We start from the raw sequence: 135928 nt of genomic DNA, 5'->3' as shown, positions 1-135928 counted from the left end.
CAGGTTCGCGCCGGTACCACCATCACCTGCCGGCAGGTTTTGATTGGTTGGAGGGTGTGGCCCTCCCCCTTCCCACATCTCCAGGCTGAAGGGGAACGCACCACATTGACTCCCTCCCGTCCTGTGCCAGTTTCTCTTGCCGAATCTCTGATGCCCCCCCCCCCCCCCACACCGGCTGCTCCAGACTTCCAGCTGCCCTTCATGTGGCACATCAGTGTGGCACGGGAGCCATAAACAATCCAGCAGCCAATGGTGAGACTACCTGCCTGTTTTTCTCCAGCTACACAGTGCACCAATTTTCCCTCCTGATTCCAGCGGCGGCCCTAATTTTCCCCCACGAAGCCACGGCCCCCGACTTCCTCACTTTAAAAGCTGGCTGGCTGCCTGGCGTCCCCCCCCCCGCCGAGGCCGAGCTCCCAGCTCTGCGCTGCCCGCCTTACACAGCCACGTTATGCACTGTCTCTCTGTGCCCTAAATTAAGCAACATATTTTCTCTGTCCCCAAAGCTCTAATCATCAGACCAAACGTACCCTTCCTTGCTGTCCCGGACAGTCCCTTGGCTGTGCAGGAAGGACCGCAAAACAGACGGCAAAACAAAACAAAGTCACGGCATTTTTGGGTGGCCGGTAACAAAGCCAGCAGCCAATTCTCAGCAGTCCGTGCCCCTTATTATTGGAATGTATGAGTATGAGACCATATGCATGCAAACCTGTATTCAAATCATCAAGTTAAACATAGCATTGTGTTGTTCAGATATTTTACGAATTTAGCCATCGCTAAGGGATACATATAGCTGAACCGGTGAACTCGCATGCCGGAGTTCTCTGACTTTCGGTGATTTTTATGCCGGCTAATTGGGTAACCGTGGCGTAGTGGCAGAGTGGCCGGCCTCCTCCTTACCGAACGCACACGAAGGTAATCACAGTAAAAGGGGAGGCGTGACACAGGCGGAGTGCGATGGGATTAGGTGGGAGTGTGGCGTGGTGCCAGGGCGGCCCGACGCCGGGCGAAGCCGTCTTCCCTCCGCGGCCTTCAGTGCTGCCATCTCAGAGGCACCGATCCACCCCCCCCCCCCCCCCAATCCCCAGCACGGTGCTGATAGGACACACATAGGTGGAGAACTCAGGTGTCGGAGGAGGCCGTGCGTGTCGCTGTCTTCGGATCATGTTCTGAAAGCATATCTGCACCCCCTCGTCCCCCACCCACCCCCCCCCCTGCCAAGCCCCTGTGTTTCCTACTGAGGAATGTGCTGGGCTCTGTCACAGTGAATAAACACCGATACTGTCCGCTTTGGCAAAGCTCGCTCACACTGGATGCAATTAAGCAGGTGATTGACACCTACTGTCGTCTTCTGCGTTCTGCTGACTTCAATCACGTCAGGACCGAACACAGTGAGTTATGTTTAAAAGAAAAAAAAAAACAAATTTACATTTCCTTCCTCCATGCTTTAACCCTCTGTAAACCCCCACCCGGTTATCCTCTTTATTCAGCAGCTGGGTGGGATTATGACGGCCCACTGATGCCCCCCCCCACCCCCCACCCGACAACACAAATTGGTTATCTAATGTTAAACGTCAAGGTTAAACGTCTCTGTCTCTCGTGGGGCTTTCAGTCTCTGAAGGGAGCTGCACGTTAACCAACCGCGCCGCTGATCTCTCCGGCTTCCCATCGATCGTCCGGATTTTCTCCCGTTTTCATTTTATTTTAACGGATATCTTGGCATTTAGCGGCTCCACCGCGCGCCCTGGAGCGCACGTTCAGAAAAGTTTTGGTGACAGGACGGCCTTGAAAAAGAGAAAGGAAAGAAGAAATTTTTTAATTGTGCCTGGAGAAATGGTAGAGAAGTCGCACTGTGGCTTTACACCAGCAGGGGTGTGGGTTTGAATCCAGCCTCGGGCTCTGTGTGTGAGAGGAATGGATTCCCTGTGTCTGTGTGCGATTGCTTGCAGTCTAGAAAACGTGTGGTCAGGTGAACTGGTGCCGTAAGCATATTCCTCATGATGGACTGGCAACCCGTCCAGGGTGTCCCCTGTCTTGTGCCTGGTGCTTCCTGGGATGAGCTCCAGGCTCTATTTGACCCTGTCCTGGATATGGAAGACGAATAACTGGAGACTGAGTTTGATTTTTCATAGAATAAAATGAATTTTGAAATCTTGGTGGCCGAAGGTAGGGGAGGAAAAGCATCCAATGTGGGTCAGGAGGAGGGCGGGGCAGTGGGAGTAATGAGGGGGCGGGGCATGTTTGAACTGCACCAATGGGAAGCATCGTCGTGTGTTGGTGAGCTGCGGCCAATATGCAGGCGGCAGCGTTGCCTTCCTGATGATCGACGCTATCGACGGGGCAGAGTCCTCAGGGTTCGAACATTGTTTAGCCCCAGACTTCAGTGGGATCAATAGACCAACAACGAATATCAGTACCCCCCCTACCTCCAAGCCCACCCACCTCCCCCAGACACCTGAACCCAGTTCAGTTCAGTTCAGAAGCCGAGAATAAACAGATCAATGCTTCGATGCACAGTGGTGTTGTGACACAACGTCCCAGTGTCATTGGAATGGCAGACTGCACCAGCTGGGCGCACATGCCATGCGCTTACGGAACCCACTGCATGCTTCTAGCCAACATTCTGCTGAATATGTTCACAGCAGGAATTAGCAGCGGAATTAGACCTGAACTGGCGTGCCTTGCCATTCTATGACTTCACTGTGGGGTGACGCTTTTTCATATCTGCGGGAAAAGCGCGCATCAACACATGCAAATAGTTATGCTGCAAAATTCCTTCCACTGTAATCAAGCAGAGTGTTATCTTATTCCGTATGCTGAACGGAACATTCCGGAGAATATTGACAGAAACCTAAACCAGACCTTAAGTCAACCTATTCCTGCCATCGGCTTCAGTGGCGAGCTGCACTAAAACTTTCTATTGGATCTCTGCGGTTCTCCGTAGAACGTTAGAAATGACATTCCGATACTCTGAACCCTTCAGTGTCATGAGAGAATAATTTGAAAGGATATATAAATAAATATAAATAAAACAATGCTTTGTATATATGGGAAGCGAGGGTGGGAAGGCTAAGCTGGGGAGGGCAGCCTTATGTATGCACGTATAATCGACTGAGTCATTTAGAAAAATTGCATTTTTTTCATTTTAAACATAGAAACAAAGAAAAATCCTAAATGAAAGAACAAAAAAAGCATCCCAAACTCCCAAGTCAGTGTTTAATCACAACTTCAAAGAGTAATTGGGCTTTTCATCCGTCCCTGTAGAAAAATAATGGTAATGAGGTAAGACAGGTCTTAAGATTAATTGGGTTTCCTTTAAAGTCTTGGCTTGTCCTTGGAAGGCCTTCACATCTGCGAGTCATTACCCCCGCTGGTTCTGAACCTGACTTTGGGGGCTCCGAGTGCTTTGCCTGGGACAGACGACCGTGGCATTCCCAGTGCCCCTTTCACCGATGATGGCATACAGCCCTGGTCCCCTTCCGAGGGCAGCGGGGAAATGCCAGCCAGATAATCACCGCCCACCATCCGTGTCATGTAAGTGCACGTTCCGCCGAGGCAGGACGACGGGGTCTGAATTCCGTCACTGTCCGCTTCCTCGGCGCGGCTGAGAGTCATATCGAACGCTGGCGGATCAAATTCTCAGCCAGCGGATTTGAGAAACTTGGTGAGGATGAGAGTCAGATCCATATTATTCGCAAATGTGCCCCAGTACTAAGCAATGCAGATGTTTTTCAGTAGCACAGAATAACTGTTATCCCATTAATATTATTGAGGAGGAGTGTATCTGCTTGTTTTGTTGCTGAATAATTTATATATTGAACCACAAGCTCATGTTCGCCATGTGGTAGCGATTCTGAAGTTGGATTGGCCTGGAAAGTTTACGCGCCTCTCCTACTGGATGCGGAGCTAATCCCACCCCCACTACACCCTCAGACCCGCTCGATTGTTTCAGCTTCTCTGGTCCTTCTCTGTCGTCTCAGTTTTCCATACTTAGCTGTTTCCTGATATATCGGGGCATAACGAACTCCAACTGCCGTCTGTCTGCGTCAGACCATTAACACAATGGCTCTTCATTTTTTTTTTTGGGTCAAGTACCCCTTTGAGAATCTGATAAAAGCTAAGGACCCCCCCCCCCCCATAAAACACACACACACACAGGTTTGTGATTATATCTTTGTGGGGACTCTCCATTCATCTCTATGGGAAACACTCTAGTCCCAACATGACGACCTTAACCCCTACCCAGCCTTAACCTTAACCATAAGTAACCAAACTAAATAGGAGACTAAATAGGTTTTTTGACTGCATTCACAGATCTTTGTGGGGACCTGAAAATTGTCCCCACAATGTCATAATAACAGGTTTTTATTACATTGTGGGGTGACATTTGGTCCCCACAATGTAATATAAACCTAACCCACACACACACACCTAAACAAACATGCATGATGTTATACATGCAAGTGATTTCGTTGCAACTGGTTCCCAATGAAATTAACAACACTTGCCTGAAATAAAACCGTATCTTACTAGTACAACATGGTATAAGTAGATATTCTTCACGCAGATGGTTTATTAGAAAGAAATAAAACAGTTTGCAAGCTCACAGACCTTGTGACGCCAATCCACGGACCCCAGATTAAAAACTCCTGCATTAGCATAATGACATCAACAAATATGTTTTTGATGCTTATATTTCACATTAAAAACACATGTATCTGCACTAACAAGATGGGAAAACAACTTTATAAATGCACTTTATAAATGTTTACATGACTATAAATGTTTAAAATACTAATATGCCTGTGATGTTTCAAAAAACAGCAATTCTGCAGTGGAGGGTTAATTACATGTAACTGCTGACCTACAATCTATAAACAAACTGAAATAGCATTTATAGTAATTATTATTATATGCCGTAAGGCAAAAATATCTGTCTCCTTTTTTCTAACGTGAATAATTTATAAACCTATAAGTTTATACATTTATAAACTGTAACCTAAACCTATAATTTATAATCTTATATTGTTTAATTAAGTATCATATATACAAATATTTCATACTAAAAAATGACGGGTGGTTCTCCTGCTTCTTGAATATCTGTGGTAGAATATAGAATACTTGAAATCGACCGAAAAGGGCGGGGGGTGGGGGGGAGGATGAATAATACCCTAAACATCAAAATGATTGCAGGCCTCAGCTGGATCCGGGCCCCCGTAGGTCTCCAGATAAAAAAGAGAAGGGGTCTTGGAGCCCCGAGGCGCTCGTCTTCCAGCTCGGATCCAGACATCCCGCTCGCACGCGTGTCTCTGAAAGTGCATCACTCATTCCGTCAGGAAATCGGTGAGGGAGAATGAGGTAAGGACAATTGCACTTTTAGGATTTATAATGGTTAGATGCCCATTGTTCAGCGGTTAAAAAAAAATGTGTACCCAGCCCAAGCTATCTGGGGGTGGGGGGTGGGGGTTACTTGCTGGGTGGTCAGAGGAAATTACACCCACCATGTGGTCTGTGGTTTAAAACTTTGCGAACACTTATCTGCAGGAGACCTGTTTCACACTGCCTTCCATCTGAGGGGCACAGTCCCCCCCACCCCACCCACCATGGACTCATAGAGCTCTTGACATATTCTGCACACTATCACTCACCCTGCCCTGTGGAGTCCAGTGGTGCCAGCACGTCGCACGGGGCTCGCTCTGGGAAGCTTTCCATTACCAGTCCTCCTGCCTACTTCATTTCCTCAGCGGAGTCCCATGCTGTCCGTGTTAATTTCTCAAGATTTTCCTTGTTTCCTTCCCAGTGTCTGTGATCCTCGCGCCATTTTTGGCCCTGCCTGGTGCCATATTTGCTGACCTTGCTCTGATCTTGTTCCCCCAGGGTCAGGAAATTCACAGGTTACCAGAAAGCGGCACTATTGCCTTCGTCGGAGGTTTTGTTGAAAAAGCCTAATTCTTTGTCTTTCTTCGCCCTCGTCAGTCAGACGAGCTCTCCATAGCTAATGTTACTGCTTCAAGCTGCAGTGGCCAGGCAGTAAATACTCCAATAACGGCTCACCTGTACGCATACAGGTACACATTCATCTGCCAGATCATCTCTCTCATATCCCCTCTGCTTGGTGACTTTGGTCACTAAGGCACTCCTTCCTGCCAAATCTTCAGGCTCAAAAACCGACGGTATGTCCTCAGACCCCACATCCTCTCCAGAAGAAGAAGAACATTTTTCATCTTCCCTCATCTGTGACTCATAATGAATCTTTTGGGAGCATCTTCAAAAAAATGGTGATGCATGGTTCTGTCCTCGGCCCCAGTAAAGTTTCTCTTTCCTTTATACTTACCCTTTTCCCTGCCACTCCGAAGGCCAACGGCATCAATAAGCATTCAAAAATTGAGCTAAGATCTTGAAGATTCAAATTTGAGTCAAATTCTGGTTAAATTGTTTTTTCTTTTATTTTCAAAACATTCATATTAATGATACTTCTCAGTACCTGAAAAATCATTTTGTTTAAAATTGTTTAAACATTTATCTGAAATGCCTTCTTCTTTTAGTACTGTCTGTACTAACTAAACTGATACTTAATTATTTGTAACAGTGTTTAAGAACATCCATCTTCCAAACAAGAATAATTACCTAAGTATACTTTTCTCATTTACAATGATAAAATATAACAAAAGACAAACAGTCGCAACTTAATATTATGGGAGCTGACATGATGGCTAATCAATGTCAGAACATCCATTAAATGAAATTTAAATTGAACAGTTCCCTGTCGGAAAATATAAAGAGTGCCTTTCATTCACGATAAAGACACTGGAATGCCCTACCAAGGCAATCAACACAGGTAAATTTAGAAATTTAGTCGTTTCACCGATCATTCCTTGTTAATGGGGGGGTCGATGCCAGTGCTGACCCCCGCGTCATCCTGCCAACCACGCAAACCCAACACCTGTCGCAATTTAGCCTGTACCAGTGGGTTTGTCTTTCGCCAAGGTTAGCTATTGGCCCATAACGACGTCTGTTCACAGTCTGTTAATTCTCTTTATCACCCAGAGCTGCCAAGTGAGGGAGGGGTCTTATCTCGAGAGCTTTCATCAGTTAGTGAACATGATGGACAAAAATGACTCCAACCTTTTTTTTTTTTCCTGGGAGAAGGGTACAGAGGCTTCAGTTACGGAGGTATGAGCAGCAGAGCTGTAGAGGAGGTCCCCCCCGGCACTGATCGGAATAGTAATCAGCCAAGCAGCTTCTCCTTAGCATTGAAAGTGTGATTGGAAATTCAATTGTTTTCTGTGGAGAAAAAAAAAATGGCCGCCTTGTTCCCACTGCCTGCTTGTCTCCGCCACTATTGTCAGAGGACTTGATCCAAAAAGGCACTCTTATTTGTTTCCTATATAAATGATTAATTTACCTCCCTATTTGTTGTGAGACCTGTTTCAAGAAGAAGGGTGGGTGGTAGGGTGGGTAAAGTGGATCATTTTGCCGGTAATTATGGAATGACCCCATTTCTGGGAACACCACCAATTACTCTTCCACAGAGTTATTCCTCATTTGTGAGTGGTCATATTTTCTGTTTAATTATTTCTCCAGCCGAACGGTGCAAAGTAATTACAAAAATGCTAACGTGACATTTAATTACAATAATTGGATGTTACGAGGGAAAGCCTACGGAACTTGTCAATACGGCATTTTTTCCAGCTACGGCAGTTATAGACAGTCACCTTACACGGGTTCCCGAAAAAGCACTCTAACTACACTGAACAATAGTCAACTAATGAAGGAATTTGCATAAGACAGAATAAAAATGATTAAAATATTTTTCCTTCAGCATTTTATACTGCCGACTGGTGAACGCTTACAGCATCTGAGCGTGAACTCTACTCCTTTGGGGGGGGTCTGAGATGATCGCTGTTAAGGGCAATCCACACTGATCACAGACAGCAACCTGCTGTCTGTTTCCATTCCCAGCCTAACATCAGGGAACTGCTGCGAGCATTCCACTATCCGGGACACTTCTAAAATCTAGGTTATTTTATTTGAGTTAAAAGATAAATTTAATTTGACCAATTCTGACACAAGACCCTCGACAGCTCTTCAGAGGGGACAACCCTGGACAAGACCATATCCCAGCCACAGCAGGTTGTGACCTATCATGTGATCAGATGTCAGTGGCCCAGCCGGGAGCAGCTTGGAATGAGTGGTAAGGAGGTTCTGGGGTGAACGGTGAGAAGAGCCGGCCGGGCGCATTAATCCAGCGCTGACCTGACCACCTTTACCCACGACTCCCACCGGCATTTGAATAACTGTCAAATATAAATATATATGCATGTATCGCTGTGAGTATACATATATTTCTTCTTTTTAATATTAATTTAGGAAAACCCTGAAAGTGCCGTGTAAGAATAATTTTAGATTCTCCTATAAATATGGATGGACTGAGCATAACTGTATGTGATATATATATATAATATAAATTCCCCATTCTTGCTTTAAAGTCAAATGAAGAATTCCAGACATGCAAAACCGGGTTCTTTCAAGCCCAGAATTTTAGTGCACAGAAGAGGAGTGAACGTTTATTTGAAGACTGTTCCCTGCGACACAATGTACGCATTTAATAACGGAAGATCCTCAGAAAGTTAGAAAAAAACCAGCGAATTTGGGCTTCATCCTCCTGACTGAGCTCTTAAGAAACGCTTCACTCATAAGCTATGACCGTATCACTTTTCAGGAACGGTTTTAATCAAATTTAAATCATATATAAATATTAGCTGTATTCCTTAACATCTCTAGTATATACAACTATTTAAATGCAAATTTGACTCCCACACGAATATTTTCGCGCTATGTTTGAAAAACACTTTCCTTTTAAATTTTGCTGCTGACGGCTGATCTGTGATGCAGTTTCTACATGCCTCGCATGCCGATTTAAGTTACACATCAAGAGCCTAATACTCTATAAACATAAACCATTGTACTGTTTGCTTAAACAAGTCTGAAATCCACACCAAACTCCTATTCTGACATAGTGGGGCAGAATGATACCTTTTCCTCAAATCTTGGGAGAATCCCTGCATACCATGCAGAAACACTGTGTGAAACACTGCGGTTTGTTAATGCAAAGTAGATGAGCATAATGGTCGTTCAGAAGTAATGGAACAAGACAAGGGGCAAGAAATAAAAATATATTCAAAGAGGCTTAAATGACAAAGCCCTTGTGTGCATTTGATTCAAATTTGGCCGCTGCTCTAATTTAACTCAGTATTGAAATGACTTTATAATTATGCAGAACTATATTAATACACCCCGAAGGAGCTTTGCGGGTTAAGCACAATTTACTGGAGAAAACAATTATGTTGAAACTACAATGCGTGGTTTCTCCGGGATAGTTTGCAATAAAGCACGTATCTGATAATCAATTGCATTTTTTCCTGCAGGTTTCAATCATTGGTAGTATTAACTCGTGTTGCCCCTACAACCTATTTAACCCGAAGCATGAAATCGATTTACCTCCGACAAATGTACAAGCCCTAATATCAATTATGACAAATATAACTTGTTAAACCCTCACACGTTAAACCTGACAGGGTGGGCGCCGATCGGTGAAGCAAAGCAACGCCCATTGATTCAGCAGTTATTTAGTTGTCCTGCTCAAACTATGTCAAAGCTTGTGTTATATCTTTAAAAATAAAAACCTGTTTAGCACGGCTAACATTCAACCCACAGATCAGGTTTCTGAGCCCGAAGCGCCCTCATTCATTAAAGTGAATGAGGAAGGGTGGTGGGGAGGGGGGACATCTGCTTGCACTTATAAACGAGTTCTTCAGTTCGCATAAAAGATACAGAAATAAATCGTGGAATTCGTGGAAAAAAGACTCCAGGGGAAAAGGGGACGCAAAGAGTCCTCTAAATAGAGCAGAGCCCCATAGCCCGCTACAGATGAGTTGGACGTAAACGCTGTCCGAACCTCACCTTCTGACATTTATGGACAGTTTATCCACGTTAAACACTGAGGTCTCGATCGATTTATTTTTTAACCCCCCCAGTCCTCTCTCTCTCTCTCTCTCTCGCTTGCTCAGCTACGGCACAGATGGCTTTCATTAATAAAGCAAGCCGAGCCCTTCACCCTCTTGCGTTCAAGAGAGAGAGAAAAAGAGCGAGCGGAGAAAAAGGCTGCAGTGAATGTGAATCAGCTGCCTGAACGCAGAATCAATTAGCAGCAGATTGTCTCGCTCCTGTTAATTATGCTAAAATATGTGTTAAACGAAAGAAATTAACATTGCAAACAGAATGTATTGTAACTGTTTGCCACCAGCTACGTGTTCCGAATTTCAAGAAAGGTGCGATTTCTTGTCCTCGAAATTAAGCGTTGCATTAGTAAAGCTTGTTAAAGTAGAGAAGTAGAAAAATAAAACCTTTACTTCCTTAGTGTGCAAAATATCTGTAATTAACGAATGTGGAAACGGCGCGTGATCGTTGGTTATCCTCGCACGTTAAGAGTACAGTTTCGCTAATTAATTGGCCCTATCCTTTCGTAAACTATTACTGAGCCATAGGTAGAATACGATTTATAACAGCTGCTACCGTGGATTCTAAATACGCATAAAATATCATTTTAGCTGCTCATTACTCTGTCATAATTTGCTTATGTTTTAAGATCTTGATTGTAAGCAGTTGGTAAAACTCTGAGCACAGGAGCTGTACATAAAACTTCAAGAACAATTATTTAAATGGGGGTGTCTACAAAAATAAGATCACTTGAAAATATGGCTCACTTGAAATATGAAAAGCAATTAGGCATTAAACAGCACGCTGAGCCAAATCACTATGTAGCTGTAGGCCCACATATTTGCAGATGAGGCATTCCAGTGGTTGGATAAGGCTTGACCAAAGATAGAGCTGGACATTTGGTTGATCATGAGCTACCGTCACCTCAGGATTAGAAGCTGAAGATAAAGCCGAAGAATATTGAGAACGGCTTCCCACAGGTCTGCCAACCCTGTTGTTTCTTCACTGAGACTGAGAAGGAACAGGTGCTGGATTGAGAACCACATATTAAACAGGAAAAGTCCACCATCTCCTTTTAGAGACCCCCGTCTTAAAGTTTAAATCCACAAAGACTTACTATTGACCTTTCTTGTTGTTGTTGTTGTGTGTCTAAATCCCTACTGTGACAACTAAGCTGGACCTGCTCTATGCCACTACGTCTTAGGGTGTGTGAATTGCGATTCTACTCTTTAAAATGCATTGCTTCCTGGGGAGTTCTCATCACTGTGTCCGATGGCACTTTTATGTTCATTCAAGTGAGCTTTCAGCTGCCTGGAAATGGTACCTGCATGCACTTTCGTCATGGGGGGGGCATGGCAATATTTAAACAACATCAGCAGTGGTAAGGCATAAGTTTTGCACGATTCAATAAAACAGCAACCACTCGTCATGGCAGCTACTGCCCACTGTATTCGAAATTTTTAAATGGCCCATTTCCATAAATAGTGCTGTATTTGTCTGTGACGGAGTGCGATCTTTCTATTAAAGCGTGAACTGCCAATAGAATCAGATGGGCTTCTGAACTGGATATTCGCACGCTTGTTCATCCAAGCCGCGGTGGCTGTTGCTCACAGCTCTAAGAGCACTTTACGAATTCATTACCAGTCCCAGAATACCTAACCCAAGTCAGTGTTCCTGAACCTCTCCAGCCAAATGTATGGATCTCGGAGAGATGAATCTGCCGAAAAGCCGCACGTCAGCATTGTGAATTAACACTCGTTAAGGTAGTAGAGAAAAAAAAATTCATGAATATATCTAAATAATAATATATAATATATGCTCATTCCACTACGGTGTGCTAAGAACTGCCCCCCCCCCCCTTTCCAAAATGCCACCCTCACCACTCACATGCCAGGACAGCCTTTAAAACAGATAATGATGCCCCAGATAATTTAATGTTTATCCAATCATATTGTTCCTTTGCTGCTTTATGCAAATGAATTTTCATTGCAGGTTCAATAAAGTATCTATCTATCTATCTATCTATCTATCTATCTATCTATCTATCTATCTATCTATCTATCTATCTATCTATGTGCCTGTCTAAAACACTTGTGATTTAATTTGAAAAAGGGCTGAATTAAAATGTTTCAGGTCAGATTTTTAACGTTTTTACTTTTATACAGCAGCTACCACATTTACCCAATACACGTGCAAAACTGTAAAGAAATACGTCATGAAAACACATAAATTCCATGGCCTTTGACCCCAGATCAATGCCGGACTTATGCAAATGCTAGAGCAGCAGGTTGCAGCTACTGTCCAGTTCAAAGCAGTGCATTTACAGCATATAACCATAACAATACAATTGTTTAAACTATCAGCTAAGAAATGACTTCATGATTTGCAGCTACTGGTTATGATTTTTTTTTTTATAACTCTTTGTGAGTTTTTTCCTGACACACAGCGGCGTCCTGAAGAGTCCCTTTGGAAAAGTGAAACCAGAGAGGGACAGAAATCAAAGCAATTTCGTCACCTATGCTATTTGTGGCACAGAGCATTATTTAGCGATATTGTGTTGTGGAGCAGTCAACAGGTTAGGCTGCAGACCGTGAGTCCCGATCTTCGGTGAATGAGCTATGATAGCAGGCTGTTTTATCTTGTTAGGTGGTACCCGCGGTGCGATCTCCTGGAGGTCCACTGCAGGAGATGCACTGCACACTGGGGGCCTGATAAGCCACAGCTGTTGGGCTTTTGATTGCGAAAAGGTCAAGCCCAGCCTTGTAGTATTGCGCTGGGGTTCTGCTGCTGGTGCCCGCACAGGAACATGGATGGGTGTAGGTATGACTGGGGGGGGTGAGCCAGGGGAAAAAGAAAGGTTTAGTGGTACACCATCAACGTTTTCCGTCCTTCAAAAGGTGAACTTTGCGTGTTATGTGAAGCTTTGGCATCGTATTGTTTCACGGAAAACCGATCAACTTGCACTTCCAAAATCACCTCAGCTGACGAAGGAAGAAATTCAGGAGTTCATGAAATTCACATTTGAATTGATGAAATTCACCCAGCTGACGCCCAGCTGCTTATCCAGTAGCGGGTAACAGAAGGCCAGGAGCCTGTCCCAGGCAGCACAGGCCATGGCCAGGGGGCGTAAATGAGAATTTATGAAATTACATTCAGTTTATTAAATAAAACTATCTTTTGTTTATAATGGTGATACTATACTTCACAGGGCACAAATAATATAGTATACTATTATCTATGTATTAATTAACCACAAACTAAGTTTTAGTTATCTCATGTTAATTGATTATTAATCAATCGTGATGTGCATTTTATCCCAAGCAGTTAACAAATATGTTACTATATCTGTTAATTCTGTAAACCTTTGTGAACTACTGAAGGAGTAAGTTATGGTGAACACAAATGTGTCATATTTATCCATCATTAATAAATCATGATTTATCTTTCATCCCAAGCAGTTACTTTATTTGTTACTGTATCTGTTAATTCTGTAAACCTTTGTGAATTACTGAAGGAACTCCTAAGGAATAACTAACTAATAACGCAAGTGAAATACTGATCATGTTTATTCATCTCATGGGTGCCGCCGCCATTAAATCTGAGGGGGACGTGTCCCCCTCACATTTCATAATTATTTGTTTGGACCCCCCCACATTTATGCCAGTGTCCCCCCCCAACATTCAAAATGCTTCTGCCACCCCTGGTTCATCTAATGAATTTTGACGTCTTTTATCTCAAGTAGCGACTAAATTTGTTCAACATTTGCAATTTAAAAGTAACTGAGTTATTTCTAAATACAGACGCTCCTCTACTTACGAACGAGATACGTTCCAAATGGCCGTTCGTAACTTGAAATGTTTGTAACTCATTATTCAACTTCATTTTAAGGGTATACGCAAGTACTAAGAACTAGGATGCTGGGAGTTCACACGCTACGCTGCTGTGTGGCGGGAGTAGCGGCCAGAAGTCATACTAGGCGGAACTGGCACGCAGAAAAAAAGATAATGTTTCGGAAAGGAACCAGGAGGCCAATGAACACAATTTGGATTTACAGTCCTCTTCGTTCGTATGTCTGAAACTTCGTAAGTTGAAAGTGCGTAAGTAGAGGAGCGTCTGTATTTGTGTGCCGTCAAGTAAAGTATTACCTTTATAACTGTCTACCTCATTTTTTCACCTTGCACTCATAGGCATCTTCTGAAAATCCATTGCAAAACCAGTATATTTTCAATTACTGTTTCATTATTATCTACCCACCCAAAACAAATATCTGCTACACTTCCGAACTTACAGGATAGTAAAGTGTAGTAAGAGTATATCATAGTATAGTACAGTACATGTTTGACTTGCTTTGAATGTCTTGACTTACAAGCACTTCTTTACTTCCAGTAGTTGCATCAGAAATGATAAAAGAAGATGTGTGTGGCTAACACAAGTCTTCATACCCTGTCTATGACAGAGAATTTAAGTTTAAACAGGTGTAACAGATCGGAAAATATATTTTGACGCAACTTTCCATTAAACAGTTCCAGTTTGAAGTGTTGCAGTGAGTTGCCAGCAAGGATGTGACGATATATTCCATAAAAGGCAAGGGCTTTCTTCCTGTTTCATGTATGTGCTTTACTGTAATTCATATTCATGTCATGGCCAACCGACCTATCGCAGTGCATTTCAGATTAGAATACAGAGTTATAATCAGTGATCTTTATCACTGTGCCTGTTCTGTAGGGGCTATTTCTGCAATATCCCACATCTAAATATCTTTTAATTGAGAACAGATGAAAGACTGAGGGGACATGGTTATGCTGGCCAATTAAGCAAGTAACCAAAGACAGCAAACCACTGAGAAATTGCCCCGAAAGAGCTACATTTCTCTAGGTTAATGTTCTCTAATTGAATTATTAAAAAGATGGATTTGCCAGTGTTTCACCCCCACCCGTGTCAACATCTACATGAATTAGGTGACAAGTGGAAGGTGAGACCTTCTGTCAGTTCAATTATATTTTAATATACTGATGTGCTTTAAGGCACCGAAGAATGTTACATTTCTCAGGTCAATTGTAAACGTTTCTGGTCAAGTTCAAACGCTGTTCCCCTATGAGAATAAAGCCCATTACCCACTGTGAGCGAGATCTGTGCTTGGTAAAAACACGTGTTTCATACGGCTGAATTAAACTGCGCTCTGTTATGTGTCCTTTTTTGGTATAATGTCAACTAATTCGACCTCCTGTGTATTTAAAATAGCTTTAAATAATTGATTGGATAGCTAGATACGGTAACTGCTGCTCACATCCCATTTCACCTGGACCACTGCGGACCAGCAGCCGTGTCCCCTGGAGGGATGAGAAAGCCTGTAAGGTTCAACAGTTCAAGAACAGCTCAAGAAAATCGCCCCCCTTTTCATTAAGCTGTATTTGGAGAAGCTATGTACTTGTGCCTGCCAGTTTCCGTAGATTACACTGTAAGGGAGAGCGCAGTGTGCAATGTGACTGGCAGGATACTACCAACATCTCATCTTTGGACCCAAACGTGTGGTTTGTGTTCATATAATGCAGTGTTTCCCAACCCACGTTTTTGCTCCATCCCAGCTCCCTGCCAGACAGACCATATTTTTGCTCCCTACTGGATCAGAGAGGGAGTAAAAACGTGGACTGTCTGTCCCCAAGGACTGGATTGGGCAACACTGATATGAAGCATTGAAGTTTGAACTAATGACTAAAACACTCATCCATCTTCCAAGTACTTCTCAGTACCTGGAGCCTATTCAGGAAGCACAGAACAGACAGTACTGGACACCCTGGATGGGAGGCCCGTCCATCACAGAGAACATACACACTATGAAAAATTTATAAATGCAAAGTCTGTTAAATATTTTTGGACTTCAGGGAAAAGCTGGAATACCCAGCGGAAAACATACTGGACAGAGGGAAAATATGCAAACTACACTTTTGTAGTATGGTAGACCCCCAGCCTTGCAACAGAAGTTAAGTCCCTGGGTCACCAACAGACACACACATCACCCCAAATCCACACAAACTTCAGGCACAAGCAACTAGTATTAAAGCATTTCTGCGCTGATGTGTTTGAGATTAACGGGAGCTCACAAAATCCTGCAATTTATGAGCTGATCGCTGTTCAGTGAATGCTGAGCTGAAGAGATCGCTAAGATTGTTAATTATTAATCGTCATTTGCTTCACGTTTTAGCGCGTAACCTGGGGTCTGCATCACAAAGCCGGATTTCTTGCTTAGCTGGATGATGTATGATTTAAGGTGGTCTGGGCTAAATGTAATTGAACAAATTTGACGTCCTTCTAACCTGGGTTCCTTAAATCCGACAAGTCATCCGGCTAAGCAAGAAGTCTGGTTTTGTGAAAGAGGCTGCTGACCACAGGTGACCGCGCAAGCAAGCATGTCTGTCTTGCATAAACAAATTACTAAACTAATAAGCAAATGGAAGTCAAGCTAGTAGTAGCCTTCACTGTTCTAGCACCTATAATCTTGTTAGAATAACTGTCTTGTTCCACTGCAGAAAAGTAATTTTCCGCCTTTAATGTCAGCTAACCGTGCTAACTGTGTAACAAAGACATTATTTTTAAGATCCTGCATTGTGTAAAAGTAAGCATGGTTTGAATTACATATCTCAGGTATACTTTTTTAGTCAAAGGGCATGAATTGGATTGTGAACAGATGTTATTTTGCGTTTTTAATACACGTTCACCGGGAGTTTTGAAACTTTATCTCTCGGACGGAATCGTTGTCTGCACGTGGAACTTCATTTTGTTTTCACGGCAGGAGATTTCGATCGGTGCCTCCCCAAATCGAACGGAAACATGGGGGGAAGGTAACCCCAGTGTCTGACAGACAGCTGTTACACTTAAAGGAGTGTAACTCTGGTTAATTAGCCTACTGATAAAACAAAAAATACACTACCACTGTGATGAAAGCGTTCGTTAAAGGTCGAACAGCTGCCTGTATGTTTTGACTTTGCATATAATACATGGGGGAAAACATGCTAACTTGCGTAATTGTCCCTGATTATCAAGAAGAATAAGGAAATCTCTTTGCACGTTCTTCCCCATGTAGGGTGACCAGATAATCCATGTCAGGGAGGACAGGTTGAGCTACTTCAGATTTTGCAAACTGCATTAAAACTGAAAAGCTCCTGTGCTTGACTAAATCATTCAGTTCTTCGATCTTGTGCGTTGACTGGTTTGTTTCCTTGATTGAAAGACTCATCCAGCTGTTTCACATTAACACTAGTGACACGTGCATGATTATAGGAGAGTGACCAATCAGCACGCAGCAAGAACTCAGTGCTTAAGTGAAATCTAGGTGCTTTTAATTTAAATGGTAGTTTACAAATCCTGCCCTAGTTCCAAGTGTCTTCCCTGGCATGGATTATCTGGTCACCCTATCCCCGAGTAGCCCGTCTAGTAATACTGTAGTGAGTGGAGCCTCCTTTTGGTATAGAATGAACAGGGATCCACTCAGCTTTTCACTGTGAACATATTTGGCTCAGCAAATGTCATTCGTTTTTCAAGGGGACAGCGGAGATGTACAGCCGAGGCAGCCAATATCTCACCCTGACAGTGTTTTGTTGAGTTAAAATAATGATTTATGTTTCTGTAGCGCTTATTTTCCTGTGGGTGGAAGTCCCTGCCTATCAAAACGAGCCAGCCACAGGACTTGGTGTTACTCGGGCTGCAAGCACCATTGCCTTAAGATGCATATTGCTGGAATCAAGAGGCCCAATGCTTCAGCAGATATGAGCTTTGAAAGTGCATTTCATTAGAAAAAGCCTGGAAATAATTCTAGCCCTTCAATTCCATCCATGAGTACCCCCCAGGTGAGCACCGTGTAATGTTGCCTAGTTTAAACACTCATCCTCGTGGCCACTCACGGGAGAGGCTTGTTTGAGCCGTTCTGCCTCGGTTACTGACAAACTGAAATAGTCCAGAATTTTTTGACACCAAAGTTACACCATAGGAAAAGCACAGCTATTGTGTTGATTACTGATAAATGATGCATGGTAAATGGGGAAACTGGAATTGAAAATGCCCAATGTCTCAATTAGCAGTATAATGTGTAAATTATACTTGTACATTTTTATTCTACTCTGAGACCCTATGCTGGATAAACATCAATAGGAGATGTTGTATGTAAATATAGATTTATTAAATGCAATTATTGCGTAGTATGGATCTTATGAAGTGAGCATGATTCTTTTTGACACGAAAAAACAAGCCACGTGAATTCATTTTGAAATCCCCCGCGGAAATAGAAGTTTACTTTTGTGCTGGTATTAACATAAGTTATTACCTGTGGTCCGAGGACCGTCGCCGACATTGGGACCTGTACTGATTTAGTCAAATGTGTTTTGCAGGCAGGCGGCCGGCTGAGGGAGGTTTTCGGTTCAGCGAGCTGCCACATGCGGAGTAGATGCTCGTTTCTGATGACAGCAGAATGTGCTTCTTGTCACCGGCTCTGTCTGGTGACCAATTGTTAAAAAGCATCACTCAGACCGAAAGCCTTTGATTTCTGATTTAATGCATAATGTCACATCTGCATAGGTAGGGTGGCATTGAAGTTCTGGCAATATTAGGCTGCATAATGAAACAGTGGATTGGAAACGTGGCCGAGAGGGAACGCTGACCGCCGTCGGTGTGTTCTGCGACCATCTGCGATCCATGTGCGAATGCAGATGCGGAAATCGCTCTTCAGCATCATGCGTATGCATCAGCATCACACCCCACAGCCTCATGGGGCTTTTTATGTGAAATACGCAGATGACGTGAATCGTCCGTATGAGCGGAAAAGGGATTTTTCACGAAAGCCAGTGACTGCGGTATGATTTTGCCTTTTTGTCAATGCCAGGACGGTCACATCCAGAAATGAGTTATATTACACCTCTGCATGTCGCGTCAGTAATGTTGGGAACCAGGAGTGTTACTTCCGCTGACTTTACAGTATCAAGGCCTTGTGAAGAGCTTTCAAAGGAAGTGACTGGGACGCAGATTGTCAGCAAACAGACAACAATATCAGACTTGTTCGGTAATTATAGCTTTGCTCAAGTTTCGACTGAGTTCAGCTGATAATATATAGAAAGTCGGCGGTTCATTCTGTTTCGCTACCTTCCTGCCATGCAGCACAGAGATGCTTTCAAAATATTACAGCAAATACTAAAGCCATAATTTTATTTTTGCATATGTCAGTGTTTAATTATTTCTAAAGCGCTAAATTTTCCCTGCTTTAGATTGAATTTATATATATATATTTTTTTTCCCCACAGTTTTTTTTAGCAGCTATTCTTCATTCTGTCAGTAGTGAAGGACCTCACTGTCTATACGAAACAGTCGGTGTGTGTTAACAGTAGGAGGAGTGCAGCTTTCAAATCCGGAGCAGCTGGGATCGTTGTCCGCTGTCAGTCACTGCCTGGTGCGGCCCACCTCCCTTTGTTTACTTTATTAGGCGCTAATTGTGTTATCAGTGATTAACAGCGCATGCTAATCATGCCTGCGGTGGGTGTGGAGGCCTCACCTCTCCCTGCAGCGGTATGCGTGTGCTTCTCTCAGGAGCTGCCCCCATGTTTCTTTTGCCTGTATTGTTTCAGCGCCCCCTGTATTGTTTCAGCGCCCCCTATTGACAGGGAGGAGGACGTGTGTCCACTCTGTTCTTTTAGCTGGGTGACAGTGACACCAGGCTGTTCAATGGGATATACTTTCCTCCACATTATTCCCAGCATTCTCCTTAATGCCAGCGTCGTGGGATCACAACGACCAAACGCAGGAAACTTTTCTCTGGAAACTCTCTGGAATAGGTGAGGCTGTAGCCATTTTCCCGTGGCCACTGGTGAGCTTTCTCCAAGGAAATGGCCAAAGAAGGTCTCTCCTGGGGAAAGGAATACCTTATCTCCCTGGAAGATGTGTGGCACGAGCCCCAGGTGGTTAAATTATTTTCGCGGCATTAGAAATAGAAAGCATTTATGGCAATCTTAAAAAAAATCTCACGGGGAGATTTCCAGCATAAAGAGTTCACATTGACAGCAGCTGCCAGACTGCCATCACCGGCAACTCTCCTGCCTTCTCTCCCTCAAAAGATAGCCTGGCGATGTCACATTTTGGAACTGCCTATCATTTTCAGCTCACATTATTGGTGGTACTCCCGAGCGTTCCGGAACATCTCTCGCCCAGGCTGGCAATGAAAAGCGTATGTGGTATACTTCTTAGAGCAACGTGGCATTGTGCTAGCTGCAGCAGCTTCTGGGCCGCCTATCGAGGCTTGTGGGAGAGGAAGAGGCCGCTTCTCATGTGCCACCAGGAAGGAGCTGTAATGCGTGAATACCCGGCCCAGACCCCAAGAATGCTTCAGGGAGGCACCGAGATCCATACGACACGATACCCCGACGTTGCTTTGAGGGTAACAGTCCAGTTTTACTGCGTTGGCTAAGCCACCTGCAAATAAAATAAAACGTGTTACTTGATAGCTACTCAGATATGTGCATCTTGGAAATGTCATTAAAACTAACAAATGTCTGACAGAATTCTGAAATGCTTGAAGATTCAGCAATTTTGCAGTTTCCTATATGACTCGGTTGAGTTCATGAATGTATTAAACACAACCCTCCCATCATTTTCCAAACTCTTTAAAAACTCACCGAATTGATGCTTATATCTGATTCTTACTTTTTCTAGGCCACCTTTTTAGTTTCTCCCTTCTCTTCCCATAAATGTTCTGACTTTTAAAGTGTATCTTGATTTTTTTTACGTGCTTTTTCTGTCATTATCATGAAACAGTAAGAATCGTTTGCCTTTCTCTGTTTTTTCATAATTTTTACATGGGACGATTACAAATAAAATCATAAAAATCTACTCAAATCCCTGCTCCTTTGGGATGGGGCAGACACCTTAGTGGGAGACAAGTGAGGCCATCTCCTGTAAATAATATAAAATTTGTCGTCCAATGGGAGAGGAGGCTCCAGGAAAAGCCACACAATGTCCTGTATGTGTGCACTGATGGATTTCCTGTTGGGATTCATCCATTCTTCATACCTCTTTACTAGTGGTTTTCATAGCTGTTACACCTGTGTAATAATTGGTTATAAGATTAGTCATTAAAGTATGTATTTGGCTACTTGTGACTAGCTATACAGTCTGACAATTATTTTAATTCCATAGCAGCAGGCTGATAGGAGTGTGGAGGAACTGACTTGACGCCAGTCTCACACATTTCTTCTATTTCTGTATGCACATGGGCTGCAGTTACAAAGTTCCACATAGAAATAAAGCCTCGATGATCTTCGTTGGAGAACAGCAATCGAAATTCCCGAGCCGCTTCTAACTGGCCAGCGAATCCAAACGGAAGCTGACGAAGATTGCTTCCCGTCAAAAGTTCAGCTCCGTTAAAATTTTTAAGCCTGCCGAAAATATTTGGCTATCTCATCTGATCGGTGTAACACATAAATATAGTACATCTCTCTCAGGGCTGGACTGGGATTAAAAACTGGTCCTGGAGTTTGGTTCCTGCACAGTAAATTATGGTGATCAGGCAGGTTCTCCACGATAAATTTTCCCAGACGTTCCAGCTTTGGTATATCTAGAACTAGGGATATATTTAACTTTTGACGGATAAAAGTAGGTCACAGCGTAGGGTAGCATTTAAGATGAAGGTTCCACTTTAGCACCGGTATATTCCAAAATGATCTAATTTGTATGACAACAGTGTGCTGCAGAAGTTACTTTTCACATTACAAACGGTTTTAAAAAGACTGTGAGCATTTAAAATCAATTCTGCAGCAGTAATAAGAACAGCCAAAGATCATTAAAAATTAAAATTTGTAAAAAAAAAAAGACAACAAATGTTTACATTTCATGAATATTCCACGTGCAGATTTTAAACACAATAAAAAGTAATAATTTCATATATTGTTACACTATAACAAAAACTTACCCACTTAAAAAAAGTTTCCTGAATGTGTTAAAAAAAACATCAAAAAACCTGGAACAACATGTGCATGCAAGGTATTTTTTTAAATGGTGGAAATTTAGCTGAATGTTTTATGGAAGTTGATGCAGTGTAAGACTATATAAACAGTGGGAAACCTGTTAGCACTGGGGTTAAGCAAATGGACTTCTGACCTGTGGGTCAGTGGTTAGAGTCCCACACGGAGTGCTGTGTTGTACCAGTTGTTTTCATAATTTGTCTGAAAAGCAACAGCACATTTTTAAAATATGTGTAATTCATACAAGCATTTCCTTTTAAAAATAATCTCATAAAAATACGCTGTTAGGATTAAGCACAGTCAGATCAATCTCTTACATCACCTGTAATCACTGAGGAAACAGGTCATGTGCTTGTGATGTTGTCTGTAATGAGAGTGCTAAAATATATGCATTAGATTTGTTTAGTCATGTGGACATACAAGCAAAACATGCAAAATTCCTGTAATTTCCCACTTTGAGACTAGATTGAAAGTCACTCATTTATTTTTGTTATATAAACCTCTGACGTTAATCTGGTCATTGTTCTGCTGAAATATATTATTGTATACCATTACATTTTCTCACCCTAGCCACTGTGTTACCTCTAACTATATCCCTACGCTGCCTCTCAACCCTGACCAGGATAAGTGGTTGGAAGACAGATGGATAGATGGATTAAATGGTCTCACAGCTCAGCCCTGCAGATTATGCCACAAACGTACCTGAAAAAATGTAAAATACAGCCTCTGATCTGAGTGATTATACAATGGTTTCGCGGTGGCTGAGGTATACCTTTATTATTAATTTATGATGGGTCACAAATTTCAAATTGAAAACATTTTCAGAATAAGCAACAATTCTAGGGGTTGATAAGGACGATTAATCATCCTGATTCATCAAAATAAAAAATACCCTTCATAACCTTTTCAAACTAAAATGTTTGACAGAAACATAGGACAAAAAAGAGCATTAGCACACCATGAAATAAATATTTGCTGCCTGGCAATTTTTTTTTTTCCCTTTTCGCATTATGCATTTTTGCTACAAATTCTTGCAGGTTGCTATTCTACCCGGAACAGAAAACGAAAAAAATTCACAAATACAAAAAAGAAAAAGGTTAAAAAAAGAGAAAAGTTTTTCAGTTTTTTTTTTTTTTTTGAGAAAGTCAGTACGAATTTTTCTGCAGAGATTTTAGGGAATATTTGATAAGACGTTTGTGTATGTTATTCCTGCAGTGGCTGTGCAGGAGGACCGTAATGCTACTGCTTGCTGCCAGTCATCAGCTAACCCATTAGCAGTTGTAAAGGACCACGGGGGGGTTTCTCTGGACACAAACAGCAGGGGCCGCCTCCATCAGGCAATTAAGGAGAAAACACCACCATGAAAACATGTCCTCCTCTACGGCCAATTATCCCACCTCCCACTTTCCAGCCTCCGAAGGTAGTGGTTCTCCCCACAGGTGTATCCTTACAGAACTTGGAGCTATCAAACCTCATTTCCTGATCTCGATTCCTTTTACACGGCAAACATCTCTCTCGTCTCTCTTTAGACGTGAGTCTCCCTCTCTCTTAAGGCTTATGCTTAGCTAAGCTGACACATGAGCCAGACCGTGAAGTGGTATTTCATTGCATCTGCTTCTATATTTTATTTATTTTCTGTTTTTTTTTTTCTTTCTATTTTTGTCATTAATCTCCCAGTTTGGACTCTTATCTGGAAAACCTGCCCCAGCTTCCATGGCAGTGAAGTATCGATCCTTCAAAATCGCTTCTGCGAGTTTTTGCAGATATCCCCTGCACGGTAAAGAGTTTGAAACACACACACACACACACATGCACACGAACAAACACACAGTCCTCACTCCAGTGACGGAATGACATGAAGTAAATCAGATGATAGCTCTGTGATTCCAAAGTTGACATAAAAAAATCTGTAGCAGCTACTTTTTTTTCAAGCCTAGAAGGATCTATCTGCACAGGTCCATAAGTACATAAACGGATTCGCAGATTTTTTTTGTCTTTCAAGAGATCCAGCTGGTAACATTTTGCTATTTAATTCATATTTAAACTTACCCACTGTGTTGCTGAAGTTGTTGACTCTGGCATAGGCCCCTACAATTAAAGCTAAAGTCTTTAACAGTATTATGATGGCGTGCTTAAACCATCATTTTCTTAAAATATATATACTCACAACAGATTTCATTTAAATCCAACTGCCACGTGTGTTCATACATTATATCATCTGACAACATAACCTTGTAATTTGACCCAGTTAAATACATACGAAAAATGAAGACACATATTTTTATGATTGTTTGCGACAGCTGTTTTTAACATTCTGACATAGTATAATCATTTTGCATTTTCTAGGTACAGAAGCCCTAGGCACATGGTGCAAAACAGTTTTTACTGCTATAGACAAAAAGCTTTATTTGTGTTTTTCATTTTTTTCCCCCCAGTTGCTTTCCTTTGCCAAAACAAAGACATTTTATAGGAAATCAAAACAAGTTTTTACCCTCCCCCCCCCACAACATGAAAAACTTAAAATGAATTATTACAGGACTACAAGTACCAGAATGCATTGTGACACAAGCAGGATAACAACGACAATAGCAAAACAGTTGATTTCTCTAAACTTCAGAGACTGCGGAGACTGGATCCATCATCACTCTAGTCATTCAAAGGTCTACATTATAATTTCATATCACATATGAATAATTATGAATAATTTCTCCTGTTTTTTTTTTTGAAAAGTAAAAAGTAAAAAATAAAAGAATAAAGCAAAGTACAAAAATTGTATTTAGGTAACTTTTCATTACATTTTTGTTTGCATGTTTTTCTTTCATTATATCGGCGTTGCTGTAATCATTCCACTGATCTATATTACAGAAGAATGTTTGGTCAGAGTCCACTTTACCTCAGTCACATATAAATTCGCAAAACAGGTGTCCATTTGTTTAGCCGAAGTGCTACAGATATTTAAAACAAAAAAAAAATCATTTTTGTTTGCCTGCCTTACGTTCCCAGAGAGAGGGCTGGGTCCCTCAGTCCTGCACAATTACCAGCAGCTCATAGGCTTCCGGCTCTCACCGAGTGACTCTGGTCACCCAGCGCCAAACACAGCGCCGGACCTCTCGCCCGGGACTGCCGTGCCAGCTTGCGGGTGGGGGACGCGAAGCAGGGGCTGCGTGTGAAGGCAAAAATTCCACATTCAGAGCGAGAGAGAGAGGAAAAGAGAGAGAGAGAAGAAGAGAGAGAGCGCGAGCGAAGGGGAACGAGAGAAAGAACAGCAAGACCTATAATTCACAAAACACTTCATCACCACAGGATGTCCCCCTTCCACCTGGCACTGCAGCTCGTGAGAAATAGATTAATATCTGATTCAGCACCAGTGAAAAAGGCAATTTGTCGAATCATTTTTAACTAAACATTCTTTTTTTAATATATGAAAAAAAGATCATTAAAAAAACATTGTCCTTTTTCGGCGAGCATTGTGCTGTGATTCTGAACGTCCACAATGCTCTCTGGCTGAACGGGGCTCGCTCAACGTCAAAATTACCCCACCCCCCCACCTCGAGTTTTTTTTTTTTTTTTTTTTTTTTTAAAAAAGGAAATCTAATTGGGCGTCTTTGGCAGATTTACACAAAAAGCCTGTACTGGACGGCAAATGTTCTAATTTTATGGAGACATTTCAGTGAGTAGGTAGGAGAGATAAGGGCTCCACCAGCCCAGGCTCAGCTGGGATCACGCGTGAAAGATCGAGATCGTATCCACGGCAACAAAACTACACTACAGGTGGACACAACCCTACGCTAATTAAAACATCACCACCTGGGCAAAAAAAATCATGAGAAGAACAAAAGATGCTCTTTTACGGGACCCTTGGGGAAGAAAAGTAAATACCGATGGCGTGAGCTGACCATCGAGATGCAAGGGGAACAGCAGAAAACTGAAAAACCCTTAAACTGAAATGAGTTGTATTTCTAGCTGAATTGCACAGTTATCCATCAAGATGACAAGAGAGGGGCTGCTGGGTGTGGTCACTGCAGGGGCTCAGTCCCTCGTAGCTCTGCTCCATCATTCCGTCTCGCTGGCTGCTGCATGGACATCCAGAGCTGACGGGGGCATCAGCTGTCCTGCGGCACTGAGCAGCGGTGACAGCAGGTTGGGGGGGTGGGGGTGGGGGAGGTGTTGTGAGTTAGGCCAATGCGGGTTTGCGCTGTCCAGATGGCTCCTGAGGAGCTGGGAGAGTCCGGAGGGGCGCCTCCTAGAGGTGGGAGCTGGGTGGCAGGTGCGGAGCTGGTGATGGGGGTGGTGGGAGGGGGGTGCAGGGTGGGGTAATGCTGCTATGAGTAGACGAGCAGCATCAGCAGCATGGCCAACATGAGTGAGAGGCAGGGGGCGGCGGCAGAGGAGCCGCCCGTGCTGTCGTCCGTCAGGAAGGGCTCCGGGGACTCGTACACCGAGTCATCTGCAGGCGGGAGGACGAGGAAGAGGAGGAGCATGTGTGAGCAAAAGCACGCAGCACGGCGGATAGCTCGAGGGCTCCAGAGTGCCCCCTCCAGGGGACAATGTTATATCACCACTCCTCAAGCTACCATAGACCTGCCATTTTGCTAAATCCATTCCCGAACATCCACCATCACCCACATGCCAAAATCACAGCCTACATTGTAGAAAATGTATTTGGGGGGGGGGGGGGTTAGGGAGATAGTTTCAGCCTAGACTTCAGATTCTGATTTTCGTAGATATAAATGCACATCAAGCAGAGAGCCAGGAGACTCAAGGTAAAGTCTTGGGTCTTAATGTAAGGATGGAAAAAAATACACTAAACTTTGAGTGAAACTATGAGTGATGGTGAACTTACGGGCAGAACTGGGGAGACTTGGGTAAATAAAGTAATTATACGCACTGTACATCCTCAAAGCGAGACACCCTTTCTCTACAGCACATGGGCTGTAAATACAGGATACAAATATCCTGATCGATACAGGACACGGGGTACCCCCCTGGGATTGGAACAAAGACCATTTTCCAAACTCAATTGGAAATCACACAAAATCCTAAATAATCACCCGGCGTTATAAACTCGTATTATCGGTCCCACAGGACTTACCTTTAATTAAGCAGGGTGGTTTTTCCATTATTGGTATATTAAGGGACCAATCTATATAATAAATTAACATAAGCAAGTTGTGCATTACTTCAGTGCTAAATTAGTACATTTGTTTGCCCTGTGTTTCTTCTTAATTCCTTGGAAGATTTTTATTTAACACCTTTAGGGTTCATGCTTTAAATATAACCCTAGAGTCTTAAGAAGCAATTAAACATTTGCACTTTTTAATAAACCACGCAATTACTGTATTAGTCAATGTTCAAATTCCATTTTAATGGCGCTTAGGTCAGACCTGCACTCATTTATACAGAGGCTTAGCTGCAGACTGCCAAGGCGTCATAGGAAGGGTGTCTATAGCTAGTCGTAATTACAGCTATATTTATAAGTCACTATCATTAACAAAAAATTACTCTAATCACAGAGTTCCTGCATACGGCGATATCCGTTACAAGGCATTACTAATAAACACATTGTAATTTCCCTTTGGCCCGTTAATAAACTACATTGAAATATTAATCTCTACTTGGGAGGCTTACATATACTACAAACTGAACTTACTGTACATGTAATTGCCCTGTGGGGCCCCACGTAGCCCCTGGCAGACCTATGGGAATAACTTTATTTTAAATAACACTATTCTAAACACTAAACACAAACCCGTACTACAGTGGGACTGCAAAGAGAGAACACCTCATTTCCACTCGCTGGAAACTCCCCGAATATCTGGTTTGAGCTACGGAGGCATCCGCTTCCATCCTGATAACATTTTCTCAAAGTCCCTCTGCTTTATACTGGCGATGTGTTAAGGAACCTGGAACCCTAAGTGACTAAAATATGAGTAAATAAAAACACAACGCTGTCCCGACAACAGCATAAAATATTTCTGTATCGGCTGTGAGCCAGTTCAGCATCTGTGGACACAACATTAGCCTGCCAGTGTTGCATGCTGAGGACCGTAACAGTAGCTAGCGGTGGGCAATATGAGGATAATTTATTGTGTACGGTTGCAACTGTGCCCATAAGTGTTTCAGAGTAATAGACAGAATTGCGATAAGTATATTTACTTTTATTCAGCGGATGCTTTTGCCTAAAGCGACATAGGTCTACAAGTGAGGGGAATAGCATATTCTACACATATATCTGTGGAAAAACTTAAAAGACCAATCTGTATTTTTAAACAAATCTGCGTTTTTATATCCTGCTTTAATTATAGTTCCGCTGGCAAAAGGCTATGCTGAGCAACAAGTTGATTCAAGGTTAAAAATTTCTAAGACAACAATACACAACAATAAAGGTGAAGACAGGAGACACTGGAGATGATCAGAATCCAGCCAGGTAGAGGGCAGAAGCGACTTTCTAATGCCAGAGATGATGGTCAACTTATCCGATAGTTTGTCATGAATCACAGGATGACATCAAGTGACCTTCAAAAGGAATGGGAAACACTGAGTGCAGGTGTGAAGTGCACTGCTAGGATCCTAGAAGCAGGACTGAAGTCCCATAAAGCAGGGAAGAAGCCCTTCATTAATGAGAAGCAGGGAAGAGCCAGGCTGGAGTTTGTAAAAAAAAAAAAAAAAAAAGTATATTATTCACAGACCCATAAATTGAGTAATAAGTGAAACAAAAAATTGTGCTGTGGAGGAGTTAACTGGGAAGAGTGTGGCTGCGCTGAGCTTCCATTGAAGGCCCAGTTACGAAGGCACTACTGAGCACCGTGATTATAACGGCAGAACAAATCAGCAAGACACCACGTAATAATTTAAAATAAAAGGATCGATTTATTGGGGGGATGTGTAAAGCCCAACCTAAAGTATGTGTAGTGACTAGATTGTGAACTAAAAATATATTTGATCTTTTCTAATCAGTTAACGTGGTTAAAAAAAAAAAAAATTATCATCTGACCATTAAAAATATTATACTCGTGTCACACGGTAAACAATGCACAGTCCATAGACGGCTCAGCTAGGCAGTTGAATAAACAGAGTGTGCGGCATTGCCGATGATGAAGAATTGCTTCCAAAACAGGTTCTACTTCGATTGTGTGGAAATGGTCTGGATTTTCAAAATTCAACGTAGACCAATCTGCTGTAAATTTGTAAATTTTGCAAACATACCATTTGCCCAACAGGCGGTTATCTATTCTTATTTTTTTTGCATTTGTTGTGAAATGAGTTTAGAAATGTAGGTTCATTTGTATGCAAAACTTCTGAAATTTAAAAAAAATAAAAAAAAATTGCTATAATGAGTCAGTTTCTTTTACATGTGCAGCATTTAACGTACCTTAGTGTTGTTATTATATTCTAAAAGGAGTGTTTCTCATAAGCACAGAATTTCTGCTTAAGTGGATAAATGGTAAATAACATTTCTAAACATATTACAATCTGGCTGATTTGTAAATAAACCGGAAAAATTGTTATCTATGTCATGGATCGTAATTCTACACACAAATATTGTGGTCGTATTTATTATGTACATACAGCTCTGGAAAAAAACTGAGAGACAGCAGCACAATTTTTTGTTTCACTCATTTCTCAGTTTATGGGTCTGTGAATAACAGATATTTTCCTGCAAACTGCAGCCTGGTTCTTCTCTGTTTCTCATTAATGAAGGGCTTCTTCCTTGCCTTTTGAGACTTCACTATTACCAATTTTTGCACCTCAAGATGTTTAAAAGTGGGTATTTTATTGTATTTTACCATGTCTTCTGACTGCTTAGTTTGTGTCCTTATTACCTATCCTGGCTTTTAATTATTTCTCTTCTTTACTGCTGACTGTAAGCGCTTTGCACAAAAATTTCTATGTACCTATACTGTCTGTGTATGTACTAATAGCAAATAAATCTTTTGAATCTTGAATCTTCAGTCCTGCTTCTAGGACCCTGTTATGAACGGTCCTAGCAGTGCACTTCACACCTGCACTTAAATGTTTCCCATTCCTGCTGAAGGTAGCTAGATGTCATCCTCCGATTCACGAGAATCTCTCAGATAAGTTGACGGTCATCTCTGGTATTAGGAAGTCGCTTCTGCCCTCTACCTGGCTGGTTCCTGGTCATTCCCAGTGTCTCCTGTTTCATCTTATTCTTATGTACTTCTGTCTTAGTACCTGGAAGCAACCTGCTGCTCAGCGTACTTTTGCCAGCAGAACCAGGATTAAACCAGGATTTAAAAATGCAGATTTTCTTAAATATAGACTGCTCCCTTAATTTTTTCATAGGTAGATAGATAGATAGATGCCATATTGCACATTCCCAGCCCTAGCCTGTTAGCTTTGGATGCTGAGAGTACAGTGTTAGCATTTTCACGTTGGCCTTAACGCTGGATGCTGAGGATGCAGCCTTTGCGCTCAATTGCAATGATTAGCCTACGATGACCCAACGGCACTGAGGCACGACACCTACAACTGTAAAAACTGACCCGAAACATCTTCTTATAAATGGAACGACACTTCTGGTGCTAGAGAATTTTCCCTGGAAAGACAGGCCCTGGCCCAGAGGAAATGGTCTGCACTTAAATTTGTTTACAGGTCAAAGTCTAGATTTTATCTCGGACATGACAGATGGACATGTCCCCCATGTCTATGCCCTGGGGACAGCATATCTACACCTGGCCTTCCTGCCTGAAAAGGTCAGCTCTCCCTAGGTTGAGCCAGAGACTTAACGTCACGTGAATGATGCACTAGACAACTGCAAATATGGGGACAAAAGTAGACAGCCGTGAGACGGGACGGTGTCACTTACTTGTCGGCTTGACGTACACTTTCAACTTCAAGCAGGGCTTTCCAGCAAGGTTGGGGTGTGGGGATGCTGGGGGAGAGAAAAAAGAGCAACCATTAACAGTGATTCCAGTTGGTGGGACCTTTGTTGATCAATGCTGCTTTCTTCTGGCATTTTCTCATCCTTTTCAGAAGAATCTAAGAGTCAGCCGGCCAAAATATTCTCGAATGCAGAGAATTGCGGATGCAGAGGTGGCCAGGTAGGAGTTCCAAGTGGGCCCTGCTGCTGGACCAATAGATGGTACTGCAGATATCTAGCTGCTTGTGAATGAGAGCGGCTGGAGATATCGGCATGAAATCCCCTGGACGCCAGAGTCAGCCACGCGGCGCTGAGGGGACAGCTGCCTGCTCTGGTTCACCGAGCCCCTCCCCCCGTCTGCCTGCTTGGCCTGGTCACCCGTGACGAACCGGCCCGGCTCGGCGGGGCCACCATGGGAGCTGGAGCACCGGACCTGACCCGTGCACTCGACGGGAACGTTCGCGCCGCTAATCGCTCATGTGGGCCGGAAAGAAGAGGACCGCGGCATGCTCCGATCCAGGCCGGCAAGCGTGTCCGCGCCCCACGAGTCAGGAGAACCCGTCCTCCGTCTGCGCTGACATCAAGCCGACAGCAAGGAAGAGGAGGCAGGCAGAGGAAAGCTTCTGCCAACAGTTCAGCCTTAAACCTAAGAGATAAGTTGAGTTTTCGCTGTAAAACTACGGCCTTTCAAATGGTAGAATCAGATGCCATTCATAAATTAACTAAACCATTAATTAATAAAAGTGGATTTGTGAAGTACATTTTTTCTACAGCTTCTCGGTTAAAGGCCTTTTATAACAGGCGGGTCAGAGAAAGAGCTGTACGAAACATGGACTTAAGTTTGTACACTATTTAAAAGCATGTTTGAATGCATTTGCTCTGCTGTTTGCTGCAGATGGTCTTCAGTTCTATCCCACCTTCTATCCCTTCTTCTAATCACCCTATCAGCTCCCCCCCAAGCCCATGCGGCGGCATGGGGTCACACCCAGCAGTGGGAGTTTAGCAGGGAAGCTGTCAGACCGTCATCAATGCCCATCAATGTCATCCTGTAAGAAGCTAGCAGGGTGGGGGGGGGGGGGGGGCTGATCTTTTGTCCCCAGGGGACTGAGCTAAGCCCTCTATCCTCCCAGAAATCCATCCTTCCCTGGTACCCACCCCGCCTCCCTTGCACCAACACCCCGGGGGCTGTGACAGCAACAATATTGGCAGTAGCCAAACATTTCTAAAAGGGGGCAAAAGAAAAAAAGGATGGGAGGGGGGTTTGAATAGCAGGCCAAAAATGCTTCCCAGCCCTGACCGCTGCTCTGGACAATAGGCTGTTCAATGTGGCGTTTGGCTGAGAGCTCCGAGGCGGAGTGCATTAGAACAGCTCACCACGGGAAAGAATCACAATCCACAATGCAACCTTTGAACTTCTCCCCCTTTTTATTGCCTTTTCTCCATGCCCCCCCCCCCCCCCCCGCCCATCCTTCCTGAAGTGACAACAGACAGAATAAGCCCGCCCCCCCGCTGGTTAGTAGAACACGGTCGCCTCCCGGCTTTTTTTTTGCAGTTTAAATACGCGGCTGGCTTGACAGGAAAGCACACTGTGAACTGGACATGACTGGCGTGTGCGTGTATCGCAGTGACGGAGCCTCGCACGCCCCGTGGTGGTGGTGGCGGGCGAGGGGGGGCAGCGAAGCACTGCCCACAGGTGCCTCGGTCGCGTCTGAAACCCCCGTTTCGCTCTGTTGCCCCTCTGTGTCTCGCCTTTCTCAGCCCCCCGAAAGCCCCAAGATCGTCGAGTGGAAGAGATCCAGAAAATAAAAGAGGCGCAGGTTTCAACGGGACTCTGATAAGACATTAAAAACCAGATGGGCATTTCTGGGTGGGGCATCGCCGCCATGGGGAGGGAGCTCTCAGACTCCAGAATCTGCCAGGGACGCTACAGAAGAGATGCTATAGCAGGGGTCCACCTGGGGTCCGGCTGGCCAACCCCGGAACCGGCCCTTGGAAACAGCGAATGCTCGGCATGGATAGACACCATTCTGATACACTTCGATTAGAACCTGGGCTCTACCATAAAAGCTGGAACATACTATTTGCTCTGTGACAAATTATCAATAGAAAGCGAGGAGACCCGCAGCCTAAATCCAGAGGATCAGCTTTCGCTCAAAAGATGAACAGCCCATTTTCTTGCAAATCGCATCTTTTAAGCTATCTTGTGTCTGTCATTTCTCGCCGGGGATTGCGGGCCCAGTCACACCGTGGGTGTCACTTCTCTTCTTATGCTGTCGATGAACGACGGCTTCCTAGCAACGGAGGACAGAGAAGGGAATAAAAAAAAAAAAAAACAAATTGCACCACTGCGGTTAATGAGCTGTATTAATTTAAGATGAAAAGCCTGATTCATTTTTTGGAAGTTTTTTTTTTTTTCCTCTCAATTTCACTAAAGTTTAAAAAAAAAACAGGAAAAAAGGGAGGGAAAAGAGAAAACAAAAAGAGGTGAAATTGCCTCATTAATGCAAGCGGCACGCTGCCCCGAGCCCCCCGTCTCTGCCTCAGCCCAGCGGGGGACCTTTTCATCAGGCCAAAGGACACCTTTCACAGGGCCATTAGGAAAACAGGGACAGAAGCACCCTGGCAAAATCAGCCTCTCATGCGCGCAGAGACACAGGGCTGGCGGGAGGGGTAGTGGTGGTGGGCTGTGGGGGGGGAGGTCCGATCGGGAATGCCATACGCAGTGACCTTGAGGCGGTGGGTGTGGAGCATCCGGGACGTAAAGTACCAGGGCTGTCGGGAGATAAACGCCCAGAACCCTGAACGCTTTGAGGTTAATGGATTTTAGCTGTTAAAATATTGCACACAAAAAAAAAAAAAAAACGTATATTAATAATGGATACTAAAGCCAGGAGGACAATACCGCTGCCATCAGGGTTTCCTCTGCTAAATATAATTTAACCAATCAGCGCAAATTGGTGCGTTCCGCATGGTGGCGCCGGTAACTGGGTTTGCGCTGATCTCGCCCTGGGAGGCTAAGTACCCGGTTGGCGACATGCTAGCCATTTGACAAATTGACATTTTCATTCTGGGAAAGAAATGGAGACAAAGGACGACGGGTCACTTGTGCCTGCCCACCTGCCTGTCCACCCACCTGTACGCTGGCCCCTGAAAGACGCGATGGGAGCCGTGTGGCTCTGCTGTCCGGCCCTGCTGTTCCCGTCGACTCTCCTTGAGTTGGTCTATTGATTACGTCCCAGCCTGATATGGCGTCTACCGCACTAATTCTCGTCGTTCAGGTATCTGGGCTCTACTTTTTGACATCATCTGCTACCTTTGTACAAGCGGGTGACAGTTAAACCATGGGTGGAGAAGGACTTGCACGTGATACTTTGGGGTCTCATGGGGTGGCACACGGTAGACTGACTGCTTAACTTCTTCATAGGCATTAGGAATACCATGGATACGTCACACGCGAACCAAGAAAATGCTAGAATGATTAGCTAAAGTCACCCAGACGTTTGCAGCATGTCAGTGAATCATCTCTCCTTTAGCTCAATATTTTCCTCTTGTCTTGAACGCAGCCACACAGGGCCAATTCTTTAAGTAAAGGCATTGTAAAATATCTGAGAGAATGCATCCAGACTGTTAATCTCCACGCTAACCCAAATGCCAAATAAAACCATGGCAAAGCCTATTAATTAAATCCAAAATGTTACTGTGCTAAGTGCCTCTCACTCCACATAAATATAAAAATTCTCAAAAATCACAAATTCCAACACATATGTAGATACATTTTAGACATAAGTAAGGGTTATCTGAGAAACACATATACCCTTTAGGGATACATGTGGGCTATCTGAGAAACACATATACCCTTTAGGGATACATGAGGGCTATCTGAGAAACACATATACCTTTTAGTGATACACGAGGGCTATTTGAGAAACTCATATACCCTTTAGCTATACATGAGGGCTATCTGAGAAACATCTATACCCTTTACATATCAGGGATGGTAAGATTCATCGATTCGCATTGTACTGCCATAAAAGCTCACAATGCGTTTGCTCCGATTAAAAATGTGTGCACCGGATACAATCTGGGATGGATTCGCGATGCATCATTTTCAACATCTATGCATAAATGCAGTAAAGTCTAATTTATTAATTTATAATTCTTCGTAGAGACCTATGCCCTTATTGTTTAGAAATGTGACCAATAACTTTATATTTAGATTGATTCCCGCTCTCTAAACTGTTTCTTAAGCACACTGTCTCATCTCCAGTTCTGCACTGCTGTCAGTGGCCAATTCTTGTCAAGTCTCTCAGCCAGGTCTCATGCGGATTGGTCCCGTGTCCGGCGATGCATCGCATCACGTTGAATTGCATTGTGTTGAATCAAATCATGTCGCATTGCACTGCATCACAATAGGGATGAATTATATTGAATTGCATGAGTAGTTGCTTCATATTTACGTTTAATCGGATCATTGGCGATGCATCGAGAAATTTATCTCATTGGCCTGAGTGATGGAGATACACATCCATATTATATATATTTGAGGGCTATTTGAGAAATCCATATACACTTTATTTATACTGGAGGGCTATCTGAGAAGCACATATACTCTTCAGACATATGTGAGGGCTATGTGAGAAAGCCATATACCCTTTAGATTTACGTGAGGGCTATAGGAGAAACACATATATCCTTTAGATATACATGAGAACGTCCTGAAAAACACTAAATATGACATATCCTCCTGCAGTAAGGGGGGGTGGGCAACCCTGTTTAACCCTGTTTCTTGAGAGCCACAGCCAATATATATTAATTAGCACCTGAGTGACAGCTGAAACACCTGCGGGGGGGGGGGGGGGGGGGGGGGGTGAATTACTACTTAAGTAATTACTTCAGTAAGGTAATCATGAGATGAACTACAGTGAAAACGGCGCACCCTGCAGTTCACAGGCATAGCAGCTGCCCAGCTCAGATCCAGAGTGACCCGAGTAATGTGGAAGGAGATAGTCAGTGCTGGAGAAACACTGCGTGTGCGTGCAAAGTTTATAAAGACAAAAGCAGAGTATAAGAAGAGCCGTCTGCGGAGGCCACGGCATACTCACAGATGTAGTAGTACTCGTGCCCCGGGCGGAACTCGAACCCCAGCGAGAAGGGGGTGAAGAGCTGGAACTTCTCTGAGAACTTCAGCGGCCCGTTGGGACTCTGGGGCCGGTTGCATTCCCAGCGCTTGAAGCCCTTCATGTGGTGGTCGCAGCTGGTGTAGCCGTCGTAGTTGACCATGAAGAGGATGTAGCGCTCCATGCGCTCCTGCGGCAGGGGGTCCTCATAGTGTGGGCAGTAGATGTCCAGGTAGTCATTGATGCTCACCTCCACGGTGTACTCCCCATGCAGAAACCTGCAAGGAGGCCACAGGACAGAGAGGGCCATCAGAGAAATGCAGGGGCCGATCTGCAGAAGATGCAGGTGATCTTTCTCTTTAGAGCAGTGCTTCCCAATCCAGTCCTTGGGGAGCCCTAGACAATCCACTTTTTGCTCCCTCCTAGCTTCCAAGAGAGTAAAAATGTGGACTGTCTGGCAGGGAGCTGGGAGGGAGCAAAAATGTGCACCTGGGGTATCTGAACACCTAGTTGGAAACACTGCTTTAGAAAGAGACCAGGTGTGTGTTTCTTTTTTGGCGAGTCTGTTGATTATTCTATGGATTTTGACGGAGATCTGAGAGTCGCTTTTAATTATTCGGCAATACACAGACTCAGGTTCAAAGTCGGCTTCCGTGAGTAAATGTTTCAAAGATGAGAAAATGAGTAGCACCATGGCGAAACACTCCAAAGGATTTCTCCTTTTCAGTCATTCAAAATAACGTGATCAAAAGATACAAGAAATGTGTGACGCCAGTTTGGGGGAGGGTGTTCTCATAGTGAGGATACCGTCATTATCTGGTCTCGTGCCGTTTGAGCAGGGAAAGGGGCTTCTTGGTCGGGACAATTCAGATACAAATTGAGCACCTGCCAAATCGAGCACCTACTACAGAATGAAGAAACAGCCACAGTCTGAACTGGATTTACTTCAGTAACTCTCAGAACATCGTTTCAGTTTCGCGGTGGTCGAGGTCACGCCACGTCGATTCCTCACTCTTTCAGAAGTCCCGCTTCCCATCTCTGCGCTGCATGTATTTTACTTTCACGCCATTTCCCACACAATCCACAAAAGTGACGAGTCATGTTCCTTCCAGAAGTACCTTTTAATCTTTTCCACCAAGCACATATTATCGGAATGAAATGTGACGATTCCAACTGGGAGACCTGGAGCGGCCTTTTATCGGCTCTGCATTATGCTACTTTGCGATGCCGTCGAGCTGTTGCTGCGGCAAAGTGAGTATCAGATATGCAAGATATGTAAACACGGTGATGGAAGCAGAGAATGTGGCTATTTCAGGATGGCTCATGGGGGATGCATCACTTAGGCTGTTTTTCTGCTATTTATTATGTACAAGAAACTCAGAGGACTTGACATGCAAAGAAACTTTAAATTTAGTTTCAGTAGAACGATGTTAATCAGAGGTAGTGCGTAGTTCAGAAGGTCGGAGCCCCTAAGCAAGGCCCTTAGCCCCTAATGGGTCAGGGGGTGTGAATGCTGGCTGACCTCGTGTCGGGACGCCCAAACTTGTATGTGTGTCTTAGATGGGATAAGCGAAAAACCCATGGAGATCAATAAAGTGCCACTATTGTATAATTACAGAATCGTAAAAATCAGAGACAAAATACTAATTATTATTGTTGTAATGTGTCTTAATTTCCCTCCCTTGTCGCTGATTGGAGTGCAGAGGTACAACTAGTGAAGAATCTGGAGGATGAGTGTTGGGAGAGAGAGAGAACACCCGGACAAGTCAGCTTCTTTGTCCATTGAGGGCGGGGGGGCAGGAGTGCAGGAAAGGCATCAAATAACAGCTAATCTGGGTGTGGAGTTACTGACGCAGCCACGTGAAGTACGGCTCCAGCAGCTGCATGAAGATCTTTGCCACAGCCTGAAGCCCCCCCCATTTCGCCCCCTCCTTCAGCCTGACGTTCATATCTCCCTCCATCATCCCCACACTCTCATGGTGACTCATCATTACCTCTTTCTCTCAGCCCCCCCCCCCCCCCCCCTCCGCAAATGACCCACCAACCACTGAAAAATATAATCAGAATAAAGCTGGTGGGATGCTGGTGCCTGGGATAATGTGCTTTTAAGGAAGAGCATTAGCCCGGACTGATGTGGTAAAGATGGCAGCGGGCCGAGGCGTTGTTCCATCTTTACTCTTCCCGCCCCTCGCTTTTTTTAAGCGTGGCTACAGTCCGGCCACCGCATCTCCTTATGCGGGGGATGAAGCGGCGTGAAGGAGCCGCGCTCCGTTCAAACGAGACTCAGCGCTAAACACAGGAGTTTGTGGATGAAACGTGCGCAGGAAAGAAAACTCTACCTTCCATTCAAATTAGGGAGGAGCACCAGGTCCATTGCTACAGGCCGCCAGGCCCTCGGGGTGGGTGGGGGGGGGGGGGGCATATTCCCCTCCCTTATGGAAGGGAATGAAAACATACTTCAGTAAAAAAAAAAAAAAAAAAACTCTCACTGATAAACTGGATGAACGATATGCCTTAAATGTTCCTCAGCATCTGCTTTCATACTCATTTCAAGGACGTACGTATTCCCTCAGAACCATAATTACTTTTTCCCCTCATGGCGAGAGGTTACGCAGTCATAAACGGATCGGGTTCGGATGGAAGTCCGCATCGGCCCGGACATGGCAGCGGCTTGAAGACTGATTTACTGCCCTGTCACAACGAGCTGAGCTTGCAGTGCGGTTTCTCTCCTTAACCTAACGGGGGAGATGTTAGACCGTGATGCTCCTCGCTTCAGGGGGCGGCGCAGGAAGCAGGATGTCAGAGCCGAGCGGGCCGTCGTCACGCAGCGGAATCGGTGATTTATCACGGCGCTCAGTGTGCCAAAGCCCGGCCGCCACTACCAATCACGTGTCGGGTCTGCCAGCTTAACGATCTGCCGTGACTCAGGCCTTTCTGCTGGCCTGTACAATCGCTCCATTGAGATCTGTGGGACACCTGGGCAGCCAGACAGAAGAAAGCAGAACTGCTTGACCCACCGTATGTTTTGTTAATCTTTTTTTTCCTAGTTCCCAGAAATCCCAGTATATGCATGTATAAGCATGGCAGAGCCCTGTGCTGCCCCTTACCACCTGTGCCCTCCCCCCCCCCCCCCCCAGACATGGGGCTCCAGCTGGCTGTTTATCTGTGCAACACGCCGTACAATATAAACCAGCGCTAAGGTGGAATAAATCAGCGTGTGCAGGCCGGGGGGACGCACGCGTGGGGGGCCGCTGTGGAAGTGGGGGCACGACGGGGACCAGGCAGAGTGCGCCCCCCCCGCTCATCAGTGCTGGCCCGGCTGCATTTTGACACGCTTTCGAATACACGGGAATGTTAATGAGACTGCTTACATCTCGGGGAATTCGGTAAATATGTCAAAAGTCTGCATCTGAGCATCGGAAATGCGACTGTTTTAAAATGCTGACTCACAGCCAAAACAAGCGGGGAAATTTATTCTGCAATTAACCGACAACCCAGAAGTGTTGGCTTAATATAAACAAATCAAGTTAATAACCTTTCAAACATGTTTTTCATCAGAATCCGAGGGTTATATCATCTTAAAGATTTCTTTAACATTTCAGAGATTCCTAGACACAGCTCGGGTGAAGCCGCCTTGGTGCTGAACTGTCAAGATTTCAGAGCATCGCGGGTTCGCATCTGGAAGGGCCACAAGGAAGCAGGCGGCGGCACGTGAGAAAGGGCCATTGTGCCACGGCCTGTCTGGAAGCCATTTCCACGAGTGCACCCTGCACCATCATCTGGAGTCCACCTCACCCCATGTGGAACATGTTTATTGTTCTTTGTGTCAAACAGGCCTACAGACCCTCACCCCCGCCCCTCATTCTCCCTCAGCCCCCCGCACCTTTTCGGGTCCACTTGTTATTACAACTCTACATGGGCAATTTTCTTATCAGGGCGTTTATACAAACTTAACCTCCAGCCGATACTTTGGCGACACGAAAGGGCAACTTAAAGCCAATAAAAAACAAACAGGGTGGGGGAATTTCGGGCCCCCTTCTGGTGGGGACGGGGAGCGCGGGCGCACTCGCGGAGATCAAAGTCTCAGATCTCCCCCTCATCCCTTTCCAGGCCCCTACTTTTATTTTATAGCTGGAAAGGCCAGGAAGTAGCATGTATTATAACCAAATGCGTCAGAATACGCTCCACATTCCGGCCAGATTCCCAGCAACAGCTTAGATTCACTCGGATGAGCAACAGAAAAAAGGAAGAGCTGAAAATCTGACCAGGAAAATTTACATAATAACCATAAAAACGGGGAAAAAAAAATATGCAGAAAGCAAAATGTACAAACTATAAAATATCAGATCCTTCACTACGTTTGTATCCATTCTATAGATGTGTTTTTATTCTAATTTATAAAACTTTTCCCAACAATAAAAGGTACACTAACGTCAGAGATATCAGATATTACAATAACTTAAAAACAGCATGAAGGAGAACTAATCGCATTTTCTAGAGCCAAAAATATACGTATGAACGAGGTGCTTTTGGTTAAACAGTCGAGACCCAGTTTTGCATGCGATCGCCGGACATTTAGGTCTGCTGCTAAATGAGCTGGATTCGGAGGGAACACCTTCAGGCATCTGTTTAGGAACCATGACGGTTCCACATCCTTCGCCGCACATGAGGAGGAATAATTACAGCCACTGACAGAATAAAAAAAAAATCAACATTTATTTTCCTGAAAACCCCCCAACACAAAAACACACAAAACAGGAGCACATCTGTGTTGGTGGGTTTTAAAAATTTTTTTATTATTTGAAACCTAAAAGTGGCCGGGGGGGGCTCAGGGGGGCTAACCGGAGATGCTTGAGCATCTTCAGAAGCAAGTGGAGTCACCACATCCTCCCTATAGCTGTCTATGTTTCTTGTCGACATTGGGCGGTTCTGCATCAAACGTCGCTTTGACAGTCATCGTGATCTCTGCCTCCCAGAATAGAACTGTGGTCCACGCTGAGGAATCATTAAACAGGAAAGGAAGAGGGCCGGGGCGAACGCACGGGCATTTCACATGGCTGGGGCTCTCGGCGGAGGGACGGCACAGTCGCCGGGAGTTACTCAGCGTGGCCTTGACGTCGCCGCCTCCTGACATCTCGCGCTCGCCTGCTCTGCGAGCGTTTAGTGTCAGCGTTAGACACACAGCGACACCCAATACGGCCGGTAGCTTTCGGATATGTGAACACAGACGAACGAAGACCAACACATTTTCTGGGCTTCGTAAGACTTCAAGGGAGGGTCATGATGTAACCAAGCTCTTTCCTAGGCATCCCCAAGGATTCCATGCATTGTCTCCTCTGATGTTTTTACCACAACCTCCATAATCTGATTTATCAGCCATCATCCCATTCCTGGATTATTGATGACAAACCAGCCGTGGAGAATTTACACGGCTGGCTATTCTGGTTCCTGTTTGTAAAACTCGAAAACTTTATTACACAGGATAAAAAAAGGATTTTTGTGCTGGGTATTTAGTTCGTAATTCCATACATAATTTCTTTTCTATCGATTGACAGCATGTTTACATATCAGATGACCGTCCGAGTCTAACAAGCCAAAACTGCTGACACATCTTGGTCATGGCGTCCCGTCCGGGGTCTCGCCTACATCGTGGCCTGTGTGTTTGCTGTGAGAGCATGGAGGTTTTTCACGGTTCTCTGCAGGATAAGCGGTCAAGGAGGAGGGATGGATGGATGGGTTTCTGTTGTGGGCAAAAAGAACTATAGGTCTTCAAATTCATAGCAGTTCACAGAACAGCCGTTGCACGAGCATCTCCAATCAGTGCCGCATAACTGGGTAGGTAACTGGTTCTTACTGGGATTTTTAGCTTCCTCCTAGCTGCTTGTTTTGCATATCAACACTGAGTAGTAGCAACTTCACTCTAAGTGGCTGCACTGTTGGATGAAGAAGAACAATCTAAACAGCGAGAAAACCTACTGCGACTAGATGCTACGGGGGCTCCCTGCTGATGCCACGTTCATCTTTTTTCACCACGTCGTTAAGATTTTATTCTGTGTAAACAAGACTGCATTATTCAAAATGCTGCATGTATGCATTTTACCCTGGGTGGCAGTGTTTGATACATAAAATGCAAATGTATTTTTAAGTATAACTTTTGCCTTAATAGTATGAGCAGTAGTGATCACTATAAAAAGTCATTACATCCTGTCTTCTATTTATCAGTACATAATTTACATAATGGCCTTGCATGTCCCACGCAGAACTCGTGGTAGAAGATGGACTTTAACCACCACACTGTCGTCTTGCTCGACCAGAGAATTTACTGTTGCTGTTGTATGGCAGCTTTTCTTGGATAATTGTGTCTACTTGCTAATCGCAAAAAAGCAAGCATGGATGCATTTTTTTAAAAATGATCGAGAGACCATACCCAGCGGAAGACCAGTTGAAGTTAGCTAAACCGTCATCGGTAATGTGTTATGTGAACTGCGGGACGCCGAGCAAACCGAAAATATAAGCGGCTTGTTCCTTAGTTTTACTATCAAGTTTGACATTCATTTTAATATTCAAGGAGAATTTATTTGTATAAAACCAAAGATGTACTGTGAGCAATTTTGAGTTCAAAGGCCTAATTAGATTTCAGCAATTTTCGCGTGATATCAAGATACTAGTATAATCTACTAAGAACACGAAGAATTTTTTTTTTTACTTAAATAAGGTTATTAACATAAAAGAGGTTCATTTTCTAAAATGTTAAACATCATGTTACTTCAGTTGAAAGTTTACAGTATTTCAGTCGTCAATTTATGCTTTTTTATTTTGTATTGTTTTATAACACAGAATAATCACGAGTCACTATGCATTGTTCCAAATGCTGAAATATCTTTATTATTTTGCCTTATCATCAGTTAATACGAATATTGTTTTGGAACTATATAAAAAAATTATACTCGTAAATCTTAGAAATTAAGAAACTGCTCTAATAAAATATAAAAATAAGTTCACATTATATGCTAGAAATGGTGAATGTTGAGACTCACATTCCTACTGCAATGTTTCCTACTCATTAATGCCATTTTAGTGGCTGAAAAATGGATAGATTTTATTGGATTGGCATAATTGAAATTCAATAATTGAACTTAATGAAAATATAAGTAGGAAGGAATATTTTTTAAAAGTCTATTGCATGTTGCCATTTTAAGAAACAAAGCAGTATTTGTTTGCATTTTTTTAAATGACCAAATGGAAATAAGTTGACAGCCACATTGAACTTCATTTAAAAAAAAAAAGCTAATGTTAGAGAAATATGTACTTTTTTTAATTGTCATTTTGCTAGATGCCATTTCTTACAAATAGCACCCTGCAGCAGCTTGATATTAATTTAGCAATAACACTTCTTAAGAACTGTCTCTTGAATATTTCCACCCCATACATGGTGATAAATAATACTGAATGTTATTTGCATATCCTATTTGTGTACCTTAATAAAAGATGCTGCGAGGGGAGTTCCTCTTTCGAAGTTGGCTGAGTTCGACTGAGAGGCTGACACCTCGAAGTCAGGACCGGACTTCCCTTGCAGCAAGTAAAAAGTCATCACAGCTGTCTGTGTTGTTCTGTGTTCAGAGACTGGTTGGTTTCCAGCGTATCTTCAGAAGAAGATATAACCCTAACAGCTAATGTAATAAAACATGAAAAACAAGAGTTCATGGTCATGTGTCAAGTGTTTCCCTACAAAAAACTGTTAATAAAATGTTGATGCGCATAACTATATAAAATATACAGAACTACACATCTTAAATATTTGGGAAAAAAAGTATAAAATTCATTTATATGGAATATTGCTTCCTGAAATTCTTTTTCTGATTAATTTGCCTGAACACGGTTACACAGCGCAGTTGCTGTGCTGCGTGCATGCGTGACACAGCACAGTTGCTGTGCAGTAATGAATCAGCTGGACCTTTGTCACAGCGCTGCCACTTTATTTATACTTCCTGCGTCTGCAAAGTTTAAGGCTTCATGGCAGGTTATCGGATGAAGTGGATCTGCAAACTCGGAATCTGAAAGCATTCTGTGGACACGCCTCTAGGGGGCTCAGCTGAGACCTACCAGGATCCACTCTCACAGAGCGCTGAGTACCTGTTCTCCCGGGAGCCCCGGCACCTGCGTTACTGAGGAAGCACGCACACCTGCTCCACAAAGGCCCAGAAGTGTAGGGAACACACGCGACAGACGGACGGCAACACAGACGCCCGTGGGACACGCTTCCGGCTGAGCGAGGCGCTCGCCGCACGTGACGAAGTGTTGGGGCGTCCCGGACAGTGCCAGATGGAGACACAAACAGGACGCGAAGTCCCCCCCCCCCCCCGAGAGACCGGGTGCATCTCTAACCTGTGCAGTCGGCATCTTCAGTTCCTCTCAGTGGTTCGCTTCACGTGGGATGAGAAGCATTAACGGAAAGATGAAAATGACGATGATGGTGCACTCAAGTAGCTAAGTGAATGCCCCCCTCCCCCCCCCCATTTGGCTCGCCCTTTATGTCTTATTTTAAACACCATTAGTGAAGTGCTGAGTAATACTCTTATACCCGCTGAGGGTCCACGGCCTCCATGCTCCCAGGCACTGTATCTGGGTAGACTTCACACACTCACTATCAGGAGCTACTGATACCTCTGCACAAATCATTATCATTCCAGACACAACGTACCGGCCAGTCATCCATCTGAACCGACATTCAAATGAGTTTGCAGTTTTGAAACAAATTTTTTGCACATTTTCGCTGTCACGTGACCCGGTCGGGTTGATATGGCGTCTTGCGGTGATCATCTCGATGTAGACAGGAGACTTGGTGTGAAGCGTTGACATCTGAAAGACGGCTTGGACACGCTTAGCGTCATGGCCCACTGAGTGTCGTCGTGACGATACCCCTGTGTTTACCCAGGACCTCCCCCCCTCCCACCCAGTACAAGGGTTGAGAAAATAATCATGGGCCAAGATCTACGGAATCACACCCTAAAGAAAAACAGCAGAACCCCAACGTCGCTGCTCATGAGCCTGAACTAACTGGAAAGAATTTCCCAGATCTGGATACCATGGGCAGACGGGCGCCTCCTGGCGTACTGGGTGCCCGGCAGTGATTTATGGTGAGGTCCGTGGATGCCGCTGATCATATCGGTTAAGAATATGGCATCCGCAGACGTCATCGGTTAAATTGTCAGTGGGATCAAACCCCACGGCTGAAATTTGACGACTTGACGTATCATATCGCTGGGACTGATAGCCAAGGCCTGCGCTCTGTGTCACATGACCCTGCGGGCAAAATGCCGGTGGCACAAGGCGGCGCGAATGCCAGAGTGTGTGAATCAGGCTCACCGGGGCACGCTGATGCGCACGCACTACTGGGAAAAGCCTGACCCAGAAATGACGCTGTCATCCATCTCTCAGGGCTCATTAGCGGGCCGGGCCGCCTATCAATAACCACGCAGATCGCTTCCTGCCTTACGGGAAACGGGGACGAGCTCCCACCCGCCACGCTGCACTAACCGCCCAGGCAATTTGTAAAAGGCTAACAAATACTGTCATGGAGAGCCATGTTCCCGGCCGGTTAGCTGTCAGGGGTAAGGTAAGCCACCCGCGAAGATGCAGTGGGTCCCACCCAGCATGGTCCGCCGCCGCCGCCGCCCGCCACAGGCGATGCTTCACACCCAGGTGGGGGCCACGACGTTCCAAGGGCCTCCCGCCCTGCCCGAAAACCGATACCTGCCGTGACAAGGACGAGGACAATGGCGGCAGTGTTGGGGCAGTGCTGCTCCCAGATGCGAGATAAAAGGAACAAGCAGGAGGACAAAGTTATCAGCCGCCCGCATCGGGTGGCAGGGCCAGGAAACGGGATCCCTCTGCGGTGGCGGCGGGCCGGCGTGTCCCGGCCGCCCACGGGGGCAGCAGACGGTGACAGAGCAGCACGGCCCCCGGCCCGGGAGGCAGGGGGCGCCGGTAACCTGAGCCGCCTCCTCCGCCCCGTTCCCAGGCCACCCCCCACCCCCGCAGACCTACTTCAGGTGTCTGTCTGGGTGCGCTGCTATGGCGATGAGACAGCAGAGGTCTCGTATGCGCAGCGGGCATTTAGCTGCTCCGCGACGGTTTCGGGTTTCTTGGCCCCCCCGTCCTCCCCCCGCTCTGACAGTCCTGCTGACGTCCCCAATGAGTGATGGCTTTGCTGCCGTTAATCAAAACGGCCTGAGTGTCCACCGGCGTCATGGCTGCCGAGGAGCACAGCACCTGCTCAGATCCCAATCATCCCCGGCAGCTCGTCTCCCAAGATTAAAGGCCAAGTCGTGTAAGAGCTGCACTTCCGCCACCTGCCCCCCCATAGTGTCTTGGTCTTGTTGCCTGGATTGCATCCCCCCCTCCCCCACCCTGCTCCCCTGTACAAGCTCCTGGAGCAGTGCTTGTGGGGCCCGGGTATCAAAGGTGTACCACATCAAAGGGGGGGGTTGGGCATGTGGGGCAGACAGAACAGGAGAGAGGGAAAAAAAAGGAAAGAGGGAGGGGTGAAGTGGACGAGGCGCTGAGATAACTGTCCTCACTGCAGCCACATCTGAAGACGCACCAGAAGCGTCTCTCTGATCCGTCTCACAGAGGGAATCTCCCCAAGTGTGATGGAAACACCCCCCTGTCTGTGTTAGTACGGCCCGCTCCAGGTCGGCATGTCGCCCCCATCCATGGGATAGCCGCAAACAGGAAGTGGGAGCGGTGCTGATCCGGGGATGCCGGCGGTAGTCCGTTTGGTAGCGGCCCGAAAACTCGTAGCACCTCCGTGTAAGGGGCCGCATTAAATATGCAAACAGCCTTTTTTAGACTTTTCTTATTAATTACCTCTTGTAAACTCTGGGAACATTCTCTTATTTTATACCATAAAAAATGTACATATAAAAATAAATATACGGAAACAAATTGTATGAAATTGGAATGAGCTCCGTTTCTTTCTAATGCAACCAGAACGTATCAAAGATTTGTAATTCTTTGGTCTCCTTCCTACTTTATCCATCCATCCCTCCATCCATCGGATTATGCGTGTTGCAATTCTGTCGTGAAAGTTCTTCACTCATCAAAGTGTAAAGAGGACACAGTAAGTTTAACAGTAAGCTCTGGGCCACTTTATTACCCAACACAGGCCCGTGAGTAAGACCAAAGAAAAGCTGGGGGTAACATGGCACGCAAGGCTGAGGCCGGGACATTCATGTGACATTTAAGATGGATTCCAGACTCTGGGGATGTAGTCGTCAGCCGGGGCCCGAGGACGGAATCCATCACTGGGCCAGACGGGCTCTGCCGGGCGGATCAATGAGAGGTCGTGACCCCCAGCCCTCACAGTCGGTGCTGCCAAGACAGCTGTGATTGGACCATCGATCTGGACAGCCTTGACGGGGCTGGTAGGCGAAGCCTTTGGGAGGAGGGGCTACTTGGGAAGGGGCTTCTGCAGAGCCAATGTGTTAATCAAGGGAGACAAGGGCACAGCCAGGCTGGACCCGTGGGTCAGGGACGCCGAGGGGCTCCGCTGAAAAGCCCTGCCCCCTCCTCCTGCTTCCCCCCAGGGGCACGGCAGAGAAGCAAATTAATGACAGGGGTTAAAATGCTCACGCTGGTCCGATGGCAGTGAGGGGCTCTCAACGAGGCTATTCATTCTGCGCTAAGGGATCTCCGCTGAGTGGCCTCTGACCTCCACCGATTGGTGCTACACGCACGTCCGCGCTGGCGCTGGAGAGAGCCTGCGGTTAGTGACATGCTCAGCGGCTATCGGCAAAAAAAAACACCACAACCGCGTTGTTAGCCTGGTGCTAAGATACATGCACTGGGTCTCTAGCTCGGCGCAAAAACACACACTTTAGCTCTAGGCTAATACCTATGGGAGGCTCTTACTGCCCTGCAGCCTCATAAAGGTTACAAGGGGCCTCTGTCGATATCAGAGGTGAGCTGAGAGGTGCTCTAAACAGCCCTGATAAATCGACACCGCCCATCTGTCACTGTCCTCAAATCTGTCATTAATGTCTGTCACGGTGAGCTCAGTGTGGCCAGGACTTTGCTAGCTCAACAGCGTCAGACGGACACCTCATCTAAAACTCAAACTACGTTAAATACCCCGGGAGCTTTATCTGGAATGCCTTTGCAGTAAGTAGCAAAGAAATAAGTAAGCAATCAGTAAGTTATATAGCAGTGTATAATGTTTTACAACCTGCCGATCTCGACATCGCACGGTGCTGGATACACACTAAATCACACACATAGGGTATTTTAAAACAGTCTCCTTCACAGCACACGGCCCCTGATTAGCTAATACGGGACAATGGGAAACAGATGTGCCAAGACCTGCCACCAGAGTTGCGAGGTGTCAGATGTTAGACAGCCAGCGTGTTGTTTTAAAAGAGCTTCCCAGTGACCAGCGAGCAAGTTTCTGATTCAGTCACCATCAGTTATTCTTAAATAGTCTTGAAGGTTTTTCTTCGTTTGATGTACTAAACACTGAAACATCCCCCCCCCATACACACCTGCAAATAGACGGGTGGAAACTGAGCCTTAATGGCTGAGGAATCCATAGCCCAAGGTTCCCAAACAGACACCCCCCCTCCACCACCACCACCACTCCTGTGTGCTTCCTGATTGGATTCAGCAAAGTGTCTCCGGACCGAGACGGCAGCTGCTCTGTGTGCACTTTCCGTCTGAAAGCAGATACCGGCCTGCTGTGGACAGCTCCATCTATTACAGGCCAACGAGGCCGCTGGAGGGCTGGGGAGACGACAGAGAGCGGAGGGGGAGTGTCCAGGCCGAGCGCACTGCGAGCCGGACAGCGCACATAATGGACAGATTGTTCAGCACCTTCTCCTATTTAGAGATATCTGTTGGCAGGATTTGTAGCTGGCCTTTTAAAATGACGAGCAGGACCCCGTATTCAGTTTCTCGGGGGCCACAGAGGGATATGAGTGCAGTTTGATACCCAAACTGCAGTCATGGGCTGAGTGCAGCCCTGGGAGAGATGGTGCTGAGAGAGGGACAGACCCCACAACCAAGTGCTGAGAGAGGGACAAACCCTACAACCTGCTACTGAGAGAGGGACAGACTCCACAACCTACCACTGAGAGAGGGACAGACCCCAAAGCCAGCCTCTGAGAAGGGTACACACCCCACAACCAGGTGCTGAGAGTGGGACAGACCTCACAACCAGGTGCTGAGAGTGGGACAGACCCCACAACCAGGTGCTGAGAGCGGGACAGACCTCACAACCAGCTGCTGAGAGTGGGACAGACCTCACAACCAGGTGGTGAGACTGGGACAGACCGCATAATCAGGTGCTGAGAGTGGGACAGACTTCACAACTAGGTGTTGAGAGTGGCACAGACCTTACAACCAGGTGCTGAGAGAGGGACAAACCCTACAACCTGCTATTGAGAGAGGGACAGACACCACAGCCAGCCTCTGAGAGTGGTATACACCCCACAACCAGCTTCCGAGTCTGGGATGCACTCCACAACTAGCCGCTGAGAGAGACAAACCCCACAATTAGCCGCTGAGAGCGGGATAGACCCCACAACCAGCTGCTGAGAGAGGGGCAAACCCCACAATCAGCCACTAAGAGTGGGATAGACCCCACAACCAGCTGCTGAGAGAGGGACAAAGCCCACAATCTGCTGCTGAGAGAGGGACAGACTCCACAACCTGCTGCTCGGAGCAGGAGAAACCCTAGAACCAGCCACTGAGCATGGGACAGACCCTAAAACCAACTACAGAGAGAGGAACAAACCCCACTACTAACCGCTGAGTGTGGGACAGACCCCACAACTAACTGCTGAGAGCGGAACAAACCTCACAACCAGCCACAGACAGAGGGACAAACCCCACAACCAGCTGCTGAGCATGGGACAAACCCCACAACCAGCTGCTGAGCATGGGCCAAACCCCACAAGCTTCTGCTGAGCATGGGCTAAACCCCACAGTCAGGTGCTAATAGCAGGACAAACCCCACAACCTTCTGCTGAGCATGGGCCAAACCCCACAGTCAGGTGCTAATAGCAGGACAAACCCCACAACCGGGGCAGAACAATCCAGACAGGTTACTCATTATTCTCATCTCTGCAGACACATATTCGCATTCATCTTAGCTGCGAATATTCAAAACTCAATTTTTTTTCAAGTGACACACATTCCAATGACTCCACAGCTCAGTATAGTCGGTGTGTTCTTGGTGCGTTCTGCAAACCAAAAGGCGCTCCCATACAGTGCCGAGAACCCAGAGGCGAAGCGGGTCCAGCTCACCAATGCGCCCCACTTAGTGCACAGCGATTTCTGGCTCCCAGAAGCCCGCTCAGCCTGGTGGGGGCTCGGCCCACTGTGCAGGGAGCCGCTGTCACACAGAGGAAGCCTTCTGGTGATGCTCGCCTTTCCAAAAAATATCTCAGCCTGCCTGCCTATCTGGAGACGTTTCAGATCCTCCGCAAACTGTGCTGTTTTGTAGCCAGTTTAAAAGTCATAATAAATCAACTAAAACCAAGAAAAATCTAAGGCTGCTGCTCCTTCCAAACATACCAATCAACACTGCTGATTAATGTAAATATTACTTATAATAGTATAATATATATAAAGGCAACACTGTGGGCTCAGCAACCTGCAGCGTTGAGGGTTCAAATCCCACCCACACTCGGTGTCTGTGGGTTTTGCATGTTCTTCCTCTGTTCACGTCTGGTTTCCTCCCTCTGTGTATGTGTGTGTTTGTGTATGCGTGTGTGTATGCCTTGCAATCCCATCCAGGGAGGTCCCTGCCTTGTGTCCTGTGTTTTCTGAAACTGGCTCAAGGCTCAACCATGCGCTGGATGAGCAGATACGGATGGCCGGATGGATGGGCCGACTGCTTTTAAAACAGGAAGAATAAAACATGACGGGAATGGAGAGGCTCTCGTTCTGTGCATTTGCAGCGGGCGATGATAGAGCCGGCCGTGGGGGCCTCTCGCTGAAGCTGTGCATTTACAGCAGGCGATGACAAAGCCAGCCGTGGGGGCCTCTCGCTGGAGCTGCGGCCCCAGACCAGCTGCAAAGAACTTCTCAGGAAGCGGTAATCGTTCCGAAACAAGGACGCTTCTTTTTTTCTTCCTCCCAGGCTGAACCTTAACCTCCAAATAGATCTGGAAATAGGCGCCACCCCGAGGGAAATGTGGAGCTCTGTGCTACCCTAATTTTGTACAGAACAGAATAAAAAAGATATATATATTATATATATATATATATATATATATATATATATGCATGCAGCCTGCAGACTTCCATTTCAAACTCACTTTTCCCTTTTCCTGGTTTGTCACCTGCAATCGGTGCGTACAGTCGGATCACGCCTCCCGCCCACGCAGTGCCCATGGTGTCCCCAGCCCCCAGGCAGCTCGCCACACATGGAAAAGGGGCGGTGCCATTCCCAGGCCCCCCCCACACTTCGCAGTAGCCCAGCATGGCCCGAGGCGGCTGGAAAGGCACAGGGCTACCACTCGGGATGACTCAGCGGGGGGAGACCCGCAACCTTCAGCCCGCGGGGAGGACGGCAAGGTCACTGAGTGAAGGCGGGGGTGGTCCGCGATGGCAAAATGTCTCTCTGCGTGCGTGATATTTAAAAATGTGAAAAGTGATGAATTCACAAAGAGGTTTTTGTTTTGAGGAATAACGCGGAGCCTTACATAAAACGCTCCGAGGATGTTGGAGGGGGGGTGTGTGGGCATGATTTAAAGGTGGCCGCCTGTTTGTCTAGAAGGAAAGGTAAATTCAGCCTCTTTCTAATGAGGCTCGGATCAAAGTACCACAGGAGGGAGATTAGGGATGAGCATTGTATTGATTTTTAATTGACGGTGGGGGGGGGGCAGGAGCAACGGGAGGCTGGCTGGGCCCAGGTTATAAGATGAGCGCCGACTGTCAATCACAGAACAGTCACAGACAGATACAGTGACGTCTGGGCCGGGAGACGGGGGAGGATTACTGCAGAAAGCCATGGGCTCAGGCGGGCGGCTATCGATAAACTGCGGAGAAAGTGTTCGGGGGCCCGAATCCTGCTTTGTTAGCACACAAGCTGTGGTGATTTGGAGATTGACCCCCCCCCCCCCCCCCCCGCAATGGGCCAGCAGGACTCGGGGCAGGGGGGGCAGATCTGGGAGATGGAGCAAAAATGGCCCTGTGTATGAAGAGGAGAAAGAAGAGACACGCCGCTTCAAGGGACCTTCTCAGCGTCACTCAGCGTCACTCAGCGTGATCCTGCCTCCCTCTCCTCCATTTTCCTCTTGCCTTGCCTGTCTCACATTCCCCCCCCAACCCCCCACCCTGCTCTCTCTCTCTCTCTCTCTCTCTCTCTCACTCGTCAGTCTCCCCGGGGTAAAGAACTGAAGTCTTTCATCTGGTCTTGCTTTTTTTTCAGAGGTTGAGGCATCCTGAAATGGGAAGTGCTCTCCAATTAGTTTGGGTTAAATATTTCAGAGGCTACACTCTGCCCCCCCCCCCCCCCCCACCTACCCCCCATATACAGCCGCTTCTGTCTCCTCCCCAGCTGATGCTACAGAAGACTAGAGAACCTTCCGGCTGGCCTGCGTAGCACTGGCCTCCTGGTAAAGATGGCTGGCTTTACAATTTATATCTGACGTGAGACACGGAACACAAGAAGTTAGTGGCCAGGGAAACAGCAGCAGTCCTGGGACACCGTCGACAGGATTCGGTGGACAAACCAAATAAAAATAAAAAGAAAACAGCAAAAGTAATCCCCTGGCAAAGGCCGAGTGTGTATATACGAGTGTGATATGCTGGGTGCAGCTAGAGGCTCCGCTCGGCTCGAATTCCTCTTTAAAATATCAGAGATCGGTGCAGCAGGACTGCGTCAGTCTACAGGAGGCTCCTCCAGCCCCTCGCCGTGTTTCTTACGCATTTCATGTTTGCGTTGCCGCCTCACTGATGCCCCGCTGCACCTGGCGCCCTCCTTCGGCGGCTCACTCCTAACGCAGCTACAAATTTTCTCCTCGAATTTTTTTTTAAAATGAATTAAAAAGAATATGCAGCTGTGCCCACAGGCTAAAGTGTGAATCTGACACATCGCCCCTCCCTCCCACCCCCTCATGCCCCCCCCCCCCCCCCATGCCCCCTCTGCTGCAGGAGCCAGAAAATGCAAAGGAGGGCGGCATAGGAACGAAGCAGCCGCGGGCTCGTCAAGATCGCGGCTGCTGTACCCTGCAGTCTGTCAAAAATCTATCATCCTGGCCCTTTTCCCAGCACCCACCCCCCCCAGCCCCATTTGTTATCACCCCGCTGACAATGCCACGGCCTGAGATTCCCCACCATGTCCCTGTTGGGCGGATCGGCTGTGGTGGGTCAGGGTGTGAGAGACACAGGCCCTTACATGACAGAGTGACACATTCCTCAGCGCGGGCCAGCGACCATCAACGGGCTCATTTCCATCAATGGAGGATTATGCTGCAGGGGGGGTCTAGTGGGCCCCAGAGTCACAGCGCCTCGTGACTTCTCAACCCCGCGTCGACCCCCACTTACACACCCCCCTGCATGTGAAACACACCCTGGCATTACCCCTAGCCTCTGGCTCACACACGTACCCACAACAATATGCACACTAATGCTCACGCATATGCACACGCACAAACATGTGCATGTCTACATGCATATCTACGTGCATATCTACGTGCATATTCACCATCCCCTGCTTAATGCACTTCTATGGGACTGTGGCTAAGCATACCAACTAAATTATTTAATTTTCCCAAACTGTTGCTCCGATATAAATTTTTTATACTTGCTTTTGAAGTGTGTTAATGAGGTTTGCAAGCACTGCAATTTCTAAAAAGCCCCCCCAGCCCGTCTCATATGATGTGTAATTAGTTAATTATTATAAAAGGGGAGACACACACGAGACCTTATGGCCAGGGCACCTTGAACATGGTCTCTTTGAAAGGTGAGTATTTCTGACCTCGTTGAGGGTGTCCATGGCTGCCCCTCCTCTTCCCCAGCCTGAAATGCTTTGGCTTTAAAATGTGGCAAAACCCGGATGATCAGAGTGGGATTATGTGTACATTACTGGCTTCCGGAAGCTTCTTTCGGACAGGGGAAAGTTGCGGAAATGGGAAGAGAGAAGCTGGAGCAGCCTGGCGCTCGGATAGCCTCCTCTTACATGGTGGAGATGAGGAAGGAGGCAGAGCTTTGGGGGGGGGGTGAGGGGAGGCTGGCGCTCCTGAAGTTCAGCACGAGCTCCTGGAAGCCGGGCAGGCTCTAATAATTCATCTGGCGCGCTCGGTTAATGGCCACATCGATCGCTCCCACCGGCCGCGCTAACGAGCCGCTAATTCCAATGCGGGTGGAAGGTTGAGCCGAATTAAGAGGCTTTCAGGTGGGGCTTGCCGGGGGCCCCAAAAGGCTCCATGCTCCGGGCCAGCTCACCAACCAGATACGGGGTCCCACGGCCACATTCAAGGACACGCCCGAGTACACAGGACCCCCCCCCCCCCCACCCCGAGCATGACAGACACAACCCGAGGGCGTGGCAGCGAGCGAGAACGTGCAGAAGTCCGCGCCCACCTGCAAGCGCCCGCTTGAAGTTTCTGGGAGCGACATCAGTTTCCACTTAGCGGTAATGGGTGAGCCAGGTTGAAGTCGCCGTCGCCTTCAGCAGAGACGAGGAGGATAATGAGTGTGGCCACGCCTCGGGCCATGCTGGTGCTCCTATGTACTGTCACATTGCTTTAGGTACGGCTGACGCACCGGCGAGGACCGGAGGTTTGAAGATTAAGTAGGGCGGAGTTGCCATATTATACTGCTTTCCTTGGGACTTTTACAAATTAATATTATTACCCCCCAAATGCGGTCGCCGTCCACGTTTTAGGAGCTGTCGGAGAGATGGGCAGCCTCGCCGACGGGAGGAGCGGACGGCCGTGGGGAGCGCTGGGATCAAACCGCAGATGCTAACAAGAAGCCGGTCCTCGGGAAAGTTTTCCAGTAGGAGGAACAAATAAACGACTAACGTCAGGCATGTGTTTGGATTCGGTAAAGCCTTCCCGATCTTGTGAGCTCACTTCTTTGGGGAATTAACATAATTCAACCACGGCATGCATGGGAAGCCCGGCTTCACCCCACCCGGAACCTTCCAGATTCTTGGGCTCAGAAACGGCAATGGTGAGGCCTGTTGGAAGAACCGTCAGCCACACGCTGCCCTTCCGAGCCCAGATTCCTCATCCTCAGCCGCTTGTGGTTTTTAGCCTATGGGGAGTGGCATGGGGGCTCCAGCTCAGTGGGCAGTGCAGTAGCCTCACACCTACAGGGCTGGGGGGTTGCAGGTTGCATGTTTTCCCTGTTGTGTGCAGGTACCCTCTGGATACATCTGCAGTCCAAAACCACGCAGAATCTCTAAACCGCCCATAGTGTGTGACTGTGAGCCCTGTGATGGACTGACGTTGCTTCCAGGGTCTTTGCTGCCCCGTGCTGCCTAAGACAGGCTTCAGGCTCTTGGAGACCCTCTATTGGAAAAGCGATTGGAAGATGGATAGATGGTTTTTAGACCAGGGAAGCAGTGATCTGAGAGTATGATTCAATCAAAAGGCAATAGGGCTCTCAGCTCCTGCAGCACAGCTCCAGGTCATAATGCAGTCAGAAAGATGAAAAATGAAACGTCCTGTAGGGAACGGCCTGTTTGTTTGGGTCAATATGCTCCAAGATACTTCCCGACCCGAGACGTCGAAGCCTATTTCTCGACAGCGGAGGGAGTGCGAGAGCCGGCTGGTGTTCAGGGGGGGGGCGACGTGCTCCGCGGAGCGGGCAGAGGCAAGGATGCGGAGGCGGCCAGTGCCTGGATACCAGCGCGACTACTAATAATCCGTCCCGCGGAATTAACACGGATCGATGCTCCTCGCCGGCGAGAGCTGAAGTCGGGAAAGCACTCCCGTGGCAGATGGCGAGCTGTTTATCACTTCAATTAACTCAGAGGCACAGCACTGACATGGCAGATTGGGCTAAGTCCAGTCACTTATCATGGCAGCAAGACCTAGAATTACAACGTCCCCCGAAAATAACACAGCCGCTACCAGCCAACACACGCCGGTCCCTGGAGCGGGCAGCACTCAGCTCCGGTCCTCCAAATTCTGCCCTGATTACTTCCTTGCCGTGCAAGGAATTCGTTTTTTTTTTATTTTTAGAACGAAGACACATATACGTCTTCCTATTCGCTTCCAGATGCCAAGCTATTATCTAAATATGCTACAGATTAAGGCAAAAAAACTAGAACCGGAGATTTTTAATTGAATTATAGATAATTCTGGGAATATTTGTTTTGGAGATCACTGCATCATCTTTTATTTAAATATCTATACTATTCTAAATTTGTATTCGTTCCGTTTCAATTAAGGAGATCTCCTCAAGAAGATCCCCCTTTCTGTCTGTCAGCCTGCGAAACACGGCAGCTCTTGCTGATTTGACTCAGCAAAATGACTTCCATCAGCCCTCATTTCAGTCAGGAGGCCACATCCCAGCATAATTTGCATCACTCCTACTTCCTGCACGCGTTTCAGCTGCAGCCCCATTCTCAAATTTTTTGCCACCTGAAGCCGTCACGAAATTTAAAGAGGAGATTCCGCCCGGGAATGACGTGTCCGTGCTTACGGGGAGCGTTTCACTTCATCCCGAGCGGATAACCCGCTCCCCTCTGCTGAATCTGGGCAGAGGCACTGCTCAATCCTTACCGTGGTTTACCGACGGAGAGTAACATCCACGCTCCTCTATAACCTGCCATCTGCCCGCCCGGAAATTAATTTTTTTTTTTAAAACAAAACTCGCACATCATCATTTTCACATCCTCTTATTTTGACTCCATTTCCTTGGTTTTGAAACATCGTTATTTCATAAAGGATGGACCCCTCCTCACCCATCTCTATAGCCGTGAGCCTCCTGTGGCCCCTTAAACGGCAAAGACATAAGAACGACAGCGACTTCCTCCCTGCAAATTCCGAGATCATTTTCAGTGTAATTTGTCTGCAAACCCCGTTGTTTTGCATGAGACAGGAAATGGCGGTTTGCTCCCCGTCGCCTTCCTTACACACACCGTAAGCCATATACGATGTATCGCTCGCTTCTTGAAACGTTGCAGCTAGAGGCCGCGCTTGAATATTCAAAATTTTACTGAGAAAGCACAATCCTCCCTGACCTCTTGGGGGCGTCTTTGACTCCCGCTCGACGGTGTTTGAACCCGCTATCGTTGCCCCGGCGTATTCAATCAATACACACGCCTTGGAAATGGGGTTTCATAGCGGGTGCGAGAAACCCAGTAGAGATAATTTACCAGCACGGAGAAAGAGAGATACTGACACTTTGTCGACTTTGACCTTGACACAAGCTCGTTTTTATTGAGCCCTGACACGCGGGAGCTCGCGGTGCTCCGTTGGGGGGGGGGGGGGGGGCGGGGTGTTGGCTGGAGAGAGGGCCATCGCTCATATGCATATACGGTAAAGAGGTCCCGCTGGGAGCCGGGAGTGCGTGGGTGTCCCGCAACGAGCGTGGTCCCACGCATGCGGCCGGGGTTCTGCGATCCTTCATCTTCATTCGGCATGTCCTTCTCGAATTTCCTTTCAAAGAGGCCTGGAGTGGATAATGTATTCCCGGTCTCGCTCTCTCCCAGTGCCCCTCTACGCCCGTGGCTAAGCGAGGATAAGACAGGGAGATCTATCAGGCCCATCCTGGCAGCGCTGGCATGCTGTCTCTCGCGGGGTTCTGCCGTTCTGTGTTATGTAAACACCCAACTCACACTGTCAAAGAATAAAAAACACTAATTTCCACATCAAAGCCGGCCCAGTCACCGTTCCTCGCTGGGAAAGTGGCATGTTAGGTGTTGTGTAGGTTAAACTTGCCAATAACGGTAATACTGAAAGTCTCCCTACGTCTGCTTTTTTTAAAACCAGGATTAGGAAAAACCCTCTTTGCCTCCGTGCCATAATTAAGGTCTCAGGGCTTTTGGACATCATACCTTTCCTTCCCGGCTTCTCAGGCAACTCCTCTCAACCGTCCGGCCCATTGACTGTTTACAAATAGCTATCAGCAGAAGCCGCAGGTATGGGGTAAGACAAAGGGTGAGCTTAAGAAATATGTCCAACATCGCGGCAGGAGCTTGACGTGCTTCTGGAAGTGTCCTGCGTAGAATCTGGCGCTGTTAATCCGCAACAATTCCTGCCAGTCGGACAGACGCAGGAATCGGAGTGTCAGGCCCTGTTCCAGACATTTTTTACAAAAAACGTCACATGACCGAGGCGTGGCAACCCGGCCGGCCCTGAGAAATGAGTTCTGATCTACTCCCCGGTGATAATGACATACTGATAAGCCCATTTGGATTCCAGTGCTATCTTTCTGACACACAGCAGACCCAGGGAGAGGGCTGAGGAACAGGAGGAATGGGGATGACCTCTGAGGGTGGCCTCAAACGTACCAGCCGACTATGCCCACACCGTAACGGAACCACCTGGAAGCACTGGTGCCGGGGGTCTCATCAGGCTGAATGTGAGCCGTGAGTAGGGGGGATGAGGCCACATCTTCATACAGCATTCCGCTGGAGACGGGACAGCGGACAGGCCGCTGTTACGGCCGGGGTGCACCCATTAACTGAGCGATGTCATCAAACCGTGGGAGGTAGAGGACATCCGCGGCCCCTGTTGACATCTGCCCCCCCCCGCCCCGCCGCTCGAAGTGCTGCGAACGGTCACTGCCACATAGGCATGTGCCCCCCCCCCCCCCCCCGACAGAGAGTGGCCTCTGCGGTGACATGTTAACACCTGACACATTAGCAGATTCTGTGGTCGCACCGCGGTGGCCTCACACAGCTGTGTCAGCTCGGCACAGCGGCCCGAAGCGGGTCCCGCTTAAACGTACACGACGCGGCAGAGCTGCTGGGACCAGATTCGGTTTCACGTGTCAGTCATGTCATCCCTTCCTCCCCACTGGCAGGCAGCACCTTTAACACGCTTTCAAGTGACACAGTAGCCATTTCCTGCCTGGCAAACGTGCGGCAACAGCTACATGTCTCTCCGAGTCCCCGGGGTGTCCTCTCGCAGACTCACGGCACCACGCTCATGCCGGAATCTTCTTAAATAGATACAGAAGATTAAAGCTCATGTCACACATCTGTGTGCAGGGTTTGCGTCATATGCTGGCGATGCACTGCCTGCATGTCGTGGATGTCATTCTGGACAAAAGCATCTGTTAAATAAATATTAATGTAAATGTGCACGATCAGGCCATTTTAACACAGGGGTGCTGTGAAATGGTGTGTGCCCCCTACCATTCATCGGATTCTAGTGCAGGAAAATGCATGCTCCTTCCAGGGAACATCCTTTCTGGATTTTGCTACTGTGTTTTTTTTTCTCTTGTAATGAGTAAGGAAGGTGCTGAAGTTTATAAAGTTCTCGACAGCTCAGATCATTCCCGTTCACTCTCTCTGAGGCCGTGAAACCCACATGACCAGTGCAATGCTACATTATCAAGGATCTACTAGCCATTCCCAAGGCAGAAAACATTAAACAGCATCCAAACCATCCACACTTAGCTCCTATGAATATCCACTGTGCAAAAAACTGAGAACCACATATTCAACAGAATTTTTCGTTAATCATTAACAAAAAAAAAAGATTGCATAGTGAAAGTACAGAATTCAGCTTGGCTATTTAAAATATTTCACCTTTAATGAATATTTTCACATTTAAATAAGTCTAAATATTAAATAGCTTTTCTCGGGTACCTAAGTCATGTTAAGTAACTAATCACTATATAAATACAATAACAAAAAACCCCCGATAAATTACTTGGTGCATCAGGCACCGATATTAGAGGAGCGATATTGTAACACACCCAAGCTATATTGTACCTCAGCATGAAATGCCCACGTGTAATAAAAATAAAGTCTGGACTGAGTCGCTTAAGATGGTTTAAAGCCCATATATCCCGAATGTCAGACATCTGTGATTAGTGGGAAGGAGAACATCCGCTGAATGTAGTATAGCATATTACTCTGTGCTATGCTAACAGCCATACAAAGCGGCATTCAGCCCTGCCATATAGCATTAGCAGGCGAGTGGCATAGGATGGATCCCTGGAGGCCCCCCTGCTGGATGATCACAGATAAAGCAGCGTGGAATCCAATAACATGCATGACCTCACTATAGCTAAGAGCTGCTCTGTTGACCTCAGCTGGAAAAAAAAAAAATCTCAGCTCAGGTGAAAGAGAGCCTGCTTAGATCGGGCCTAAGTGAGAAAATACCCGGCTCTGAGCCAATCATGCGTCCCGGGTGATGGGGACCTACGCATTTTCAGCGCGTCCTTGGCAGCGGTCTCCCCCGTGGGCGCTGGGGTTAGCGACCGCGCGCGGTCATGTGCAGAGGAGCGTTGGGCGGAAGAACGGGGCGCCGTGACGGATGTGACCGCGGGATGTGACAGGCTGACAAGTCCTGGGGTGGAAGGAGGGGCCACGTTCCGTGGGGGCGGGGGCGACGGAGTAATGGTGAGTGGCCCATCGCCACGGACTGGTGGTAAACAGGAGTGCCACGGAAGGGGGGGCTGGGGTGGTGACAGGCCTGAAGCGGGGCCTCCCGGGTTGGAACCAGCAGGTGTAGCTGTCAGGCCTGCTGGGGCTGGGGAGTGGAGCAGGCAGAGCCAGTGGAGGAGTCCCGCCTGACAGCCCGGCGGGCAGAGGGGGGGTGCAGGGGCAGGGGGGGGTGCAGGGGCGCAGAGATGGATCGCTGTCAAGCTGCCCTGCTTCCTGAAGCACGGCCCTCCCCCCGTCGCCGGGTCCCACTGTCACATCACATCTGTATCAGTCATACCTGTTTACGCTGTCAATACCTCATTATGGGACGCCGAGGTGCAGGGAGTCCTGGCACTAATGCTAATCCCCGCTAATTCTGCTCCACTCCTGTATAGACTTCCTAACAAGAGCTTTAATCAGGGCCAGACTTAGTCATTGTTGCAACTGCTGCAATAACCGGGGGAAGAAAGTGTTGGGGTCCCTTACAACCGGGGGTCCGGCTTTGATGTTAATACGGCCCGAGATACCTATCCATCGCCAATTATAATTATACAAGCATTTTATAAGACATCAAGACGGTTTGTCATTCAGTATTATTTTGAATCAGGTTAGTATGGGGTGGCTAAGTGGACAGCTCCTTGGCTCGGGGTTTGCCCGCTCTCCCTGTGCAGCGCATGGCTTTCCTACAAATAGCTAGGCCGTATTTGCCCTGTGAAAAGCTGGCGTCTCTCCCTGGGTGTCCCCTGCCTTGGAGGGGCTCCAGGACCCCGTGACCCTGGACTGGACAAGCCCTTTTTTCACCAGCGTCCCAAAAGTTTCTAATAATACTTTCTCTCTTTCATTCTTTCTCATCCCTTCCAGTGTCCACAATAAGAACATAGATTTAGTCTCAAAATATGCTTTTAAGAAGGATTGTGGTATTTTTAGTTGGTTCAGCAGACTGAGACACACAGCCTCTAAGTCATTTTTAAAAGAACAGGTTTTTAAAATGCTATTTTAAATCACGCGGAGCACAATTCGATTTTACTTTCAGATGTGCGTCTCTGGGCAGGGCTCACGCTCCGAAAACTGGGTTAGGTTCCGGAACTGCCCCCCCAAGGCCACACGTACCCGGCGCTGTTGTTCAACGTCGATATCGACACGGCGACGGGCTGCCGGGGGGAGGGGGGGGCGCCTGCGGAAGGAGCAGGAGTGACAGATAGCACCTCGAGGGGGATTTTGATAGACAAGGTGGGGCGCTCAAAGTCCCGATCAATCGGGGAGGAGGCAGGACGGCAGAGCGGAGCAGGAGCTGCTTAGCCAAAGAGCCCTGCCTTTGGAGAAGAGAGAGGCGCCCAGGACCTGACCGTGAGGCACGCGGGCTCAAGGATCCGCACGCTGCCCGGCCTGCTCCTCCGCAGCCATTAATCCCCATCACGAAGAGGCCAGTGCTTATGAAGGCGGGACGCTCCGGATCCCTCACGCTCGCAAAGTGAGTAGGGCATCATTACGATTATCCGTCCTAAAAAGTAATTCCAAAACGAGATGGCGAGATGGCCTGAGCGAGCCAGAAGCTCTGGCCCAATCATTCTCCAATTTCTTGTGCAGAACTTTCACGACAAGACCAGCTGATGGCAAGATTATTTGAAAAGTTTAATGCGGGCGAAGATGCCACATGGACCTTTTAAAAAACGGAACCTTTTTGAATATAAATGCCGATCTCAGTTTTTAATTCTGTCTAGAGGATTCTGACACCTATACCTGTCTGAGGCAGCTGGGCTTATAACACACGTCCGACTCTTTACCTCCATTCTGTGGGCCCCCCAGCCCCCAGGGCGACCCCCAGATACGACAGGCGGAGAGGGGTCACTCAGGCCTCCACCGATCGGACTAAGCTTCCATTTCCGGGCCATGAGTTAGCCGGTAACTCCGGTTGGAGAGACGCACACAACGTACAGATTGGGGTGGAGGGTGGGAAGGTTTATTTTTCCTCCAGTGAAGAGGAGGCTGTAATTTTCAATTCAAAATCCTAATAGCAAGCAAGCTGCTTTTAATGCATATTTCATTTGGATTCCCTGCGGTATTTCAGAGCCAGCTCTGTTTTGCTATGAAACGGCTTCAAAAGGGAAGTCTTTAATATTCCTGGAACCGGTGCCATTCTTAAGCATATCTAAAGACCCCGAGTGTTAAAAGCCAAATGCAACTTTGAAAGGGAACAGCAGTAAAGCTGCGGGGAGCAGTGTATTAACCAATGAGATGCACGATAAAAGACACGGGGACTTAGACTCTCCGCTGGAGGTGTGCCAAGGTCAGGGCAGAAGTCCGGGGAGCTGAAGAGGAAACGACAGAATCATGGGAAGACAAAGACCCTCTTGCTGGTTGGCACGTCCATAACCTGGGGCCACAGCACGCCGAAGGCGGTTATTATTATTATTATTATTATCATTATTATTATAAAGGCCTTTTCCCGTTAATTAGCATTCCATCACAATAGCATGGTGGGTGCGGGCCGCTGTAGTTTGCCAGCTGGGAGGTGTGGCACCACGTGGCATGTTTAGTGGGGGCCGCCTTCGACCCCCCCAGGCCCTCCCCTCCCCATGCTACATGCATCTCTCGCTGCACATGGTGCTCTGACACAGCTATTCACCCGTGGCCAATTAGAGACATGAAGGGTACCCAAGCCACCCCCCCCCTCCCCGATTCCCCATGCCAATCCTGCCTTCCATGGGGGGACAGCTTGCAATGGGGGGGAGGGGGCGGGGCAGCGGGCGTGAAAACGGCGACACTGCTCAGCCCTCCCTTGGCTCTCAGGATGATCTGGGGTCCGAAGCCCCCCCTGGCACCCAGGCCACATAAACCCAGATGGGGCAATCAGCCCTAATCCAGTGTTTCTCAACCCAGTCCACGGGAACCCCTAGACATTCCACATTTTTGCTCCAAGAACAACAAATACCTGGTATGGGAGCTGGGAGGAAGCAGAGATGCGCACCGTCTGGGGGTCCCTGAGGACTGAGTTGAGAAACATTGCCCTAAACCCTCTGGTGACTCTTAGATGGCGCGTGACCTCAGCCCCACCCTCGCCGGCCTCCCGTGGCATTTTGCAGTTTCGAAACGCGGGCTACAATATTACAATAACAGAAAGTGATACATTGCATTAATTAGTGCTGTGTGGCGCTGCTCTGGGCGGTCGTGCCTCCAGAGCCCCCTCAAACCGAAAGTAAATAACCAGAACGAGACACATCTGCATAGATTATGAGGAAGAATCCAGACCTGGCCAGCAAACACAGCACACGCGTCGGGAGCGGCGGCGATTCCCTTCGTTGTAATACACAGCACACCCAGCAACTGTTACTCACCATCATGCATTCCCTGTCACTCCTAACCTTTCTAGCTCCACAGCTGATTGGCTGTGAGAAAGCATGGGCTTGAAGTACGCGGTGTAACTGTTCCAGGGGGACGACACAGCAACCATGGCCGCCGTAAATGTGCAGCAAGTTTTACATGATTCGCCGTTTAGCGCATGGGATAAGGCAGCCAGGCTGCCTCGCTTTGTTGTCTGGGGTCTCTGGTGGCCCTAAACTACCCACTACGGTTATGAATAATATAATAAACAAACAAAAAAAAAACAGTAATATCTAACTGTGGCCAAAAATCCCGGTGCAAGTCGTGTGCGTTTTGTACACAGTTCAAGCATTTTAAAAACTATTTCATGCTGCCTCTCCTGGTTACCCCAAAGCCATGTTGTTTTGCAAATAAAATAATTGACATTAATTTACAGATTGAAAAGCAAATCCACACCATAACACACAAAATGTATCACAAGTAATTATGCTAAAACGACCAAAAAAACAAAAAAAATATATATATAAATTACGGTATTATTTCCATTTATTTCTCCAAGCATGCAGCTTGCATTTTATATTTTCGTACTATTTATCGTACAAATCACAAATTTTTTATGTACATTTTTTTGATTCTCCAAAACCTCCTGAAAGCAATTTTCTTGAATTGCACACAGTCCCGCATCTTGACATTATTTTGTCCTTTTTCCCAGAATTGACCTTAAGAAAAAGTCATAAATGGCACAACAACAGCGGTTTATTTAATGCAACGAAGCCAGACGGTCGGACGGGAATGTTAATCAGGATTCCTGCTTGTCTGGCCATGGGACACAGGCTGTACAGGTGCGTGGAAACGATCGCCCACCAGGCTTCTAGCCCACATGTGTCATCGGGGCGTGACAGTACGCTGCCTGCAGCGTTTCGAGTGTCAGGTCACCAGCAGGGCCTCCGTTTTCATCTGCACGTAATTCAGTTTTCATACGCGACCCAACAGCCACATGCTGCAACTATAAGAGGCGTGGGCCAGGCCCGGCAGAGAGGAAGAACCAGGATCCCGATGCTTTTCAAGCTGGGCGAGATTCAGGAGGGAGTTAGGAGAGGTCGGATCGCCGCGAATCGATCGCCGCGATGCACAAATGGGCCTGAAAACATCTGTTACACCATCATCGATTCACTATGCATCGTTATCCACGGCCTGTCGGCCGACCGGCCCTGCAGCCTGCCGTCCGGAACCCATTTTCCCTTCACGGGCTGGGCGGCCAGCCGCTCTCATGCTCGCTTCACACCCGGCCGATTACATCTCCGTTTCCCCCCCAATGAACGGCTCCTCAAATTCCTGCTTCCGTTTTCCAAGCCACGTCTACTAGGTTCTTCCACTAAATTAAGTCTGAAAACCAAATGGTTGTGAATGTAGATCCCCGGCTACAGGTAAAATACTAGAAAGGCCCGAAATAAAGAAGCAAGCAAACAACCAAGCAGATAAATAAATACAGTCACATAGGGCTGTGATTCTTAAATACTTACTTGTCCATATATGGCTTTCGTGTATGATTTCTGGATAAAATACATAAAAAATATATGGACCACAATAATAAAAACAATAATAATAAATAATATTATTATTATTATTATTATTATTATTATTAAGTTTGTGTACATAGTATAGCCATTTTTATTTTCACAGCTTTCCAGTATATATATTTTTTAACCCATGGATGTCAGCAAATAGTCAAGTGCATGAAAAGCAAATCCATGAGTAATAAGGCTCCAGTGTACATAAATAAAAATCTGATGGAAACTCCCACACAGAGAAGGCAAACAGGTGGATAGACATACACAGTGATTCTCCTTAGAATGACAGATAGAAACTCCACAGCACCGCATGCAGTTCTTAATCTCTCCGGGCTTCTCTGCATGCTTGAGATGAAAGCAGGCCCTGAAACGTGAGATACCAATTCCCAAAGATACGCCTTCCCCAGAGCTCCTAGAGAACGTCAATACAGCCTCCTCCAGCACGTCTAACAAGAGGCAGAAATCTGCGAGCACGGAGCTGGAAAGTCAGGGAGCCGGCGACAGTAGCAACACGGCAAATCACGGGTCATAAAAAGTAAATGATCGAGCAGAAACGTAAACAAAGATGTAAGCAAAAATGTAAATTCACAGAAATAATTATTTGATAGAAATAAGTTCGGGTTTCTGCTTCACTAAATTTGGCTCCATTTTTTTTATAAGAAACACAAAGATTGGTTACAGGGATCAAAGCAGCCATCTGGTAACGCTGCAGAATTGTAATTGTACTAATTCACACACTTCTCCCCAGAGGACAGGAATCTGGCCTGAAATTTGTTTGGAGAGTGCAGGCCTGTAGTTGACAGTCTTATTTATTCAGAATTTCTGCACATCAAACCAGTTAACTCATTCTCAGTAGGTCTCCTGTATTTACAAAGATGTCTTTTTACTAGCGGAAGATCACATGTCTTCTCTTGATGGTGAGGTAATGAGACTGCTTAATGAGGCTGTGTTTCCTGCCCTGGCCTTCTGTCATGGCGTCCTCCAGGGCCACTCGTGCGGTTCCCTTTAATTCCGCCCCAGCTCAGGCTTGGCAAGGTCCCCTTGCCGATGAAGGCGCCTTTCTCCGAGAGGCCAAGGCTGGGCTTCAAACGAGGAGGACCCATCTGCCTGGGGAGAGACCACCTCCCTGGGCTCCTGTCAACGCCGGCTCCTCGAGAGCCCGATGACACCCATCCTTCTGCCATCTGCCCTAGCCAGCACAAACTCCCTCCCCCCTGCCCAGTTCGGCCCAACACTCCAAACGCTTCCCTTCGGCCGAGCGACACGGGAGTTTCTCTTCATGTGTCTGATTCCGAAATGGGCAGGTCGAAGAGGTGACCCTTTAGCATCAAGTTGGTGAAGGTGAACACCTGTGATCCTTCCGACCTCTTCGTCAGCACTCTCAAAACAAATCCCGGGCGTCTTAGGAGGCCCCTTTAATGTCATCGTTTGTGTTGACAATCTTATCTGCCGATGGTGGGTCCTGCCCACAGGGGTAACCTGAGCAGGACCTTGTTTTGAAGGAGTACATATACCGTGTATTAAGCGCTGCTGAAAGGTGCCTTTCTGAGGATGAATTGCTCCTTGGTCTTTCTACAAAGACGGGGCCCTGAGCTGACCCTGATGGTGCTTATGATTTAAAAGGTGCCAAAGGATAAGAGGTCCTAAAAAGGTCCCGCGGAGGCCGAGGTCTGTCTTTTGTGTGTCTGACAATTAATTACCCGGCAGCTAATGAGGAGCCCTCACCTGCTGGGAAGAGCTCTTGGCTACGAGAGGGGCCCCGGAGGAAGGCGCCAGCAGCAAACGCCAAGCGGGTGTCATGGTAACCGGCCTGCTGGCGGGTTCTCGCCGAGTCCGCGTCTCGCCGAGGCCCAGCTCCGCTCACGCTGCCTCCGTCCCCAGCTGACTAATGACGTGTCAGAACACCTCATGTTACTCTGCTGAGTAACAAGGACCCTTTCTGCATCTGAAATCTAGAGATCAATATCAGTCCAGGTTTAATTCCTAATCGCATACGTTGCATAAGGGAGCCACCAACTTCATAACATAATTATTCTTCAGGAAAAAAAAAATGACAAACAGCTGAAAACGGGCCTAATTGCAGGCGACGCAGGAATGAGTCTTCAGTTGACAGCTCACTCCACACCGGAGCTGGGATTTAATTCCTACCTCAACACTACTTCAGTTTTACTTCTTGTCAAGACACTTTCCTTCCCCAGCATCAGATTTCATAAGCACTGTTCCTGTGAAACCGAAGACTAAATTAGTGGAAATTACACGGACGCTCAAACTCGGGGATTTGGAAGCTGCAAGTCAAGCACCCAAGGCAGGGCGGCTGCGGGGGGGGGGGGGGAGCGGAGGCTATGAAGGGTGTTTGAAGACTTCGAACCACAGCCAGGTTTTCCCAATTACTGGTTTCTGTCAAACAGACTGTTGTCTGCCAACCAGGCAAGAGCAGACCAAATGATTTACACTTTTCCCTGTCAGTTTAACCCGGTCCACAATTAATCTCTCATATGTGCCGTTCGTTCTGTCTAAGCCGCGTATACATGTACTGCAATTTTAAAATAAGATTTATGATCTGAGGTGTGTTCAAGGGCCAGCTGTGCTTAAGCTGCCTCCTTGTCAAGCTTAAGTAATCCAGTGGTGTCCATGTGGGGGGGGGGGTTGCTCACTGGAAGTTTCACCAGGTCTCCCCACTTTCTGCGGTAGAGCACAAAGGCTCTGGCAGTTTCGTTGCCAAAATGACATTGTACTTTAGGTCCTGAAATAGCTCTGGTGTAATGAGGAAAAAAAAAAAAGTTCTCGTTCAAAATGTGTGAGTTCCACAAGGTCACTGTCCATGTTCTCAATGTACCTCACCTTGGTTCTGGCTCCTCCCACTATCAGAGGCCGCTGCTGCCTGTCTCCCACCTCCCACAGAAGATTCTGGGGGGTCTTTAGCATGTCTCCAGACCTCCTGACCTGCTGCTCCCATCACACAGAACCTTATTCCCCTGTCATGCAATGACCCAACTGCTCCGTTCTCAGCTCCGAAAGAACCTATCGAGCTCTACTGTCAGTATGTAACTACTCTGCTTGGGTTGGTTCGCAGTAAAATACAGCTATTAGCTAATATTTCAGGAAAGTCGGCACATTGTTTTCTTAGAATGTTAACACAGTCCTAATGTTGGAAAAACATATTTTCTCCCCATCGTAAGAATTATCTTGGAACAACAGCTGAGCACTTTCACAATTACCACTCTCCAAACATTATTCTGTAACTCAAGCCCTGGTGTTGGGGTAATATAAGGCTCCGGCAGTTTGTTTTGGTTTTTGTCATAAACCACTGCTGCCAGAACACTTTATAACCTGCAAGTTACTACGATGCTGGGCGGATCGAAAGCTGCACCTCGAGTTATGACAACGCTAGAGGGTCAAGCCCTATTTTCGGTGTTAAATGACTTTCTCAGCGATAACACTGTTCCATCGTGTGTCTTCCACAAAGTATTCAAAGTGCTGTCAAACTGCAGTCACGTCACAGTGCCTGAAATGCATACCTCCAACCACCCATGAGTCTTTTTTATGATATGGTGGCTTTATTCCCTTAACGTTAAAGGAAAAGAAAGTTTTTCAAGGACATTCAGGTCTGACAGGAGTAGTCTAGAACCCAGGGAACCATGTCTGACTGGGCGCGCCTGTCTGCCTCTTCTCTTCGCGTCCGTATATTCTTCAAGAGAAACTTCTAGCATGTCGAGGTGCCCATATCTCTCCGACAAGAGCTTCTGCGGACCTGTTGCTCCACCAAGCCCGGGCCCCTACATTCCCACTCGGATGTTTCCCAGGGAACATCTGCCATGGAAGCGGGCCCAGAAATGTGCCATTCTGTCGTTTAACCCGTCGAGCCTCCATGACCAATCGATTGCATCGCCAACAGCCTGGCGGCCCCCGTCCCCCCCGCAGAGGGAGGGTCAGGATAGGGTGGGGAGTTTATCAAGAGGACAAGCTCCTTTCTGTAGCCCAGTGTGCAGCGAGGAGCCCCTATTCTGACTCCGCCCCCCTCGTCGGCCTCACCTTGGTCACTGCCGGGGCACAGTCCATGTCTCTTTTCACTTTTGGGGTCCCTGCCTCCATCTTCACTCATTTATAAATGAAGTACTAACAAGTGCAACAACCCATTCCTCACTCTCCATTTTCCTCCCTACATTCAGGACATTAAACATTTTCTGGGGAAGCCTGAAAAGGCCGTCTGCTCATAAAGACTTTTATAGCGCGAACAAGGGAGTTACTATAGGTTTGTACTCTGCGTTGATGGTGTGTGTGTGTGTGTGTGTGTGGGGGGGGGGGGGTTGACTCCTGCTGTTTTTTGTGCATTCCACTCGCAATCGTCATTTCCAAAGGCTGAAAATGAACCCCGAAATAAAAACATTTCAAAAACATCATTTGGTTGTGATTATGTGGCATTCCAAATTTTAACAGTTCCACATGTGTGACAAAGAAAATGAACAGAAAAAAAAATGCAAGGAAAAAGTGCACGAAAAAATTAAGACAGCTGAAATCGACCTCAATTACTGCTCACGATACATAATTACCTTAAAGACCCAATGCTTAAGTCTGGACCTAGTTTCGAGTACTCAGGACACGAAGTCTCAGTGACAGAACTCAAGCCTGCTGTAATAGGCAAAGCCGGCAGGCAAAACTCAGGCAGGCCTGTTACTACAGCTGCTGAAAGGCCTCCGTTTTGTTATGACAACTAGCCTGTGTCCTGTTATGACATTTTGCGTGCATCATATTCAGACATCTCATCTCTTGCTGTAGGATAGTATTATGTTATACACGCCATGGTCTGTATTTGAGAGTGAAGGAAACGTGAATGATGAATCGACGCGAACGAATGGTACTGACCCAATATGATCAGTCAGTACGCTGGAGTCAAATCCGGCGGGAATACGTACACACTCATACCGTTGCTTTTAACGTTCCGGCTTTTCATTAAAAATTGCCCTAAAATATTTATTTTTACCAAATGAGACATCATAGGGTGCACATGTAGGCTCCTACATATTTTCTGGATATAATTGCATGGTTTTGATGTTAGTATATATGCAGATACCTAGTAGAAAGGAAGGGTGGAAACACTATTTGTGGGGGCTGGGTGGGGGGAGTCAAATGATCATGACCGCGGATAATAATTCAGTGTACCTGACCTCATTAGCAATACAGATTATAATCGACTGCATTCTGTCCTCACTAACTTGGGCCCACAGCAGAAAATTACCTGCTTTGAATATTTGTGCTTCTGAATCACTCTTCTGCCACAACCCCCACACAACCGCAGTCCATGTCGCCACCCCTCTGCCTCAAAAATGAGAGTCACCAATATATCACCCACTCAGTCACTCAAATCACACAGAACTTGACCCTTGCCTACTCCCCAAGTACTTCACTTGATCTTACGTGACTCTCCGTAAAAGGTAGATACCATTCTAGCTGCACGCATGGTCGAGGTACCAGGTCAACAAGGAGACTTTGGGGTCCAGCATTGGCTGGAGAGAAATACCTGTCACAGGTTACTTGCTAGGCAACCTATCAGAGCTTGGCGGACCACTGAACCCAGGCTCACAAACACGGACCCACCCCAGTGTCCCCCGCTGCCCCTGAAAGGCCTCCAGAGTCAAATGGAGATCAAACAGGTCTCAGGAATCCTTCCAAACCTTTCATAATAACTGGATGAAGACCGAAGGTGAAAATAAAACTGGGCAGTTATTCAAAAACTAGAGAATTTTTGTCCTAAATTTGGAGTTTAATTCAACAAAAGAGAACTGCTCTGTATATTAAGTAAGAGATGCTTAATATAGTACATATGGGTTTGTTTTTGATTTTCCAGTTTCACGGTCTACAGTGAATGTCATTTTTTTTTATTATTGACCAGTTTCATTAGCGCACAATGAACCTCACTTTCACGAACGACGTTTTGCAACTTCCCCCTTTCACAAGTGTAATAACATTTTATTTAAAAAAGTCTAATGCGGTGTTTTTAATGTGCTGTCTAGAGAACACATAAATTTTAAATAGAGGTTAAGGCCATTAAGGTTCGACTTCCTGTGGGGGGCGGGGTTAGTGCCACGGTCCTGGAGTGGAGTCGTAATGGGACAGGAATAGGAGGAGAATGCAGCGAGTTTCCCTGCTTCTACGCAGTCTTGGGCACCACACACTGAGGACCAGAGGGCTGTCTGACCCTTACTGCCGATAGGACGCATGCTGTGAACATTATTAAATTTTCAAATTCGGGGAGCATGAATGTTTTATGGCGTCTGTGTGCTGTGTCACAAAGCCGTGTTTATTTTCCTTGTCCTTCACGAAGAGCACATCACTGTTCCAGAGAGACAGGTCGTTGCCAGCATATAAAAACAACAAGAAAAAAAGTATGTACACTCCATGCAGATTTGTTAAAGTGCCACAAAGTGACGAGATGCGATATGATCGGCGTTTAGCTTCCCGGTCTCCCTTTGAGGGCCATCATCCGGGGCCCGTAATATTCAAACTTTTTCTGCACTTCAAATGAACAATGCATTTGATGATGATAAAAAAAAAAAATAATTATTGGAGGGGCTATTCAGCATCCCGAAACTCCTCAAGGCCTAAAAGGTGAATGTGTGACCCTGTTGGGCTATTCTCATCCGTGTGAACACAATGGGCACAGAGATGGCGATGGCCGGCACCTCTAAGCTGTTTGTAACTGCGGTGAATCCAGGAAAAAAAAAAAAAACTGAAAAAAAAGACAAACAGCAGGCACTGGGGATTTGTTCTGCTTGGCCGCCCCCTGGCTTTGTTCTCATAACCCCTGAAGTGGCAGCCTGTCAATGTTGGATATGGAAGACAAATCAAAGAGGCTGGACAACAATAAAAATTCCCTATGAAATGAGCCAAGGATTTTCCCAAGGAAAATTAGCATAATGTAGCAGAATGACAGTGCCATATCCCAGTGAGTCAGACACATTCTTCACTCCCTCTTCTGCCTTTTCCCCCTTAAACACCGTCAATGGGGGGAAAAAATGCACCTACAGCTATTTATCAGTTGCCTTAACGTCATGAGTATGGGACAGTCTGAAGTGCATTCTTCCTGGCTCTGTATTAATGATTACCCCCTGATGAAGCTCCTACGACCGCATGCTGTAAGGTAACGTGGAACCTGGCTATTTCGTCTAAAAGCTATCATTAAAGATTACAGTAAACGCTCCTTATATGATTCTGTGGAAGGTATCATTGTGGAAAGGTCACTCCAGTGGTATGCTGCATAATCTTCCCATATAAAGATAATTCATTAGTTTCTTTATCGCACTGCTCATCATCATTTTCTTACAGGTGACAACAGCTCAGAATCTTTAAAAAAAAAAATGTTTGGCAGACACAATGGGGTCAGCTGAGAGCCTGTTTCTTGAAGCAAAACCTTGGTTTTCTTTTTAGTAATATGGGAGGACAGCAAAGTATAAAGACTGGCCCCCCACAAACACGGGGCCCATTTGAAGCAGCAACCCTGCATGGGGACAATGCAGCCCCCGCAATTATTAACCCTTTTCACAAAAATGATGAACGGCATCATTCTTTACATCTACTGAAAAGGAGAATCGGCACTTGCTTCACTCAGCATGTAATATGTCTAAATGTGTTATTTTCTCCAGGTCAGCCAACAGGGCATGCTTAGCGCGGGATGATTACATGACAGACGTTCACAGTTAGGTTAGCATCGCGTCGATAGCAAAGCAGCGATCTACCTGTATCGATACCAAGGCAGCACATCGATCCGCCCCATCGATATTCGCAGAAAGGCCGCGGTCAGGAACGGCTCCGCTCTCTGGTTTCCCACGAGCCCCCATCATTTAGCATGGTGCGGCTAAAAACTTGAGAGCCCCCGCCATCGGCTCAGGGCTGCCTCGATACGTCAGCTGTAGCAATGCCGCACCAGGCCATCATCAGGCTCGTGGTCCCGTATCGCATCACCGGACAGCATCAATTGGCCGGTATCATTTCCCTCAGCCTTCACGTGAGGCCTGCGTCTGCCACATCCCCTCCCCCCCCCCCCCCCCCCATGAATGGCTGCGAGTCCCCTTTCCGTTCTCCCGGACGGGCCACGTCTGTGCCGGCCGCAGCACTGCAGGGAGTACGTGGAGCGGGCGGCCCCGCGGCAGCAAACCCCAGTAATGTTAATCCGCTTGCTCATTAATATTTCATGCAAATCCTGCAGAGAGACAGAGGAAAAGCAGAGAGATCGCGACGATTAACCTTCCCGCCGTTTGTGCAGTCGCTTTCCCGAGGCAATGAAGCGGCTCCATAAACCTTTACATACTGGTGACATTTCTCCGTCGAGGACCCCGTTGTGAGGAAGTCGCCCATAAGCAGCCTCTCTTGGTACTTCCTTCATAGGACGCGAAACCACCCCCCACCAACAATCTCATGCCAGTACGTCATGCCACGTGACTTCGGTGATACTTGCACTTCCAAAGCAGAAGGTTAAATAGTCTAGTGTTGCTCAGTTCACCTGAGAACTCAGAGTTCTGGTTAATCCCTGACCTGTTTTTGATTCTGTGTACTTCTTAATGCACCTAAAAAGAAGAGCATGCAGAAGAACCCGATTTCCAAGCCAAATCTGTGCCGAACTCTTGCTCGGTATGGATCACCAGTCGATGCTGAGGAGAAGACGCCCTTCCTCGAATGATTTTTAAGGGACAAAAATAATACCGTGGAAACCGATTCTCGAGCATTTACAAAATGTGCTTCTTCATCCGTACGGATGAATCCTTGATGCCTAAGTGGAGTGTCAGGTATCCGTGGGGCTCGGAGCCGTTGGCTCCTGTGGCCGACGACTTCAAAAGCACATTTATTACAAAGCCACATAATAGGTCCCATGATATATTGTGAACTTGCATCTTCCGGGCCGAGCGGTACAGTGCTACAGTCGAGAGGTTAAATAAATAAATAAGTGGATAAAAAGCCGGAGGGGGCTGGGTGTGTGTGTGGGGGGGGGGGGGGGCGTTCACCAGCAGATGGGCACTCATAATGAAAGGTTAACAATGCGTTTTAATAGGCAGGGAGGGGGGCACAACTTCAGCAAAGCAACGTGGGAATTCCTGGAGGCAACTGCTCTTGACTGGCGTTCCAGCTGAGCGCTCCGGCTTTCCAGCGGCCCCGCGTCCTGCCTCCGTGCCGAAATGGGTTGCTCAGTGCTCCGGCCCGGAAAGCTGCGTGGGGATGAGCGTAGAGCCACTGATCCCTGAAGGGGTGGGGGCCCGAAGCCTGCTGTGGGAAGTGGGGGTCTTTTTGGGGTCACAGAGGTGCTGGGGGTCATCTGTGACCCTCTGATCAGATCCTTCAGGCCGGTCTGAACCGTGACCTGCTGAGTCTCATTCATGCATTATAATGGCAGCTGAACAATCCCCTCCCAAGCCAAAGAGCCCATTCCCCTACCACCCCCAACTGAAATCAGAAACCTGGGGGGTAATTACCTCTTGGAAGCAGGCTAAGCGAAGGTAAGGTCTGCAAAGGCAGGCAAATTTACGTGCTATCCCTTTCCCGAACCCATAAGTGCAGGCATACATACAAACACATGTAGGATTCCGGGCCTAACAGGTCTTGGAGATGGGACCTTTGTCTGAATGAATGGATTTCGTCCCCATTCAGAATTGGATCTCCTGCTTGAGTGATAAACCCCGGCTTATTTCCACAGAACACAAAGGAACATTACTGGGCAACCAGACACTTTTAAGAAACCCAGAAAACTGCAAACATTAAAGATCTCCTTAAACAATATTTCAGATGTCTGGTGCGCCATTGTGTCTAGGTACACAGGAATTCTAAGCACCCATAATGGATCCAGCCAGACACAAGCCAAGTAACTGTAATACATACAACCCATAAAACAGAGGTTCATTAATATTAAAATGATAAACAATCTTGATAAGCAATCATTGGACGTATATTGTGGTAATAAGAGACACAACAAATAACTAACAGAGTGAACAGGGACTGATACTGAGTGTCAGCGTGTTGGCTAAATTTATCATGTACTGTAATCATAACATCATTTTGTTTCTGATGAGTCTGATGTTACATTAAAACGTTATTAACCCAGATACAAGTTGCTCCCAAAATAAGTTAGAGGCTGTAATAGTTATCAAAACTTTTGAGTCCCATCCTTGTGTTCCGACTGACAGCACAGTGTCTGCTTGTATTTTATTTAATTTCATTCAGTGCATCTTATAATTTAATAGGCAAAACATCAATCAGGTTAAAAAAAAAAAGACTTGCCATTGCACCGTGTCCCACTTGAGATTGAGACTCAAACTGAACTCGAAAAACAATCATTTGGTTGACATTTTGTGTAAAAACAATAAAACCAGCCACAGCCATAGCTGAACAGTAGAATTAGCCAGCAGAGGAATGAATTAGCTAACAGTGAGATGAACTGGCTGGCAGTTTTACAGGGCAAGTGAGTTTTGCTGTTTGAAAGGTGGAATTTCCAGAGAATCCAGAAAGCTGGAAACCTCAGTTAGGGAGCAGTGAGTAGGGCTGTGTGAGGTTTGGGTGGGTCATCCAGCAGGAGAACAGGCATCGCGCCTCCTTAAACACCCTATATCCAGCTTCCTGTAAACGTCTCACACTCGAGTGGCTGCAGAGTCACCCATCAGCCACAGGCCCAGAGCGCAGAGTACTGTAGGACGTTTTGGGTTATACAGTACACACTGAAAGTAGGGGGTGCGGGGCGCAAGCCAAAAGAAACACATTACTGGTTCGAACGCTCGTCTTATCGAACATCAGTCAGTTATTACAGAGGAATGTTGGGTGATCACAGCCCAGAGTGTTTCAGTACCTTGTTTTGTCTCAAAGACAGGCAGAAATCAGCATGAGACTTACCCCCTTAAGAGAGCTTACTTACCTGTAAAGGGTCTGCATCAAACACAGACGTAGTACTCATCCAGTACTCATTCGCCAATCCATCAGGACCAGTGTGAGTTACATTGAATTTGTTTGATAAAAATAAGGGGAGATTTTTAAAGCAAAACATGGTGCTTACCTGTTCAAATGTTTGGTGGAGACCATCGGAACCAGGCAGAACCGGAAAAAGAAGGAAAAACGAGATTAGAAAATTCATTTTAAAAGGTCACACTTAGCAAGAGCTTAATTTTATTTTCAGTCCTCATATTCGCTGCTGCGGATTGAAGACAGTCATGTAAGAAATGAAAGAAATGAATCTCTAATTCTTCTGACTGGTAAAAATCTGGTAACAATTACAGTTTTTATTTCACTGGTTAGTTAAAAAAAAGCAAAGAAAAAACCTTTGTAGCAGACAGTCTCAATTTACTTCTCATGTACCAGATGTGTGTCAGAATCTGGAGCTTCATACGTCTCTGAGAAAGAGCAAAATTGCCCACAATCCTTTGCGCTCTTAATTCACAGCAGGTAATGTGAGCCACAGATGTCGTAGCACCCCTATGTCTTCTGCTTCCATCACTGTCTATGTGCTCATTTGAAGAGATCAATTATTGGAGTGGTTAAGGTCTTTCTCCCCCTTTTGCACTTAATGAGACATTGATCGGGAAGAGATACGATTGAGTGTGAACAGCTAGAGAGGGAAGTCCTTGTTACAGGAGCTTCATAGACCCTTTCATACGAGCGCGGGGTTTTCAGATCCGACAAGGTAGCGATCACAAAGCGCCTGATACAAGCGCTTATCATCTTCTGACATCACTTCCCCAACCTGCCATCCATGTTTCTTCACTGCGGTAAAACGCGGTTCCTGCGAATGCAGGGGCGAACGGCCAATAACTCTCAAAATCACGCATGCAGGCCCCCCCATTCCTGGACCGTTCAGGAGACCACAGCTGAAGCTAAAGCACCTGGGCCTGCTACCATCAAACACACAGGGCCTTCAGCTGCCCCCACTGTACTCTGGTACTGTACCCTGTGTTGCTGAACAAGTTCTACTAGAGGACGTGGAGCTGTTGTGTGAAGGGAGAAGGAGCGTCAGGAGGAGAGGGAAGAATGTTGTACAGCAAAAATCCTCCTGAAAAAGATAATATATGAGACCACTACTGCTTTGTTCTGCCCAATAAAACGCTAATTGGTCACAGAGCTCGTATCCCGTGAAACAAAGGAGGGGGGATCTCTCAGGAATAAGCGTTTGCTGCTCTCATGGACTCGCCATTATTCTCCAGGAGAAGCGAGGACACTTGAAGCACGGCTGCGAGAGTGGGAGGCCGTACACGAAGCAGGAGTTTGTTTATATTCTTCACGGACAAAAAAAGGGGGAAGGAGACAGGAATGTAGACTTGGGTTAACAATGACAAACCTCGCTGCTTATTTGAAGATGTTTCCCCCCCTCCATTCAAACAGCCAGGCAGGACTGTCAGTGAGAACTAGCTGTTTTCTCACGTACATTTATCAGAGTTGTTAGAGCGGAAATTTATATGCCTCTCGATTCCCGGGAAATAAGCGCTCCGTCTTACACGCGGTTTAATATTGTACTTTATATTCCGCGTCCTTCATAATGAATGCGTCTTCACTGCAGCGATCATAAAAAATATTTGCGAATGCTCGTTGGAAACGGCGGCGGGAAGGGAAGCCCGCTGAGCGTATCGCGGGCCGCCGTTAATTCTCCCGTTGTTTTTCACCTTCTGAAGGTGACTGGCGGAGAACCACCGCAAACAAAACAAATCTATCCAGGCTGAGCAAATCCCCGTCGTTGATAACTCTGGCGTGAGACGGCACGCGCGACCCCCACCTTAAACGTCTACTAACAGCCGCAGGAACGGTGTTTCCGGCGAGAGTGCATAACGCTCAAAAAAAAAATCACGTGAGAACGGCGCTTATAGTTACGGAAAAATCCAGTCGCGTCCAACGAAGGAAGATGCTTTCGATATTGCTAGCTAATTGCGCCGACATGTTTGGAATAACAGGCTGAGTGTGTCGGCTGTGTGAGATCACGTGGGGAGCCAGCCTTCAGTGGACAGCACCGTGAAATATCGATGCATAATGATCCCCACTCACAGCTTTAAGGCATGTACCTGCCATGCTTGCAAAACTTCACACATCCTCTCTCTCCCTCCCTCTCTCTCTCTAACATGGCATCAGCAATATAATGGGGGGGGGGGGAGAGACCCACTCTCAGGACTAAATTTCCCCTCATGGGATACTGTAGGCCAAAGGCCCAAGTCGTGAATTTACTGCAGGCAGGCGCGAGTCAGCCACAGAGGGGCCCAGGAGGCGGCAGGCTCTTCCTGCTGCAGAGGTTAGGAGCTCAGGGCCCCAAACTGCTGCCGCTGATCCGCTGCTGGCCAGACCTTGACAGTAAGAGAGCGGGAAGCTGGCAAGGAGAAAGGCGTGGGCAATAAAAGGAAAAAAAAAAAAGCACGGATTGTGCACCGGGGCTTTCATTGGCTTCCCCTCTGCCTCCTTTCAGTTCGCCTGCCCTCCCTCTCTCTGAAGACAGGCTGGGATGTGGGTCAATATGGGTAAACAGGAACACAGGCACTCTCTCCAGAGGGCTCCTCTCTTGCTTAAAAAAAATGTAAAAGCCTAATTTGCCATGATATATTGAGGTCTCTACTCAGCTGGGCACAAAAGCGGATGAGCGGGGGGGGGGGGGGACGGGACAGCCTCCGCCACTCCCCCCCCCCATCCTTTCTCTCTATGCACTGCTCAAAGGCTAATCAGATTTGAAAAAAATGAAAAGGTTTCCAAAGGACGAGCCCCCATAATCCCCCCCCATTCCTCTTTCAGCCTTTCATATAAAACAGGGTGAAAAAAAAATCCACACTGAGGCCTAAATGCCCCCCCCCCCCCAACCTTCCATGACCTCATCTTGGTCGGCTTTGTCACGTCGCCCGGGGCAACATCAGGCGGCCCATGAGTGGCAGTTGGCTCTATGAAGTGCTGACCCCCCTTTTGAGCGTAACATGCACCCCCCCCCGGCCCCCTCCCGAAGCTCCCAACATACCACCCCAAGCAGCGAAGGGCGTGGAGTTGTGTCCCTCCCCCCGAAACCTTTGCACGTGCCTGCGTGGGGCAGCCAGGCGGGCCGGTGGGGAGCAAGGCCCCCGCTCCCTTTCAGCATTTCCTCGCATCCCACCATCTGCCCTGACGTCCCATCAGAAGCGCCTGGGCTTCACACACACGCTTTATTTCCACAGAGACGGCACAGTGTCCCCCGCCTGGCCCTGCTCCATGGCCTGCCGACGTCAGACGCCTTCTCCAATGCCAATGAATGCTCAACACAATTTTTATAATAATAAGTATGGTATGTTACTGAAACTTATTAATGATTTTAATCATTTCTATTAATGCCAGCTGGTTAGTGCTGGACACTGAGGACACCCTCTGACATCAGGCATTGGTTCCCCCACAACTCATAGATAAACCAAATCACTATTCATTATGACGTCATAGATAATTTGCTCAAATTTGCTTAACATCCACTAGATACGTTAAAAGGATATTTCTTAACATCCCTGTTACCGAATCATTCGCTCGCTCCATACCTCCAGGCCCAGACACTGCGCCTCGGAGCGTCGCTCCCTCTCTCTGTCGTCGCCTCTCCCGCCGGCAGACCCTAATCACGCCATCAGGCCCAGTCTCGCGACACCCTTTCCTGGATAAGCCCATTCATGCCCTGTCTAGCGAGAAATCACGGCCGCCTCTCGGCCTGCGGACGGGCACAAAGGCGGGCGCTGCGAGGGGCCTCGCCGCCATGCTTTCGGGGGGCCGACTATCACAGAAACAAAGAGCGGCCGGCTAATCGGAGCCCAGCGTCGCCGACACCACTTTCTGTGGTGTATTAACGCCGATGACAATGCAGGCCCAGTCGGCGCCCCTCCCACTTCACATGGACGGCCCAGCTACGCGCTCGGCAGGCACCGACAGGCACCCGTCCTTGGCCGGCAGGCTCATAAATCCACATCACGGTGTCTCTGTATCTGCCGATTAATATCGTTTTTCACATCATTCGGCTCTTTCTATACAAAAAAAAAAAAATAAAAAATCCTGCCTCCGATACTTGAAAAACCTGCCAATTATATATTCAGTCGAATATCGAGCCACAGAAGTGAAGAAAGGGGGAATATTCACCTCTCACGTGCAGCCCCTAAAATCCGAACATATCCGTTAACCAGCAGCCTCTAACCAATTACCGCGCGTCCTATCGACCGAAATCAGCGGCTTTCGGGGGCCTGCGATGCCGCGGGCCCCGGCGAACAATGGAGAGGAAGGGGGCAAATTCTGGAGGAGTCGACGCCATTCAGGCTCATCAGAGACTTCTCATCATCGTTAGGAGTTTATTGATTCAAGAAGCTCATTACGGTTTTTTTCCCTCCCCTGGCAGATCCCAGCAGCCTCAGCGTAGCTCCGTAATGCGTTCCACACAGAGGCCGCTCCCCCTTTTCCCCGGAATCTGCCGTGCAAGGAATGAAAGCCCAGAGGATGAGGATCTTTCAGCAATCAACAGCTCGACGGGCACACAACACCCCGATGTCTTATTTTTTGTACGTTTTATGACACATCCACCAGATCTCTTTATTGTGCTCTGCATAATGCGGTGTTCAAAGTGAAATTAAAATAAAGGATGATATTAGACAATCGTTTCTATGGGAGAGTTTAAAAAAAAACAAAAAAACATCTAATTTGTTTGTACGACCAACACCCTGTTTTTCAGGGGAGATAAATATATCCAGCAAAATACACTGCAAATTGGCGAGCGGACGCTTCGTTCAAGGGTCACATGACAGAACCCCCCCTCAGCTTTTTGGCCTCAGCACTTCGATTTCATTTCGGATCTCTTTTCGCATTCCAGAAAGACACGTTTTCAGTCCTATCATCAATTCATGAACTAATACCCAGAAATGAAGGAAAACAGTGCAGAAGGTTATTGACGATGACATCACTTGCCTGTCCCTGAAACTGTCTAAATTTCACCCAAAATCTATTCAAATTTACTTGTCATGCATAATGGAAGAAGCATAATTGATGGCCTGTGTGGAATGGCCAATATTTTGTCACCCTCACATATTAGATATAGATTATTTAAATATTAACCTTGTGCTATAACTTTGTCATTCTTTCACTTTTGTCTTCAGCTGCTCTAAAAACAGACATTTTGAGAAAAGAATTTATGCTGAAACACTAACATTTTTACTTTAATTCATTTAGCAGGCACTCAATCTACGGGAACTGGGTATGTCAAGAAAATACCAATAACACAAAGTCTTATTTCCTTCTAATTCGAATTTCCTTCTAATTCCAAGACAGTGATACACATAAATTCTGGAGAATATGATGTTCCTCTTGTGCAACAAGATGGACTTGCAATGAGCAACTCATACTCATATGTTCCTAACAACGTTTTGCAACAGTTTGCCTTGGCCACTCGCGTTTAAAAATGTGAAGCAGAAAACTAACAGAGGGAATATATTTTATTCGGCACAAATTACTCCCAATGACTTGCATTAAAAAAGACAACATGTCAAATGTGACTGACTTCCAGCCAAATGCGATGTGATTTCCATTTGATGCATCTTCCACCAATGAACTAAATGAACTCTGACTTTTGGGTAGAAGTCCTTCAAGAAGAAGGAGTGTCTAACTGATAAGAAGAGTTCCTGCTGGATGAGAAAAATACACCCATGATGACAAGGGTCGGTGCCAGATGAGAAGAGTACTTCCAAGATAAGAGTCCCCACCAGATGAGAAAAGTACTTCCAAGATAAGAGTCCCATCCAGATGATTAGATCAAAAAACTACATACCACCAAATCATCCCTACCACATGTAAGAAGAGCCAGAGCACTGAACCGAAAGAGCTGGCAGCAAGCAGAAGAATCAGCAGAGGACGGGAACCACCTCAACTCCACCCCCATAATCGCTCTTGACTTGCCCACGTCTCCATCCACCTGACTTACAAGGCCACACAGCCGTCCCTGCAGAACCTACGAAAAAGCGGTACAACCCCAGATTGCCTTCTGACCGCTGTACAAGAGTCAGCGAGAGTCCTGCTTCTCAGCACAGCCCTTTGTTACCACTGGTGACCACTTTCAGTTAGCAGCTAGGGACTATGCATGAGATAAACCACCCCTATTATTCCAGCTCTTCAGCAAGCTGAGAAGATCTGCTTTGGGTTACAAAGGTCACTTCCTCCCAAGAAAAAGAAAAATCAGTGGCAGAGTTAATCTTCAGCACACCATTACAAAGGTCAGGAATGATGACTCAACTTTGAGTTGACTGGGCTACTCTACAGCTCATGTGTTCCTACAGCAGATGAAGAAGAACATCTCCAGATAACTGATGCCAGCAGTAGACGCCATTTTGAGAAAGCGGGTAATGACCTGCTTTGCTTTTACCGCCGGAAATGTGGCAAGCCAGAAGTAATTTGTGTTTGGTGTTGACTCACAGTCGGACACGTGGCCGCCGAAATGAACGCGACAGAGTGATCCTCTCGCTCCCATCGGTGTGCGTGTCTAAAGTCGCCAAAGAGCTGGTTTGCAGTCAGTCATGGGCGCGAGTTCATTAATCGACCGTTGGTTCTCCTGCCTTCATGTCGGGTGAGGTTTCATAAGGCCACTTACTGGAGACCGTGGCTTACAAACTACACAGCTTAACACAGCAGGCCAGGGGTGGGGGGTGGGGGGTGAGGGGTGGGGGGCATGGGATGGAGCCCTGCGCCAACGACGACGACACGTGTATGTGAATTAATAAGGAATCAAACACGTGTTCTGCGGTTTATAAAAAGCCTTTGGGTCGCAGCAGTACCACGAGGGCACCGCAGTGCAGTAATTGAGATTCCGAAATCAATATGCATTTATTTTTCTCCTTAAACAATGCATATCTAAATCCCCCTCTACTTTAATGCTGAGCCTCACCCTGAGTCTGTTGACACAGCTACATTATCAGGAATTCTTTTTCTTATTCGTTATATTGTGAAAAAAGGGTGGTAATGTCATTAGTGAATTCAATTTAAAGGATTAGGGTAAAACTGAAACATTGTAATCCCTACAGACCCACAGTCCGTATCATTCCGGTGTTTCTTCAGGATTAGTGTTCTTTCACACTCCCACTTCACGTACGCCATAGATGTCAGCCGCATCTTAAGATAATTCAGAATTGCGAACGTGCCTTTAGAGGGCAGTGCTGTGACCTCACACCTTGAGGATTATGGCACTGACTCCCATTCCAGGTTGGGAGTGTGTGGAGTTCGCATATCCTCCTCCTGATGTGAGGGTCTCCTCCCGCATGTGGTCAGGTGTCTCTACCTTGCCCCTAGCGTGTGGCTGTGTGAGTGTGTGCCCTGGCATGAAACGCAATCCCTTCCGGAACCTTCTCCTCCCTTGTGTGCTACACTTCTTGGGATGGGCTCCAAGCTCCCTGGGAACCTGGAACATAGTTATGGAAGATGGCGAGATGGATGGAGGGATGTTACCATCCACAGACAAGAGGAACGCCTTCAGCTGATGCGACGGAGCCAGCTCCGTGACGGATGTCCAGCTGGACGTTCATCAGCTTTGTCGGGCTGAAGATGGCCGGGGGCGTTCCATTTGTACACACACGGGTGGAAATGAAGAGGCTCCCAGAGCACCCCCCCCCCCCGCCCACACAGAAGCACAGCTGGGTGGTCTCAGCGATTGGAGCTCCTTTGCTTGCTCTGGCCCATCAATACCGCTTTCAGCAATGATTGGGGTGACATCACAGAAAGGGGGAAAAAACTCATTTTCCTTTGTTAGATCTACACAATACCTTCTAAAGGAAATACGAAGCCCTGAACTTGACAGTTTGTCCGAGACTGCCCATTACCTAAATGTGCGTTCCTTTCATCTTCGGCAATCAAGATCTAAGTCCTTATAGCCAGAGATAATCAAAAGACCGCTGAACCAGGATTCGACGTTCCTTCCAAAATCAAAGACGTCACTCAAATAAATGCTGACTGTTTTAGGAAGCAGTTTGGGTATTTCCATGGCATTAGGTCTATGTGTTTGCCGTACTCTTTGGTTTTCTGATTGGCATTACAGTCTCACTCGTGCAGAAAAACCAGCAGTCAGCGAAGAGATGGCCCTCAACTCCGCATTAATATTAAAAATCTAGCCTGAACGATGCACATGCCTCTCACAGTTTTTCTTCTCTTTACCCTTTCCAGAAATACACCACCGCCCCAAATTAAACATGTAAGAAACTGGAATTATTCAGCAGGCACCGGAACGCAGCAGTGTCTGGGAATCGGAATGCTCTTTCGAACAAGGTATTGGGCGGCTTGATGCGGACACCGGGCCAGGCAGCCAGGAAGCGGCCTTCTGCCGTCGTGCTCGGCCCTTAATGGATGACCGGCAGCACGGCTCACCTCCCCGTCCGCCGTACTGCCAACCTGCACCGCGGGCACCCCGCCGTAAGCAAGCAGGAATGCCACAGAATAACGGTGGCATCCACGTGCGCCTGCATCGACATGAAACGCTCGCCCGCCTTGTACCAACAGCCCTTTAACCCCCTGGTGTTCATCTGGCACGACTCCCCGACTCCCTAATGCTCAGACCTTCGGAGATCTTTCCGCCAGGTAACGTCGACTTCCAATCGCCACCCCACATTGGGTACAACATTCGATTCATGTCAAGCAGTAATTGCCAAAAGCCCGAAACACTTAAAACAGCAAAAATAACTACTTTTATTTCTCCTACGTATATAAAGTTTTGCATTAAGTATAATTACACTGAATATTATACTAGATTTACATTTCCACTGAGAGACTGATAAAATATATTTAATACACACCACATCATTTCCAAACTGAAATACCCAATCGGCAAGATCATGTCTGGAATCAGACTGGAACAGTCATTTGCTATCAGCACATATATTTCCCAGATATGACAAAAAAGAAGAAACTAGAATTCTACGGTCGTCCTTAAATTTATATGACTGACTTTCACAAAAATGATCAACCGCAGACCGAAATATCAGTGAAAGATGTACCTGGAATAGTCCTGCTATATCCATTCTCAATTATTACTAAATTCATTTCATATGTCCCTGAGGCAGGAGTTCCGTGATAATAACTATATAAATGTATATAGCTATATAATTTACTAGATACTTTATTATACACACACATAATTTAATATATGCAAAAGCAATGGTTATATCTTCTGAACACTACTCAACAGAACATAACATTTAACACAATAAATATTTTTTTCTGACAGCTATCAAATCCATTACCGATGATTTAATTGGAGTCAGTCAGAACAGGTGAAACTTTAATAATCGAAGTAATTTTAATGTCAAATATTAATATCCCTGAAGATATCTTGGATGCTGTGTTTTTTTGTGAATGCATGTGTCATAACATACAAACGTTCCAGACGATCGGCCAGACCCGTCCACGGGTACAGAAATAACATCATCCAGACTGGCCGGGACCCCACGAAGAGGATTCCAGACAGGACATAAAGTTTGTCTGTCATCTTCATGACCCGAGAGAACCTCCAGACGACTACGGCTGATGCGTTTACAAGCTGCAAGCTACACTTCCAAATTTAAACAAACCTCCTGCAAATTCGGAGCCATCTCTTTCCTGTTATTTTCACTAAAATTGTCATCATGCGACTGTCAGATCCGGTATGCGTTCATAGCAAATGAAGTAAAACTCTGCTACTTATGAAAGTATTATTTATGTGATTTACAAGATTAAGTTCCGGATCTTAGCAGCTTGCTATAAATTAATGAATCATGCTTTACCTCACGAATTCATTGTGGACAGCAATATAGTATTGTTAATAGTATAATTATGAGACCATGCAGTTGATAAATTGATTAGTTCCCCATCCTTCTATCTATATGTGTTAGCAGTAGCGCTGAATGTATCTGTTTAGCAAAAAAAAAAAAACACATAGAGTAATCGCTAACGCATGTTTTGTTTATTGAATGAGAAGTGTATATTTTTATTGAATTGTTTTTAATGAAGTTTAAATTAGTTTTCCCTCTTTTGTGTTTTCCTTAGATAGTTATGAAATTGTGTTCATATAAAAAGAATGATATGGTAACATATGGAGGCAACGCGCCCCCTCAAAATTACAGCATGACAACAGCGAGCGAAAGCGAGCGCGATTGGACAGACACGTCACAAAGCGGGGCGCTCAAAGCCGGCGACATCGATCACGGCGACGCAGAGGGACCACTTTCCCGGTACTAGACGAATCACCAGTTTCACGTACGCCGCCCTCAAGGGTCTCTCCCGGATGGGTGGTTTTCACAACACGAACAGGGCGCACGGGCCTCCGTCCCCAAACACATTTAACACGAGTGTCATTTTAAAATCACGACAGCGGGACAGATGAGCGGAAGGTATAACAGGAACTTTCCATGACTGCTGCCTTGGGTAAGTGCTACTTCTGCTATCCTCAAACTCCGAGGGCGGTTTGCCTCGATGGGCTGCCCTCAAATCAAACTGGACCGCTTTCCCGAACCAGACGTACTACAGATGCATTTATTCCCCGCTTTCCTAGTCACCTTCAGTCTTAACACGTTTTTGACCGGCACTTCACAGACGTGTCATGCAGGAGAGCGTGGGCACAGAGGGGAAAGCAGAACACGCGGGGAGTGAAAAGCTTGACTAGGCCTCTGGGTGCCGCAGTCAAAAATACCGGCAATTCGTTTTTATGGGTTTGCCGAAAATTCCCCGAACAACACATGGTTCCTCCTACATCCCCACCCGTCATTAATGTCACGTTTTTTTGAGATCCATTAGCCTAGAAGAGGAACCCTCATTACACCGGCGAGTGCCGAAAAGGCGAGAGCGCGCACCGCGGTACTTTTAGCCACCTCATCGATTTTAATAAGCGGCCTCAATCCCGGAGATGAACCATAATGCCAGCATAGCCATCCCAGCAACGCAAACCATTGTGGAGATACCTCAATTACATATGGCGGCAAGTAAAAAAGAAAATAAAAAAGCTGAGAATGAAGCGGTGATCAAAACCATTATTCAAACATGCTATTTAATCAAGGAAAGGGGGGGGGGGTTCTAATTATTATACAGGAAATTATCAAAGCACAGCCTTCCAAATGAGATTTTCCCGGGGGAAACCGAGGTTAGCAACTGCATTTGTATAACAAGACCGATTAGTGGTTCAGCCCACGCAGGCAAGGCGGAACTGGGCCGCGGTCAGACGGGGCCACGCTCTGAGGCGGGCCAGGCCTCGCGGGGGAGACAGGGCAGTCAGACTGCTGGGCCTCGTGGGGGGGTGACGGGACCCAAGTGGTCAGAGGGGGCCGCTCTCTGAGGCAGGCTGGGCCTCACCAGGAGGAAGCACGGGGCCAGGAGGAAGCATAGGGCCAGGAGGAAGAACGGGGCCAGGGGGCCGCTGGCTGGGCTGGTGTCCCGCCTGCCGCGGCCCCGCTCCCGACATTATGAGCCAGAACCTGTAATAGCAGGAACCTGGCCTGTGATCCAAAACCCTCCCTCCCCTCCTCTGCTTTTCAGCGAATGGGCCACAATTAAGCTCTGGCTCTTAATGTTTCTCTTGGGAGGCGGCTAATGCACTCCTAATGACCAAGAGTCACTGCTGGAGCACAGAATGGGGGGGGGGTGAGGAGGGGGGGCATCCGGCTTCAGAGTGTACTCCGCTGTACTCCGAGCACAGCAGTGCAGCTTGCTCCCCATCAGAGGCAACGCTGCCCACTGCCACCCTAAATGAGCCAGAAGGTCGCATGCTATGCTAAGCTAAACTAAGCTAAGCTGAGCTGAGCTGAGCGTGGAGCCACATCCCCTTCAAATCCCCTCTCGAAAGCACCCGAGTGTCGTCGAGATGTTTGTAGAAGACTAGGGCCCCATCGTGAAGCGTGGCGAGGAAAGCAGCCGGCTGTACACATCCAGGCAGGAAGGGTTAGCGCAGCGCTGCAGACCGGAACACACGGCCGGTCCGCCCACAGAACTCAAAAAGCGTTTCATGCGGATACAAATGTTTACTTAGCATTATGTTCAGAATGTAAAGGTTAAGTTTTGAGACAGTTCAGAACGATTTTCATCCACGCGATCTTATACTACATGTAATGCGGAAATATTAATTTTAATTGCTCTGCCACGGGGCAGCTTGACTCCCCTAAAGTTTTTCTTCTTGTACTTTCTGAAATAGATGAGAGGGAAAAATCGGAGCAGTGCCTTGGTGTTCCGGCAGCTTCCATGCTGCTGCTCTGACGCGTCACGCCCAAAGCGTCCCAACACAGTTCTGTCATCATCACACAAGGACAGTCGCAGAGTCGGCAGACAGGCCCGGTGAGCGGAACAGCTACTAAATACCCCTCCGCATACATCCCTTTCAGAACGACCTAGGAGAGGCACTGCTGTATAAAATGTTTTCTTGTAACAAATTAAAATAGAAAACGTATTAAGAGGGCAGAAGGAGAATTATTCTCATCCATTTTAAAGACTTTTTATTAGTTTTTTCATCCTCCTGCTGCCTTGTTGTCATCTTTAATTAAAATGAATTATTAATTTAAGACTGCTGTATTAACGGTCCGATTCATTAAGACAACTATTTAAAAAATACAGATTAAATTATGGGTCGTAACGCACTGAAATCAGAATCAGGAACACATCCCTTGGTAAAACTAATATTAAATGATCATTTTTAAATGTTGTCTTTCGGTGTGTGTTTTAATCATGAAAATAAATTGCACGTCTTCTCCCTCCAAGTGGGGAAGCGGCACGTCTGACCGGTCACGACTCCCAACGCCACCGGGAGGTTTCCTGTCACGTTATCGCGCGGCCAAACCGCGGCCCGTGGGGGACGGGTGCAATCGGAGGTTCCATGGTGCCCCCCGGCCCCCCGCTTGTCATCCCAGCTTGCGGGCTCAGGGCCCCATCAAACGGCGGGACATTTGCACTGGACCTGTGAGCGAGCGGCCCATTTCTGCCCCGTCCTTTTTAACGTCGCTGACGGGCTGAATGTTTGCATTTTTGTAGAAAGAGAACGGTTCGATTGAAGCCAGACGTACTTGCGAAAGGTGGGACTGGGCAACCTCGTCATTTATTAAATGGGACAATCATCAGATGCCACCGAAATTGTGTTTGGCTCCAGCTCGGTCGGGCGCTGCTTCAGATACCAATTCCTACCTGAAGCAAATTAACCGGTGGCCATAATCGCAAAAGGAAAACTAAAAAATAGGAGAGAAGAGACCTTCGCAATCCGGCACAGATGCTGAAATCTCTAGAGTAAGAAGCTGCTTTTCATTCACGTGCCTTAAGTCTTTCCGCCAAATCTTGAGCAGGGAGTTTTTCACATCCAAGAGCTTCACATTAGCCAGTGGGAGGGGCTTGTGCTGCAAACATACACACAGACGCGCGCATGCGCATGCCTGCACATGCATGGTGCTGCTCTCCTGGGACGCACATTTACAATGCTAAGCAGTGACCCTATTCGGCCCTGCTTTCGTTAGCTGCGCCTTTGTAGCCGGCTTACAACCCCCCCCCCCCCCCCACACTCCCCCCCAGCCCAGACCGTCACTAACACTCGCACCGTATGCAGAAAGAAGGCTGGCGGAGGGGGGATGAATTATTTATAGTGGCCTGTCTTTCAGAATTAAACCGTGCAGGGTGAAAGTCTCACATTGTACGACGTAAACAGGGGAGGGGGCGGTCGCTCGGGGGGGCAGGAAAGAGAGCGAGGGAAAGGGAGGCAGAGAGGGTTGGGGGATAAAAGAAAGGTGGGGGGGGGGCATATACCAGTGTGGAACGTGATGGGGGCAAAATTTGGGAGAGAAACAATTATTCTCCAACAATGCCCCTCATGTTATAGCTCTCCTGTTCATTTTTAGGCTGACCTCTACCCTGAGCTCGGCCTCGCACATCAGCCGAGAGAAATCCCCATCGGTGTGCACTGCCGTGCTCCCCGTCCTCCTGCCTCACAGGGGTCTGCCCGAAATCCTGAAACTAGCGCCGCGTTGTTCCGTGGCCACCTTGAGGAATATCAGAGGGAAATCACAGGACGGAGCTGTGATATTCAGGGGGAACATGGCGGCCCACAGCCTTCCCGGCGTCCTGCGCATCTACAGCATTCATTAGAATCGCTCACCTGGTACCTTCAGAGATGTTATCGGACTAACAGACAAAGGAGTGCCAGGGTGAGGGACAGGCACCTGGGCGACTCTCTGCCCTTACACGTGGCGATACGGACGTCCTCCAGTAGATAAAAGGAACATTAAACACCGCAACAGCCCTCCCAAGAATCCGGACTGATTACCGCTTTGTTTATTCTTAACGTGGATTAATGTAAGTCAAACAGCAACTACAGGAGATAAAGGTAATTGTTTTCCCTTCATTGTTGTATATCAAAATTAATATAATACACATATGGGGGTCTGGCGCACGTTATCGAACACAAAACGGCATTATCAAACATTTATTGGAATGTGCAATTTACTGACATATCTACCTTATCAAAAAAAAAACAACAAACAAACAGACAGGGAATATAGCCAAGCAGTAATAGCTACAGGGTGATTACAGTCCTGCTTTACAAGGTTTCCATTTGCGCGATGGTCTGTTTTAAATGAAAACCACAAACAGAAAATTAAAGCAGAATGAGCTGCGTGTTGCAGTGATTTAGTAAGAAGAGGGATTCAAATCCCCAGCCTCGTCTGAAAATGGTCACCACAGGCTGCGGCTCTGCTGAAAAATGCCCTTTTCAGGGGAAGCAGGTCACAAGAAAAGAGCCGGAATACAGAATAAAGTATAAGTATTCAGGGAATGTGGGCTTGAGAGTGCAGCTTTTTAGGAGAATGAGGAGGGGGGCAGATGCTAAGATACTAAGGCCACAACAAGGTGTGTGTGTGTGAGTCTGTGAATGCATATGTCTGTGTCTGTGTGTTTGCATATGTCTGTGTGTGTGTGTGTGTGTTTGTGTACGACCATCGTACACAATCTCTGAATGTGTGTCAATCTGAATGTATGTCTGTGTGTGTGTGTCTGTGTGTGTATGACAGTCGCCTCACATCTCTGAATCTGTGCCAATCTGAATGTATGTCTCTGTGTGTGTGTGTGTGTGTGTGAAAGGAAGGCCCCCGGTGTTAGAAGGTGAGTGTGTGCAAAATGGGCGAGGGGGCAGAGTGGGGGCAGAGAGGGGGCAGAGAGGGCCCTTGTTATGTATGGATAGAATAAAAGCCATTTCCCCTGGCCAGCAGGTATATGGGAACATCCCCACCAACACCGACCCCTCCCCTCCCAAAACTGGGCGGAATAAGGATGGAAGGCATGTGGGGGGGGCTCAGCAGCAAAAGACATTAAAACAAAGCTGGGGAGGACATCGGGGAAAGTTTTAAAGCGCTGGGGAGGGGGCCTCACGAGCCCGGCCAGGGCTCTGCATTCCCATGATGCCTCGGGCCGACTCTCCGTGAGAAAACGCTTTTACTCACAGCTTGAGGTCCATCTCGGCCCCCGAGCTGGGTAATGTAGCAAGCGCCACATCTCCCAAAGATTACATTTCTGATACGGGGCTAGAGAAAGAAAAAAAACACATCTGTGTTTGTGGAGCCACTGGTGCGTAATTAGCGTGAAAAGGACACGCGCGACATCAGAGAGGCTTATCAGCCGCTGAGCTCGCTGTGATTTTTTCCCTCAGATGCAAATCTAAGTTGATTCCTGGTAGATTTTAAAGAGCACCCAGGTATCGATTTGAATTACCGCCATTTCGCTGTATAAAGAGGCAGCCTTGTCTCAACACAGGGGGGCAACACACTGGGGGCCGCATGTGACACGGAACCTGCGGAGTCCCTCAAATTTAACCCGCACAATTCCCAGCACCCGGGATAATCACCTCCCTGTCTGCTACTCCTCTCAGCCTCCCGTTAGAGCACCCCCCTGTTAAGTTGGGCCTACGGGCCCCTGCATCGCTCACCAGCAGAGGCCAGCAGTCACTCCATGCCCCCCCGAAAGCAACACGGATCACCCTGTGACACCGATTCACCTGTGCAAAATTTATACCTTTTTCTTTCCTCAGTAACAAAATGTTCTGATGCACATTTATAGAGAGATTATGGATCAAATTAAAGTATGAAGGAAAGAGGGAAAAAAGTTCATGGTTTTATTATTATTTTTTTTTTATCTTGTTTTCATTCAAGAGGGGATTTCTCCCCTCTTTCTTAGAAAGGAACCAGGACAATGTTTTTTTTTTTGGGGGGGGCATTTCACAGGAAACCAACACCAGTCAAATTAAGTGTGTGGGGTGATGTTAATTTAGGTGGTTTGCCTTTGATCCAGCCCACAGTGGGGAGGGAGAGAGGGTGCTTTCTGAAGGGAGGGGTGACCTCAGCCCATAATATACCTAACTAAGCTAACATTGGAGCTATTTAACGGCAAAGACAGACGTTGGATAAAAAAAACATTCCCATTATTGACTTGAAAACAAGTAGCTGTAGGAGTTTATGAGCAACACGCAAAGAGCCGGTCAGGGTCAAAGGAGCCTGACGGAGCGGAGACAGTCGGGGGGGGGGGGGCAGACCCCGGCCTCCTGAGGAAAGCAGCTCGGCGCTCTGCCCCCAGCCCATCGCCACGGCAGCCATGGGGGAATCGCCATGGCAACACCCACCTGGGAACACTTGTTAACATGAAGTCGGGGAGGCAAGGAGGTCCGTCTCTCTAAATGGAAATGCTCTCCCCCCGCCTGCATGCGCTCTCAACAGGTCGCACGGCAGCGGGAGAAAAGTTTCTTTATTCCGCTTGGCTTCCCGGCCGCCACACTCTTGGCCACCTGTCTCTCCTGCAGTATTGTGGAGAGTGCGCTGTATTGTGCACTCGGACTCGGACACAGCAGCAAGAAGAGGGAATAAAAACGCGCTAATTGCCACTCCTGTCCTGGTGGGGGCATCGTCAGCACCTTGACGGCGTCCCACCGGGTTTAGGTGCCGGTGTGTGTGACCAGGAACCGGGCACACTGGGACTGGGGGTCCCGCTGACTGCGTCCTATCTCCTCAGCAGAGGCCGGAGCGATGCGATGGGGGCACTGGAGATGTTTTTAGGGTGGGAGGGGTCCCCGTAGCCTTTGGCTTCTCCAATATTAATTACAGAAATACAAGCATGGGCCATGTGGCTCACAGCAGCAATGCTATCTCTGCCCGCCCGTCCCACTCTTCCCAGGTGCAGAGTCCCTTGGAGGAGGGAGAGGCCTACTCACAGAAAGGCCAGCAGGACTGAGGGACAGCGGGCGAAATCTGCAGGACTCGTTTAATTAAATATCCCCTGAGAGCCTGGCAGTAACTAGGGGGGACGGGCGTCAAAGACTGTTTTTAAAAAGCTCTTAATCTGAAGAAGGGTGCTGATCACATGAAGACGAATGCAGCATAGCTGACTTCACACTCTCCTTACTCTCCCGTAGCCAAATTCTCCGCTCAAGGCGAGAGAAAGAGATTCCATTCGGCCGACTTCCATTGATAGGCTCATGAAATCATTTCTTCTTGCTTCCCACCCGACCTGCTTTTACAGGTACAGACTTTGATGTTAAGCGAACAGGAAGTCTGAAGTGGCCTGAAATTACAAATACGCCCCCTCTGTGCCCCCCCCTCCCTCGCCACGCAGGCCGACCGACCGAATGACGTCCTCTTCTGACTGATTAGTCTTAATTTATCGGGGCAGTGGGAGAAGAGGAACCCTTGTCCCTCCCCTCCAAAAAAAAAGAAAAGAAAAATGGCAGGCAGGCAGAGCTCGCCGGTGCTGTCGCTACCAATCTCCCGTTGGATTAATTAATCGCGGCGGTGCTGAGCTGCTTGCTGCCAGATCACCGGGCGGGAGTGTGACCACTGGAGTTAGTGGGAGCAGCGCACCTAGAGCCACACAGACGCCCTAATGAAGCGTCCTTTGACTCATCCCAAACTTACCCAGACACATACCCACAATGCAATGCCACAAACAAAACGACCCATAATGCAATCTGTCGTGAGAGTGATTTAAGGCACCGCAATCAAGTGAGATATAACAGATGACTTTGGGGTCCCTGTGCCCGTGGTCCATCTTAAGTGTAATAAAAGGGGGTGTCCTTTAAGCTCAATGACACTGAACTGGGGCGAGAATGAGCTGCACACCCTCCCAAGTAAGTGCATTCGATGAAACCGTGGACATTACAGCAGCAGAATGAATAATAAATATACTGACACGATGCCAGGATGTATTTTGTTTATTCGTCCACCATAACTAGCCTGAGTGAGGCGTTGAGAACCCGCGTCGAGGCCAGGGGTTCGAGCACGCCGGGGGCCTCCATAAATGGCAGACATATTATCATTCAATGTAGCTACCATATGCTTTATAATTACAGTAACACGCTAAAGTGGACACCGGTCCCAGGAGGAGGAGTGGGCGCTTGCCGGCCTCGCAGGCTGTCCCCGGCGCTCGCCTCCTGCTGGACCACCTGGTCGTAAAATGCCGAGAGCTCCTCTGCGTCGCCAACATTAACGTCTCTCTCTGTATCAGGAGAAGAGCCTTTAAAATGGGGGGGTACGTGCACTGCCATAAAGCAAGGTTACAGGCTGATGTTTATTTTATTGTCTGTGATATTATATTACGCACATAAAAGGCAAAGTGAGCCATCCGTCATTACCGTTAAAGGCATCTTCCTGCCGCATAGTGCCCAGGTCCACCTACACTAATGCCAACAGCAGTGCATGCGAACGCAAAATAAAATTCTTTAGCCTATGGAAAAGTTAGGTCATTTTATGGGTGTCTTTCCATTCCCAAAGGCTTAAGTGCTAAAATGAACGTTTTAGGGTTTTAAAGCCTTGAACTCTGTGTACGACTATGTCAAATTTTAGTTAGTTAGAAACCAGAATAAAACTCTGTAGGGTTATTTGATTTCATGCTTATGCTCTTTTAATGGGCGACTTTCTATACAAGCGAAACAGGAAACCTAAGAAGTTTATTAAGACTCGTCATCGGCGTCCGGCTCCCCGCGTGCAGATGTGCTCCCCGGGCTCCAGACATGAGCCCTGCGTCGGCATGTCGATCCGCATTTGCGCCTTTCACGTCACAGCCCAGCTCTGGCCTGTACCTTAAGTGGAGCCTCAGAGTCTCTGCAGATTAGCAGGGAGCTCAGGCACCTGGATGGAATTAGACGTGGTTCGCCATTTTCCAGCAGAGAACACTGGAGGACAGGTAACACCCTAATCCGTTCGCGTCTTGGGTAGGGTTCCTGCTTTGGGGTCGGCTTCACTCCAGCCTCGTTCCCTTCGCAAAAACGTAGAGCCGCTCTGTTTTTCAATTAAATCAAATTATATTTTTTTTCCTACAGCGTTAACCTGCACGGACTTCTCTGTGAGGTATTAACATACCCCTGCCCCTGAGACCACAGCCCCTAACCCTAACCCTGCACAAATTCTGCAGTCTTCAAGATATGCCGATTACAGAAAACACGTTAAGCATCACAATCATATATAATATGCCCTTTTAAATTGTTTACTGCTATGAAAAAAATCCTAAACAACAAACAAAGCTTTTGAAACCGATCATTAGCACTCAGAGTTTGGTACCTTCAGTTCTATGCTTTATAATTTAAAAATTGTTATAAAAATCAAAGACAATCTGAATGCTAGCTGATCAGTCTACTTTCTTTGTAACATTAGCATACTGCTAGGATTTGGCTAATACATATAAAAGCTAGCTAGTGGCTTTTTCCACACTACGTCTTGTCTGAAAATCAGCCTTGGTGCTGGCAAACCAGACTGTAACTTCCTGCAATGCCCTCCCAAAAGTGGATTTTATGAGACGTTCTCTCGTCTGAGAAATCAACAGCTAAAACCGACGGGATATTAGAGCTGATTGTAAGTTATGGAAAGATTATTGAACTGAGAACATTCAGACCCTTGACTCAGAGGTGCGACACTTACCCAGAGAAACGCAATCACACAATTTGTCTTTCTTTTTTTTTTACATTGATAAATTCAAGACAAAAGAACAAACAGCTGCAAAATAAGACATTAAAGGGAGTATTTACGAAATTATACAATTTCATATGTCGTCTGTCAAGATTACTGCATCAAGAATCCACAACAAACTGTGCCTATTTTATTTTTAAGTAATGGTATTTGCATTTCATCTCTCTTTCATGGTGAGTGGGAAACAGTTGGTTCTAAGCAGTTTCATACAATATTAATGGGCATACAATATATATGAGCGAAGATTAATGGGAAATGAAAATTGTACTCCAGAAAAGGTAAAAGTTTTTCATGTAACACGTGTGACTTACAGCACAAGAATGTGTTTTGACTTATTAAAAGAACAATCAGAATATACATGAAACAATCAGGAATTCAATGACTTGCAAAGCAAATCAGTTTCAATCTCCTCCAATAGAAAATTATACATATGAAATTTAAAATACAAATTAAAATGAAATGACTCCTAATGTTGCAACACAGACGACAAGCTCCTCTCTTTATTGTGTATTTAATACCATTTAGATACAATCAGCCAGAACACTGTCTGGTGATTATTCTGTTTATCTCTACGCCATTTTTTCAAAGAACCTTGTTAAGAATAAGAGACAAACACAAACAGGCAACACGTTTTTACGGGACGGGGGGGGAGACCCAAACACCCCGATCACATGACAAAACGGCCGCTTAACCGTGCAGTTAAACGTGCATCATGGTTCTGACCTGTTTTCCCAACAAATAAATGGCTCAGGAAGCTGCAAGGCATTTACCCAAAAACCGATTGTCCGGAACGTACACGACGCACAAACGGCGGGTTTCGAACTGCTGAATAACAGCGAATTCCAGACCTGATGAGTCACGCTTACAGGCGAAACCTCGGAGAACCAGCTCCAGCTTCTGCCGTTTTCAAAAAATACCGCAATTTTATCACCATGAACCATGAGGACAGGGCCCCAGATATTCTTATTTTTCCACATTTCTGCCGTTTTATATCATCTTCATACTGAAGGCCATATTTAGGTATTTATCTCCTTCTTGCAGTTGGGATTGGGTGGAGATTCCCCCCAGAGGGCTGTGTGAGGTGCCCCCCCCCCAATCCACCTCCACCTCCTGCTCCTTGCTCCGCCCACCTGTTCGTACGAGTGTGAGCCGCTCTGTACTTTGGGTAACCCTGCACAGGACCTGATGTATGCTGGACCCATTCACCACGGCCAACTACATGTGTGCATATGAGTCCCACCCCCACAATGCCGACTCGTCCCCCAATACACTTTTCCTGATGTGTTTCTGTTTATTGTATTACTATGTGTTGCAGACCCTCCCCCCGAATGCTCTGAAACATGGATTAACCCCAGAGAGGCCTAGGGGCCTTTCCGCCACCCCCCCATCTTGTGGTTCTGCCCCAGATCCCCACCTGCTTTCCCACACTACACATAAAATCATACATGCCAATATCCAGTTACACACCCTTTTTCGTGTAGTACAACCTTAGATACTATTTAGGCGAGTCCTGCATTCTTTGCACACTCTTTGTGTACCATCTATGCAGCTTCCCCCCCCCACTCCCCTGGCACGGCTCTCGTGGCGGCCGCTCCATTCACGGTCTCGCTATCGCTGACGCGTCGCCTCACTCTTATTTATTTATTTTCCCTGCTAAGCTCCTCCCACCTCCTTTCATTTCCACTCCATGCGTCTAAGCCAGTGGACCATTTCCATAATCTCCATTAACCACTTCAAATGGGCCCTTTAAGAGTGCTCCAATTTGCATAATCCCATTAACTCTCCAGTTATTGCAACGCCTTTACCACAATCCTCTGCTCGGCACACAGGAAAGAAGGCAGAATAAGAACGTAGTAGATGTGAGCCGGTAAAAGGACTGACAACAGTGTGGAAGGGAGCATCTTTTGTTTGAAATAATCTTATAAATACAGAGACACAACTGGACATTTATCACTTTGATGAGTAAAATTTAAAGATTTTCTTTTTTAAGGATTTGCATGGTGCGTGTGACGTTTGGCACGGAAATGTCATCGCCTGTATATGAGCAAGTGCATTTCCTTAAACGGCGTTCTGTTGTTCTGACGATTCCACACTCCTTGGTTCCTTGCTGCCGCCTTTATTTTCTGAGCACTGAGGTCCAACGCAAAAACTAAAAATTCATTAAAAAAAAAAAAAATCCAAATACTGAAAACTTTCTTTTGTACATCCTACTTCCTGTAAAGTTATGTGCAGTCATTCTGCACCCCAAGTTGAAATGAACGATGGCTGAAGTCTCAGAAACGTGATTTTTTTATTTTTTTTATCATCGTCTTACAGCCAATCGAATGCATTTTCATGGCGAATCAATTTAATTGAATATTTTTTTAAAGATTCCAGCTCCTGCCACGGTTTCCAGACTATTTCAGAAGACATGTGTGTGTATATATACGCACATAACTTAATTCCTTTTCCAAATCTGAAATTCCATTTCAGCCTTGTATAACTGTCCCTGTATTAGCCAGCTGACACCACCAGGCACAGAGAGTATGGTGAGCGTTTCAAATCTACTCAGAGATAGAAGCAGATTTTGGTAAGGATTCTTGTGTGTGGAGTTTCTCCATTGCTTTATTAAGAATAACATGAGCACTGCACGGTTATCAGAAACACGTGTGTTTTAAACAGCACGTAATACATCAGAGAGACAACATAAAGAGGCATGATTTCGAAGATATTTCCACCTCAGAGCCACAAGGCGGAAATCGATATATATTTTGTCCTCCACAATAAGGAAAAAGGGACATATAAACTCATATTTGAGAAAATGAATTATGTACAACTTAAAAAAAGTGTCTTATAACGACACACAGAAAGCGAAGTATGCAGAAAGCATGTCCCCTCCTGAACTCCAACACATTTACAGCTGCAGTGGGACCTTGTCTTGGAAAGAACCCGAAATCCACAAGTCTGTCCCGGAACAAAGGTGAAGTCGGGGTGAAAGGAGACCGCTTATAACATCAACATCTGACGAAGGTAGGCCCCGTGCATCAGGACGACTACGGCCAGGCCAGCAAATAGAGGTCCCACCTGAAAACCGCCGGCCAATGAACAGGCTTTAAGTGCATTAAGCGGCACAAAGAAACCACATGAAGGGATTTGGGGACACAGCACAGGTACGGAGGAAGGGGCTGGACATTGCACAGGTGCGGGGGGAGGGACTGGACACGGCACAGGTATGGGGGGGCCGGACATGGCAAGGGAAAAGGAAGCACGGCCAGGTGGTCCCAGGCCAACGAGGGGAAAGGGGCTTGCTATTTTGCTCTCCTCGCTTCTCCCTGTTTGGCTCCAACGCCGATCAATAAGCAATCTGTTAAGGTTTTATTCTGTGAAAATGTTCCTAATAAAGAATCCCTCTGGGCACTTTGTGAGCGCCACAAAAAAACGAGAAGGGTAAAAAAACAAGAGGAACAGCAAACCAGTGTAAGGCCGACTTCTACTGGTGTAGAGCGTGTTGAAGAATTTAGGGCAGCCTTCGGGTTACGAACACGGGAATCCGGACCTGGCCGACTCATTAGCAATTTCAGGCTTGGGATAAGGAGCAATAATGCAGCGCATAAAGATCGGTGATGGACAGTTTTCCCTTGATTGCAGGGGGCAATACGCATGTCCGGATAATGCACTGCGCAAGATGTGCGTATTTACGGCGATCGATACTCATCAATCACGTAAACGCGGTTTAAGAGCTTAAGGTAATGGGCTTAATTTGCAGAGATGAGACTGATGTTGACTAAACACTGGACTGACTGAAATATAACGTTGTAGTGAAAGTATGAGCAAGTCTACTGAGGGTCAGAGTAAGTCTCCTGAGTATGATGATGTCATTTAATTAAACTTCATTATGTTAAAAAATATATAGTTTAAATCCTATTTTAGTACATTATTCTCTGTGGATCCTGTGACCGTGCTCGGGATAAGGGATTGGAAGACAGATGGATGGATGGATGGATGGATATGCTCAGTGAATTTGACATTAACCATTGATATTGTTTTCAGGTGACATAATATCTCAAGTGATCAGAAAATTGCAGTTTAACATGATGATGCACATTCTTCAGGAGTCCATAGACTGATATTGGGGTTCATCAGAACAGCAGACAGAGCAAAGAGAAACGACCTGAGAGCTTGTAACAGGCTCCAGAGATGAGTAGGAAATGCCGAAAATTACGAAAGACACGGAAATGCCCCTAAAACATTTCCTGTGTTGGCCCACCATCAAAGGTTTGTGAAAAACCAGGTCACAGTCTAACATGAAATTATCACAGGCATGAAAGAATATATGACAGAGAAAGACTGGGGAGGAGGGGTTGGGCACCATGTTCCTAGGAGAAATGAAAAAAAAAAAAGTAACGCACAGAGACTGGCTTTGGGTTTAGACGATGCCTGACCTTGACTGGGACAGGACGTCTCAGGGCAGGTGGTTGGCCACTTTCAGCCCCCATCATAAAGATGGGGGGGGGGGAGGGGGGATGGTTGTAGATTCCAAAATGGGGAGTCTCGCAGAATAGCCCTCTGGAGAAAATGGGATTAAGGCCGGCATTAACAGGCCAAATGCACAACGGCACTATGACCCCCGCACAGACCCCCGGGAGGGCCACTGCTGTTTCACACACGTTACTTTCTGAGGCTCGGTGGGAGAATGGTGGACAATATAGGCTAGACCGGGTATTTTACACACCCCCCCCAATAGAATGCCCAGCATGCAACAGGGACATCCAGCAATGAAAGGTAAAAGGAGACAAAGAGAGCATTATGACTGAGAGATGACATGTCCTTGTCTATTTTCTGTGCCTCCTGGTAGCAGCAGCCAACTTTGGCGTGATGCGCTTTTAACTTCGGAAACTCGAGTTGGCCGCGGCAGCAGAGCTCATTTCGGCGGCCCGTAATGTGCGTGAGAGCATTTGGCCATGCCATTCAAAGCTGGCAACATCTAGATCTGCAGTCAAATAGACTCCGCGGTCCATTCAAACAAAATCCACATAATGGGCCGCCATTCTCCCTGGCGTATTAGATACAGTTGGATCATCAAGTGTGGGCTTTTCGCATTCAAGCCCAGTGAAGTGCTCCCGGCGTCTTATTGGCTGTGCCTGTGTACCCCTGCCCAGGCCACCATCCCGACCCAACAGCCCGTTCAAGCTGACCAGCCAAGCAGCCTGGTTCAACTAACAAGCCTTCATTCGCCACAAAGAGGCAGAATAAAAGCTCCGTCCCCCTTTCTGTGCCTCTCAGCCCCTACCCCTCTCCTCTCTAATTACACCTCTAAAGGGTTATGGTGTTGGATGGAGAGTATAGTCATATTGACTGACCCCTCAAGTTCACTTTCTATGGGACAGGCAGTTAACTGCAACTACTGAGCACTGGCAGGGACAGCGGGTGGAGGGTGGGGGGTGGGGGTGCCTTTCCTACACCACAGTAATCCTTTTTGTTGAAGCTAATGTGGCAGAAAGACCCTTCCAGGAGAGTCCCTCTCGGCCAGTTTAATCCCTGTGTGCCGGGTGAACTCCACAATAAAAGGTTCACAGGCCAAAAGCTTCCGAAGATTCCCTAATTGCCTGTTCCACAGACAGATTAAAACGGTCCCGGTCATCTGCTACCCCTTCCCGCCACCCATCGGGGTCACCGTCGCGGCCAACCTCGACTTCCAGCAGATGCCCCCCCCCCCCCCACCTCAGTTATCGCGGGGGTTAAATCAGCGCGGAAATCCCCGCTTCCAAAAGCTGCAGGATGCGGCCGAGGATCGTTCGCCGTTTCTGGGATTGCTTGTCTCGCGCAATACGGGCAATTAAATGAACCAACCTTCAGGGTGGCACCACCAGATGAATGAGATGATACACGCTGGTAGGTGACGGGCAGCATGAAAGTGAAGAGGAGGAGGTGAGGGAGAAGAGAGGGTGACATCTTGTGTGGAACTAAAAAAGCTCTTAAACTTTAACTATTGCAAGTTATCACTGCTGCATCCAAATAACCAGGACTCAACAATAAAATATCCGACAAGCGGCGGGAGCCAACACCGTAGGCCTTGTTCTTGTCCAAGCCCACCTCAGGCTTGAAGGAAGATGACTAAAACCATCACAAAGCACCCTTGCCTCTCTCCCCTCCATTACCCCCCAGTTGAGCTCGTCTACTGGGCACCAGAAGCCACAATATGTCTGTGTTTTGGCTTTAAAAAGCTAACAGATCTAATGGCCGGTCCACCCACCACAACCTCGGACAAAAACCCTAAAGGGCACTCTAAAGATTACATCTTGAAAAACTCCTTTTCATTGGGCGTGGCACTTCAATTTGGTAATGAGCTCCGAAAAAAGAAAAAAAAGCTCGGCTTGAAAGCAGCAGGCGTGCTTGTTGACGTCTGTGCACGTAGCCGGTGGGGGGAAAAAATAAAAAAATAAATCAAGGAAGCCATTGAGACAAGAAAAACAGGGACCATTTTTGGGGGGCACGGGGCAACCCACGTAATCGTCCGCTAAAGATTTCCTGTCGCAGGTCAGGATTTCATGTGAACGGCTGCTTTATGGGAGAGAAAAAAAAAAGACAAATCACATGGGTTTGTTTCACATGGCAAGAATCCGTTTCGCCCCACAGAGAGTAAACAGGACTCAGGATGCAAATCGAATTTTACCCGTATTCCTGAATTTCAGAGAAAAATCTATATCAGGAGAATAAAGGGGATGCTTGAGGAAAGGGTGATGTCTTTTATAAATAGCTAAATTCCACTTTCCAGTGCACCTCTGCACTGAAACATCGACCTGATGATATTTAATCGTTGCTACTTTTTCCAAGACCTTGGTATGACTTACAGTGAGCACTTTTTCCCCAGATGAATAGATGCTTTAAGGGAGCAGTTCATTTAGTTTTTGATGACCACAAGTTTACGGGTTGAGGTAATTGCCATGTCCCAAACTGCTATAAAAGGGCCAGTATCAGCGGGGGAAATTACACAGGGACTGGCCATTTGAACAATTTTGCCAAGGAAGTACTTTTGGTTTTGTTTCGGGCTTGTGTTTTTGTACTCGGTAATAGATGCAATAGATAAGAAACACTGTGAAATAACAGTAAAAAGTATGGCTCCAGGGTGGGTGGAAAATTGCTGTCTTTTTACAGTTTGAAAATTACCATCATTTTATAGTTTATTGTGGAAAATGCAGCCTGCCATTAGGGTTGTAAATTTTGAGCAATATTCTTAATATTACAGCTCCGACTCACTGATCTGAATGTGAAATCCAGCTCCGTCTGTCGCATAGCCCCCTCCCGGCCAAATAATGCGATTCTTTCAGTTTCAGTCAGCCTTTCCCGGGTACCACACGAGGTGGACACCGGACGCAGGAGGTGAAACAGAGGCTGGACATCGGGGGAACGTGACCTCAGGCATGGCGGAACATCAACCCTGGTGTCACGTCTGTTTAACACTTAATGGAGTTGTTTAACAAGAATTCACTTTGTACGAAATACAAAACATACTAACGACTGGGTGTTTGTGGGATGGCTGAATATTTCACTTTATTACCCATGTTCATAACTAATTCTTGAAAATCGTTTGCAATTCCAAGTATATTTCCACGCTTGTACTTGCAAGCACAGTAGTTTCTTGAGTGCGTAAAAAAAAGAAAAAAAAAACGCTTTTTATGTTGGAATCTGACGCATCTGGCGAGAGGAGGAAAAAGCTTGTCCGCCCGATTAAACGCTTTAAATACTTTAGAAAGAGTCACTATAATAATGAACTCTCTGGAGACAGCAGGTCATAGAACAGATGAGGCTGTGAAGAGTTTGAAATGTGAAAACTGAACCTGGGTCGGGACCAAACTTATTCAGTCTGGGCGTTTGCCAGTGCGCTGATTTAATGTTAAAGAAATTCGGGGGGGGGGGGGGAATCATCATAAAAAAAGTTGATATACATCCATCCATACACAACGACACTACTTAATGAGTAAAATAAGTATAAAACTAATTTAACCTACTTTTTCGTTTGAAAATTGAGGAGAACGAATCTAAGTATAGCTATGTATATAAGCTATTAACAAGCAGAACAGTGAGCAAACAGGGAGGGGAGAAAAGAAACATGCCGTGTGGTGACTGGTTGCTTTTTACGGGTCTCAACCTACTTTTCCTTCATTTATCTCTTCCCTTCCAAAAAGTGAATGACTGTTTTTCCAACCGATACTACGGCAGCACTTACTGAGTGTGGGTATGGCCACAACAGGAAGACAAACTCCGGAACAGCTGGAGAGCAGCGGAAGACTGACAGCGTAAAATTAAACCACATGGACCATCATTCTTCTGAGGTGCTGCTGGAATAATAAGTCAGGCTCTTTAGACTTTGTCAGGGTGGCATTGACTGGGAATCCGGCCAAGACCATGATGCCCGGTGAGGCACGAGGTCTCCGAAAACCGGTGGAACCAAAAAGGTGCAGCGGGCTGTCATAAAGAGAGGGAAAACATGTGCTACACACTTTTCATGGCGGATAAACAAGACGCAACAGCTCAATTTTATGGGATGTGCTTCTCGGAGAAGGGCCAAGACTTAGACCTGTACGCGCGAGCGGTACCGCGGTACCGCGGCACCCACCCATTACAGGCACGGTGACCCACGACTCGCTCGGCGCCGAGCATCACGGACTGAATGCCGGTGACGGAGAAAACGTCAACGCTGGATTTTGAAAGAGCTGCAATTCCTCTGGAGGGCAAATACAAAGCAGGAGCGGGAAATCCCACAGAGGACATCAGCAAAGGCAACCCTCCGAGGGAGACACATCAGCTGCCTTTAAATTCATTTCTCAGCTGCTAAATGAAGCCTCCCCAGTCCCCTCCAAACATGCTGAACACTGGTCTAGAGCACTAAGAGCACAGGGATCTCTCGCAGGTCTTTACTTATCTTCTGGAGGATCGAAACACAGCCAAAGTATCTCCGCCCCCCCCCCCCCCCACACACACACCAGCCGTCTCTCCTTAGGGTATAACCCACTCCCACCCTATTCTCCACACCCAGATGCTTTAACTTCCCTATTAGAAAAGGCTGAGGAGCGGAGAATTCTGTGAACAACCTCAAAGCCTTCTAGAAGAGATTGGCTTTTGAAGGATAAACCCTGGGATTAGAAAGAGATCCCTTTGGATTGGTGAGCTCGGCATTTTTCCTGTGGGTCCCCACAAGACTGGCACTGAAGAGATATTCACCAGCTGACTACAACGACTGTCTCATACAAGAGTGGAGAAAAATACACTGGTAATAATGCATATACAGCATAACACATATTCAAGTGGATTTACATTTTTGTTCAGAGCTGCACTGGGAGCAACAGACAAACAGCTCTATTTAGGTGTTTCACATAGTGACGAATGCCCCTGAAACGTGCGCCGACTTGACTTCCTGCTTATCGCTGTCTTGCAGTGTTAGAATTAATCTCTTTAGAATTTGGAGTCCCCTGGACATGTCAGCAGAATACATAGGATGCTCAGAGTCCAGATCCCAGATAAGTGGAATAATAACTTTTGTCGCTTGACTTATTCTGACCAGGAAGGTCAGCAGATCATCGAGCCTGCACTGCAGAGCTGGAGAAGAACGACGCTTAGACATTTTCGCATCTCACCTGGCCCCGAGGTGTGGGGCAGCCGCAGACACACACTCCCCTGTGTGTTTGACAATACCTATGCGTACCCGCTAGTTAAGAAACGCACCTTCTTTGTTTTCGGCCCGTAATTCGGCTTAACGGTGGATGAACAAGAAAAGGAAGTCCCTAATCCTATTACGGCAGCACCTGAGCCGAAATAGCTAATCCTGTTTAAACTGGCAACACAGCCACTGTAATCTCCCCCTATCCTGATGTTCAGCCTTCTCCACTGCCGCCCGCAGGTGGGAATGCAGTTTATCATCACATAGGAGCAAGGACACTGCCATGAGTCACACCACTGCCTGGATTACTCCATGAAGACAGATTATTCCTTCATATTTCTTCCTATTGCTGCATTACAGAAATGCATGCATATGCAGAACATAAATGTTAAGTGACATGGTGCCCAAACTAGAGTTGCACCGATCGGCCAGGGATTGGAATTGTCCTATTTTAAAGGTGCTCAGCCTGGACCGGAGAACGACCGAATCAGTCCGTGTTACACATGCACTACACATCATACGCACAGCAGCGCAGGCAATAGCCTCACAGCCGCTTGCACGCTCACAGCCCCAAGCTAATGTTGTTAGCGTGGAAGTTCATCACTGAGTGAAGACGACACAGAGCTTGCAACTCGTAATACATGTAAACCAAAGTAAATCGCTGGGGAACCACCATGAAAACGTGGTGAAACATCGGAGGTAAACGTTACACTAATTATTAAACATATACTAGATAATCTTGAAAAGGAATAATCATTAAAATTGCAAAGCTAGCTAAGGTTTTTTTTCCCCATGACAGAGAAAAAACATTTTAGCGAAACTTTAACTCCCTGCGTTATAATATTTGTATACTATGGAGGTATGAAAAAGCCTTAATCTAGGGGACTAGCAATATAAGAATTGTATGTATATAACATGCGATGTTGGTATTAATAATATTATACTGCACCTATTATTATTTGGAAGAGTATAGTAAACTTCAGTTTTATTTGGTGGTTTGTAACCTGTGGATTTTTCTTTATTTTAAGATAAGTAAAAAAGAGAAAACACTCAGTGTCATGTTATTTGGTGAATTTAAACATTGAAACTGAAAAAAGTAACTGACATTTGTTTTGTTATTTAAATCTGTTGCACCTGCTTTTGTTTGGTAAAGCAAAATATGAGCAGATGAAGCTGGGTGAACAGCAGCGCATTTTCAGTTAATTCTTATTTGTACGTCTCTCCAGTCACAAAACATTTTATTTTGAGACTTAAGTAAGAGAAGATCATGTAACTTAGTGCAGTTTCGGGGGACATTGTAAACTGAACGATTTCTTTTATTATGAAAATAAAATTTAGCACAGAAGAAAAGCTGATTTTCGTTTGTATACGCTGTCAATTATAGTTCTTAGGAAAAATCGGAATGGGAAAAAAAATATCGGTTTCGGCAGGTCACATTTGCAAAAAAATTGAAAATCGGAATCAGCCAAGAAAACTGCAATCGGTGCATCTCTACCCCAAACACATTACACATGAAATAGTTTAAGGCTACACTGTCACCTTATACATTTCTACAAAACGATATTCAAATTTCATGGGATCTATGACCCTAAGTCATTGATGTAACTGGTACACACGGTAAGGGTGTATACTGTACGTCATACACCAAATAATAAAAAGCATAAAAGTGATATGTGACATTAAGCTGAACAAAACTATGTATGACATTGTGTGATCGCAATGAAGACACGCTTTAGCATAAATATGGCCATAGCTAAAGGGTGGTATCTGAAATAAGAGCTGTTAGCTATGACACCATTTTCACTGTACCAGGTATGGTACTTTCAGAACTAAAAATTCAGTAGTTTCCCCTTTTCACTGATTTCTGGTCAGGTTCCATTAGCAAAAGTACCAGTACTAAAAGTACCAAACCAGCTGGAGTCCATCTTCGGCAATTCGGTACTTTGGGGTGGGACTTGCAAAACTTGAAAAAGTTTTTTTTTCTTCCAATAGATAATGCAAATAACCAGCCTCGCAGATACAAAATACATCGGCAATCCTGAAGTATTCTTGCAAACTCAAAAAACAATGACAAACAAAGTAAAAAAAATAAGCAATAATATTAGATGTGTGGACAAATGAAGAGACCTGATAGTGTGTGATCTAGATAGAAGTGATAGAAGTGTGATCTAGTTGGAATGTTAGATTCAATGTAATGTGGACAACAGGGCAAGACATAAAAAAGTATTTTGTATAATTTCTAGGGCTGCACGGTGCTGCAAAAATTTCAAATACTGCAATATGATTTTGTTGCAATAAATACTGGCATATTTATAAAAGCAAAAAAGGAGTTCAAGATAAATTTCTCACAAACCCATACAGGAATGATTTAAACAGCAAGGATGAAAATGACAGGCTCAGTGAGCACAAGCAGAGCTTACGCAAAAACAGCAGCAGTAAACTTTAAACTGATTTTTATACATATACAAGATAATCTGAAAAAGGAATAATCGTTAAAATTACCGGGCTTGCTAAGTTTTGTCTCGTATGACAGAATAAAAATGTTTTAGCGAAATGTAAATCCCACCAGTGCTATGTCGGACAGTATGAAAAAGCAAAATTTCAACGCAGCTGGCTGTTGCGATGTGAGAGCGACATATACTATAGTCATTTTTCGAATTCCATACAAAATACCCCACCTCATCATAATCTTAACATTCAGAGCTGGAACCAGTTTTTATGCCAACAGAAAGCCAACAGAAGAAGTACCATCCTTTTGGTTCAGTAGGCTCTAATTTAGCTACATTAACGATATGGCCTCCCCAGTCCTGCTTATTTGGTTATCTAACATTTTTGAAAATTCACAAAGCTTTTTAAATAATAAGAAATGTACTTAATTAGCTGTAATGTGGCAAATGTCATTGTGGCAACCAAAGTGCTACTGATAAACATTTACCATGAGCCTATAGCATTTAGCAATTATACTTAATAATAAAATAAATGCTATTTAAAAATCGTTAAAATGAACTTGAATGATGCCATTGAGAAACAAATGCGGTCTTAGACATTTGCTAGTCCGGCATGGTTTTGCTGACCCCCGAGGTTAGGGAGCTCGTCTTTTCCATAGCTATATTTTTTGTCACCAAGGACATTGTCATTCAAGAATTTTCCACTAACCGACATAATTCCAGTTCGGAAGGGAAATAAACAAATATAGTATCTATCGCATTTTAAAATTCTCTCCACATGTAAATAATGCTACTGCAGCGAGTGCCACTATAAGTAATATTAGTAAGAAAGACAACAAATGATTAAATATGATAATATCAGTGACTCAAAAGTAAGACAAATGGTTACAGAAAATAGATTGATAGATGGGTGGATATGAATGAGTCATCGATGAACAGTTGGAAGATGTATGGATGGAATTAGAAAGAGAGACAGAGAGATATTATGACAGACAGACAGACAGACAGATAGATACTGACCCGCATCTAGCATCATCCGAACCCCTATACTTTATCTTTTTCATACCTACCACTCTGCATAGCTTTAGCAACATTTTTGCAGGGAACTTGACTCCCATGGGTCTCTTGTAAACCAGGTCCTGTCATCGTGATGCTCAGGCCTTTTCAGGTGAAGGTAAAGGGCAAGGGTTTTTTTTGGAGATGACAAATATTTCTCCAAAAACCGGACACACGATTCCCCCGTTGTACATACACAAATGCATCCCAACTACCTATTCTGCCTGCTGATGCAAAGCTAGGGCGGCTTACTTCCATCCATTCTCTCAATGACCAGCCAGTGGTGCATCTGAATTTCCCCATGACCAAAATGCAGTAATATGCTAAACCACACCCAATTAACTACACTCTGCAGTGTGGCTGCATCCAGGACCTTGACTGTTTCAGGACCCCGAATTGTGATCTCATATTGTGTGTGTGTGTGTGTGTCTTGTCACAAACCTTTCACCTGAACCCTTTCAAAACTCCAATGAAAAATTTATTTGGATAGGTGTTGCTCTGGAGAGTCTATGACAAGCTCAGTGGAGGGTCATTGACACACTGATTCCAGCCAGAATGGACTGCTATGTAGCTAGTAATACTATTGGATACTCCTCGCATTTTTACCTAGTGCCTATTTCACAACTAATTCATCACAGTTCAAAGCCCACTTGGTTTACTAAACTGTTTACTTTGTTCTATCTTATTGCTAAATTCCGCGCTAAATCATTGCACTTCTGCATTATGACACTAACTCATCCAGGATCTTGTCTAGGAAAATATTTTAATTTAGCCTAAATTTCCCATGTATGATTATCTAATCAAGAATATGGTGAATATAATATTTTATGGCCAAGAATCCATTTAACTACTATTACTTATCAAGCGAAATACAGTTTTGAACATTGACTATAGGAAATATTGATACATTTGGAAATACCAATAATAGACATCAATAAAAATTAGCTAGCAGTGATATGGCCTTATTGCCAGAATTTTTATAAAATTAAAAAAAAAATCATTTGCAAAATAAATTTGAGTCATTCAGAGATTTAATTACAAAACTTCATTCTGTAACATCAAGACACATTTCTGGTCCGGATTGTTACAGATTATGAGTGACAAAATTTTGTTTTTCAACTCTATTCATTGAAATATTAATAGCTATGGTTCATATTTTGAATTGTCTTCTATAAATCAAAATCGCTGACTTTTTGAGTGCAGTAATTAATTTGCTGAGTCCCAGTTTCCCATTTGTCCTTGGTCCCATTAAAAGGTGAAGGTAAAATCCTCCGTGAATATTACATCAAATCCCAAAGTCATTTAAAAACGTATTTACAATTAATAATGCAACATGCTGTGAGTTCATACCGAAGAAACATATGAAAAAAAAATCAGCGTTCATTAATAGATTTGTTTACCTCTCTTCAGAATATGCAAATTCACTTTTGTCAGTTGAATACATCTCATTCTGATTATAGACCTCTTGATTACAGGCACATAACGGTTCTAATGTATCAATCAGACCATCGATAATAAAAAAATATTGATTTTTTTTAATTACGCAAAATAAAAAGTTTTCAAGCTGAGCATAATACAGCAATAATTTGATCTGTGTGTCTATTTTTTATGTATCTAAGAAGGTAATATTGTTGTTAATGAGTAAATTACAGGTTGTGCATTGATTTTATGAGGAAAGGATTTACATTATGAAGCACAATGTGTGGCAGCCCAAGTTACTCCCCCATAAAACATTAAGAAGGCTTTCATACGATCGTCGTAAGCAGAAAAAGTACAGTAAATTAATTTCAATGACAAGTTTACCTAACACTTGATTGTGCCGAATATAAATATTGCTTTGAGAAAAAAGCGGTACTCATTTAAGCATTTTACATTATAAATGCAAACAAACGTATCATGACATTTCAAGATGTGTGTTACCAACAAAATACGGATGAAAAGACAATTTACTGATTGAAACAAGCGACATTTCAAAGTCTCTTTTCTGGAACAAACTATGTTCTAATAAAACATAAAAAATAAAACATTGTTGGGTTATTTAAGGTTTTATGGAGTAAAAAAACGTAGAACGTATAAATAAGGTGCATGTATGCATATTTATTTCTTTATCTAATACCGTTACAAAAATTATATAGCGTAGACAAACTGTACAGCTTTCTGGGTAACAAGCTAAATGCTAATGTTCTCCACAGTTATATTAACCGGGAAACAAATTGAAGGGCCATTCTCATGGCCCAGGATATAACAAAATGCAACTGGTAAGTACAACTGAATGCTTAAATGAGAAATATAATGTTGGCTACATGGTGTAGATCAGGGTAAGAATTTATTTCTTTCCGAGGTTCTCTAGCTACGTGTTACAGGAGTAGAAGGTTGAGAATTCTTGTTTTCAAACTGTTCCAAACCCCAACCACATACACCTCCCAAAAAAACAATAAACCCCCAAACCTCTACACAAAAGTCTTTCCTGTAGTCAGGAGAATGACAGGTCTGACACATCTGCGGTACAGGAAAGACCCCTCCCAGGTGTCTCACGAGCAAAACACTACTCTTCTCACAAGCTTTCATCTTCGCCATTCTTCTTTTTTTCCCCCAAATCTCAAATAAGTTGAACCATAAAGCCTGTAGTATAAGAACTCTTCAGCAACTCCTTTTTCAGCATACGGAAGACTATTTGTATTCAACGCAGGTATTCGTTTTCTGAATTAGGCCTAAAAACACTGCGGGGAACATGGACAAACCAGCCATGTGGTGGAGAAGAAATTAAACTGATTGATGCATGATTCTTAATTACGAACCCGACAATGATGGTTGACCAACATTTGATAAAGACGGCAGACTGTTTTGTCCTCCGAATTTACCGAAATACCTAAGAGACAAATGTAATTTTACAATTATTTAAAAAATATACTCTAAATGACATGAAGCAAAGGGAGTTTACATTACTATTAAAACATCACCGTAAATAATAATATGTTTAATTTTCCTAACGTTTAAATTCCATGGTGCTTTTGTAAAAAAATTACACATCTTAATAACTAAACTGAACAGACTATGAATTCCTTTTCAATAATCAATATTGTATATTGCACATATACCATATTGTGCTTCCGTACATTTTCTATCTTGCAACCATAAACTAAATTATACTGTACACATTATGTACTGTGTTATAAATCAATGAGCTCCGATTTCCATGCATCGTTATAGGTCATTACTTATGAACCATTACCCAAGTAAATCAAGTTGAGAAAATAGCTTTAATCAGGGTCCCAGCAATCTTGCAAAAGAAGTAAGCTTGTTGTTTAAAGATTCTTATGAAAAATGCCCATTTATTTAAGCAATACCGGCTAGTAATGACTTAAATTATCAGAAAGGTGTCACCAATTTCAGTAATGACACCCAAACCTTCAGAATTATTACCTAAATGACTTACATTCATAATATCCATCATATGCAAATGCAAATATCAGGAAATAATGTATAAATGTATCATTAAGTTTATGGGTAAGTGTGCATATGCTTAGAAATTAATTATACCTCACCTTAGCCGTTCCCTTAATGTATCGCTAGAATGAATGAAGCTTAAAATGCCATCATTTGTAAAATGTCATCTTTTACAAATACCCTACAAATACTCAATAGAAGGCCTTCATGTGAAATAAATTGAATTTAAGGTCTAATATGAGACTGTCCTTGTTACTGTGTTTTTTGTATTGTAGTCGTTACCCAGAGTGATCATATGGTAAGCACATTAGCATTCAGAATGTATATTTCGTACAACCATGCAATCAAACGCAATCACTCCTTTGTATACATTCTCAGTCAAGTTTCATACTCCAACATTATTCATGACGCAACATCACCTTTTCCATACTCTCTATTAATCACCTTTAACATTGTACCACAATTACATCAGCTTAACAAAAGAAAAATCACTGTTAACCAACTAACGAGAAATATCCTGAGCGGGATTATATTATTCAGATTTCTTAGCTATTCACGTTAGTTTTAAAAACTAGAAGGGCTATTTTAAGAGCAAACAGCCTCTATATATAATAAAAGGATCTGGGGCACATTTCCCAAAAGAATCACAGATGATCGTAAGTTGTACTGAGCTCCACTGAACTTACAATCATCTTATTATCACTATCGTGCTTTTGGGAAATAGAGCCCAGGCCAGTGCTGTTCCCAAACAGGAGATACGCAGGGTGATTAATTGATAGCATGCATAGAAGACAATGACCTGATAACATGCACAGTGTGCACTTCGAAAACCTAACAGTTAGAAGTCAGGATTCAGGGTGTCCATTAGTCACACACAGGCTTGGCGGGCTGCCAAAACCAAAATGTGCTCAAACATGCAAATGTTGACAGCTAAGGATCCATTTTACAGCAAGAAACTTTTTAAGCTGTTTTTGCAAAATTACGAACAAAGACTAATACAATTACTAAAGTCAATTTTATATCTGAATTTATCTACGCTAGCAAAGATATTCACTTAATGTTTCAAGCAGCAAACCGTAACATTAATAGCAAGCTCGGCGAAGCATATGTTAGCTTAATATTGAGGAATCTGTGTCAAACACAGATAATGGCTTATTTCACTGTGAAAATATACAATAACATTTTTAGTACAATTTTTTCTTCAGAAAGATTCTTACATAGCCCTAGAGATACCACGTGATAATGTTAGTAGTTCATTAACCAATGGCCACTGAAGATGATATCAATAAATGTGAATTTTATTAAAATTAACAATAATGACATTGAGATGAATACCGAAAGGCTAGTAGGCAAGTGAATTTTTACTTCTGACTACATTCCAGGCATTGTGAAATATTTCCATAATGTCCACATTTGTGCGATTTAAAAATTATTTTCTAAATTTAATGGCATGTAAAAAGGAAGTTTTGTTTATTTAGTTATTATATCTTTATTGATTTTTGGCAGAGGATACAAGGACAGCAAGTGAAAGAGCCAGGTAGTATTTGCCAATATTATGGAAGTACTTCTACTTTCTGAAATTTATGTAATGGCAAACCCAATTTCATGAGTATGTTTAAAACAGAATGCCATTAGAAACAACGACGACCGCAAAAACAACATTTCTGTTTCCGCATTGCAGAGATAACACCGCACATAGCGTTCAGTTCATTTACTCAGTAATACTGCGTATAGCTAACGTTTGCATCTTTCAGAAATGAACTTCAAGCAATGGTAGGTTAAATACTACCTTCATTCTTCTACAAATAAGGATGATACCTTGTTTTGTTTAGTTTTTTTTACACACAGACGAGTCTTCAACTGAAACAAAAAAAAAATGCGGTTTCTCAACTGAAATTTCTGATTACTCATCCAAATAACAAAATACGTTGAGTCACTAAATCGGGATCATTTTTGAACAAATTAACAAAAAACATGAATAAATTCCAGAGCAAGCTAACACTGGGCTTCGAAAATGTCATGTCTTAATCAAAATAAATAATGAACCGCTGCAATTCTGGAATGTAAATTAATTTATGAGGAAAAATTAATGTATGACTGAGCACATTCTTCTTGAGTCATTCGGTATATCTTTGTTTTTCCCCTATATCCCTCATAAGGACCATTTTACAGGGAACATTTCATGGTAGCAATATGCACTGGTTGTTGAATAATACGTGAGCACACAACATTTTAATATGCTTAGCTACCATTTATTTATAAGTCTATTAAAATGATTTAGTTCATAAATGTAGCCAACCATGGACCTGTTCCAGCATTTTTCTTTTTCAATTCGTTATGCAGCAGGTAAAGCTATTGTAATAATAATAAATAATAATGATAATTAAAAAATTCCAGAATTAATTCAGGACCTCAGTAATAAGTCACTGCAAAAAGAAACAAATAATGATCTTCAGCCAAAACCCAGATTGTACTAAAACATGTGTGTCTACTCAAAGGAGCAAGTTTGAACTCCATTAGAGTAATTCGATTAATGTTTTTATATCCCTAAAAGCCAAATAATAATGTAGGGAAGCAGTAATGAATAAGACAAACTAATGTACCATGCCTACGCATCAATAAAAAAAACAACTATTTCCAGAATCTAATCACAGAAACACCACCAATACTTTTATATGCTACCACACCGACAGACATAGGTGTATTTATGAAATGTCTGCTTTTAGAAATAACAGGCCATTAAGATGTTTAACGATTAGTCTAACAGTTTACGGCCTTACACTGGTTAAACTAATGTTTATCAGTGCTATAAGATGAATGCAAACTGTATAGCTTGATAAAGTTCGTAACATAACCCATAATGCTATATTATTGTTCGTATGGGATTTTAAAATGTAACGAGGTGTGTGGATAAAAAAAAGGCAAACACGCATCCTCTATTTGAGGGACATTTTCTTGACGTCTTTGAGGGTTGTTCCAAATAAGGGCTTCAGCTGTAGTCTTGTCAGGTATGACTCTATAATGTATGGTAACATTCAGCCCAACATCTGGAGGGAAAGATGAGAGGGAAAGTTCGAGCGGAAGACTGCAGTCTCCTCATTTAAAAATGAAAGTGAGTCTACGTACAGTGCTACTCAAGACTGACCAGGACCAGAACTCAGAGAGCACACATAATGTGCAACAGATTTTAATGTGCTCAGGTACATTTGTGACCGAATCATAGGACGACTACGACCATGTCATCCATGTTGGCTGGCCATATTTAGTAGTGCTTCAGAAACATCTGCTCGAAGAAAATTTCCCAACGCAACTTTATAAACAAAAGTTGGAACTAAACTATAATGCTGTTTGTTTGGAGACTGCTGTGCATATTTCTCTCTTTACAAATTGAAAATCCACAAAAAAATACTGAAGGCTACATATAAAAATTCGAACATGATATGCCGATGTAGGGTTGATAAATGATAGTAGCCTCGAATAGGATGTCTCAAAATAAATGTCTGTATATTCACACCACCGTTCAAACTAAAATCATTAACAGAAATAGAACACAAGCCATTACTCATTATGTCATCGATACTTGAATATTCAATATTTAAATGACTAAAGAGCTATACTGGCTGTTGCATACAATGTACAATATGCTAATTTAACAGAGTCTGTCGTTCTCCACATAGTCTCATGGGTGAAATAAACAGATGAAAGTAAGCAAAGGAAAGTTTATGAAAAGTCGCTGACATGCACAGTATGCATGAAGCACACTGCATACTGACCTTGACTGCCAACGAAATTAACAGTAATCAAACAGGAAAACTAAATAAGAATTAGTTTTATGGTGTCTTATTAAACAAGGCAGTGTTGTAATGTCATGCCATTATTTTAAAAAAAGCACTTGCATTTTCTATTGCAGCACTGAAATCTTGAATTATTATTCAAATGCAGATTTAGAATAGTATGTAATGTTATTGGTATTGTAATTATACTACGTGTTAGCATTGCAACATTGTATTCACTTTCAAAGGCCTCAAACAGAAGAATGGTATCTTTTACTAACTACCATAAAACAATTGATATGTTTTGCTCTCAAGAATAATAAAATAGTACATTCAAAGCCCAAACAATAATTCTGTTGTACACCATAAGAGGTAAACTATTTGCACAATAAATTATTAAAAATGTTCAGCATTACAATTTACCTAATTTCAGAAAGAACATAAAGGCCTTTTTTAGAATCATGCAGGATTAGCCTTGATGTGTTTTTACCTGCAGAAAATTTCTGAGACAGGGTGAAATTTCTAAGCGTACATATATTGCTTCCCAATCCTTATCAGCAAAAAGTGTGCCCTTGAGATGTGCAGCAAATATACTTTATTTACAACACAATTACCTATCCATCTGAAAAGCATAAAACAAAATGAGTGATCCAATAAAAAACAGCTTGGCAAACTTTAAATGACTGTATTATTGCTGAAAACATCCACAAAAAATATATATTCTCAGCATACAGCACGTCCAGCCAGGTAAAAGAAATACACACAGGGCAGATAATAGTCTTATTAATTATGCCTTGTTATGCCTTGCATTGACAAAACCTTGCTTAACATTGGCGTAGAAACACTCTGTCCCCATATGCGAAGTTACCCATGCGCACCTCAGGTCATTTTATTTAATGAAGCTTTGAACCTAGATTACTGATGAGAGGATTTCCCTTTGATAGCAACTGTTTCTGTAGACATTATGCATTGCTTTAATCTTGAATGAGCTAGCATACCTTTGTCCCAAAAAGAAACAAATTTAATTTTTAAAATACTCCATTCAGTTTCTTCATATGGCAAACTAAAAAATTTAAACAACAGCAATGCATTTTTTTCTCCAGAATTCTTCCTTCTAATGTTTTTTATTAGAATTTTTCTTTTTTTTTGGGGCGGGGGGGGGGGGGGGGGGGGGGCGACACTCAATACTAAGCAGCTAACAGTTTTTTTTTTTTTGTAGATATGGTTATACTTCCTTATGTCTGTTCCTCACTGGTTTCTCTCCTTCCAGTGCCTCGCAGTGTATAAAATACCTGAACCACCAGTAACAAGAGACATTAAGCTGACTTGGCAGTGGCACAAAGCCACATCTATAGAAAGAAAGGCAGTTCTTTATAAGAATGTTATGAGTTTCTTATTTAGTTATATAATTAAATAGGACAGTTGACCCCACAACATACTTCATGTATGGAAAATGTATAGAGGCTGTACTGGACAAGGAAAAATTTATTGTGAAAGAGTGGTGTTTATTTTGTCAATGAGATTTTCCCAAGCTAGGAAAAGAACTTTTTTTGTGTATTCATTTGTCAAAAGAAGGAATAAATAAATCAAGTCAGGCTTGTTAAAATACATTTACATTTTGCAGCATAAAAGATTATCATTTTTGAAAAGTACTGTAAGTAACTTTTACCCTGATAACCACTGAAAATCCAATACAGCTGAAAGCCAACCAACAAAATTTGGGAAAATAAAATTGACTAGGCTGTAATATTTACGTCTCTACAGGGATTTTACATTTTCCCATATTTATCTCTTTTTTTTCTGGCTAACGAGATGATGATACTTTTGTTTTTAACGTTCCCCCCAAAAAAGGTACCCCACTGGGTACATGGAGAATGCAACAATTATAATAATTATCATAATGTTATTACTTCATGCTATTCCAAGCTAGATTAATTTTTTACAAGCAGGCCCAAATCGTACTGGAAGCCACTCTTGTGATACTGCCGATTAATTACAGGGTTGTATATAGAGAAGGTTGATTGGTAGACACATAGGCCAAGTGACCCCCAAAGTGCTGCCCAATCAAATTTGAAAAATTAATTAACATCAAGCGCCTGGGTAGATAAACTAAAAGCTGACTTGCTGTTGGGAAGTCCAAGCAACACAGTCATACAGACCGTGTTCAATGCACCACTAGAACAGTAACGATATTCGCTCATGCAGAGCTTTGTTATCAAGTGCATTCAAAATTCCAGCAGGACAGAGAGATAGCCAGGCAGAAAGTGCCCCCCCATAAATATGATTTTTATTACGCAAAATATTAATAACTTTTCCATGTTTAAAAAGGGCACAAGATTCCCATCGATTCAAATATGCAAACCTTTTTTGAATCATAACTGAAGAAAGGTATCAAAAAATCCAGTATTGTGAAAAGTGCAGGATTCTTAAATGCAGATTTATGAATCATTGCTAACTGAACATAGCTTTAATTGCAACGTAAATTTCAACGTGATGTTCTCGAGAATTACAATTATAAAATACATATTCTTAAAACTCTCCGATTATACTGGGCATTTTAAAATGACAAGTATGACTCCAAGACCTCTTACTTTTCTATTTCTCCATGTTCGACTACGTTGTTAATCAAAAAAACATTCTGAAGCGAAATATTACCAGCTCCTATTTGTTTCGTTAAGTGCATTACATTCCGGGTTTAAACGGTGTAAATCGTTTGTAAAAAGAAAAAAAAAAAAAACGATTCTTTTATAAATCACTGTTTAATCGCAGAGAAGATTTTTTTTATAAAATTAAAGAGCTAGCTAAAAGTCTATGATTGAAACATTTCTGCTTCCATCTTGTTTATTTGTGTAAAATTTCTATTCTCGAATAAACTACCGCCGTCTTTACAATAATCAGAAAATGGCGGCGAGACCATTCCCCAACCCAAAAAACAAGCCTACGCCATCTAGGGGAGCTCAAAATAAGTACGCAGTTGCCATTTTGAAATGGATCTTCAAGGTCAAAACTTCAGAACTCGAAGCCAAACAAAGCTTTAAGAATGTCCTTGCTGGTCCCTGTCACACTTGATAAGAACATCTACATTATGCAAGTACACAAAACACACTGTAAAGACAAACATAAAAGCCTTTCAGAGATATCACAAAGGACAGTCCTCGGTTGACCTTTCTCTTCTCTGCACTTTTTTTTAGGCTCATATCCAGAAACCTCCGTAAAGTTCGCGAAGCGTATCGTAAAACGGAAAAGGGCGGTGAAATGCTTTACGGTGCATAAAAAGGAGTACAATTGAACGAGGGAAAACAAGAAATGAAGGGCCACAGAAGTATATCTAGCGCAGTGTAATTCCAGCCACTGATTAACGCCGTTTCCCTGTGGTTTTCTCTTAAGTTGCTACGCAAGTAACAAGATTCATCGGAGAGTAATCAATACAATCCTGATGTTTTCACTAATGGTCTCCAGCATAGGCTTGAAAACGACTTTTTAATATGTTTTATTCAAAGGGGGAAGGGTCCATAGCGTAAAAAAATAATAGCTAATACTGCTGACCACTCATCTGCCAACCAGTGACGTGAGCCTAGTAGACTCCTTGCTTATAATGACCCTATTAGGTCAAGGAATGCTACAGCAATAAGAAGAACTTAACATTTCGTAAAACACAGGAAGTCGGTATTTTCCAACATTATTAAAATCAATCAATATTTGGCCAACGAGACTGAAAATACAGATAAGTGACTGGGAAAACAAAAATAATTGATGTCTCTACATTTAACATGCACATTTATCTTAGGTTATCAACCAATGGGTCATTGAAGATCAGCAAATTTGATGTAAAAACAACTCCATATAAATATATATATATAAAAAAGTCAAATTAATTATTAACATAGAAGCCAAGTGTGACAGTTGTTGCTAATAATTTAACTTTCCAAATATGGAACAGATGCTTATTCTCAATGTGGCCAGTGGACCTTAATTTCAGCTTTACTTTTAGATTTTGTTATGGATTTACTGCTCATAATACGTCTACTGTCCTACATTGTGAGCATGTACACTTATTTTATGTCAGGTGGATGGTCAGGCAACAAAACATTTTACATAAAAAACTGTAAAGCTGCTAACTTCTGGAAAAAAAAAAAACTTAGAAAACAATACCAGAAGTGAAATGCTGGATTTTTTCCAAGGCAAATAGTTTTTTTTTATTATATTTAATCTCAAGCTAATTAAACCGCTAAAATGGGGTACAGGATTTTTGAAAAAAAAAAAAATCGCAACTGAATGGAAACTGTAAAATATTATTGATACAAATATTCAATTTATTAGCCTAAAAACATCATAAACAAAAAAAATAGTCAAAGATAACTACGTTAAAACGTACCACTGAGGACTTTTACATTTGCATACTGCTTGCAGATACTCGCAGAATGCTGAAACGCAGTCCGCCATCGTATTTTATTACCTCAAATATTCAGATTGCATTTCAAATTCAAGTTTAAAGCGTAATAAGTCGTGACATTTACAGCCGTGCAAAAATCCGCGGCAGAACTCACTGGAACCCGCATAAACAAGCTGAGGAACACTGCCGTTTCACGTCTAGTGCGATGGGATGTGCACGAGGAACCCCGACACCCAGTTCGCGAGGTTAAAAATCGAAAGCCGTCAAAAGATGCACCTGGTCCTTAGCGGATCAGAGGCAACATAAGGCCGATTAAAATAACCTTCCTCATCATGTTGTTTTTGTCTGCGCAGATGCAACAAGGAGGCCTCATTTTGGCATTTTATACGCCGTTTTCGTTCCCTGTGCAGGAGCGGCTCTTTTGTGGAGTTGATGCTTTCCTGCAGCTGGGTCCCCAGCACTCTAACTTCTCCACCGTTCAAGTGTACGCGCCTGTTATCAGTGGAGCGCTCCCAGGAACAAAGCCTTAAAAAACGAGTGCCGGGAAAAAGGCACCAGCCGGCAAATACGTTTATGAATATTTATAATTTACAACTTTAAACCTATTCAGCCTAATTGTTTTACTGACGTGCTCACTTCTTTTTGGACTTTTTGGAGAGAAAATGAACATTTCGGATGTATTCGTAATGACGCGTTATTATGCGTCAATGCTGAAATAATCACATTTTGCAATAAAAAAAAAAAACAGGCAGACAAGAATAGGGAAATTTCCAGATGAACCAGATGAAATGAGTGAGAGGGAAACCAACAGCCCCCCCCCACCCCACAAGGTTATCGGCAAGACCGAAATGTGTACAATGCGTCAACAACGCAGAGAGTATATTAAGATTCAAGGCATGAGGGATGAGAATGCACCAAATGCGGGAAATTAACTTCGTCCATGCGAACCTGTGAACAAGGTCGTTCAGGAGTCTCACCATCCGGTGCCTTAATACCGGGCTTCTGGGAAAACTCTGCCACATCAATGCAAATCTCACTTTTTTTTGCTTCCCTCGGGCATGTGTTAATCCACAGGTTTCTAACGAAACAGAATTCTCGGGATGCAGGGAATCGCTCATCCCCACGCTTGCATCGTTCCCCGCAAAAACACGAAGACCAGCAAACGCAGCATACCTTAACAGTACGATGGGGACAGCATTGGCATGTGGGCCACAAAAAGTGAGTGGTGGTTAAAGATGTGAAAGAAAAGTGATTGTGCTACATAAATACCAGGGTGTCCGAAAAGAGTGCAATTTACACTAAGATTTGTGAGAACAGGTATCCCTAAAGTGTTTAATGTGGCAACTTGCTATGATCGGAGGGTAGCGTATGACGCGGCTTGACTGATGCAATTGCGAATGCTCACAGATCTATATAAACCATGTTCACATTTACCCTGACAGAACAAGTCACCCCTCTGACCACTCAGTGAGCTTTTCTAGGTCCTCTATCTACAGAACCCATTTTTAACACGGAGACAGCGGAGAGCTCTTTTCTCTACTGCTCTGCTAAGGCGCTGTAGATAATTGCAAAGCACAATGCTGGCCTCTCTTCATTTAAATAACTGGACCCAAACTCACAGAATTCTGTGCCATTTCTGTGCTGCCTTGCTCCAAATCCTCATTTTCCATTTCTCAATAACCAAAGTCTGCCTGATATTTTATATTACTCCCCCCCCCCCCCCCCCCCCCCCATACAATAAAGTTCACCTGGATCTCTCTTCACGCCCAGTGCTTAATTAATGCTGCCTTTAATTTGCCATTGTTCTGGAATACAGAACCACATGAATACAATACTTGCTTGATTGCAAATCAGACTAAACTTGGCCCAAGAATTTCGTTGGGAAGGAAAACCAGCATATGTACAACCTTCAGTCAGCCTCAGTGTGAGACCCCGGATCTAAAGAAGAATAACTAATCTATAATTGAAATAGATAGATTTGATAAGAATCGTGAATTAGACAGAAATAGTTTTGATTTATGCGACAATAAGGTTCCCTCCAGATAAAATCTTCAAATCTTTTACAGGATATTCTTACATCACAGGATAAATTTGACTGAAAATTGAGGAGCAGATGAAACAGACGCAATCTATACCTCATATTCGACACCAGGCTATGGCGCAGAATAGAAACAACCCAAAACCAAAGGTTAGGTTACTTTTTTGTACATATTTTTATCATGATACTTTATTATGTAACATTTAACTCATAGAGTACTGTAGAATAACTCCAGGCGCATAGAATCAGAACACTTAATATTTGTATAAAACGCGCCATAAGTAAATATATATAACCATATTCATAAATAAAAGACCACAAAAATCACTGAGTGTACATATATGCACTCAAAGACATGGGAATACAGTGGCAGGGAAAAGGATCAGCAAAGGCACGGCTGGGAAACAAGCGGTGGCCTTTGCAAAAGTTCTGTTGATATAACCTAAAGTCTGTAAAGACACCTTCAAGGAAACTTGTGAAACCGCAGTCTAACGATCCCGTCCTAAGTCTCCACATCGCTCAGCTGCGCAAACTTTAAGCAGCCGCATCTCTTGCAATCGATAAAACCATACCAATACCCCAGACTGCAGACTGCAATTAAAACCTGTCCGGAAAATATGGAAAACACGCCAATAGATGCAATAGCTTTAAATGCTGGCGAAAAATTATTTGAGGGAATGCATTTCCAGGGCATATCTTATCAGCTTAAAGGAACACGGATGCGGTGTGGGGTTGTGTTTGTGAACGCTGGCCTTTCCATCCTTACCTGGGATTTGAGCTGTTCCAGTAGACTGCATATCTGTCGGAAATCAACCTTGCTATCGTCCGCCCACACCGAGACCCAAGATATGAGGGCAACAGCAAAAAGTGACAACTCCATTTGGTAAGCTGAAATGTTCTTGTCCATAGGGCCAACACCGAGCGGGTGCCTTTTCGAGCTTCTTTTCCCCCCAGTCGATTTAATGCAGTTTTCACCAGTTTAAATGCGTTTGCTTTTTAGATGATAATAAGGCTTCGTGGTCTAAATTCCAGTACATACATTTGGAATCCTAGTCTTTCCCACATCTGAGAAAACGATTCAAATCCTCAGTTGTAAATGTTACCATTTACAGATTCCTCATCCGTAACATCAGCAATGAAAACATATATCAAAAGTTTTTACAGAATTGCGCAAAAATGTTTAAAGGTAGATTAGTCTTTGCATGCCAGGAAAGTCCCACGTAAGTAAACATAAATTCCGCGTTCAGACCGAAGGTAATAAAGGTCTCTATTGGCTGCTCTTATGCACTGGTTAGTCGGACTGTTTCTATATCCAAAAAACTCCATTCTCCAGATTTGATTCACGAAACGTACTCTAGTCATGTCCTTCTTCGGACTCAATCAACGAGCAGATGTGTCGCTTTATCTTCGGAACCCATTTTCCTCCCATAAACTTACTTAAACTTCAGCCTTAAAGAGCAGACACCATCCTCCATTGACTCGTCCGTCCTCACGCTGCAAACAGCCCATGCATCCCATACTTTTCCCACATGCGGCGCCGATCCTGATGACCACGCTTGCGAAGCGAATTACGCTGGCGATTTTGGAAATGTTTATTTCATTTAGACGCCTCCTGGTTTAGGAAAATCCTCTTCTGGAAAAGTGAGAAACACCCTTTCATCATTTCTGCAGCACAGCAACACTGAATCCAGTTAAATGGACTGGCTTGCAAGAATTGTCCGGTTTTCTCATTACCCCAAGCGATTATAGAGAGAGTATGGTTGTATTTATTTCTTACACTGTCCTGTGCTCATACCTTTCGCTCCACTCCCGCTTTCTCATAAAGTATGAGATGTTTTAGTTATTTGTGTACCGCCGTCCTCCTCCTAAGGACACAGCAAATGCCCGAAGTGGCTGCGTGAAGACAGCGCGTCAGTCGCAAAGTTGCTGCCGCTCCTGCGTTTTCTGCCGAGAGACGGCCAGTTCCGCTCCATGCTAAAGGTTTTCTCCCCCCTTGCCGGCGTGTGCTGCGCAGCCCAGTTGCGTTGACATGAAGGGAGGGTGGGATGGGGTGAGGTGGGGGGGGGATCGCACGATGGTTTTCTCTCGCGTCCTGCCCGTCTTTCGCCGCACGTCTCACTCCCCCTGGCTGCTCAGCCTCCATTCACAGCGTGGGCTCCGCGAAGGGCGGGCGCCGCGCCGAGACCTTGCCTACTTACTGGCTTTTTCAATCTCGGATGATTCAGTCTTTTATTTTTTTCCCCCCTAGATTGGCAATTTGAATCCGAGATCGCGGTGAGTGTTTGATTTATATACCACGATGATTTATGACTGCGGATTATTCTGAAATTGTAACTGAGGAAGGCCAGAAGAAGAAGAAAAAAAAGTTTCTTTTACGCAACGATTTACTTTGTCATCCTTACATGGAGCCATACCAGGATACCACCTGAATGTATTTAGGGGTTACAGCAGGGGGGGGGGGGGGAACTGTTGCTTTCAGACATATTCATGAGGCAGTAACTTTGTTCTTACAGTGCAGAATTTGAAGAGTCCAGGTGGCACACACTAAAATGCTGTATCTCACATGCCCGAGGTCAGCTGCAGATTCTGCATCTGCCTGTCCACTCTTTACCTTGTAATTTCCCCTTCCCTTCCCCTTTTCTCTGGTCTCTCGTGGTCGGAACCTGAGAGCGGTCCCGGCTGTCCTTAGGAGGAAGGAGACGGAACATTCCAACAGCGCGTGATTCAGCATCGATTAATATTTAACTGGTCCAAGGGTGGTCAGGAGTTGAGGAGGAAGACGGAGATCGGAGAGACGCTTAAGAAAAATACAAATGAAACTTTAATTCTCGCTTTACAAAATGGCAACTAGATTAATGGTGCAAACTTATTAAAGTTCAGAAGGTTTTCATGCATAAATGTATGTGCCGTCGGGCGGGCGGCCGGCCGGCCTACTGCGATGCGGCCGAGGCCTCTGCAATCGTTACTCTAAGTCAAAGAGTCTCGCTAAAGGACTGAGCCAATCGAGGGAAACGTGTCTGATCAGCGAAAAGTGCCACTCTGTCAACATCTGAAGGAGAGTGTCTTCGCTTTGTACCCGGGCCTTGGTGCAAACATTCTTTTCAGTGTCCTTTGGTGTGTCCTCCTGTGGGTTTCCCCTGAACTGAGGGATTTCTAGTTTATTTGGTGGTTTATACTCCCTGGCCTGGGTCAATTACCCAAATGGCACATTGAGAAGGAATCTTTTGCGCTCTTATTTAGTGGCACGGGTTATCCGCTAGGGTATCGTTTTTACAATAAAGGCTCTTCCATTTAACCTTGACGTCCCTACCAGCTTTTTTTTTTTGTAGCTGTTGTTTATTTGTATGTTTGTTATTTATCATGTACAGTTTTTGTTCTGTCTTTTTATGCTGACGAATTTGAATACGACTTTCTGCTAAATTATTCATGAATGCAATAAATTGCATTCTTTAAATTTCGGCTCCTTCACGGGTACAATGTGCTTTCGAACGTATATATGCGCCCCCCCCCCCCACCCCCGAAAAACAGAAAGGTTCAGGGAGACTTCGTCTCGAAAGGCAGGGTGGAATCACACATTAGTGTCGGGCCTAGTTTTGGGTTAACGAATGAAGGGGCTCAGCTTGGAGAGCTATGTCCCATCTTGCAAACATACAGATAAATGAACCAATAAAAAGTGAGTGGTCCATTAAGATGGGAGGAGGGGGTGCACCAATAGGGGGGGTGGGTGTCCACCAGTGCAGCAAATCCCTGTGCAGGGCACCATCCCATAAGTGGAGGGCAAGCATCTGCGTTGAAGGTCATATTTCTCCCCACTGTTTCCCGTGCCCTGAAGGTTTACGAGACTAATTACATCAGTTCTGGTGTTACATGAGCAGAGGGGGCAGTGGTTTTCTAAATTATTTTCAGCGAGGCCTCCGTTCTATTCTGCCCAGGGGTCCTACTTTATACACGGGCCCAGTAAACCAGATACGATAAACACCTTAATTCTTACATTGCCCCCTGCTGTAGAGGGCAGGTAGTGCCGGGCACTGGAAAATCGACTTTTTTCAGCTGTCGCAAAAGAATTTTTGCGGTTCGCCGAGTTGCCCACAGGCCGGCTCACATGCTGGTTCTGAGCTCCAAAGCAAACTAAATGCTGCATTTCGAGACCAAACATCTAGCTATGTCACTACATCTGACCAGCAGAGGTCATCGTTGCCCGTTTTGGTAATCGACGGACGCAGAGACATCCACAGTACGTTTCTAGTTTCTCTGACCGCATTTATTTATTGCTAATAATCTTTGAGCTTTTAGCTGTATTCATGCATACGTTGGATTATTTATCTGGTCTGCAGATTTTTTAGGACATTGAATGTATTATATACTGTACACATTTAACCATTCTTTCTTCAAGCAACATATGACATTTGAAAGAAAAAAAATCTGTCAGCTTAATAGGTCACTTTCACAGCAATATTCAGGTAAAAATATAAACAGCTCAGGGGATATACGTGTGCAGCTGAGAGACGGGGGGCCACATCTGGTACTTCTCTCAGAATGATATCTAGCGCACGCCATCGGCTGCAGAGCGTAAAACGATCCTGGAGGGATCACCGGTACCTTTTTAATGAAAGCTAAGATGAAGTTTGTCATTGTACGGTCATGCCGTGTGACAGCTCACGACGGGGCAGAAGGTGTGAAATGGGAGAGAGGAGCGTCCGCGTGCTGTGGGGGGGCAGGGGGGGGGGCAGGGATATTACACGTTACAATGTGCTGTGCAGGCAGCCACACCCTGATATAATCCTGGAAGAGAGAATCAGCACATGTCAATCAGAAGTGAGATCCCGCTAAGATTTGCCGTAGATAATTCCATAGTTATTCCTGGACCTGTAGTACGAAGCGGGGTTACTGGCTTATCGGGGTAACTTGTCAGATTTAAGGTAGTCTGGGCAAAATGTATGTGAAAGAATACGAAGTCCATTTAGACCATGGTACCTTAAATCCGACGAGTTACCCCGATAAGCTAATAACCCCACTTCATAGTACAGGCCACCGTTTTTTTCTTCTGGTTACTGGGCAACGTAAACAAAATTGCCGACCTATTGCCGCTTCTGGTGAAACAATTAAATAAGCTGGATGACCTGATTGGTGTAAGGCCACTGAATAAGTACTCGAGGCAAGGCACCGTTAGCTTCTGCTGCTCGTGAACAAGGGGAGGCGCTGGGAGAAGCCGTGCCAGGCCATAAAAATACCACGCGGCACATAAGGATTATACTGCACTATGCTCGCGACTGCTGGAGTTATGCGACTGCAAGTTTCACATGCATCGTTGGCACTAAGCTGCAAGGTTAAAATGCGATCCTGTGAATAAAACGCAAACTAAAGAGGACTCGTTTCATAGCGCCATGCCATATCTACAAAATGTACACTATCCTATAGTGTATCAATCTTATGACACGGCTGGGGGGGGGGGGGGGTTGCATCTAACCCTTGCTCTGTGCCCATAGGGTTTGCGTGTTTTCCCCGTGTTACTTTCTACAGTGACCAAGGAAATTTGATGAGGTGGTGTTTTTAAACTACCATTAGTTGAACTGGTGTCTGTAATTGCCCTTAGCGTGTGAGTGTGTACCCTGTGGTGGCTTGGCGTCTCGTCCAGGGGTTCCTCCTGCCTTGTTCCCGTTGCTTCCTGAGACTGGTTCCAGGCTCACCTTGACCTTGTTCTGGATAAAGCGACTATAGAATATAGATGGAAGCATCCTCACATGTGGAGCGGCTGCTTCTAAAACACACGCACGTCTTCAGACGCGTATCGTCCCGGTGCGCCGGGCAGTTAACAGCCCTGTGGATTAAGTTCGCAGCCTGAAAGCCAATTAGGACGCTTTAGGGAAACAGCAAGCAGGGAATCCTGGGTCACAAAGCGGGAGCCGAGCTAATCAATTCCACACGATTAGCCTTTGTTTAGCACAATTAAGGAATCTTGCCCGTTCAAAGATGTATTGAGAACATACCAATTATTTAATGGGGTTGACTACCCCTTCAATCCTCAGAGTCCTGTGCTAATGTGTACAGTTAACAGACAGGAACACGACCTTCCTTCATTTATTCGGGTCACTTTGCCCCGAGCTCCTCGTATCTGGAATCCTAGATATCGTCACGTAGGGTAATAACCACAGGGACGAGCTCAGACCGGCCCGCGCTGAACGTTCATGGGGAGCCTCCAAAACTTTTCCTCTAATTTTGTAGACTCCATTGCAGCAGCGGATGGGTTAATTTGGCCCATTCAGCAGGGTTCAATTCCAGGGAATGAGTCAGTGTGGTGTGCATCGAGAACAGGCCAATCTAATTACGCCCTGATTCCAGGGGCTCTCACAGATTGCATTAGTCCTGCTCATATGAGTTGGGACTCCAGCACAATTGTTACACCATTAGATTAAGCAGCTCTGAGTTGCAGGGCCGCTCTCTGTGGCCATTGGGGGGGACGAGTGCCGGAGGCAACCATAAGTAATGAATATCATTGCCGGCTCAGTTAACGATGGGGAGGGACGTCGAACTTAAGCTCACGTCTGTCTGATTCTTCACCTCCCTGTGAACGTATTGTTGTCGGTTAATGACCAGCAGGATAAAAGGCACCTTGTTTTGAAGGCGTTTCGTCTGCATCATCCCATGGCATTTGTTCGCAGCCCCCTGTCCCCGATTCCGAAGGCATTTTCTGTGGAACGATGGGGGAAGGTCGTGAATGCTCTAACGAAGATCTGTTTTTTTGGGCATTCATGGTGAGTGTAATGAAAATTGGCTGGTGCTTTTCCCGATTGCTACGACCTGCCCTCTTTGGTAGGGTTACGCGTTCTGATTTCCCTCTTCCGTCACGTGCATTTCTTCTGCTGATTGTCTGCTTCGGTGGGAGGTTCCCTTCTCCAGCCCCATCGGTGGCCATTTCTCAGTGAGCGGCCCGCGCTATAGAAACTACACACAAGGGTTTTTCCCTGAGCCGTTGTGATTGGCCAGTCACGTGGGTCCTCTTACCAGCAAGGGCCAACAAACCCGCAGTGCGCTCAACCCAAATCACGAAGCGACAACCATAAAATAAGGCTTAATAAGCAAGTGCAGTAATGTTGAACAACAGGAAATTGACAGAAAAATTTGGTGCTCGGGGCCCGGTGGCCAATAAACGAAATGGATGGGCATGGTTCTCACAAACAAAGGGCTCATTAAAGTGAAGCGATGGCTTTCTTCCCACAGACGCTCGGAAGTGACGTCTGTGATTCTCAGGGCTCCTTGTAAAGGAAAAACTTATAAGCCCCATCAGCGGAGCAATGAACTTCCACCGGTCGCCTTAAACTTTCCGCAAATGGCCTCTTTGCGGCTAACCACGGCTACGCGCAGTAGACCCATCTGCGTCAAGGTGCACACGGCACTTCTGTGGCCTCAGAACATTACGCCGACATCTAATTTATTATCGGGGAATCGGCGCATCTCAGTACACTGCCTTTGCCCCGTTGTGGCGGATCCTCAAATACCCAGGCCTTCATCGACCAGCATCGCGCCAACAATAGCATTGCATCATTTCTCCGACAGAAGGGGGACTGGCACTGCTCCTCTTTTCACCCACAGGACAGCCCATTAGCTGTTCCGGCCATAGTGCGCTGGCCCTTGCGTCGTCTGACTTTCGATACCGCTGGCCAGGACGACCTTTGGATCCTCGATTTTAATCAAGGAGAAGTAAAACGCCGAGCAAGGGGGACCAGGGGAGTTTGTACGCGCCAGGGAGACACGGGCTGATGTGAATCACCCTGCCTCAGAACAGGTTGTGCTGTCTGCATGTCTGATCACCAGAGAGAGCGGAGACCAGACGCTCTGCCGCATCGCCCACCTGCCACAGGATCCAGATCTCTGCCAGTGTCGTGCATGACTAACCGTTGTTTGTTCTGCTCCCAGTCATTTGTCATGATAAAGTATCTCCGTTAACGAACCCATATGCACAGTTTGCTGAAAACAGGTTTATCGAACAGATCACTCTACTCTCTTACAGGACTCCAGCTGAGCCCAGATAAGATAATTGGGTTAATTGTCCTCCTAACCTGTTTAATCCTTCTTTCAAGCTATTCTTTAAGTTATTCAAGCTAACATTAAAGGTAAAGGCATAAGCTTACACTGGGAAAAGGCATATGCATGCATGTAAAACGCCAACCACACGAACGGCACCAACCTCCCAAACAAAGGCAGAGACCCCTATTAATACATTCACAGGCCCTCTCTGATAGCTCGGGAAGTTCGATCCTTTGTCCCATTTGGCCTTTTAATGCCTACATTTGTCAGCGTTAGAGGCACAAGCAGAGCCAGGCAGCACTTATCTGCCCAGGATCTGCTTTCCTGGAGGGCTTCCAAAGCACTAATCTGATACAATCATTAGAAAATGTGTTGAACGCTGCTGTCGACAAGAGGAGGACAGCGACCGCGGAGGAGAAGAAGCAGAAAAATGGACCCATATGCCGAAGTCTTTTTTTTTTTTCAGATGATACATGGCTGCAAGAGAGACAGGGAAGGAGGATGGGAAAATAAAGCACATGTTTGATTTTTGGTGGCAGCAATGCATATCTGGGCTCCAGGTGCAGCCCTAGCGTTTCTTTATAGACACAGCGCTCAGCCTCTCATGATGTTCCCATTTACTCACCATCGCTTCCCTAGTTCATATGGAGTTTCATTGTTTCCACTCTGCATTCTTCAGATCTTATTTTCAATGGGCGTAATAAATATTTTTACACTTGGAAGCTGTAAACCTCCCCTCGAGTGTCTACACCTTGACAGGTCAGTTTTCAAAGTCCGGATGGCCGTGAGGAAAATTGAAAACCTTTTTTTTTTTTCTCGTTATATATGATATTCCAGAACTTTTTTTATTTTTTTTTTGGGCCGTGAGTCAACAAATGCATTCTTTACTGCGCTAGAGAATAAATCCCAGGGGATGGATGAATCGGCGTACTCGTGTAACGTAGAGGTGCACGCATATCTATATTTCAGGAATATTTCCACAGGTGGGATAGCTTACAGCTCGGGTTCCAGTTGGCTTCTTTTACAGTTGCTTCATGTAGATGTAATACGGGACTCATCTTTTAATCACGCAGTGCAAATATGGTGCGAATGATAATATAATGAATTTTCCCTGCGTGCGCATCTCAGGCTTGCCAAGTTCACCTAGAACACAAAAACTGGCAGAAAAGAGAAAGGCCTGTTGAGTCAGCAGAACAGAGTTGTAACAGAGAGCTGATGAGAAATCATGGTGGTGAGGGGGGGTAGCTTAATATATATATTAAACAGCGACCTATATTACCACTGTGCACGTGGGATTTTCAGCTATACCGCCGTCGAGTTTAAAGCTCTGAAAATTCACACTAGTGTCACAGAGCGGAACAGCGATACTTAGTTTGGGTGTTAAATTCCACTTTAATGGCGATGTAAAGAGTTAACGACTCTGATGTTCCGTTCCCTTAAGCTCAGCGTAGCTATAGCGTTTCACAGCTCCATAATGACGCCGATCAAATGCACCCACACAAAAGACAAAATAAATACGCCGCTCTCATTTGAAAATGACAAAGGACAGCGGAGGAAATGGACCACTGTCAGAGAGGATGCGTTTTTCATGCAAACACGCGGGCAGCTTTTCGGTTACAAAATATAAAGCGATGGAGTTTTCTTACAGACGTGAAGACGGAGGCGGGGGGGGGGGGGGGGGAGGGGAGCAGAGATGACATCATCTGATTTGGGCCTTGGTGTATGGGTGGTAGGGCCGCTTTGGCACGGCTGGGGGGAATTAAAACAGTGTACAATTGCTACCAGATGGAACATGACCACAGACGATGTGATCAGAAACAGATATTCGCTGGCATGCAGAAAAGAGGGGGTTCATACGAGTGACCATAGACACGCGCTCCCGGGTCAGGAGTATAACGAAGGTAACTTAGTAACTTCTGCTCTCCATCTGAGAGTCGATACTCGCTTCAGGCTGTAAGGAGACCACTTTGCACGCATACAGGCACAGGAATACAGAGCTGATCCGGTTTAATGAGGAATATAATGACCTTCTGACAGTGAATTATGGCGAGCTTTATCTCCACCTAACTGATCCACCTCTTCAAAACCTCCAGAGGTGGTCTAGGGTTTCATCACCCTGGTCTGAACTTGCAAAAGGGTGTCATATTAAGTAGCTTGTTTTCTTAATTGGCTGTAGAAATTTTACTTCTTTGCTGCTTAAAGAAAAGCAACCATCTTTTAAAAATGATCTGTCGTTGGAACATGCAGCCACATTTCCGTAAAAGTTTATCAGTTTGGTCAAAACATGCTGTTTGACTTAAAATGATGTCGAATAAAAACATTTTGTTAATGATGCATAATATAAAAAAATTACTTATGTTATTATTTCAGGCATGACACAATTGTTCTTTAAAGAAATATTTTTGACACCCTATCATTAATTCATACGCGTGATTGTTATAGGCATCTATCGAAACGTGTATTGATCCTTTATAAGAGATACCCGAACGTTTGCTTTAAGGAGCTGCTTTTCAGCTGCTGTTGACCTGGGTAATGTGCTTCACTGTGGTGGACGACGGATTCAGTGTCTGCAGAAATAAACCAGAAGCTTCCGCCTGCCCCCAGGCACGCCGCGTAGGGCAGATGGCGTGAGAGATATGTGTATACACTCTCCTTCGCCCGTTGGTTTATATGCTTCTGTTTTCATCGTTTCTTTTTTAACATGGAAAACTCTCTTGTCGGGAATCAATAACATCTATCAAGCTTTCACATTACCCCTCGCCCCCGCTCCTGACTGCGAGAGCGGGTGGGAGTTTCCCGTAGCTTCTGCCACGCTTTCTCGACACTGATGTCGTTACCTTGAGGGAAATTGATGGCGAGGCACGCTGAGCCGGGCTGGCGGAGGTGTCTGACAGCCGCTGATCTGCCCGTCAGCTGTCGGCCTGCCAGGACGCCACCGCTAGTTCGCTTCGGATGCTAACTGGGCTCCCGGCGGCCCGGGAAGAACATGGTGCACTTTCCAGGCGCGAGGAGAGTGAACCTTCCTGTGCCATCAACCGACTGGCAAAGTGCATTAACATGAAGCCCCCACGGGCGAAGGGAGGGCCTCCATCTCTGCCCAAATAAAGCCCAAGGACGGCATATCGGGTCACAGAATCAAGGATTTCACATTTGAGTGATCAGTATAGTCGACACGTCAATGTAAGTCTCTCTCGTGCAGCCGACATTTCATGATGTCGTGAGGATGCACTTTGCTATCTACCAGTCATCTCAGGCTGTACGTTACTATGGCATAAAGGCCCAGGTATTCATTTTAAACCGATTAAAAGCCTTGAAATCTTCAAGTAGAGGACGAGGAATCTTTGATAGAAGAGACTGCTTCGTGTCCTCCATTACCTTAGTCAGGTGCTGATAGGACGTGATGATGTACTGTCCTTTTCGCTCACTGTGGGGCACACGAGTGCAGCCCAATTACAGTAATCGAAAGCAGAAGATGTGTCCAATTAACAGGTAAAATGGGAACGTAACCGGGAGCAGCGGGAAACAGTTAGCGCACGGCAAAAGAGGGGGGAAATTGGCCATTATTTACGTTTCACATGCCAACGCAATTATCTATCAGTGCCACACCGGCAGGGGAGGGGGGGGGGGGGGGGGGTGGTGCGCGTGAATAAACAACAGGACAGGAAGAGCTGGCAGGTGCTGGGGGTGGAATCTGACCATCAGAAGAAAGCACTTGCGATGGGAGGCGTTAAACCACATCTTTGCATAATATACTTTTAAGGAAATGCACTGAGCTGTCAAAGAAATCCAAACTGCGTGCCTGGTGTAGTACATGAAGTATCTGTCAGGAAGGGCTTCGCCATTAACATTATCGCTTCACCCTCTTCCGCCTTCTTTCCCCCTCATTCATATGTCAGCCCATGCATGGATGCTCATCTTTTTGTTGCTTACAAAACGCACACATCAAAATGTTTTCCTTCACCCCACCTTCCCACTGACTCTTCACCGACCTCAGACAACAATTTATAATAATCGCGCAGACAGTCTTCATGTTGATGTGATCATTCCACAAAGCACCCCGATGTGTGTGGCGGGGGACATCCTGGGTGTGGTTAGCACCGTCCAGGGTGAGGGCGTGGGGGTGTGGGGGAGCAGAAAGAAAGCCTTTCCCCACCAAGAATTACCTCACCTTGTGCACACAGCCAACATGGACCCTTGCCCTGTTAAAATCACTGCACCAGATGATTCCAACTTCATAAGTCTTTTATTTCTGTACTTCTGTACTTTCCCAGGGTTGTTATATATGAAATGCCGAATTTTGTCTTCATAGGCACGGAAGGTGACTAATTTTACAAGAAACGGGATTTACAGTCAAGGAAAGTGGGTGAGCAATGATGTTACAAGTTCGACGTGGCGTCAATCACCAGCCTAGGAAGTCAGTCAGGTAACACAGATGGGACGTTATTTCTATTAGCAGTGCTGCCATTCGGACTCGACCAGGCACCAGTGCCTGCAGTCGGCTCTGCTTCCAAACCGCTTCAGTTGTTCCGCACAGAGTGTCTCTTAGACAGCCTAGTGACTGCCACTCGGTGACAGCTGTGGCTTCAGGGCTGGGGTGCGGCTGAGGATGGGATCACATGACCGGAACGACCTGGCGTGCCCACAGTTCTGCCTGTCTTACTGATTACACGACCTCAGCATGTTCCCATTGTTTATGTGCCCATAATGGTCTTGGCTTTTTAACTTTGCTCCAAGAATTAATGACCAAAATCATATGCCAGCACTACATC

The 135928-nt window shown here is 45.5% G+C and overlaps 1 protein-coding gene across 1 annotated transcript; it reads right to left on the bottom strand.

Moving 5' to 3' along the window:
- Positions 1–22679: 22679 nt before the first annotated feature.
- Positions 22680–125163, bottom strand: efna2a (ephrin-A2a). Its single transcript, XM_048975790.1, is given in 5 exon segments — positions 22680–26442; positions 30823–30888; positions 35979–36271; positions 123901–123944; positions 123946–125163. Coding segments are annotated over 5 exon segments (624 nt in total). The 5' UTR covers positions 124042–125163; the 3' UTR covers positions 22680–26317.
- Between the last annotated feature and the right edge of the window lie 10765 nt (positions 125164–135928).

Source organism: Brienomyrus brachyistius, chromosome 15 (assembly GCF_023856365.1).
Source record: "Brienomyrus brachyistius isolate T26 chromosome 15, BBRACH_0.4, whole genome shotgun sequence".
NCBI classification, from domain to species: domain Eukaryota; kingdom Metazoa; phylum Chordata; class Actinopteri; order Osteoglossiformes; family Mormyridae; genus Brienomyrus; species Brienomyrus brachyistius.
This window is presented reverse-complemented; position numbering and strand designations above follow the sequence as displayed.